The 119,180-nt window shown below is 38.5% G+C and overlaps 3 protein-coding genes across 3 annotated transcripts; all 3 read left to right on the forward strand.

The window, feature by feature from the left end:
* The first annotated feature begins 4,564 nt into the window (after positions 1 to 4,564).
* On the forward strand, positions 4,565 to 26,992 carry wnt2bb (wingless-type MMTV integration site family, member 2Bb). The gene is made up of 5 exons (XM_036579145.1): positions 4,565 to 5,253; positions 15,022 to 15,242; positions 18,120 to 18,397; positions 19,841 to 20,105; positions 25,062 to 26,992. The coding sequence occupies exons 1-5, from the start codon at positions 5,069 to 5,071 to the stop codon at positions 25,289 to 25,291; spliced, it is 1,179 nt and encodes a 392-aa protein (XP_036435038.1). The 5' UTR covers positions 4,565 to 5,068; the 3' UTR covers positions 25,292 to 26,992.
* A 27,213-nt stretch (positions 26,993 to 54,205) lies between these two features.
* mov10b.1 (Moloney leukemia virus 10b, tandem duplicate 1) lies at positions 54,206 to 84,534 on the forward strand. Its single transcript, XM_036579147.1, is given in 25 exon segments — positions 54,206 to 54,484; positions 55,429 to 55,534; positions 59,522 to 59,721; positions 63,149 to 63,387; positions 63,482 to 63,677; positions 63,679 to 63,732; positions 65,866 to 65,997; positions 66,157 to 66,184; positions 66,186 to 66,320; positions 66,477 to 66,631; positions 66,928 to 67,054; positions 67,056 to 67,102; positions 67,259 to 67,406; positions 68,727 to 68,888; positions 69,000 to 69,097; positions 69,442 to 69,539; positions 73,485 to 73,583; positions 73,733 to 73,835; positions 74,522 to 74,639; positions 76,447 to 76,638; positions 78,318 to 78,392; positions 78,509 to 78,634; positions 82,201 to 82,289; positions 82,412 to 82,530; positions 83,723 to 84,534. Coding segments are annotated over 25 exon segments (3,060 nt in total). The 5' UTR covers positions 54,206 to 54,332; the 3' UTR covers positions 83,785 to 84,534.
* A 500-nt stretch (positions 84,535 to 85,034) lies between these two features.
* Positions 85,035 to 115,782, forward strand: mov10b.2 (Moloney leukemia virus 10b, tandem duplicate 2). Its single transcript, XM_036579148.1, has 22 exons — positions 85,035 to 85,554; positions 85,696 to 85,798; positions 90,599 to 90,792; positions 92,379 to 92,617; positions 95,382 to 95,631; positions 96,976 to 97,104; positions 99,532 to 99,694; positions 99,803 to 99,957; positions 100,904 to 101,077; positions 101,188 to 101,335; positions 101,707 to 101,868; positions 102,916 to 103,013; positions 103,142 to 103,239; positions 103,375 to 103,473; positions 105,988 to 106,090; positions 106,198 to 106,315; positions 107,905 to 108,096; positions 110,458 to 110,532; positions 110,646 to 110,771; positions 111,008 to 111,096; positions 112,188 to 112,306; positions 112,654 to 115,782. The coding sequence occupies exons 1-22, from the start codon at positions 85,400 to 85,402 to the stop codon at positions 112,722 to 112,724; spliced, it is 3,060 nt and encodes a 1,019-aa protein (XP_036435041.1). The 5' UTR covers positions 85,035 to 85,399; the 3' UTR covers positions 112,725 to 115,782.
* The last annotated feature ends 3,398 nt before the right edge of the window (positions 115,783 to 119,180 follow it).

The raw sequence follows: 119,180 nt of genomic DNA on the forward strand, positions 1-119,180 counted from the left end.
AAAAAAAACTGCTGACAGTGCATAGGACATGACAGTGATGTCATACAGCAAGTTAAGCAGTAGAACAGATTCTTTCTTTTTAAGGTCAGATTGTGTTTCTGGTTTTGTAATAAATTTCTTCATTTTTGGGATCAGAACCCCTTTATACCTCAGCTGGACACCTAGGCAAATTCTTGAAGCTGCAGTGTTTTTAGGAATGGAACACTTGGGCAGAAGGCCTTCATTAATGGTTAAATAACTGAGTCTCAGCAAGTTTCTCTAGATATGAAATGCATTATTCTAACCACTCTGAATGACTTTATTTACATCATAAAGATTTAATCATGCAAACTGTAATCACATTTTGAAAACAAATGCTTAAATACACCTTTAAATGTTCGATCAACGGAAGAATTGGTTAGATTCATGTTTTATTGCTTTGACAAAATAAAGGCTGCATTCTCCTGGTTTCATTGATATTCATTGATAATAAACTTTTTAAGAAACATCTTACCTTGTAAGTCTACCATGCTAACCCTTCATCAATGGTTGGTTTCTGCTGACCACTGAGATCCACCTCCCCTGATACCCTCTGACTGACCCTTATACCAGAGCCACACATTCTAACATGCCACTGCCATGTCAGTATCAATGCTGTTCTGAGAATGGTCCAAAACTCAAATAATATGGCCCTGTGGTCAGAAACTGACCAATGATGAATGGGGTACAAGGGGGCTGACAAATGTACATTGTAAAAGGCCAGTGAATACAAGAACAAAGAATCTATTAAAGTGGATGATGAGTGTACTTTTGTAAATCACAGGATACTTTACTGTCACATAGACACTCTGACTGCCATACCAGCGCAATTAACCCATATAACCCATAACCCATTCTAAAGCATCCAGCTATGATGTTCCTGATCAAATGTCTATGGTACAAAGGGCTTTGTCGGTTCATTCTAATTCGGGGGGGCAGCTCACCGGTCACATGCATTGTGTTCTAATTGGCCGTTATGAGTGGGAGGTGTTTTTAGAGGCATGCTAAATGTAGTTTAGCAGCATGATTCACGCTCATTACACAATGACCTTCTGATTTTCATAGATACAGGTCAGAGCAGTTTAATCTGACTGACCATGGCGTGGACGACCATCCAGAGAACAACTTCCAAAGGCTTTTTTTTTGCTGTTGAGGTTTTCCTGCTTAAAGTTTGAACCTCGTGTCAGTGATCTGAGCTCAGTTTATCAGAGAACTGGCTCCAAATCAACACTTCCTCATCATTTCCTTTGTTTAGTATGCAGCTTTGCTTTAGCATGTCAGTGTGAAAGTCTGTCACATTCTCTCCGAGATGTTGCTGACTCATCAAAAGTTCAGAATGCGTCTTCTCACAAATCAGTCTAACAAAGTACTGCAACAAAACCAACTTTCCAGGCCTTCAGGAATCAGAATAAGATCTACAAAATGACACAAACTGAATGATTGTGCAGCAATTACAAAGGATTCTTTCAGTGACACCATAGAAGAACCACTTTCGATTCCTCACATCATGTTTGACAGATTTGTGGGTCCAAAGAAGCCTTAAAAGGTTTGAAGAACCTTCACGTAATTGAGATGTTCTGTTCTAATTTAAGTGTTTGTCCTAGAACCTTCATATTATATGGAGGTTCTTTAAACTTTAAAAAAGGTTCTTCACATTTTCATTTACAAAAATGGTTTTCTAATGAACAGTCCAGTGAAAGGTTCTTTAGGGAGCCAACAGTGGTTCTTCTATGGCAGGCTGCCCAAAGAGTGGCCCGTGAGGGCATTTAAAGGGCCCACCAGACAGTTTAACTCCACCAACCTCACCCAATGAGAGAACAAACATCTTTATATTCTATATATCACTGTTGTCGGAACAAAACCTTGTATCTCCAAAATGGTAACTTTACAGGAGATGGAAAAAACGTACTTTACTTTTAATCTAAGTCAATGGAACCAGATTTTTTTCTTTTGATCAATTCATCATGAAATTGATACAAAAGGTAGTGAGTAATGCTATAAAATACATTTTTAAAAACTTGATTGGAATGCCTACTGTTTTTATTAGTATATTATTATGTCTTCCTGGCCATCGGCCCACCACAAACATTGTACTTTGGCCCCCCAAGACATAAAGTTTGGGCACCCCTGTTCTATGGCATCAGTCCAACCCCCTTCTGGCACCCTTATTTTTAAAAGTATAATCTAGGGATTATAGAGGACATTACACTTTTAAAAATATGCCTCCCCTCCTTCTCTCTCTCTCTCTCTCTCTCTCTCTCTCTCTCTCTCTCGCACACACACAAACACAAACACACACACACACACACACAAAACACCACTTCTTGGCCTTGTTAGCTTTAAGGGAACAAAAGCCTATGCTCCGAGGGGCTAAAGTTTAAGAAGAAATAAAAATGTCAGAGAAAGGAGATTAGCCTAATTTAGGATTTAAGCATAAACATCATAATTGTTCCCTCCGTTCCCGGTGAAAACAACAGTTTGGGTTAGCTAATTCTAATAGTTTCAATTCCAGGAGGGATTTGGGTCTATTCTGCCACCAGCTTGCATTACTGTAAAGGTCTCTTAGGAATGTAACAACACTGGAGGCTTTGGTGCGATATATCCCCACAGCCAGCGCTAAAGGTGCTGTTTGCTTAAGGGATTGGCTTTTGATCATTTGATCTAAGTCGTCTGTTTCATGCCAGAGACATCCCAGCACTACGCTTTTACTTCCTGGATCCCAAGGGCTTGACCTAGGTAAGACAATCAGTGAGCAGCAGCCAGACTCCAAAATCTGCTCCTGCTCAACCACATCTGATTCAGCTCATCAGTTAATGATGATCCTATTTATATGGAACAAGTGTTGCTGCAAAGCAACTTTGCAGACGTGCTTGTAGGTTTAGTAGGTGCGTTTGAGCAGGGAAATCACCAAACTGTGCTGGACACTGGCCCTCAGACTGGGCCTACTTAATGTAGGCCATTATGCTGGAGTTGAGATAATATAGCAAAAGCCTGCCCACATGCAATGGATTCTTCTGCCCATCGTGAAGCGGTCAGGTAGTGAGTGAAAGTAGATACTGAGCAGTGTTTAGACTTGCACTAAGGTTCAGTTCCTCATCTGTAAACACAAACTTGCACATTCAAAACATTGACAGCTCCAGCACAGGCCTAGAGCAAAGAGAGGTTCTGTAAGAGTGAGGGTAAAAGTGCTTGTAGGGAATATATGTAAGCCTTATTGTGATGATACAGTGATGATATTGTAATGATGATGATGATGGTGTTGCTGTTGTATCGATAGTCATAGTCATTGATAGTGGTGGCAGTGATTGTGATGATGGTGATTACAACATTGATGGCTGATAATGGTGTTGACTATGATATTGAAGATGATGATGATGATGATGATGATGATGATGATGATGATTATTGAGATGCTGCTGCAGCTGATGATGATGATGGTGACGTGATGGTAATGATTGTATCGTTACTGACAACACAATGATGATAATTCTGTTGTTACTGATGATGATTATTATGGCGATGATGCAGTGACAATACTGTGATGATGATGATGATGATGATGGTGATGCTATTGTATTAATAATCATAATAAAGTGGTGTCAGTGATTGTGTTGATGATGCTGATGGTAATGATGATGTGGTGATGGCAGTGATGATTGTGGTGATTATGATATTGATAGTGGTCATGGCAATGCTAATAATGATGTTAAATATGATACTGAAGATGATGGTGATAATTAAGATGCTGCTGCTGCAGCTGATGATGATGATGATGATGATGATGGTGATAGCAATGAGTTTGTCATTACTGGCAACACAATGATGATGATGATGATGATGACTGTGTTGTTACTGACCATGATGATTATGTTGATGATACAGTGATGACAGTGTAATGATGATGATGTTGTATTGATGATCACGATACAGTGATGGCAGTGATTGTGATGATGGTGAAGGTAGTGATGATGGCAGTGATTATGATGTTGATGATGATGGTGGTGATAAAGATGAAGATGATGACAATGATGATGGCAATGATGTTATGTAATGATGATAATGATGCAGTATTAGCAGTGATTGTGATGATGGGGGTGATATTAGTAATGACAGCAGTGATGACTGTGGTGATGGTGGTAGTGATTATGATGATGATGATGATGATGATGTGGTGGTGATAGTAATGATTGTGGTGTTGGTGATGATGGCAGTGATGACTGTGGTTAGGATAGCAATAATTGTACTGCTGATGATGATGATGATCATGGCAATGACGGTGACAATGATAAAGGCCGTGATGAAGATGGTGGTGATTATGATGGTGATGATGGTAATGACTGTGTACACATCATTCATCACTTCTTAAACTGACTTAAAATGCTGCACTTTTAGCCACAGCTGGGACTCTGTCTGCTTTACAGGTGAACCCCGAGGGGCCCGCTAGCCCTGCTCTCTCTCTTTCGCGCGCTCTCTCTCTCTCTTCTTTTCGCTCCCACCCTCAACACAGCTCGCGCTCTTCAACCCTGCTCTGTTTGGTCTCGCGCACACCGGTGGCTGCTCTAGTGGCAGAGCGCAGGGGGCTTCACTCTTCTCCTCCTTCACCAGCCACGGCCAAGCGTGCGCACTCAGACAACGACCAGGGTCAGGCGCGTGCTCTCCGCGAAGCATCCTGAGGAGGTGGGAGAACACAGAAAGACAGCGAGAAACAGAGAGAGAGAGAGAGAGAGAGAGAGAGAGAGATACTCACGCACACACACGCGCACACACACACGCGCACACACACACACACAGAGAAGGAAGAGCAGGGAGAGCTCTCCAGCGTCTGGCTCGGATTATTTCTGCTGCCTCTGCCAGCTCGCGGGGAATACTTTTTAAATGGCACGCGCTAGCACTCGGCCAGATCGGAGCTACTGCTCGGTGGAGCGCGCATCGCCCGCGCGCAGCGCCGCGTCTGGCCGGCCGTGATGCCCGCGCGCTGCTGAGAGCGCTGGACACATGTGTCTCCGTTTCTCTTCTTGTCCGCCGTAACCGAGGATAATAATCTCCTGCCATGCCCGCCACAACCGCCATGCACGCGGGCTCCAAGCCTAACGCCACTCTCCGGAGTCCCGCCGGATCCGCCGCCGGCACGGGCAGCGCGAGCTCGGCGGACGGCGCTCGCACTTCCTCGCGGCTCTACTGCGCCTTCATCATCCTGCTCCTCATCCTCACGCCGCGCGTGGACTCGTCCTGGTGGTGAGTCTGTCTCTCTCTCTCTCTCTCTCTCTCTCTCTCTCTCTGTTTCTCTCTCTCTCAGTTGAAACTGTACTGAGTTTATTCTTTGGTACTTTTACTCATCTCTTATTGGACGATGCATGTTTGAATAAAACTCTCTCTCTCTCTCTCTCTCTCTCTCTCTCTCTCTCTAACAGTTGAAACCGTACTGAGTTTAATCTTTGGTACTTTTACTCATCTCGCTCGCCTTACTGGATAATACATCCATGCTCTCTCTCTCTCTCTCTCTCTCTCTCTCTCTCTCTCTCTCTCTCTCTCTCTCTCTCCTTTTAAATGTCACTAAAGCAGAGTAAAGAAGTCTCCTTTTTGAGCTGTAACATGGCAACGTGCATCATTTCATTTTTTCCTGATATATTCACTCTTACCGATACAAACAACATTTGTTTTCATTGCATTAAATTAGCATTAAAATACCTTATTAAAGATCGTTCAGCAAACAAACTCCTACTCGTGTTTGCCAGCGCGCGCTGTCAGGAAACAAGCTTACACAGAATGGAAAAATTGCATGCATTCATATTCAAAGAGTACATTTTCCACCATCATGCATTAAAATGTGAAACATGCACCGTTTGCGGTGAGCAGGCAGGCACGCGCACGGTCCTGCCGGGCGCGAGGTATTCAGCTTTGACTTTGATGAAAGCGCGCGACCACAGTTAACTCTTCATTTGAACGCTGAAGTGACTGAGCAGATTGGTGTTGTAGATAGTAAAGACGAACAGCGGGCTGTTTGTGCTCTCTCTGCTCTCTCTGCTGAAGGTGCTGCAGTTCTCTATCAGAGTTATAGGCTCTAGTTTTTTCTGACGGCTCTGTGTTTCACTGCCAGCCAACTCAGCAACGGTCTAATAGAGAAATAAAGGAAGCCTAATAAGTGTAATCTGTGTCAGACCTGCTGGCTTCATACACACATTCAGTCAGCTCAGCTGGAGTCCTCAACAGTGAGAGGCACCACCATCATTAGTACAACTCTCTTTCTCTCTCTCTCTCTCTCTCTCTCTCTGTATTTCTCGTCTCTCTCTCTCTCTCTCTCTCTCTCTCTCTCTCTCTCTCTCTCTCTCTGTACTTCTCGTCTCTCTCTCTCTCTCTCTCTCTTTTTCTCTGTCTCTCTCTCTCTGTCTGTCTGTCTGTCTCGCTGTCTCTCACTCTCTCTCTCTCCATCCATTTCCTTCTTTCTCTCTGTTCATATCTGTCTCCTTTCTCTCTGTCTATATCTGCCTCTTTCTCTTCTGTTTTTCTCTTCCTCTCTCTCACACTCTCTTTGTCTCTGTCTCTATCCCTCTCCCTCTCTCTGTCGTTCTTTTTCCTCTCTCTCCTTCTCCTTCTTTCTCTTTCTGTCTTTCTCCTTTTTCTCCCTCTCCTCCTTCATTCTGCCTCTTTTTCTCACCCCCTTTCTGTCTCTTCTCTTCTCTTCTCTTCTCTTCTCTTCTCTTCTATTTTTCTCACTCTCCCCTCTCTCACCCCTTTTCCTCTTTTTCTCTTATCATCTTCTCCCTCTCCCTCTCTGTCTCTCTCCCCTTCTTCTCTTTTTGTCTTCTCTTCTCTTCTTTTCTCTTCTCTTTTCTTTTTCTCACTCTCCCCTCTCTCTCCCCTTTTCCTCTTTTTCTCATATCTTCTTCTCACTTTCCCTCTCTGTCTCTCTCCCCTTCCCCTCTTTTTCTCTTCTCTTCTCTTCTCTTCTCTCTGCTTTTTCTCACTCCCCCTCTCTCTTTCCTCCTCTCCCTTTTTGTCATCTGTCTCCTTTCTCTATCTCTGTCTTACTCTCCCTTTCTCCCTCTTTAACTTCCTCTCTATGTCCCTCGCTCTTTCTCTCTTTTTGTCTCTCTCTATCCTCTTTTTCTCTTCTCTTTTCTCTCATGCTCTGAATTTCTCCTCTTCTTCTATTTTCTTCCCTCTCTTCTCACTTTCTTTCACTCTCTTTCTCTCTGGCTCACTCATACAGATGTGTCTTTTCATACTGTGAATTAAAATGCATGTGTGTCTTAGAAGGAATTAAGAAGTATATCACACATAGATCTATATCAGTGAGCATCTATGCATTTCTGTAAAGCTCATTTCCACAGAGCTGAAGTTTGCACAGCAGCGAGAGAGAAAGAGGTTCAGATAGAGTGGAGGATCAGAAAGCCAAGTCCTTTGTCACTATTAAGTTGTAATAAGTCAGCTGACATCGCCAATAAGAGACACTGACCAAAGATAGAGAGGAGAGGTCAAAGGATGTCTCTCTCTCTCTCTTTCTCTCTCTCTCGCTGTCTGTCTTCCCCCTCTGACTAATCCCCTCATCCATCACCCTAAGCAGACAGAGGGCTCCTCTTAAGCTACTGAGCCGCCTGTTAGTGTCTCATATAAGTGAACTTACTCGCTCACTCTCTCGCGCTCTCTCTCTCTCTCTCTCTCTCTCTCTCTCTCCCCCCCTCCCTTTCTCTGTCCCTCTCCCTGACTTTTTAAACTTTTTTAGCTGTGAGAAGATCATGCAGATAATACAGATAATAGAGTTACAGGAGATCCACCTATAAGATCGAGGGGCTTTGAGATCAGACCACCAATTTAAGACTTTATCTTGAATACTAGAAGTCAATATTAGTAGCCAACAACTGGCATGACACAAATAACATCATAAATTATGACACAGTGATCTCATGTAATTGAAGTGTTTGCAGCTAGTAGTAGTAGATCTAACTGAAATACAATAGGCTGAGAACTTCAGTTAACCATATACATCTAGGCCAGGGGTCGGCAACATGCAGCTCTTTTGCTGCCTTGTTGCAGGTCCACAGCAGAATCAGATTTTTAGGTAAAATAAAATAATACTCCTTTGCAGTAAAATAAAGCTCTGCTGATCGTTCAAACATTGGAGTTAATATATAAATGATAATTCGCCAACCTTTAACCCTGAAGGTCAGTGTGCAGACTGATGGTCACCATAGCAACGACAACAATCTCGCCTAGCTAGTAGCTAACGAAAAGGCAAAGAGAAAGAATTAAGACGAACATCGATAATTTGGAGACAAATCGACTTATTTGCCTTTATAAGCTCTCCAGCTGGTTTCCTGATACGTTTAATCTGCAACGAGAAACTGACAAAAAAAATAAAGCTGAAGTCAGCTTCTTGTTTGAACTGTCCCATTCCACCTTAAATGGTGCAGCAATTACATTCTGGAACTTCAGGGACCATTTAAGGTGGAATGGGTTTGAGTTGCTGACCCCTGGCCTAGCCTAACATACACAATATTATTTCTGCATTAGAAGGAATTAAAAAATACAAAAGGCATAATGAATTAGCTAGAATGTCTGTGCATCACCTTGCAGAGCTCCAAAGCAAATCTGTATGTTCAAGTACAGTACTGTGTAAAAGTCAAAGGCTGCCCTTCATTTTTTTGAATCCCAGTCAAAAGAACAAATCAATCATTTTCCAAGAGATATTTGTGAAGAGATAAGATATTAGATAATCCATTAGGGGAAAAGAAGGGGAAAGTCAAAGAAAACAAAAAATAGTAGTGTTCTTTGAAAAATGGACTGGCCACCCCAGAGTCCAGACCTCAACATCACTGAATGTGTACAATCAACTTCTAAGACTGAACTTTGGAGGTGTGTAAAAATATTCCTGCTGATTTTCTTTGATTAACTGAAAACAAGTTTTTCTCGAAAAGAAGAGCCTTTTCTTATCTCATTTGTCAAAGAGGTAACTCATACTGATGTTTTGAATGAATCAGGTCAGGGGCAGAGTGAGTTTAGCTTTTCTCTTCTTCTCTCTCCTTATTTATATGCAATCCTATGAAATTGCTCCCAGTCTTGACGATACCTCAAAAGGCTTTGTGAGATGGGGTTGAGCAAGTATGCATATAAAAGAACTTTAGCTAGTGTCAGCTAACTTTCTAAGTATTGCTTACATGTTGGACAACATTTTTCTTAGAAACTCACTGTTGTGCAAGAAGTACCAAGAATGTTTTTTTTTGACTAACATATTTGGAGAACCTTAATAAATGCTTCCATAAGTTCTTACAGTGCAACCACTGTGTTAGATTTACATAAAGCACAATATCAGCAGAAATTACAGTCTTAGGCAAAAGTCTCCAGTTGGTGATTAAGAGGGTCTGACTCTACCTGAGGGCAAGTTCATGGATGCTGAGCCAGAGACACAGGAGGACAAAAGGTTAGACCATAATTTTGGTCACAGCAAGCATATTATTCATGTGAACATTTTTACAGTAGACAAATGAGTACATGGTCTACATATTATGGGTTTTCTGGCCAGCATTAACTCTAATTACATTTTTGTTGCAAACTATTGCTGTTTTAAGTGGCCAGTTTAACTTTTCTTGTTGTCCTCCTGTTAGTGTGTTTGTGTGAGTGTGTGTGTTTTTGGCTGTCCACCCATCCCTACGAGGGGCAAATCACCACAGTCATGCATTCTTCACCCAGTCAAGCATAACCATATCCGATCCCTCACACTCTCTCACACACACATACACACACCCAGTGTAAATGACAGAATGTGTTTTTTACGGTGTGTTGTTATAGTCCTGTGGATAATGATTTACTGCAGCAGTAAAATCCCCTCTCCATCCCACCATCATCTGTGAAACCTTAGTGGGTTGTGTGAGAGATGTGTATGTGTGTGTGTGTGTGGGCTTTATACGAGGTACCACCCTCTCGGTACTACCCACCCTCAAGATATAACCATTGTAGGATTAGACTATGTGTAACAGCAACACAGATAACAGAACAGGTTCCATTTGGAATCTGCTTTAGTGGAATGATGCAGAACAGAATGCAAACACTGATCAACCTCAACTCAGTATAAAGAGAATGATTTAACTGAACTGGTCTGGTCAGAGGCACAGTTTGGGTTTCAGAGGTAAGGAGGCACTATGAGGTTGGAAATTCATTGGGATGGGGTCTACAGTGGCCCCCTAAAAAGTATTTGGGACATTTGTGCTAGGGTCAGCATTGGCTATTGCCCGGCTACAATATTTGTCCACTAAATATGCAGAGCCTGTGGTCCCAGTGGCCACTTGCCTTGGAGATTTTTCACATTTTTAATTTTCTACTATTATTGTCTTTTTGATACATTTTTTCACTATTAATAACAAAAAGGCCTAAGCGTTGTCTAAAAATAATTAGCACCATATGTTCTCATTAAACACACACAGTCCGCTGCAGCCTAGACCTAATTTCTGTGGTCTCTATATGGTCAAAAACTTGCATTTCCGAGCTCCTGCTAGTGTGGATTTCAAGGCTATTTCTTCTTTTTAAATTATGCACACAAATGCAATTTGTATACGAAAAGCACCCCCTAGTGGAAAACAGACTGCTAAACGTGTAATTGAGTGCATGTGTTGCTTTTAATACAAAGTAACAAACATTTATTTTTAAAAGAAACACTTGTATTTTTAATTAACTGAAAACCAGGCACTGAGCATGCTTGTTAATTGTAAATAAAATGCATAAACAATAAACATGTTTTTTTTTACTTTTGGCCAGGATTTATTGACTTGGTGGCAAGAGTAGCCAGTGACAATTGTTATATCTATCTATACCTGCATTTGTACCATTCTTAATATTGTATTAAGCGTTAACTGTATTATGTTAAGAAACAAAATGACAAACCAAGTGGCATTTATTTCATACTGACTGTTTCAAGACTACTTCTTTTTGGCAAAGTATTCTTTCAAAAAGTTCTGGTGTGTTTCAGATCATCATTGTCTGAGCAGTTTCCTCACAGACTTTTTAATCCAAAATGCCTTTTTATACTTCTGAGTTCATGATCCAATCAATGACTACGAGCATACCAACACCATTGCAAGACAAAGAGCCACAGACTCTCGCATTTCCACCTCTGTGCTTACAGTTCTCTTAGTGCAGTCTGGTTAGAATTCTTCTCCAGGATTTTTCCACACAAACAGTCTGCCATAAGTTTGATGTTGTCTAATTTTATTAAACATTTTTGAAGCAACCCAAAGAACTTGTTTTAATCTTATCAATGGTTAAATGGTTAAAGTGTCTGAATACTTTTTGCGGCCAAGTCACTGGTGTACTCTATTTAAAGTAGTCTTGCACTGATGCGCTGATGTCTTTGCACTGCCTACATATACAGCACATGTAATTTGTGTATTTATCATATACATGTTCTTTTGCTTCTACACAAATATTTCCTTTAGGATCCATCCATTCATTTGTCTATCTATCCTTCCATATCAGATTCATTTTTATCAATTAACCCATGTTACAATTCTGCATCTTATGAAAGTTGGGCAGCAGAAGTTGACCTGCCCTATTTGGCGACTTCCCCAGCATCCTCTAGCTAATTTTGAAAAGTGGAGGTGAGAAACCTGGATTCTTAAAAAAAAAAAGTGTAAATACTTCCCTGGTTGAAATGACACCATTGCCATAGTCTCAATCCCATTAATTCAGCAATGACATCCTATACCTAAACTTGAAAAGAAGGTAGAATTGGACTGCTCTCACTTGAGTCTCAGCCTCAGACACTCCCCGCTCACACACTCACGTGTGTCTGATATCCTTTGGCTAAGCAGGCCACAATTGTTGGGTTATTGTCAGTTCCATTCAGACTGGCTATCAGCACGTCCATGTGTACATGCTTCTGTGTAGCAGGTTTTATCAGTCTGATGGGAAACTCACTTGTGTAGTGTGCAAGTAGCTGCCTGCGGTCACTGGACTGAAAAAGGTTTGTGACGTTCACAGCACCGCATCTTTAAAAGTTATTCAAGAGTGTCCTTTGAATCAGTCAGTATCTTTTAAGTGAGGTAGAATTTTGTGTTGGGTCACATATTTTGCATGTCAGTTAAACAGCCCTTTCCTGTTAACGTGGGTGGGTTCTTGCTACCTTATGCTGTTTTTCGTGGCCAATAGGAGAGCAGTCGGCGTGTCTGGTAGTTCCCGTCACTACTGGAAAGGTTTTAGCAGAGAGCACCGCCCACTTTCGCACCCAACCAGTGAGCACCGCAAAAGGTGTGAAAGCAGCTTGCCGCACGAAAGCAGCTTTAAGGGACAAAATGCACCAGGTTCTCTGATGATAGGCAGAGTCAGGCTTGAGAGACTCTCATTCTTCTCAACTCTTTTCTTGAAAATATTCAAGTGACAGATGTACCAATTTAATCTATGCAATCTGAGTGTGAATGTGTGTGTGTGTGTGTGTGTGTGTGTGCGTGTGTGTGTGTGTGTGTGAGGGTTTTGCTGTGTTGTACAGGGACATACGTTGTGCTGTTGTATCTCAAGCTTGGTCGGAGACACAGGAGTTGTTAACAGGAATGTTCAAGATAAAGCTCATAGAGGGAAAGAGAGAGAGTCAGACAGAGACAGACAGAGTGTGTGTGTATCATGTGTATAGTTTGTGCCAGTCTCTGTTAACGGGGGCGTTAGGGGAACGGTAAACAAACGGTGGGCAGTGATGGAACGGGACATCCATAACAGGAGTGGAAACTGGAGAGCGAGAGAGAGAAAGAAAGAGAGAGAGAGACTGACTGAGGGAGCGAGAGAGGGAGGAAGCAATAGGCCCTGCTATCTCTCAGGCTTGAGTTAGATTAGTGAAGATAGCAGACACACAGCGGGTTTCTGTACGCATAAAAGCAAAAGAACTACTGCGTTTAAACACCAGTTAGAATTTCTCTATGATCTAGAATCTATGATTTCCTTTTCAACATCAGTCCTGGACTTACAGCAAAGAGGAAATTAAACACCAGCATGCTGCCATACATGCTTCTAAGGTGCATTGTTTCAAACAAAGTAAGGATCTTAAATCTTGATTATAAGACCATGTTTGTAGATATTTAATGAAAATACTTGATAAATGCTGTCCTGTGACCACCTCACATCAATTTAATTCTGTACTAATGTGCCAAGTCAATAAAAAACATTTTGCTGTTGTGCTCCCTACATGGACCACCAAAAGTATTGATAGTTATAAGAACCTGGTTTTGTTTAAATTAAGGTGGAGACTTATTTTCCTAACACCTAGGCTAGATTAAAAAGGCTAAAAAGACAGTTAACAGGCTGACCTGCTTCTCCATTAATATCTTGTGTTAGGCTTTAAATTGTAATAAGTGTTTATTTTACTGCAAAACTGCAATAAAAAATTGAAGAATGTTTTTTCTTGAATGTCTTACATGCTTCAAATGTCCTTAAGTCTTTAAGTAGCATTAAGCCTGGTGTGTGAAAACAAATATGTGGCACCATTAGCTCGATGCTAACACAATACAAGAAATTGCATTGAGACGCTAGCAGAAGTTAGCATTACTGTTGCGGTGGTGATCTGGTGAGCATTAAATACTTTTATTTTATGATACTTTTATTATTATATGACAGAAAATGTAAAAGTCAGTGAAGTGGCTGCAATAAACAATGGTTCGCGACTGAAACTCTAAATTATTTGTTGGAAGAATTGTTTATTGCTGTGATTATCACACATTTTATTGTGTACTTCAACATATTTTATGCTGTTGCTGTTTTATAAAAGCAGTAAGCCACTTGAAACTGTACAATTTAGTGATTTAACCATGGATATGAGGGTTTCATCCCTTGGTTGTGATAAAATGACAGTAATGCCTGGTCCCTCATAGCTAATTGCTTTAATAATTGATTACAACATTCCAAAATCAATGCAGTTAAATAGTCCCCTTCAGATTAATATATCAGTGCATTTTTACATCTGAGACGAGACCATTTTGGTCCAACATTTCAGTAGTGCAGTAACAACAGTATGCAGGTATTCAGGCTTTTCATTGCCAGGTTTTTTTTCACCCTGAACCTGATGTGCATGTCCAAATAAATCTTACAGTAACACTGTTGCCAAAACTTGAAAAGCACAGTCAGGATCTGGATTCTCAACCACACCTAACCTTAGCCAACCATCCACTTCAGAGTATAAGTGGAATGTTTAGTCTTTAAACTTTTAAATGCTCGTTTTAAGCCTTAAAATTGTTCGGAACATTTATGAAACATTTTCATTTTGAAATATGTTACAGTACTGTGCAGAAGTCAGAGACCACTCTTCATTTATTTAATTTCCAGTCAAAATGGCTATTAAATACAAAGTCTCCGAATAAGAGGAAAAGGGGGCTCCTAACAACCTTGCAAGACCTAGTAGACCACCAAAATTGTCTCTGTCAGATAAACAGTACTTAAAGCTTGCATCTTTGGGAGAGAGAGGAGAAAATCAAGCTCCACATTTGCTTCAGATCTGAAAACATCCACAGGTTTCTGTCCATCCTTCCACTGTGAGAAGACAAGTTAACCGAAAAAGTCAACCAAACAAAGAAGCTGCTGGTGTTCTCAGAACAATGGACTGTCCACACACACACACCACACACACACACACACACACACACATATATATATATATAAAATAATATATATATATATATATATATATATATATATATATATATATATATAATAAAACATCTTTACATTAACTTTAGAAAAGTGCTATTTAAATAAATGTTTAAACGTTTAAACGCACATTAAACATTAAGAATGCTTTTGCCTTCTCTTGTGAAGTCACTACTTTGGAATATACATGTTTTTCTTTGGTCAATGATGCTATGTTTCCTGCTTTGTCCTGCACTGGAAAATTAGTAACCTGTTCTAAATAGCTGTTTTGGCTATAAATAAAGGATGGTCTCTGACTTTTGTACATTTGTGGGTTACTGACTTAAAATTTAGTACCATTTAACCAATGCATATACAAATGTTTGAACATGTTTATGTTTTTGGCAGGTACATCGGCGCTTTGGGAGCACGAGTGATATGTGATAACGTCCCTGGCCTGGTGAATAAGCAGAGACAGCTGTGTCAGAAGTATCCAGATGTGATGCAGTCCATCAGTGAGGGGGGTAAGGAATGGATCCGCGAGTGCCAGCACCAGTTCAGACACCACCGATGGAACTGCAGCACGCTCGACCGCGACCACACCGTCTTCGGAAGAGTCATGCAGCGCAGTGAGTGTTTCTCTGTATGTGTGAGAGGGACAGATGCACAAAGAGATGAGAGAGAGAGAGAGAGAGAGAGAGAGAGAGAGATATGCAGAGGCAATGAGAGATAGCAAGTGATGGATAATGTTGGTGCTGATAGCTGGGTGAATATGACTTTCCTGACGGCAGTATCTTAGAGATTAGAGATTTGCATCCCAGAAGCTTGATTAAGCCCTACCATTTCACATAAGGTGGGCTAAGTTACCTACTTAGTAAAATCTAAAGTCATGCCTCTTTTTGCTGTTCATTCACACTCATCCAACATTGCAAAACAAGGGTATTAATATGAAATTTGTTCTTCTTTGCTGTACTTGCAGCTTCTACTCTTCTGGGAAGGTTTTACACTAGATGTTTGGAACATTGCTGTGAGGATTTGATTGCATTCAGCCACAAGCGCATTAGTTATGTCAGGTACTGATGTTGGATGATTAGTTCTGGATCAGGAACGCCGCGCCAACTCATCCCAAAGTATTCAGAGGAGCTCCATCACAACAGAGAATGTGGTTTCACGTCTCCACAGCACAGTTCTGGAGGGCTTTAAACCCATCTAGCCGACACTTGGCATTGTTCACTTTAGGCTCCAGAGTGACCCATTCTACTGAAAATGTGTACACCTGTGTCAGCAATGGGTGCATCTTATTTAGGAATCAAGTCAAGTCAAGGTTTATACATATAGTGCTTTTTACAGGCGTGGTCGCAAAGCATCTTTACAGAAAAATCCAGGTCCAAGCCCCCATGAGCAAGCCAATGGCAACAGTGGCAAGGAAAAACTCACTAAAAGTAAGAGAAAGAAACCTTGAGAGGAACCAAGACTCAAAAGGGGAACCCATCCTCCTCTGGTCAACAGTGGATAGCAAACTATAACAAAGGAGCAGTATAAACAGAGAATAAAGTCTTAACATAAGTATAAAATATTAAAATACAGAAAAGGGGAAAATTGGGTTAAGGAATGGCTTTGATTAATTAGTTCAAATCTGTGCAGCACTAGCATCAACACGAGGGTCAGGGGCATGCAGGTGAGGTTTGCCCAGTGTTGTACAGCAGGAATCACCTTAAACCAGTGTCACCAACAGTGTTTCGCAACACAGTAAACTACAACCTAGATGGTCCAAAGTTTTGCTTCATCCCAGCTCCCAGTACACCTCAACATTGTATTCAAGAATTGACTACCTGGTACAGTTGCATTGAAAGCTGTACTACACCAAAAGAGTTACGCTGTGGCAGATCAGATATTCCAATCTCTGTTGCCCTGTCTTTATATCTGTTTATCAGTGTAGACCACGCCTTTCATTTCTGCTTAAAGGTGGGACTAGAAGACAGAAACTATGAGAATCTGAGGTGGAGTTCTGGCACTACAAGGCCAAGCTCCCTGTTGAAGGACTAAAATAATAGACATATAAGTCAGGAGGAATAGAGTGGAGACAAAGTGGTAGTGGGGTGCAAAAGTGAGTGATGGACATGTATAAGAATGTAGGGTAACACTTTATTTGAAGCCTACTTGTGTATAACAATAACATAAATATGGCATAAACATGTCATGGCAGATGTCCTAATGCTGTCATAAGTTGTCATGACAGATTATATCCATTAATATAATGTTACCCTTAACTGTCATGTCAAATACCATAATGTTTGATGTCATAACAGCTAACTAGAACAGACTACAAACATTAGCGTGTGACGTATGACATCTTCAGTGACATGTTTTTGGTTATGGATCAAGTAAAGTGTTACTGAAGATTAATAAGAGGTGTTTCATGCATGGTCTTTCTTCCAAGCTATAAGTCTTTCATAACCTCACTGAAAAAGTAGAACTAGAATCCAATTCCTCCCTTTCATAACTACATAATGTGCATATTACTTTCATAGTTGTAGGTCTTAATGACTGTAATCAGCCTTGAGTTCCACAGTGTAATAGACTCATTCATCTCATTTAGAGAACCACAAAATGGCAGTTTATTTGAGCTAGATTTTGGTTCCAGTCTGAGTATTGAAATGGTTAAAACCAGTGCTTAGTTATTTTCCTGTGACCGGGTCAGGTCTGTGTTCTGTAGTATTTTGTAGTTTGTTATTTTGCTTTCCTGTTTGACCTATGTACACTCTCACACACAGCCCCAAAGAGGAACAGCACAGGACAACACTTTTAACACCTTATTTCAACCCTTACAACCCTAACAAATACTTTTTCGAGAGTTAAACTTAATAAGTGTATAATAATCTCTCACTAATGTGGCAGTAATGAGTAACTTTTACAGTACTTCACTGTAATTCCATCAGTTTAACGAAGGCCATGCTGTCTCACATTTGCCGTCTTCCCAGCGCTGTGGGGAAATGAATGGTTTATATTTTCTCATTTTCAGTTTAGCCAGATTAATCAGTGTGAGTGACTGGAAAGCAAACACAGAGGCTGCTCTCGGTGGGGACGCTGGTGTTGGGGAAAGCAGTCTACCTCAGCTGACTTCCACAGAGCAGCAGTGAGGGGGTATCAAACTGCCCGGCTTTAAACAGTTTATCTGAGTGGAGAGGAGCCCATCCCAGACAGATTACTCCTGTACTAATATTTAAAAGTAACACTTACGCTCTGTGCTGACGCGTGCTTTCAGCGCTGTCAGTGGCAGACGAACGAGCTACGCGGGTGTGTGTGATATTGTTTGGGATTGGGAGCCTCTCTCTTAAACAACATGGAGTGTGTGATTACACGTTTGAGTGAGACTGAGTGAATGAGTCGGTGTGTGCATGCATGTTTGTCATCATTTCCTTTGAAGCCCTTTGTTTGTAGGGGCCCAAGCACTGGAACACTATTGCTATTGTTTTCTTATTATTCTGTCTTTCTTTTTTTTACAGGCAGTCGGGAGGCAGCTTTTGTGTATGCAATCTCCTCTGCAGGCGTGGTGTACGCCATCACCCGTGCCTGCAGCCAAGGTGAGCTGAAGACGTGCAACTGTGACCCCCACAAGCGTGGTAAAGCGCGGGACGAGCGAGGCGAGTTCGACTGGGGTGGCTGCAGTGACAACATCAACTATGGGATAAAGTTCGCCAAAGCCTTTATAGACGCGAAAGAGCGGACGGTAAAGGATGCACGAGCGTTAGTGAACCTTCATAACAATCGCTGTGGAAGAATGGTGAGCAATCAGTTGCAACTTTCTGATGGTTTAAGCATGTTCAAAACACTTCTTACTGGAAAAAGAAATTATCTGTTCATGTCAATGCCAAACTTCACACATCAACCAGCCAGATGTGATCTTGTAACAAGAACGTCTGGAGACAGCCATGAGAAATTTCGGGCTAGAAAAGTGGGTAGGAATGTAGACAAATTATTTTCTTCTTAGAAATTTCTGATTTCTAAGTGTGTAATTTCTAAAGGTGGAGCTCAAAGTAACAATAAGACTGTAGTGACATAAGTTAGCATTGCTGTAAAGACTCTCCAAAAACTTAAGTTAAGCATATGGATATATGTCCCATGAGCATATACGTTACATGTGGTACAAATAAACTTCTTGAAAAGGCTAACTGTTCGATTAGCTAGCTTGCTTTGCTAATTTGGGGATAGATGCTGATCTTGTTTGTGGTGGATTTCGCCACAATCCAGCACCAAAAGTTTAATAAGTTGTCCCCAGACTTGTATTCTCATAACAAGCTTATATACTCTCTGCAAGAGCTGCAGTAGGGTATGTCCAAGGAGTATTTGTAGTTATTGGGCCATTACAATTATTGCTCATTACCACTTTATTTTCAGAATGACCAATACACTATGACTGATTTTGATTGGTTTTAAAGCTGCACTATGTAATACTTTGGGGATTTGGAGACCTCTCTGGTGGAAATGTGTAATTGCATGCAACATACAGAAGAACATTCTGTAATGTCAGTTATGCTTTGAACACCCACCTCCCAAGTGCATGAATCTGATGATTCAAGTGTTTAAAGAGTATTCAAAGAGAAACTTTGTAAAGCACTTGTTTTCCGAGAATGTGAGTGAATTTAAATAATAAAGGTATCAGAAGTATTGGAAAATGGGTGAGTATAGCAAGTTTTTTGAAACTTTAACCCCTTGAAATCCCAGGATAATTACATACTAAGACTTATTGTTCAGTGACTGCAGGGACTTTAAAGCAAACTGGCCAAGTTCTTCTTAGGTTATAGAAGTGTATAATAAAATGGGCCCATGGCCATTTAAGGAGTTAAACACCATAGTTCTCACATGTCCTCCCCTCATTTCAAAATCCAGGGTTTGGCAGGAAGCTTGAGGTTGCAAATTGCTAAATATCTTGCTGCCCAACTGTCCTATTCTGGGTGATAGAAACACAACTGAGGTGATTGCTTTATAAAGTGTTCCCCAGCTTCTGAAACCAAAACTAGGCCCGTGTTCAAATGGACCAGTTAAATGCCAGATTTGCAGAAAACTGTTTATTTTGACATAAAAACACTGTTACAGTATGTTTAAAGTAGCACTTTGACTCAGTGAGGCTGACTGTAACATCAATGACTTCATCAGCATAGGCTATGAATAATAGTAGCAGTTAGTAAACATCTAATACCTGTTTTCTCCTGTCTGTTTGCACCAGTCAGTGAAGCGCTTCATGAAGCTGGAGTGTAAGTGTCATGGCGTCAGTGGCTCCTGCACGTTGAGGACTTGCTGGTTGGCGATGTCTGACTTCCGGAAGACTGGCGATTACCTCCGCAAAAAATACAACGGTGCCATCGAAGTCACTGTCAACCAGGATGGAACAGGATTCACTGTGGCTAACAAGGACTTCAGGAACGCCACCAAAAATGACCTGGTGTACTTTGAGAACTCGCCTGACTATTGTTTAATGGACAAAGCTGCAGGTAGGAGATGATAACTGATGATGCATGTTTGTATTAAGTCTTAGCGTTGGAAATTTTATTTGCATCAGTGCTGGTTTTCTCAGGTTACATGCAAATACAAGGAATTCTTTTCCAGAATTTCTTTATATGACACTGGGTTCCAACGAAATTTAGTTCTAAGTAGTTTTGTATTTGAAAGGAACTAAATGGACAAACCGGGTCCAGTTTTTATAATACACAAGTGAGGGTATGAAACTGGTGGGAGAGGATAGTGCTAAGTACTTTCACAGACATTAACTGGGTAACTTGCTTTTGAATGCAGTGTTGAACATATAATTTCATATTTGATTGATTGCAGATTTACTTGCGTGCAATACTGACACAGTTGGAAGAAGCAGATACCGTTAGACGTAGCTTAGCTGCTTTCCCAGTGCATCTCGAACCACCTCCTGAAGTGGTTTAATCCTTCTGCAACACTGGGCTTTTTTTACAAATAGATATTAGATAGACATCTGATCAATCCAAGACATATGACTAAGTGACAAGACAGTGACTAAGTGTTAAACGGCTCATAGTGAGAGCCCATGGCTGCTGTATACCACCACGTCAGTGGACTGTAGACAGCAATAGGCTTGCCATCTCATGTGCCTAAAGCCAGTCTGATTAATCTAAAGTAAGTAAAGTATGCATGAGAAAGCTGCTGAGTGTGAGACAGGTGGGATTTGCTGGCGGCAGTAAGCCGATTCTCACACCTGCCCCTGCTCAGGCCCCTGCCATGCGGACCCTGGGGCAACAGGGGCAGTAAGTGCTTTGAAAGGGTCAGAAGAGGTGGAGCATGATGTTTCTGCCTGGTTAATCCCTGACAGTCTCACACCGTGACCCCGCTGTCCGCAGGCACTGCACTGAGACACACATCTACAGCCGACACTCATCTATCTGCCTACGCTACTTCACACACACCACTGCCTGACACACACACACACGCTACCACATGAACATCTCTCTGACCCCCTTGGTGGTAAGAACAATGTGACCATCTCTAAAGACAGAAGGGGGTTGTCTATCTAATCAAACCACCACAATTTGGTGTAGGACCCAGCCATGTGATCAAAAAATATGCCTGATGCCTGATTATGTTGCCTAATAGCCTGATGCAAGAAACGAAATATTCACCTTATAATAACTGAGACTACAAAAGCAGTAATCAGATCTGTCAATGTGGGAAAATGGGCCAATACAATGTGTAATATTGATCTCCAGTGATACAAATATTGTTGTTACCTGGTAGCTATGTAACCAAGTCGTTGACCCAAATTGTTAAACACCATCTTACTCTACCTCCTAAAGTTACACATTGATTTTCAGACTTTGGGACACATATAGTTCAAAACAATGAGATCTAGCTGCTCACCACGTGGCTATGAGGGACAGAGGTGTAGTCTCACTTCCTGTTCTAAAGGGGTGTGGCTAAATTAAGGTTTCACCCATGGACTAAAACTGATGATGATTTTATTTATATTCAGCTTATTACAATCTCAATTAATGCCTCAGGTTTGAATCTTGGGAGATCATATACAGTCACTAAATATATATGGTCTACATATGTATACATGTTCTTTTTTTTACTGTGGGACTGCAGTTTGAACTAATTTGGTCCATATATACTGCATTATGTCTAATATAGCTAGTACAAATATTGCATTGCGTCTAATAAAGCTAATAAGTAATGGGATCACAGATATTTGGATTTGAAAGAGTTATTTATTCTTTCTGCATGTCTGCATTGCAAGTTTGTGACTCAAATGTTTTGGTGATTTCCACTGAAATTAATGTAATTTTACTCACAAATTTTCACTGTCAAAGCATCAATGTAACTTGGCCTTAAGGCTAACATGGGTAACCCTCTGTAACTAAACTTAAAGATCTATCAGCAATTGCTCCAGCCAGTTTATCATTAGTCCAGTTTATTGTTACTGAGGCTTTTAAACAGAGAATTTTCACACAAGAACTCCATAGGACCACAGAAACTAATATCATGTTGCTTTTGCAGTCCCGTTAGTTATCTCAGAGCTGGTCGTGGGGTGATTGTGTCACTGTTTTTCAGCAAACTGCCGAAACATATTAGCCTAGCACCTGAGCTGGGGACGCAGGTGTGAGAGACGCTGCATGTGTGGCGGGGTTGCGCTGAGCTGGGGTTGTGTTACTGTTGTGGATAATGGCCACTGGAGCAGTGGAGCATGACTCATGTCAGAGTGTGTGTTTCGTCTGGGTTGTGTTTGGTTTGGGTTTGTATCTGACTCAGACAGACAGCTTACAGCTCAGTGATTTCAGTGGGTCAGCGCGCCCTCACTCTCCCCCCCTCCACCACTCCTGGTGGTATTTGCACCCCAAGGATACAACAGGCTCATTTTTCAAAAGCCATTCTCTCTTCCTGCCAACATGGCTCTCCAACTGATGTGAGCACGGCCGCAGGGCAGGGGTTGAGACGCCAGTGTCACCGATTCTTTCAGAGCAGGAGCCTCGCTGCCCTGAGCCTGTTTAACCCTGGAACACAACAACATGCACCAAGCATAACCCTCCATTCCAGTGTTAGTCTAAGGGATTAAGTTATTAACAACAGACAAGTACTGTACTAAATTTTAATCTTTTGAGATATTTACAGTGCAGTGCAAAAGTCAGACACCATGCTTCATTTATTTAAATTCTAATCAAAACAGCATTCATTTTTCCAGAGATATTTCTGAGGAAGTTAGATATAAGATAATTCACTTGCATAAGGAGGGGAAAGTCAAAGAAAAATAAGTGGAACAAAAAGTTTCCAAGAAAAAAGAGTTTCCAAAACTGGAGTTAAAAAAAATGATTTAATAACACAGAGAAAATGGGACTCTTATAACCATGCAAGATCTGGTAGACCACCAAAACTGTCACCATCAGATAAACAGGGCTTAAAGCTTTCATCTTTGAGAGAGAGGAGAAAATCAAGCTCTACTCTTTCTTCAGATCTGAAAGAATCCACAGGTGTTTCTGTCTATTCTTCTACTGTGAGAAGACAGCTCAACATTGTGGGTCTGAAAGGATGTGTAGCTGTCAAGAAGCTGTTACTGAGAAGAGAAATAGCTGAAAAAGAAGAAAATTTGCAAACCAAATGACCAAAACCAGAACACTGGACTGACCATCCCAGAGTCCAGACCTCAACATCATTTAATGTGTTTGGGATTACTTGGATTGTGAGAAGAAGAAAATGTAACCAAGTTCTAAGACTGAACTTTGGAGATGCTCGAAAAATCCTTGCAGATTTTTTTTGAAACCCTAAGGCAAGTCTCCCAAAAAGAATGGAAGCAAGTGGAAGCTAAAGGCTTTTGTGTAATTTTCTGTTAAATATGTTTTCTTCTTTTTTTCTTTATTCTGAAAAATGAACAATGAATGCACTTAAAGGCTGCTTTGACTGCAAATGAAATACTTTTACTTGTTGCTTTTACTAATGTTACTCTTACTTGTAATACACACACACTGCAAATTTATGTGCAGCTAGTGTAATCATGTGTTGAGGAAAGGCCTTATTGCTGTAAGTTATGGATGATGTCCATTTATATCACCTCTAAAGAGAGTCCATTGAGGTAAAAATACCTTCAAAGGGCCCAATTCCTTCATTTGTCCTGTTTTTTGTTTTCCTGTGAGGTCCATATATGATGTTTTGTGTGATTTTATGTGCCAAAAACAGTCATAATTCATTTTACGTGACCATTTTCCAACCTCTGTTGATAGTATGAAATGAATCAGGCTGTTTCAGTATGCCTTTAAGACTGATATATGTAAATGGGCTCTGTTTCGATTGGCTGCCCTGTGTGGAGTCTCATTCTAAAAATGGTTAGAGCTGAAACACTCCATATAACTTCAGTGTACACGTCAGTGGGTGGGGCTAAACTGCAGTAGGCTGAATGGGTGAATATGTAAATGCGTTGATTTTCATGACATAACAAAAACTGTGAATTCAAATTGTGCTGTTTTTGCAGTTTAAATTCCATATGGACTGTACAGACTGAGGAGTGAATGATATGTTTTGAAAGAGAGTTCATGTACTACATTTAAATTAAGTCAAGATAATTTGGTTTTCCATTATAAAGACCCTTTAGCAAATAATCTGGCTTAATATGGCTGGCTAGAATATGCCATTAATAGCCTGCTTAATGCTTTCTTAAGAAAAAACTTGCAAAGGTTCTTAAGACTAACACTAAGAAGTTCATAAGAATGTTCTTAAATGCAATTCTTGAAAAAAACTTACGTTCTCAAATATTATCTTAAGATGATCTTAACTATTTTCTTAAGATTGTGTTCCTATGTATGCTACATTGCATTTAACAATGTGCCATAAACAACGAGAGATACAATTTGAATTTGTATTAACTGTTACTTCCGTTATTTATTTTAAGGAGGACAGCAAAATGGAGGAAAAACATCAAACCAAGTGTTTAAAACAGCAACTAGATGTAATGGTGGAAGAAATAGCCAGCAGGAAAAAAAATCTATTTGGAAAATATGATAATTAGGGGGTGTTGGACGAGGATGAACAGGAGGAGCAGCAGAGGCAGTTTCCATGATAAATTTAGAGGCCTTCCTTGTCAACTCTTACAGTATGAGGCTATCGTAAGGTTAAGAACATGATGTTTTCAAGAATACCACTTGTTCTTAGAATTATCTGAAGAAAATGGTTAAGAAAGAAAATAAGATCATTCTTGAGAGGTTATTTAAAGAATAAAAATTTCTCGTAACTTTCTTAAGAATGAAGTTAAAAAAAAACACACAATCAAGAAGATTTTCTTTCTTAAGACACTTTCGTAAATCCAGCCCCCGATTATTGGAAAATCCTTCGAACATGTGCTTTGAATGAGTTTAAGGTCTTACACTGTTCTAAAAAACAGATTTTGTCTGTTGCTCATGTATGTTGAGTACTAAGCGACTTCTCCATTTCTCTTTAAGGTTCGTTGGGCACGGCTGGTCGCGTCTGTAACAAATCATCTCGAGGGACAGATGGATGTGAGGTGATGTGCTGTGGGCGAGGCTACGATACGACGCGCGTGAAACGCATCACAAAGTGCGAGTGTAAGTTTAAGTGGTGCTGTGCGGTCGAATGTAAGGATTGCGAAGAGGCGGTCGACATACACACCTGCAAAGCCCCGAAACGAGCTGAATGGCTGGACCAGACCTGAGGCCTGACCACCAGGTGCCTCGTCAAATCCTCTTCCTGAAGATCTCCTGTGAACAATGGCATTCTGGGATATGAAGTCCATCCCTTGTGACTCCTCTCCCTGATCCCTATTCCTTGTTGCATGGCTTTATTGTAACTGTCTCTGTGAAAGCACTACAACTAAAAAAAAAGAAAAAAAACTGCATTTCCCATGAGCGCCTTGCACACTATGCCCAAGCCGGCACGTTCCTCTGCCTTCCTATTGCTCTTCATTTTTGGCAAAGAACTGACAAGAGGACACTAAAGTGTAAAGAATGAACTGTGTTGCAACTGTGAACTTTTTGTAGGTGGTTTATGTTGGTTTTTTTGTGAATTTACAAGAGATATTTTGTTCTATGAGTGATGTTTTTGTGCTGCTTTTAAAGTGCTTTAAAGACTTTAAAACAACTCTCAGCCTTTCTACAATATCATGGCTAGAAGCAGAATATTCACACTTGTTATTGTAAACTGTGTACACCTAGGAGGTTGTCTTGCTTCGACTGGTGATAAAGTGAACCCCTGAGAATGGAACCAGCAGCATAAAGACACAAATGGCTGACAGCTTTGCACACTTTCCACCCCATGGTCAGTTTGGACGGAAAACCTCGAAGGATTCTGCGGACAGAGAACAAGAGAAACAATGAGGTCTATATGTGATGATGAGCCTGCACTAAGAACATTAGCTAACCTCTGAGCAAAAACCTTAATATCACTGCATAACTAACAATAACAGGAAATGCATTCTTTGTATGAGCATAAACACAACATACCTGCTAAAATACAGCGATACAAAATGAAAGTACTCACTTAATGACTGATGGTGTTGCTGTCATCTGGGATTGTGGTATCAGATAGATGCTGATGCTCTTTGGCTCTTCTGTATAACTTGTGTATACTGCCTTGGTATTTTTAAACTGAAATTCACATAAAAATATTGAATATTCCATTTAATTTCATTCATTTGAACTCATCTATTACGCTGTGTGCTTCCGACGGAATGTATTGTTGCTGTCATATCAAAACCTGGTATTTTCATTTCATCATTTAAAAAAGCTGCTTTATTTTGTATGAAAGGAATGATAAAAATGGTCTAAAATCATTTGGAATAAAATCATGTTACATTAATGTACATTAAAGTTAAGAATTCTTTTTCCTTCTCTTATAAAATTTTCATTTCAGATATACAAGATTTGGGTATGACAGTGACGATGGTAACACTTTATTTAAACTATGCGGCATAGTCATTCCGTAAACGTGTCATTTAAGATTTTATATGCTGTCATGACAGATTATGTTCAGTAATATAGCAGTGCCAGTATTTGTCATGTCAGATGTCATATGTTATGATGGCTACTTAGCAAAAATTACTTACAAAATCTGTCATGACACCATATGACATCAGCCATTACATGTTTATGGTGTATTTATGTCATACGTTATGTAGCAGAACTGAAGTAAAATATTACCATGACTAAGCAAAACAAGCTCAGGTTTGATTTACCATAATGTAAGGATGTAACAATTTCAATATGAATCAAAAACTTAATTTGAAACAGTGTATCAAAAGTTAAAACTGTATTTCCCATACATTTCTTTTGAGGGTCTCTACCTGTATGACGATCACTCAATCAGCAATCAAAATATACATCTAGGCACATTTTGTCAGATTAAAGTGGATGAATAGGGGGCGGAGCTTATGCACACATCAATTCTCAAATGACTGGGCTTTTAATATACGTCAGTTCTAAACCCTAAAGGTTGTGATTTTTTGGTTTATTTTGTTAGAGGCCAGCAGGAATTGAAAAAGTTCTGAGAACTTTATTTATTAATCGATCTGTGTAGTGAAGAATCAGAGCTCTGTAGAGTCATTTTTAATGAATTTAATTTTAACATACAAATTTAATCTTGACCTCAAAACTGAAAATTGTGCTGAATCTGAAAATACGAGCATCATTACACATTTGGGGGGTTCACACTGGTTACGTTTTTTGCAGACAGAGGTGCCATTTTTCAGTCATTGATCACCCTGAACTGTATGATTTCATGCATCACATTTAGCACTATATGAATAAAAATAAAAAATCATTAGCAAAATAATTGTGCAGAGCCCCTAAAGGGGGCATGGTTAAATTTTGTATCATTTTGTGTTCCCTTACAATAATTGTGCGTTTCCTAGCAAATATTTTGCATTCCCTTGCAATAATTGCAAAAGTTTTGTGTTCCCTCACAATGTTTTGCATTCCATCTTGATAATTGCAAAAGTTTTCTGTTCTCTTGCAATAATTGTGTGCCCTCGCAATAATTGCAAAAGTTTTGCATTCACTCACAATAATTGTGCATTCCTTTGCAAATGTTTTGCATTCCCTTGCAAATGCTGTGGATTTTGTGTGGGAAATTAAAAATTTGGCAAGGGAATGCAAACGTTTTGCAAGAAAACACAATGACTTTGCAAATATATATAGATAGATATATATACATTTTTTGCAAAGGCAATTTAGGGGCTCCGTACACTTTACAGTTAATATATTACTTTCTAGAAAAACAAGTGACAGAACTCTCTGCCTCTACATACCTAAAGGACAACTAGCTAGCTAACACAGCTGATAATTATGAGCACTACTGTCGCTTAGCAATAGGAAGATGTGCAGCCAGAAGCTACCTTCAAAAAAAGCACTGTGAACCTCACTGTGAATCTTAAGGTGCATGCACACATAACATATGAACACCCTTATCATAATGAAAGGTGATTTAGAGCAGAAAGTTCAGCTGAACTATTACCAAGGGTCCATATGAAGAAAGCTTAATAGGAATGAGTTATTGCAGGGCTTGTAAGGAAGTAGCTTGGTATCTGGTGGAATGGCCTTGCGCTCATTGTTTCTGGACTGAAGTAATGACGGAGATCACAGGCTTTCACCCTAGGCTGAGGACACTCCTGATTGGCCAATATCCAGCTGATTATCTTAATGACAGGGCCGTAGTGACAGTCAGGAATGCTCGTATGACAGTAGAACTTGTGTCTGCTCGTGTTTTCTCAGGTTTTTCAAAGCCAAGCTTATCAAAGCGCATAGTTTCCAGCAATCCTCCCTATCTTTCCCCTTATTAGCCATAATGCCCTGTTCTTGGAAGAAGTGCCCTTAATGAAAAAAGCTTACTAAACAACCTAGGCCTACATGGATCGCATGCCTTGGAGGAAAGCAGTCTTGCAGTCTTTATGTATCTGTATATTAAATATAATTTGTTATATTACAACACACACACACAGTTCCAACGTGGCAAAACACACTGGAGTGTGTGCCTGTGTCCGTAACAGTACTTTAACAAATTTGTCAATATAATCCTCAATAAGTGAAGACCACAGTTTGGTTGACTTAATGGTCGACTTAAAGGCCCATTTTCTCGCTTTCTTGAAATACAACAGTTCAATGTAATATACAAATGTTAAAGTTTAAAGTGTACCATTTGTACCAGTCCCCAGTCCATACATGGATATGGAGCTGCAAAAATGGTCCATTTTAAATTGATTGTTTTTTATGATGTCATAAAAAAGAATCCTTATACGTTTACATATAAAACATAGCTTATTTACATGTATCAGTCTTAAAGGCACAGTAAAAAAAAATTATATTCTTAATTCTGAGAATAAAGAGAAAAGGTCAACGAAAAATGAAGAATACTATAAAACTACACAAATTTATAATTGGATACAGGCCATTTAAAAGAATCTGCTACATCTGAAGCAGGTATCTGATTACCAGGAACAATATGTTTCACTACAGTTCACTTCGAATAGAACAGATACAAACCATTTTTAATAGAAGCGAATGGGTACCTACTGAAGCACTTGCCCATTGGCTTCTATTATATGCGTGCTTTGAGAGAACCGCTTGTAGGAAAGTGCATCAAAAATGATTGTCTATGCTACTACCAGATGCTATAGATACAGCAGATAGACACTGGGTTGAAAAAAGCTGGAGTACTCCTTTAACATGATCATCTGTGTTCAGATCTGAACAAGTGAACTTTGGCTTGCTTTAGCCAAATAATGCTATGCTGGGAGTCAGTACTGTCAAAGTGGTGTTGGGCAGTATGGGAAATGTAGTCTCCAGCAGCTGCTGATGTCCCAGGTGTGTATTGCTTAAGTGAGAGAGTAGTTGCTTTCCGTCAGCACGCCCTCTCTGCCCTGTAATGCGCTACAATGCTCCATGTAATGTGAAGTGATGGTGTACGTCTCCCGCAGCAATGAGGTCACTGTTCCTCTGCCTGGAAGCGTTCATACACTGCAGCCCTGCGCGAAATGTGGCCTACATTATCCAAGAATGTGTTTCTCTAAGGTGCAGCTTCAGGGAGTTTTTGCACAGGAGAGTTTGTTCAGAACTGTGTGAGACGTCAAGCATACGGGCTTCTAGAGTAATATGCGTTTTAGTTTATTATTTTATTTCTCTTTCACATTGACGTCAATGCCTGTAGACATGACACATAACACATAAAGTGCAACCATTAGCGTCAGTGAAATTCAGTCACTGTGAGTCAAACCTCAAACCCAGCAGCTTTCTGCACACTCACTGCTTTCACTGTGTTCACCATGGCCTGTTTTTCATCTTGCCATTACTGCCTGTCCTAGCAGGGTGGTGCAGTTTTGGTCTCAGATGGGAGCAGATGGCAGCAGTATGTTAGCAGAGCCTGCAGGGGGCACCTGTGGTGACCAGTTTAATTTCTGTGGGAGCCAGTCTGACATATTTCTTAATGTTTGTAGCCTCACTCTGTGAAACACATGAGCAGGGAAATGTGTCTTTAACGTTATTTTCTTGCTATTACCTTCAGAATTCTGTACTTACTTACAATCCAATGAACAAAGCATCATGTTGATATGTAAATATTAACAAATACTTAGCTTGAACCCACAAAAAAGAGTGGAGGAGGAAATGATTTCCTGTGATCTCAATTCTGTTATTAACATTAGAGCAGTACAGTCCTGTTTTGGGAATTTGAAGATTGAAAAGGAGACAATGCTCATAGTATGCCACTTCAGCCAAGACTGATCCAATTTTAAAGCTCTTCCAAGCCATGGATTTCCGTGGATTTCTCTTCTGAACTTTATGCGAAGTTCATTCTCATCATCACTCAGGCAACGTAACTCTATCCTTTTGTCATCTGACTATTAGATTTTCTTTGTTTTTTGCAGAAAGGAAACTATTTATGACACTGGCTATTTATGAAACCCATAGAATCAACAGTGCTCAGAGAAGTTAATTTACAGTTTGCTAGCATTACCAAGGATTGTCATGATTTCACTTGCTAGTGATGAAGTAGGCTGTTTATTTCAGTATTTAGATTGTGGTTGCTTTAAACCTAGCTACAAAATATAAGCATCAAGAGAGGGCTACAATATCTGATGACATACCATTACATTCACTTATTCAAAGAGACACTTCAGCTATCCAAGTACTCTTCAAATATTTCTTTGTATGGCACTGGTGTTTTGCCAGGGCTGGTATCAAGCTCCTGTGTCTCTTTTGTCCAGGGGAATAGTGAAATTACAAGCCTGTAAACACTTGCCATTGATTTCATACAGATTTGCGCCTGAAAGAGTAGTCGAGTGGCGTTGTCGAGTGGCGTTGGGAAGGGCCTTATAAAATGACACAGACTTTGGGGAGGGTATCATGATAATAACACTGACAAGCCCTCCGCTCCGTCCTGCAGTTTTCAGCTAAAGTGTAATAAAATAAATTATTAAAAAATCTAAACAATATATACATTAAGGAGGTAGATAGGTTTCAATTCATGTTTTTTTAAAATGTATTTTAAAATAAAAATGTATAAAAGAAAATAGAATTTGATAAATTAAGCACAGAAATATATTTGCTATCTCTTTGGGTGAGGGGGTGGGTTTAAGGAAACTTTCTGGCAGGCCTAATCAAATGTTCTCATGGGCCAACTTTAGCCTTCAGTTCACACTTTGAGCTCCTGTTAAAGAATCAATTTAGAATCAGCCATAGCTCTGTTTATCATGCTGGACACATACACAGCTTTCTATAAACTAATCTATGAGTTTGTAGACTACTTGAATCCTTTTTGAATTATTTTATACATTTGGTTTTAGAATACTGAGAACAATGATTTCAGTTTTTCGAATGGTAATTCCAAACTTTAGAACAGTAATGTTTTGTTACACGACTGGACCAGTGCAGAGAGAATTGTGTCTGCAGGGCAAGAAACTTCCAGCATGACTGACTGTGTCGTAACGATCTGGAGTGCAGTGTGAGGTGGAACCCAGGATCAGGGCTGAGGGCTGGGCGACCTGTCTCAGGACAGGGCAGGTGTGCTGTGGGTCATGTCAGGACACAGTCCAGAAGCCTTGAGGCCAGGATTGAGTGGTGCAGTGAATGAAGATGTCTTCTGCTGTTCCACTATATAAAAAAGTAGAAGACACTCATGTATAATGAAAATATCGCACTCCTGAGGTCTACGGCTGGATGTCAAAGGAGAAGAGAAGAGAAGAGAAGAGAAGAGAAGAGTGGATGGGATGGAGAGACTGAATGCAGGAGAGGAATTGAGAGAAGATGAAATAAGAAAATAATAGGAGGGAAGGAAAACGGCTTGTCTGGGTGGAGAGAGAAAGACAGAGAGAGAGAGAGAGAGAGAGAGAGAGAGAGAGAGAGAGAGAGAGAGAGAGAGAGAGAGAGAAAGAGGAGAAAATTAGTGTAAAGTTACTGAGCAGCCTAGCAGGCACATTTATCAGCAGGCCTGATCTTAATCTGGGCGGGAAAGACAACCCCCCACAACACACACACACACACACACACACACACATTCATCTTCATTACTCACCCTGTCGGCTTTAGCTTCTCTACACATGAAACCAAAACAGTCAAGGCAGCATTACATTAGATATCAGTGTGAAACACTCAGGGCTTTCTTGGCCTTCAGCAAGAGCCTAATGATATCTAAAAAAAATTCAAAACATGTCCGTAATCATTAGTTCATTTATTTAGTAAACGTAAATGTCTTGTTCTCCAAGGTATTTCGACAGATATAGTTAATCCAGCGATCCCATTATTTAGGACTTCGGTAGCTGAACTGAAAACTGAAGGCCTAATGTGTCAGATTAACCACTAAAATAAGTAGGAAGCGACAGTGGAATCAACCAGTCACATTTTGATTTGCAATGGAGACCAATTTTGCGGGAAAATAATGACAATCTAGGTTTTCTGGAAGTCTAGATATGCCACTGACTGTGAGCACAAGTGGTAGCCTGATCAGTGCATTTCAGTCAGTTGTTAGAAGTGGAAACTAACAGCAGCTCTATCCAGGGTTCTTCATAATCTCTCTATGAAACTGCTAGAAGGTAAAAAAAATAAAATAATACGCGCTTTAAATTAAACATGCAAGCTTCATATGTCCGTGTTTGATCTAGAATGGCCAAAAAATGGTCATGTGAATCACCACTAGCTTAGCACGAACGTACTACTACAATCTCAAAGGGCTGTTAGCAGAAATTAGCTTTATCGTAGAGGTGTTTTTTCTCGGTTTTGAGCATGTTTTGACATTTATGGCCCAAACTAAAGGCCACTGGCAGCATAAGTGTAACCCTAACCTCATTAACAAAAAAAGAAACTCAAGACTTCACATTTCTGTCCTGAAAATGTATGAAAACAAACACACACAAAGACACACACTGACATTTACACACAGGCCCTGAGGCAGGAGATATCAGTATCAAGGACCCCCCCAGTGTCAGACACCAGCCAATCATTCGTCTTCCTCTAACAGCCTGCATGTCAGCACACTTTTCCAGCATGTCTCTCACTCCTGTCTCTTCTTTTATTCCCTCTTTTTCTTCCTTTCATTCACTTTACCCTTCACATTCTCTTCCTCTATCTTCTCACTTCATCGATCTCTCCTTTGACCTCTCTCTCAATCTCTCTCTCTTCTCTCTCTCCTGTTTAACTCTGTCCATTCCTCTGCCTCCTCTATCCTCTGTGTCTTACTGTGGGCTGTGAGGGGAAGTTAGCAGCATCTCTGTTTTAACTTGTGTTAGTTTGTGTTTGGTTTGGAGTGTCAGTGACAGTATTTATGCTGCCCTGGAGGACAGCTGTGCTCTTCCTTGGGATTTCTACATGACTCAGAGGTTGAAGAGGTCAGATGGATTCACTATATCACTAGAACTCAGCATTTCATCCCCCTCCCCCTCCTTAAGAAGAAACACTGTGCTTTTACAGGGAACGTATAAAGAGACGTAGTGCACGCAGCACATCAGAAGATATTCTGTTCTTTTGCCTGCCCACCTGTTTACTTACCAGATATTAACTGCAACTATAATCCATCCATCCATACATTCATCAATCTGTCAATATGTTCCTTTATCCATCTACCGTTTTCTGTCTGAGCCACTATAAGCCTTTTCCCCATGTTTCTTTGCCAGGTAGTAACAATACACATCTCTTCCTTCTATCTACCCATCCATATGCCTATCCATCCTTCCATTCATCCATACTTCCATCTGTCCATCCATCCGTCCACACATCCCATCTTCCTGTGTTCTGTCTGAGCCACTAAATGTCTGTCCATCTATTTCCTTGCCAGACGTTATCTATCTATACATACATCAATCCGTCCATTCATCTAGGCATCCATCCGTCCATGCATCCATCCATGTGTTCCTTCATCCATAATCTTCTGTTTTCTGTCTGACCGACTACATGTCTGTCCACCTTTTTCCTTACCAGATATTAACCATAACCATCATCTATCCACCCATGCTTTAATCTCTCCCTTCAATACATCCATCCACGTCTATCCATCCTTCCATACAACCCATCTACCTGTCTTCTGTCTGACACACTAGATGTCTGTTCACCTATGTCCATGCCAGATATTAACTATAACCATGACCAAGCCATCTCTCCCTCCCATCTATCCATAAATACATACATCTGTCCATGCATCCATCCAGCCATTCATATGTCCACCCATTTACCTGTCTTCTGTCTGACCCACTATATGTCTGCCCACCTGTTTTTGCCAGATATTAACCATGACTATCATCTATCAGTCCATCCATCCATCAATTTTCCACTTAATCAGCTAAACCAAAAGCACAATTTGTACTGAAGTTCAATCACCTGACAGTAAACAAACAAACAAACAAATAAACTGAATAAATAAAGTTCCATCCAGTCTATTTCTTTACAGAATATCTCTGAAGATCACAGTTTGTGGCTGGAGTTAGTGATGTCCCTTTCAGTTAGAGTGAATGGAATGTAACAGTGTGCTGTACTGTTGATGAGTTGATCTTCTCTACGGCTGCGTGTCTATGGAGATATAATGTTTAACGTAAGCAAAGCGCATGTGTGTTTATGTATAGGGTATGATGTACAGTTCATTTGTGTGACTCTGTACAGTGACGTATGGTGTACGTGTACGCGTGTTCATAGTTACATGTTATTTGCATAAGTCTGCTGTTTATATAAAGGTAGGAGAGTGACCACTCAACAGTCCATTACTGAATCTCCACATAACGCATGCACACACTACAGTATACATCTTTCAGTTACAGGTCTACAGGAGGTGTTACTGGGGTTTGAAATGTTTACTAGTGAAAAAGAATGACAAAAACAAGACGTGATAAAGCAGGTAATAGTATCAGGCCTAATACAATACAGTAAGCATATTACAGCATTATATATGAGAGGAATGTTATCACTATTTTAAATTAACTAAAATTTACAGTGAGTTTTCTTCCTGCTTTTGATTATGTTCCATTAAAAAGATTTTTTTTTTTTTATCTATCATTTTCGTTCGGTCTAGTCTGGACACAGAATTACAATCTAAAACACAGCTGCTGTAATTCTAGCATGGGCACAGCCCATAACCAATACATTAGGTATCTCTTTTTAGGTGTAGTCTGTGTGAGTGTGTGTTTTAAACAAGGGATTTGAGTAAATAATGCTCTGATATGAGTGAGTGTGAAAATCCATCCTAATGATAATGTATTGATAAGTTTATGTTTCTTTCTGTGTTGCTTATGTAGGTGCTGCCTCCGGCCTTCAGGGTCAAATATGCAGCATTCCAGCCTTCTGACAGGTGTGAACATGAGAAAGATAGAGATAAAGAGACAGAAGAACAGAAAGAGAGAGAGAGAGAGAGAGAGAGAGAGAGAGAGGAAGATGGATGTGTAAATGTCAAGAAACCATCATCGTTTATTTTTAAAAAAAAATATTTATTTTTGCTGAATTTTACGTTTCTACACCATTTAATCATGACAGCTGTCTGTTACATTTTGTAAAAAAAATCAGGACGCATGGACCAATGCTGCAAAATCACTTTCAATAAAACTTTAGATTGACTTACATAAAAACATTAAAAGATAAGACCCTTTTTGTCTTCTCTTGGAAAGTTACTAGCTTGGATATACTTCATATATATTCATAAATGTATTTAGCCCTGCGATGGACTGTCGAAACTGTCCACGGTGCATGCTGCCTTCCGCCTGGTGACTGCTGGGATGGGCTCTGGCACCCCCGCGACCCAGATGGGATAAGCGGTTTAGAAAATGTGTGTGTATTTATGCATTCAAACGATGTAGAAAAATCAAAATTGACAAAAATGGAGACACAAGTATTTCTTTGGACAGCGACAATATACTACACACTTTACCATACAGTTACCTGCCTCAAGATTTGATCACCACTTTTCGTATACAAGGCATTCTGGATGTTAAATTTATTATAAAATTATTTTTGATGCTTTCTCAGTCACCCCTGTGGGATCATCTACAAGCTTGTCCATGATTCTAGCTGTGTATGACAATTTTTCATTTTCAGCTTTCTACAAATTCATTAAAACACAGAGTAGTAGCATCAGAAATTAATTATTTAAGCATGTGTCTGTGCCAAAAATTGGTTTTATATTACTGAAAAAAAGTTTTCCAAACTATTGAATGGTAGTGTATGTGTACATATCATTATAGATATATAAATGTTCCATTTCTCATATCTTCTTATTGTTTATTAAGGTTGTAGCCTAGCTTTAAGAATAAAAATGTATGATTATTTGTCATACCAATACAACATCCTAAATTGATCTTTATTGAAACTGAGAGATAGATAGAGAGACAGAGAGAAAGAGAGAGAGAGAGAGAGAGATAGAGAGAGAGAGATAGGGGGGTCACGATGCTATGGCACAGACAGTATAGAGGGAGGATCTATCAGGTGCTTTGAAGTTCTCTAGCAAATCTGAGCTGAAATTCATGGAGACACAAACAACCCTGACCTGGGAACACTGGGTAAATTCCAGCTGGATTCCAGGACTGGATGGATCAGGATGGAGTCAGCAGGGAGAGAGAGATGGAGGAGGAGGCACTCAGGGTCATCACACTCACACAAACACAAAGACATGCACATGCATGGTTAGTCCAAAGATGAGTAAAGGTAAACCGTCTCCCTCAATATCTCCCCAACAATGGACTACTTCAACTACTGCATTATATTACACTAATGTAGCCTTACACTGATGTGAACACTCTGTGCTGGCTGGGTTAGTTCACATTGAGCTGGACATGTGGACACTTTTTAATAAGAGATTTACAGATTTACTAAGAGAGGCTCTAATTAATGACAGTCTACTGACACTATGGGCCGGTGGGGGTGGCCAATTCAGCAGGTCATCCATGCAAATGAACACAGCTACAGCTTCATAATTAACATATGACCAGCACAGTATAACCATGTGTTTGGCTCCCATTTCTGATTTTATTCTTATGCGTCAGGTTCCAGTTGTGCCTCTTATTTCCTCAAGATTTTGTCCTAGTAAGTCAGAATAATGACTAGGCCAAAAAATGTGTTGTTACATGTTGAGAAAGTATATAATCATTTCAACCTAAGTAATTATTTTGAGAAAATTTCAACATATGTCAGAAATTAATAAAAAATACAATAAATAAATAAAATTAGTACCAGTACTTTCACTTAAGTACGGTTTTAATGTACGTTTTCTACCCTGGTATGTCATGTTATGTAGTATGTTAAGGTCTGTGAATGATTTCGCACCACTCACACACACTTTCCAACATGGCAGAGGTACAGAATCTGTACATGCACACAAAGTTCCTACCTGCTTATGCAGCTGGATGAGTGCTGATACAATGGTTTGGGCAAAAATCAAATGTAGTGATGGTCACTCAAAATCGTTTGAATTGTTTGAGCAAAATTAATCCATTGCTCTGATCTGATTTGAAATTTCCAACCCCAGGTTTCAGACATGACCTGACGTCACAAAGGCTAATGATATTAGGATTGTTTGCATATTTGGTGCGAACTGGCAGATCAGTTGAAAGCAAACAATGTTCAATTTCACTCCTTGACGTTACATACTTTCTCTGTGCATAGAATACTTTATAAGTTTGTTGGGAATTTATAGAGAACAGTTTCAAAACCTCTGCTTTGAACACGAGTTTCAAGAGAGCCGAAATGTTTGTCATTGTCTTGCCATCACTACTCAAATGTATCCTAATAATATAAATTAATTTCTTCTCAGCTTCTGGAGCTACGAGGCTAACGTAGCTACCAAGTATTGCAATTAGCAGTGAGCTAACTGAATGCTTACCGCTGCCTTAAAACATGTTAAGTTGTTCAGTAACCTCAGTTAGCCTTACTTATGTGTTCTCTAACACTGAAAGACATTACTGTTATCTATAAAAGGTATTAGACAAAAGTACAGACAACATTCAGGCTGCAATGGCTACTGTTTTTAGCTATGTAGCATACCTTTGTCACTTTCCAGAAGTTTGTTGTGCGGATTTATAGAGAATGTTTTGGAATCTTAATTTTGAAAACGAGTTTTAAAAGAATCTTAATGTTTGAGACTGTTTTGCTAATTTGTACCATCACTACCAAAATGTATCCCAAGTGTGACTGATAATAACACTGATGTCTTGCTCCTTTAACACTGGAGCTACGAAGCTAATGTAGCTTACATGTATTGCAATTAGAAGGGTGCTAACCACATGCCTATCACCTGCCTTAACCCCTGATGAGCTGTTAAGTAACCTCAAACAGACTTATGTAGTCTGTAACAATATTTGACCCACTCTTATCTATAAAAATGGACAAAATTCAGCACAGACAAACTTCAGGCTTCAAGATGACCACTGTTTTTAGCAGTGCAGCATAGCTTTGTCCATTTTTAGAGATAACAGTGTCATACAGTTTCAGACATCACATAACCACATAGTCTACTTTAGATTACTTAACAACTTGACACGGTTTGGGACAAGTACGCAGTTTGCACGATGCTAAGCTTCCATTATTTGTTAGCTACATTAGCCTCACAGTTTCTGTGCAAAACTAAAGAAGTAAAGTTCAGACAGCAAACATGTCGTGTCTGATTGACTACATCTGGGATAAGGGGACAGTTGTGTAAATTGGATTTTTGACTGAATCATCCGCAAGAGAGTTAACAGACATTCAAGGCCAGATATTTGTCCCGATTGCATTATTCTGCTTACAAGTTCACAGTATTTGTGAATGAGCTCGGTGACTACTTGGTGAAAGAATTTGTTTCTTCATGTCTGTTATTTAAATAAAGCGTCCTAATGAAAAGTTGCCACATCCTGCTGCTGATCTCTGTCTCAACACTGACCAATCAAGCGCTGAGTCATTTTTATGATTCCCATCACTAATAAATTCTGACTCACGCCTCAACCGCCCGTAGACACGTGGACACTCGCTCACACGCACAGACACGAAGCAACAGCTGAGTAGTCGTCTCTGACTGCTGCCTTTGTTTGACATTTCCTTCATCATCGGAAAGCTGAATTCACTCCCTCCCCGTGGCCTGTCCCAGGGGTCCGATGCTGAGGACTCCCAAAGCAAAATAAACAGGCACGCCAGGGACCCCTAAACGGGCTTCCTCAGGGTCCCGCTCACAACACCGCATCTCCAGCCACATTTCTCGAAAGTGTTTAAACTGCCGCAGTTATTCAGCCGTAAACAAACCTCTAATGTGTTTACAGAGTCATACATTCTACCTATCAACAGCTGCTAGAGAGAGAGAGAGAGAGAGAGAGAGAGAGAGAGAGAGAGTATTAGAGGAAAAGATAGGAATAAAGAGAGAATGAGAGCAAGAGAGACAGAATGAAACAGAATGAGAGCAAAAGAGAGAGAGAATGAAACAGAATGAGAGGAAGAGAGAGAGAGAAAAACAGAATGAGAGGAAGAGAGAAGGGGCTTCATGTGCTAAGCTTTTCGAGCCAGTTTAAGGAGGAAATCTGACGCATTCTGTTATAGACCTCTGGAGTTATGTTGTGATTCTGTAGTCGGCATTATACCCATATTAGGAACTCTGTGCCTATGCTGGTTTACTCTATGACAAAAATGAATAGTGTTGTACACAAAAAAGTTCCAAAGCTGAAACATTTTGCTGTACAGACATTCTTCCTCTGAACGAGGCCAGACCTTCTGAATTATGAGGTCAATAAGCAGTCGAAATACAACTCTTGCTATATGCAAGCTAAAACTTTTGGGCACTGAATTGACATTATTATTATTGGGGACTCACCAAAATACTCCAGACAAACCAATAAGCCTTGTCAAATATGGTAGATAAGAGGCTTTGGCAGTTTTTGGCTGCAAGTGTTTTTGGCTGCAAGGGTTCGAGTCTTTTTAGATATCACTCACTTCTATGAGTGTGCAGGAGTGTTAGCTTGCTTGTAGCATGTATGTATCATTATTTATATTTTGACCACTGAACTTCGTACCTTAGAGGATCCATTGACACCCAATGGCCGATTTTGCGTCAATTTTCTGATACCTTTTAAAACCAGGTGTAAGTTTGCGTTAGGCTCACAAAAACATGTTGTTAAGAGACTTCCTTTAATAATACAGCAGGGGTTTCTTAACCCAGGGGGACGAGACCCCTCGGGGGTAGTGACATGGTCCCAGTGGGGTCACGAGAGTGGTGCTACAGAACATAAACCTTAAACACAGAGAAAATATTTTCATGAGTGCATGAGAGCCCTGCTGAATGGCTCCACCTACAGGCCATGTCTATTGGGTGAGCTTGATTGATGACTGAACTTGAAGCATTTTTTCTGCACCAGGCTAAAGATTTGTGGTTTGTGGCAAAGTGCCGGCTAACAAATGCAGGTCCAGTAAGTAAGCAGACTCACTATATGATTATACTTGAATCTTTTTAACTCCAAAAAAGAGTAGCATTGTGAAAAATGGTAAGAAGTCCTGGTTTACAGAATAACACTGTTTAAAGTCTTCGGACAAAATGTAAGTCTGTGAGAAGACGCAGTGCAAACTATGCTGCGATCCAGCCACAATGTACATGCACAGTCAGTGCTATTGTTTCACCGGAAATAAGCAAGCAGCGTTGCTGTTAGATGGCATCGAAATACTTTTGGAGCGGCGCTGAAACAAAATACATGCTCAATGAACTGAAGAATTTAAATATTCTTCTTCTAGATGATGTATTTTAAGTTTGAGGTTTACATTAAGTTTACATCACGTCTTCTTCTGCGAGTTTATTGGCTGGTTGCAAAGCTGAAATCCGATTACCGCCTGACTCATGTAGATCCAGAGTTTCCCCATTATCTGACTATCTAAGCACAGGGAAACACATTGATTGGATGACTGACAAAATCTGATTTTCTGCAGCTATTGGATTATTAAGTGCATATAAACACACTCATCTTCAACAATTAGAATTAGAAAGAATATGCAAACTTCTCCATCAACTATGGTTTTGTGCAAATTTGCGACTCACGTGATGTACAGTGTATACAATAGAGTGATTTGAACCTTGATTATTTGGACATGGCTTTAGCTTTAACAGTTCAGAGATGCCGGGTGGCCATTTAATGAGGGCTGAAGTAGCTGTCACACACTTATCTCCATTCTCTGGCTTTTCCATCCAGGATGGCTTTTCCATCCAGGTATTTTATACATTTTTTTTTTTTAAGTGTGCGAGAAGTGGATGGAAAACCCAAAATGGAAAGAATGATAGACAGAGAGAACGAGAGAAAGACAGTGATAATATGAGGGGGAGGGGAGAAAGAGAGAGAGAGAGAGATGGGATCCGTTTGTCTTAAGCTGGCTTCTTGTACTGTATGTTGAATTCTAGAGATCAGAGATTCTAGGGATCAGCCTGTTCGATGGTGTGAGGGCAGCCAGTGAAAGGGGGAGTGAGTGGGAGAGTGGGAGAGTGAGAGAGGGATTCGGAGAAACGAGTGTGTTTGAAAAGCTCAGTAAACATTTCAATAAACACCCGTCCACTCGGCCGAGACAAACAACACAGCTCGACAGCATGGAAGAGCCATGTAGAACATAGCAGCACAACACTAACACTGCACCTCTAACACTCTCTCCCTCTCTCTCTCTCTCTCTCTCTCTCTCTCTCCGTCTCTCGCGCTTTCTATTTCTGTCTATTTGTCTATCTCTCTCTCACTGACTTTCTCACTCTCTCTTGATTTCCTTTTCTACTTCTCTCTCTCTTTTTCTATCTCTCTCTCTAAGTGCCTACTCTTCCCTTCCGTCTTCATCTTTCATTTACACATCAGTTCAGTTCAACTGTACTCATGAATATTACTGAAAAAGCAACATTACTGCCAAAGCAATTAACAATAAAAATGAATATAAAAAAGAAAGAAAAAAAAATAGATACAGATTTTGAAATCTGTTTTGGTGTCCTGGGTGGTATTTCACAAAGCAAGACTTTTTAGCCTAATAACTTTCCAATAGGACTTGATGGACATGTATATTGGACAATAGTAATTTTGGGTTATCCAGCTTTACAGATGAATATTGCTTTTGGATACACCCCCCAACCCACCCAACCAATGACATAATGAATGGAGGAAGAAACAGAGAGGCTATTGATGCTGCCCTTCGTTCGACAGCTACGCCACATTCATCTTTCAGCATCCTTGTTTTGGTTATCTAACAGTCCTTCGACTGTTATTGCATTGCATAAGACAGACAGACTGAGAGAGAGAAGAGAAAAAGAGGAGAGTCAGGAGGGGGGGTCACTGTCATTAGGAAACACTTCAGCACTATTTTGCTCTTCTGTCAGACCACCAAGTCAAGTGAGGCGCAGCATTCCAGTTTGAACTGAATTATATTACGGTTGCCAAGTATAAATCACACATGAGGGTGTAGCATACATCGCACACTCTTCTGTGGAATAGCATGTTGAACATCAGCTCTCTGATGATCTCATTGCTGGGTACTCATAAAAAAGTAGAGCTGCTTGCTGACGAAAGGCTGAATGTGAATACAAGCAAGTACATAACATCACTGTCGGAACAAAACCTAGTATCTCCAAGACAGTAAGTCTGTGAGAGAAGCAAAACGTTGTTAGCTTGTAATAAAAATGAACGTAACATTAATACAAAGGGCAAACTGAGTTTTCAAATTATGCAAAAAAATAAAAAAACAACAAAAATGGATATACAAGGTTTTGGCGTGACAGCTACAGTGAGTAGTTGGAGTTTTAACTCATTGTTTTGGGTCTGAAACTAACCCAAGTACAATAAAATTCTCTCCGAAACTGAGCCAAACTGACCCATTATCACTCAAAGTGCAGAGTAAAACCTGGCAGGATAGTACCTGTCACAGTGTAGTGGTAATGCAGCACAGATAAAGAAATAAATGTATTAGTGTATTCATCAAATAATGCTTTTAAACAATATCATAAGTATCGTTTATAGTCTAGATGAACTTTCTATACTACACTGTTCTCATGCTGTGCAGTGCTGATATGGTGAGAATTTTCACTCTATTTCTGCACATAGAACATGTTACGTAGAACATACTGAACATATAAAAACTTTTTTTGGTCAAACAAATTAAATGTCCTTTTGGCTGCACTAAAAAGTACTTACTAATTGATTCGCTGTTTATGTCCCTCACAGAGAGGTAACATATATTTATGAAGTGTGTAATAAAAAACAATGTTTACAAGTAATCATGTTTTTTTCATATGATCACATATTTTCACATGTGATAACACATTTATATGTAAAATTCATTTAAAATTCTTTAAGGGGAAACAGGGGGAAATACAGGGTAAAATCTGTTAAAAGTGGGAGGTGGGCTGTGAGAACCCGATGAAGTTTGAACCTGACTTAAGGGTCATTTGAGAAATGACCATGTAATTTGCATGCACATGTGCTACCTGTGACAGCTGACTGAACAACTTTGTAAATGTGAGCAGCGTAGCATGAGCGCAGGAACACCTTAAACTTGGCAAGCAATCAGTTGAAGAATCAAGCTAACATGAAACTGATGAATAAAGATGTGCTGAAGAAGAGAGAACCTCAAACTCAAACAGGCCAGACTCAAATTTTTATTTAGGAACTTCTCTTTTCTTTCTCATATTTTTAATATTTTATAAAAAGCAGCTGTTTTTCAATGGTATAGTTAGTATATTTTGTTAGGCATTTGCTAGTTTCTGGGGTTTTGAATAGCATTAGTCATTCATAATGCCTTTACATGTCTTTTAAATGATGTTTACCATGATTGGCTGTTTTCTTCTAAATACAGTATTGAAATTACTATTGAAATTTCTTTTGTACTTTACAATTGTTTATGGGTTTCAGAGAATAATGTAGTAATAAGTAACGAGTAGTGACATTACATTTTGAATTTTTTTGTTGTGTGCCATGAAAAAGTATTTGCCCCTGCCTGATTTTCTTGATTATTGCATATTTGTCACAGTGAATGTTTTTGTTAATCTTTAAACAAAACCGAACATTATACAGAGAGAAATTACTATTTCATTTATTCAACAAGCAAAAATATCCAACATGCGCATCACATGTGAGGAAAATGTAACCACTCCCTTAGTTTCTCAAGCAACAAATTTACTAAATATAATTGATTTCATTTAATTTGACAAGATTCAGGTGATTGAACACAATCAGGCTTGAACACATACAGCCCTGTTTAATGTACACCTTACTCATTTTTTGAAGTTTACTATCAGAGCGATTAAATTTTTTAAGAGCACAGGCTGAGATTTATAAGCTGAGATCATAAGAAAATCCAAAAGAGGAGGTTAAAAAGCTGTTGAAAATACATAACTCTGAAAAAGGTGAAAAAGGACATCACCAAACCACAGTGAGAGGCAAATCATCTCAGGATGTCATCAAAGGTTCTAGGAGTACATCCAAGGCATTGCAGGAATCTAGTCTCAACAGCAAGACAGAAAACACTGTTCACCAAAATAACAGTGAGGTTACTGCCTCAGACTAGGCAACTTACCATTGCTGAAGGAACCATAATTTCTGTTTTGTTTCAAAGAATTCTTAGATAATTCTTAGGTACTCTTTAACATCATTGGTGCATGAACAGATACATAACTGGGTTATGCAGCAGGGTAATGCAAAACAGAAAGACAAACACACAAATCTAAATGTCTGTTAAGAAACAAAAGTCAAAGTGCTGACTTCAAGCCAGTGGAGAAGTTGTGGCAGGGCCTCAAATGAGCAGTCCATGCTCAAAAACATACCAGTATGTATGAGTTACAACATTTCTTCAAAGAGTGAGCTCAGCTTCCTCCACAAACATGTGAAAGGCTGTTCTCAAATTACAGGAAATGTTGGTTGCATTTATTGCTGCTAAAGATTATAAAAGTTATCAAAGTTATTGATTTGAAGTGGCCAGTTAGTTTTTGACACAGGTGATTCACATGTTGGAAATCTTTGCTTTATTTTGTAATGTTATGTTACGTTATGTTGTGTTATGTGACCCTGGATGATCCAGCATTAAGCAACAAGTGAAACTCAGAAAAAGAGATCACTATCGGACACTTTAAGCTGCTTCCTCACTTATAGCTGGGTGGCCTGTTCATCACAGTGTTGTACATTTGACTCTGTGTGTTTGCTGGATTTGGCACAGTCAAAGCCAGGAGACCCTATAGCCCACACAGGCAACTTTACTAACAGACTCTGTCCCTTAGCAACACCACTGTACATGCCAGTGTGTATACTTCTGGTACTAACATACATTATGTTGGGAGATAGATAGAGAGAGGGCGAGAGAGAGAGAGAGAGAGAGAGAGAGAGAGAGAGAGAGAGAGAGAGAGAGAGAGAGAGAGAGAGAGAGAGAGATTTGTTGTCAAGCTGCTAAAGCATCCCACATTTAAGAATTTATTAGGTTGAAATCCATGTCTTCAAATCAAGCACACACAAAGACATGGCTGAGCCTCCTCATTCAAGACATGAGGTCAAAAGACCTACAAAAGGTTGGGACATTTTGTAAAATGCAATAGAAACAAGAACTTTGATTTTTTTTTAATTATCTTGAACCTTTATTTAACTGATAAAAGTATAAAGAAAAGATCTCCAATGTTTTCACTGACCAGCTACTATTTTGTAGATATAAACTAATTTAGAATTTGATGCTTGCAACACATTCAGTTGGAACAGAGGCATGTTTACCACTTTGCTACATCTCCTTCCCTTTCAATTACACTTTTTAACTGAGGATACTACTTGTTGCTTCAGCTGCTCAACAGTCCGTGATCGTCGTTGTCTGATTCTCCTCTTCATAATGTGCCATACATTTTCAATAGGAAACAGGCCAGCCAAGCACACACACACACACTGTGTTTAGCCATGCTGCTGCAGCACATGCGAAATGAGGCCTGGCACTGTCTAACTTCCTAGGAAAAGACATGGTCTTGATGGCAGCATATGTCTCTCTAAAGTTCCAATATGTGTCTCTGTGTCAATGGGACCTTCACACATATGCAAGTCACCCATGCTGTGGGCACTGATGGACCCCTATACCATGACAGACATTGGCTTTTTGTTTCGCTAATAAAGTCTGGATGGTCCCTTTTGGTTTTGGCATGGAGAACTTGATATCTGCTTTTCCCAAAAACAAGCTGAAATGTGGACTCATCTGACCACAGCACACATTTCCACTGTCCTTTGGACCATCTGAGATGAGCTCAGGTCCAGAGAACTTGGTGGTGTTTGGCACAAAATTGATGTATGGCTTTCACCTTGTGTAATAGAGTTTCAAGTTGTATTTCTAAATGCAGCGGCAGATGTTATAAAATTCCTCACCTTTCCCAGGAAATGGGATTTTCCGGAAAGCCACACAACATACTTCAAGTACATTACAATAAGCACCATGTAAAATATTCATACTAAAGCCTTCAAACTAGCCAAATAAATTGTTCCAAACAATGATGACCCATTAGACTTTTAATTTCCTGGGTGCAAATGGTTCATTGCTGTGCAGCACTTCACTGCCAAGTGTTCAGTGCCACATTTGAAAACCTGCTTTTCAACAACAGCCTTCCTACTTAACATCCCTATGCAATTTTATTTAAATCCGCTAAACTAAATTATCTGATTTATGATAATAATAAGACACTATTAGCTAGCTGGCTCAAATGTGTGCCTCTTGGTACATTTAGCAACAGTGAGCATCATGGTTATGCCAGGCTGTTAAATTTAGTAAAAACCATCTACATGGAATAGGCTTACTGTATAAACTGTATGATTTTGTGTCATTAGTCATGAGTTGTACCTAACTATGCACACTGACTGACCACTATAAATAAAAGCCACTATTCTACCCCACTTAAATGCTGAGGCATAATGAGTAATGGACTTAATATGTACTTGATTGTACGTGATTGTGAGTGTCGGCAGAAGGAGAAGAGAAGGACGTAATGTTTAAACTACTGAAAACTGAAAAAATGAACAAACCATGCGGGGTCAGCCTCTTGGGCCTCCCTAGTGGCAGGGCCCCTGAAAGCCACCTACCTCCCACGGTCAGCCCTGCTTATAATGAATAAAATTAAAAATCAATTGAACATCATCATTACAGAGTACATCCACCACACCCCACAGACCAGCAAAAACCTTTACATCGTGCATCAGCTTGTCATATGCATGTGCAACCATCCTGTGAGCAGCACTCTCAGCATACCTGTTGTCCCATTTAAAAGACAAGACTATTTCCTTAGCGCAGCTCTATATTTCACTTCTACGACAAAGATCATTTCAAAAAGCTGCTCATTGAACCCAGTAAAACATTTATTTTCTATGACATCTAGGGATAGAACCATTTCTGAGAGACAAAAGAAGAAAGAGAGGACAGAATTAGAGAGAGAGAGAGTGTGAGACAAGCAGGTAGACAGATAGAGAGAGAGATAGAGAGAGGAAGGGAAAGACAGAGAGTATAACTCATCCTTTACAGGGAAAATTTTCTGAACTTCTTTCAGCACAGGCCAGTTAATGAGGGTTCTACACTGTGCCTCATAAAACTGAGGAAGCCTGGCACTGATGGTTATCTCTACTGCATTAGGGACAGGAAACTGTAAAAAAAACATACCTGCTTAAGCCTGACTGACCAACAGCCTTTACAGCTGACCATCTGCACAGTGTCACACACTAAATCCTTACTCAAGGCCATTGAGATCCTCCATCCCTTTTTACTATGACCACCTGAAAGTGTAGTGCTCAACCAGGATCAAATTCAAATTGGCTTCTGATCTGCAGTACTGACTGCTAAGCCACCTGCCCATCCACTGCATGTACTGTACCTTTGAAAAGATTGAATTAACTACATTGAATAATACAAAACAGGTTACTAACGCAATGTCATTAGACAGCTCAACACCCGCGTTGGCTACTATTGCACCACCTGATGAGGGGGAGAGGAAGAGCCGCCCTACCCACCCAAAAAGAGCAAGGCCAATTATTCACCCTCGGACTTGTGGCCACGGATGGCTGTGGCATCGCCAGGGATCAAACTCACAATCTCACTAATGTCACTATGTCACTATGGATACTTTGTGGTGGAGAAATGTATGAAATTATTCTGATATGACGCCAGTACTTTACAACTTCATAGCTTTCAAATAATTTGTGGGGCAAAGACACTGGAAATTTTACATTTCCAGGATAATGAACAGAGCTGTAGTTGATTGCATAATGACAGAGAAAGCTGTATACATTCTAAAGGTGCTAAAAAAGGTTCTGTGGATCAGAGCTACAGCAGAACCACTTTTAAACTCTTTCTGCAGAATATATATAATGAATATAATGAAAGATCGTATGTTCTCCCTGCGACTCAGGGAGATGAACTAGGACGCTGTTGGCATTCTGTTTGTAATGTTGTGTGTTGAGCTGCTAGTGAGCAATGATAGTTAAAGGAGAGAGGTGTGAAAACAATTTGCATTTCCCCTCAAAGACGGCCATGCTTCGGTTAAACAGACAGCAGCTTTCTTCATATCAAAATTGTGTGTACGCAAAAAAATTGTCTTTATACAGTTTTAATAAATTTAATAAATATTGACTTGCACACCTACAAAGATCAAGTCTGCTTCGTTTGTTTGAAAATCATACACATTGTCATCAAAATATATTCCATAAATGTTATTAAAGGGAAGAAAAAATGTGTAGTTCAACTGAAACACAGGTGGAAATTGTCTTTTATGATTATTGTGAAAAAGGGTTAATTCCCTAAAGAAAATAGAAAATGGAAAATGCCATTTTTTGTAAATGTAAGGTATGAGGGTCGAGAACCTTTTTAAAGTTTAAAGATCTTACATTTTTTTTCACTGAAAATCATTTAGAAACCTTAATTTTAAAGGTTATCAACAAGAATTACGCTATAATAAACTTAACTACACATTAATTAGGCATTTTTGGTAACACTTTATCGAAGTTGAGTGTGAATGATTCTATTAAATCTAACCCTAAACTTAACCTTAACCCTAACTTAACTTCAATACAAACCTACACTTACTCCTGAACTTAACCTTTACAATAATGCTGTTGATAATCAACTATCACTAGGTATCTGTAGATCATCTATATTGATTTTACTAAAATTATATTGCTTTAGCCAAAAAACATTTGGAAACATTTAATTTTAAGACTGTATCATCAGGAACTATGTAATAATAAACATAATATCCGGAAAGGCTCATTTGAAAATTGGTGATCAAATCTTAAGGTAGATTATGAGCGGAAAATACTGTAAATTACATTATTTTAATGTAATGACCTATGTTCCAAAAAAACTTCAATGCTGAATAAAACATTTAAAAATAGATTCTGGTGCCTAATCTACACTGTATGAATAATCATGGAACAAAATAATTATTATTACCATGACAAAGGATTCCAAACCTTTGAACAGTATATGTTCAATCTAACATGACCTGCACCTACACTGCAATTCATCTTCTCTTCTCCTCCTCCCCTCGTCTTCTTGGAGTGCTGTTTCCCAGTCCGGCTCGTAAACAGCGCTGTAAACAAGAGGAGAGCTCATAAACACGGCAGAGTGCAGATTATCAGCCCAAACACAGAGGAAAAGTAGGAGGCCATCAAGCGCAGGAGAGAGGGGCACTTCAGAGCGGCCTGTCATCTTTTTAAAGAGGCGGAATAAATACACACATACACTCAGACGGAACAGCATGGCTCGTATGTCTGGAGCATTCCTGCGGAGAGCAGAGAGATAAGGCTGTAATGAGCGAGCGGTGGCCCAGCAGGGTGCTCTTCTCGTGGGGCAGCTGAAGGAGGGCCACTCCAGCCTGTCTGGATCCAGAGAGCCGCGGTCAGGAGGAGATAAGAGACCCACAGCTGAGTGGACAGGCCTCTTCACCACAGACAGACCACCACACTCCAACACCCCCACCAACCAAGCACCTTTATCACAGAGACAAGAGAGAGAGACACACACACAGACAGACAGAAAGATAGACAAAAATTGGCAGAAATAAATTGATGTTCAAGTCAAGAGAAGAAAAAAGCATACTAGACCTGTACAGGTTGTTGTAAACAATGTAAACATTGTTAAAATTTCCATTCACTCCCCAGTCTATATATGGAAACTAAGTTGCAAAAACAGACAAATTAAGAAAACTAACATATTTACAAGAGGGGAAACTTCAGGGCCTTCTAGGACGTTAGAGATGGCCTAATGAAAACATATGTCATAATTTTTAGTTCGTAGATTCATTACGCTTTTTGTATCTAAACTCTACAAGTATTATAGTAATACTCTTATTTTATTGTAAAGTTTTGGTTGGAAGCAAAAGGGTTAAATTCTTGAAAGGCCCAATGGAAAAATGTCCAATCAGAATTTTTTCCTTTGGTATCTAGGTAGATACAGCCAAGCTAGCTCTCCAGTTGACTAGGCCTTTGGGAGCTGAACTACTGTTAGCTTAGCTCTAACATACTACTAGAATCCCACAGACAGACATTTGACATCCATGGCCCGAACTGAAGACCTAGCTCTAACAGTCATGGTTTGCCACTGACCTTTACACGTATATCCACTTATTCTTTCCTACAGCAGTTTAGCTCCACTCATTCATGTTGAAGTTATAAAGAGTGTTTCAGCCTGGACTGCTTTTTGAATGAGGCACAGTATAAGGAAGTCATTTACATATACCTGTCTTAAAGGCACAGTGACAAAAGCAACCTGTTTAATTTAAAGAGAGGTTGGAAGTGGTCATGTAAAAATCAGTTATGACAGTTTGTGGTACATAAATCCTAAACAAACATCATAAGTGAGTCTCAGGGGTTAAAAATTAAAACACAAGAAAAATACTGGATATGGGCCCTTTAATAATAATTCTTTTTCCCCTTCAACAAAACTTTTGAACACTTTTCAAATATACTAGATTTGATACATTTTCCATCACAGGCTTAAAAGCCGTTTATTATAACTATATTATTCTAAGATCCAAAATCCGAGTCTGATCCATCTTCTTTGCCAGTGTGATGTACTCAATAAAGCAGACGTTTTCCAGTAAATATGTTCGCCTGAAATAGCCTAACTGATGTAACTGATGTAACTAGCTGTAACAGATTTCTTTTTGTAGTTGCTTTTTGAATCTTTTACTACACAGATAAGAATGAGTGGACAGTGACATCTAAAGGCTGAGTTCGGGTACTGCTATGTTACCTACAATAAAAACGACATTCTATAAATAATAACACAAATGTTCCGCCCAGAATATAGATATGTTACAACATATTTCTTTTCCAGCTCCATAGGCATAATAACTTATTACAGTGTGTTTCTGTAGTTCAGTTGGTAAAAGTAAATAAATAGATAAACAATAGAAAGGTGATGAAACACACCAGCAAAATTACATCTGACCACTCTCATTCTGGACATTACCTCTTCCAGGCACTCCTCTCTGGTAGAAGATTTAGGGATATCAAAACCAGTACAGCCTGACATGCTAACAGCTTTTTCCCCAGAGCTGTAGTGTTCATTAATGACAGTGGACACCTCGCACTTTAAATTTAAATTTAAACTGAACCCAACATACTCCCTACTGTATTACAGTATAACTTCTTCTGTAGCATAATGCTTATTTGCACAACTGCACAAATGCTACTCTTACAAATGTTCATATGATTTTGTAAAATTCTGTATACAGGGTGTCCCAAAAAAATGGACACAATTTCGTAGTCTAATAACATAGCCAATTTTCCCTCAAATGATCTCAAATTTTAATAAAATGTGTAAAAACTAACCAAGTTTAATTTTTAATGGTTTTTTTTTCAGATTGAAAAATGGTGTTTACTAGAAATGAAAAGGCATTTTGTGTGTTAGAATATGCTCGAACACAGCCAAACAAGAGTGTGCAGCGTGCATTTTCGAGAAAATTCAATAAAAATGCACCAACTGGAAAGCAGATTTGGACATGGGACATGGCACAAAAAATTCAAAGAGGAAGGCTGTCTGTGCAGGGCAAAGGGATCTGGAAGACCACCAGTATAGGAAGATATTACATTTGTGAAGCTTTGTGAAATTGGTTATAAAATCTACATCCCTCTGAATTTCTTGTTCAAATTTTGATAAATAAATCTTGTATTGTTCAACATGAAGCCTTTTAATTTCGTTTGCCTAGGACATGTATTCACTCAGATATTCACATCTCAAATGATGTCAGTTTTTTTGGGACATCCTGTATAATAGTTACCCTACATATGCATAGATATTCACACATCTCTTAGCCCCCTTCACATTGGCCCTACTTTTTGTATTTTTATTTAGAGAAATATTTGTTACTAGTCTGTGAGCTTGTCTGGTTTGTTCAGTATGTTACATTTCATACACGTGTGCACTTACCAAGAAAAAGTCTCGTGCAACATACTTGGCGAAATAAAGTGATGCGGAATCTGATTGTCCGGGTCTGGAGGTCTGGTGTCCAGCACAGTTTGGTGATTTTCCTGCTTAACACATTACTAAGCGGCAATTCTCCTTACTACAAATTCTCTGCTGAACACCGGCCCTCCACTATGATGGACCACATGTGCCAAAATGGAAAATAAATAAAATTTAAAATAAATGACTCTGTCTAAATTAATATATGAATTAGAATCGTGAAGAATAATGATGACAAATCTAAAAATAACTACATATTCATAGAAATTAGTATATTAATAAATAAAACCTTACATAAAGTCTGCATTTACTTATATGTCTATTTAGTACTTTTCCCTCCTCATTGATTTTTGTATTTATTTATTTTGTTATTTAAATGTTTCTTTATTGACATGTTTTTTCTTTTTTTATTCATTTATTTCCATAATTATTCATCTCTATATTTATTTCCCTATTTATTTATTTCTGTGTTTCTTTGGCCTTATGATAATAAATTTACTCTTTCGTGTGGAGGCTGTGGCGGACAGTTCGTTCCATTTTGCTGCATCTGCTGATACAGAAGCTGACCCCGTAGTGTTAGAACTTTGGAGGAGGTGGTTCATCGTCTTTTTCTGCAAAATTCAGATCACACAGACATTTGGACGCCCTTCTCACATACTGCCTGTGGAAACCATCGAAAGTTATTTACCAGCAGGTTTGTCTGTCTGTGACATAGCAGTTCTATTTGGAGTTGGTGAAAGAACAGTTTAATCAGCTCTTCTCCTCCTGGTCTTGATTGCTAAGCCTGAACATGAAAAACACGCCCCTTCATTATCATATGAACGAAGAAATACAAAAATAAATAAATGAATTAATGAAAAAATAATTAATTAATTAATTAATCAATAAATAAAGCGGACAATTGGTGAAAATACAGATACAGAAAAAATATAAAAACGAACATAGGCATTAATAAAAAAAATTAATACAGAAATAAATTGAAAAATATATAACTGCAGAAAGCGGAAATATGTGTGTAATTACAATCAAAATAAGCGATATATACTTTATTTAGTTATTTTTATTTGTTGTTTAATTTACTGAGTCATTTAATTTTGAATTTTATTTATTTTTCATTTTGGCAGATCTGGGCCGTCATACTCCGTGAATACCGTTTCTAACTAATGAGCGGTCCTACCGCGCATGCGCACACATTAGCTTACCGTAGTGACTTCTTTTCAAACGTTAATTGTACTTTTAATGTTAATTTAGCCTTACCTAACCACTACATATGTGATTTAGGCTTAAAATATCCCACTGTAGTTTTAATTCTGGCAGTATTTTCTGATAAGTTGACTATCAAAATATCCTACGTACAGTTTTATATAGGGAGCTAGCTAGTTTAGCTACCTTTAAATATACGCTACATACGGTCAAACAAGGACAAGCTAGCGGCGAGCTAACTCGTCATCGGAGTTTGAACACATTTATTTTTTAATTTATTTTAACAAAGTGAATCACCTGCGGGCAACAGGTGGCGCTTTATTTTAATTCGATTTAATCCTCACCTGCTCTGCTCAGGCTGAAAGTTCTCATTTTGGGTAAAAATCGTGAAACCAGGGAGGACTGGTCAAATTGTTTTGACTCAGATTGTGTTGTAAGGGGCACAAGGCTGCGTGTTATATCGTGGTGTTTTCAGTTTCTCCTGGGTATTCGGCCTGCCTTCGTGGCTGTGCCTTCAGTTTCGTTTCACCATCAGAGTCAGGTCTTCTTCAGAAGAGGCGTTAGGATGCCAAGCCCAGTCATCAGTGTTCCCCAGCCGATTACAGGCGGCAGCACATCCGCATTAGCTGTCAGTCCAACGGTTGCATATCAGAACTTCAGACGATGGGTCGGAGAAACAGAAATGCTCGACTTCCTAATGCTGATATCCGCTCGGCTGGCTTTGACTTCATAGAGTTTCTACATGAGACGAACAGAATCAGTATTATTAACAGAGATGAGCTTCAGGAAATCTACAACATCGAGTTCAGAAACAGGTGAGAGCCACCAGCGGTCATTCGTTCTTTTGGTTATCTTTTTCCCCAGTATACGTTCAGGGCCAGAGTGCAGCTAAGTTTGCATTAATAAAAGTAATGGATTCCTGAGTAGTGATGTTCTAAAATATTACAGCAGTATTGTAAACGCCAATGAAAGCACATTTCCAGGAAGAAAACATACCATTAGTTAACGTCAGTTCACTTTTATGTTCTGGGTCAAACGGACTCGTTTCAAAGTTTAAAAATACAGGAAACATGCTTTTTAATATTTTTTTGGAGCATGAAACATTTTTGCTGGACTATGGCTGTTTTAAATTGAAACAGATGTTTTAATCAACATGCCCCTGTGACAATATGTCAAAATGTGGAAGTTTAAATAAGAATAAAAAAAAATGTTAAATGTAGAGTTTTTGCCAATGTAAAGAAAAAAGTTTGACTTTTTTAATGAAAAAACGAATTAATTGTTATAAGTAAACCATGAATTATAATGGGTGAAAAACTTGATTACACTAAGTATTGATTCAATTGACATTAATTTAGCTAAAGATAGTGTTTATGGAGAAAAACATGCATTGGGTCAGTTTGACCTGGGAACATTATTGCTGTTCCTTACAGTTGAACATAACAGAAAAGTTTAAAAAAATACTGTTAAAGCTAAAATGTACATCCATCAGCCATAATATTAAATCCACCACCTTGTTTCTACACTCAGTGTCCATTATATCAGCTCCACTTACCACATAGTTGCACTTTGTAGTTGTACAATTATGGACTGTAGTCTGTCGTTTCTCTGCATACTTTGTTAGCCCCTTTCATCCTGTTTTTTAATGGTCAGGACCGCACAGAGCCACCATAGAGCAGGTATTATTTGGGAGGAGGATCATTAAACTGGCCTAATTAGAGCATAGCTACATACTTCATCTTATTCTACTTACTTCTCACAGGGATGGTGTGAAGAAAGATCCCAACTTCTCCTCAGTCCTATATGTGCTCAAACAAAGCTACAAAGTTAAGGTCACCAGGGATCGGCGGGTTTACTTTAACAGGAATGTAAGTATCTTGTGCTAATGTTAAATTTATTTGTTACAGAAGCCAATTTGGCGTTGTGACTGACTTTATTTACACATGGTACAATTTCTGTTTCACAGTGTCATAGATATAATATGTGGGATAAGCTCTGTGAGTTTAAAGGGTAATTCAATCAATTTTTCAAAATTTCTGTATAATTAAGTGTTTGAGATGTAAACAAAGTTCAGTGTGATTTGATGTTAAATGCTCTGTTCTAGAGAAATGTACCGAGTCAGAATTGTTCACAGTGGTGGTGTTAGGAACCAGACGCCCAAAAAATGTAATGCTTCCAAAAGCTTCTTCATAGAAAGCTGTTACATGAAGTGGTTAAAAACATGCTTGATGTCTGAGACATTGCTTTACGGTGGTTGTGAGATAAAGTTTTGGCCTAAAACACATTTTTTTATTCCCCATTCAAAGCAAGGAGGTCCCTGCAGGGTGTTGTGAGGTAAAATACTCCCCAAAGATGTATATATATTTTTAGATTTATTACTATTTTACCACCACTAATATTACTCAGAATAACTCATACCACCGCTGTGAAGAAATGCAAGTCAGTAAGTTTCTCTACAGTGCAGCAAGTCGCAAGAAACCACTCTGTATGTATTTTGTTTACATTAATTAATAATTGAATTATGCAGACTTTGTGAAAAATCTGTAGAATTTCCCTTTAAGTGGACAGCACTATTGAAAGTTGTTGGTTGGGGTTATACAGTGTATGCACATCGGCACTTTTGCAATGGAGAAACGTAGCTTACAAAAAAAAAAAATCTTCCTCAAGTATAGAACTGTAGTGGCACTTGTTAATGCTGCCAGCATTTATCAGCACATAAAAAAGCACAGCTTTCCAGGTGCTGAACCAACACAACAGTATGTATCATAAAAAATAAAAATTGATCTACTTAAGTGCATGTAAAAATATATTTTTTAACATCAGGTGCAAAGAGCAGTATCACCTCCAATGGGTTGCAGCTTTAGAACATTATGTTTTAATACACAGCATGCATTATGAGCCTCTTGAATCATTTGAAACAAATGCTTTCTTTGTACGTGAAACGAAACTCAGCTGACAAGGTTTTTTCCACTACAGATTCTTGTCACTGCTCGTGTTTATCTGCAGCCTTATAGCCCAGATAACCCAGTGTTTAGGGTCAGCACTGTGCTTGTATTTAGTATTTGTTTTATGGATTGTATACAAAGAACTTCAAAAGGATCTCAAGGAAAGAGGGTGTGGCAGGATAGTGACATAAGTTATCAGTTCTTCTCAAGATCATGTTCTCAATTATTATTGTATTTGTATGGTTGTATTAACAAGTTTCTATTGAATGTTTATAGTCCTTTCAGTCCTTTCTGAGAGCAAATCTGGTTTTATCAATGCAGACCCTGATAAAATTCACCTCCAGTGGCTTGGTGTTTGTGTTTTAGAGATTTGTCAGCCACAGTCTTGTGGTTTAAACATATGGCTGTAGTGTTCTTTGACATGTTGCTAGGTACTTTAATTTCCCGTTCCTATTGACCAGAAGTATTGATATCTGTCAACCATTAATCTGTCACATCTGGCCTCAAATGTCTAGGAACATGTTGTTCTTCACAACATGGTGACCCGTCACACGTCAAGTATCCTGGGGTGCCAATATTAGCATTGCATATTACATAAGGAAAGCACATACTGTCTTAACATAAAGTGGTTATATATCTGTAAGAAATTTGGGATTCATACCCACTGCCCAGAGTAGAGTCATGCTATAAAAGACAAACTCTTTTTGGGTGTGGTGGGACAGGTCAGGCAGGAGGTCAAGATCAGACTTGCTGCTAAGAGAGCAGGTGAAACTAAGGTCGTGCATTGAAATGTTGATGCATTGCTCTTATTATATGTATCATTTCACTGCCGTGTGTAAATAATTCAGTGACACTATCCACATTAGAGGTGGGTAATATGGCAATATTTTAGCGTTGTTGTGATAAAGTTTGTGATAAACAATATGCTTTTCTGAGCGTATAGTTTTTATCGTTTATACTTGAACACAGACCAACTGCATGTTTCTAAAAAAAAGAGAGCATAGAGTGCTGTTAAATTGGATTTAGTGCATGGTTGTTTTTAATTGTGGTACTACTAGTGCATTGTGTCTGTGTGTAAAAATCTTGTGATCTGTATTTTGTTTTTATTCCTCTGGACAGATAGACAGGAGAAAAATGAATGCTCCCATAACAAAGATGAATCAGCTCTAACCAGTGTTAGTCCTTACCATATATTTTTGAGTTATTTTTCATCTTTTGTTCTTTTTTCTTCTGCTGTAATCTAAGATTATTGAGTCATCAGTGATTTTGAACATCACAAAATTGTAACTGCTCCTGTTCTGTTCTAGGTTCTTTAAATAAATCAGTTTTGTTTTGTGGATAGTATACAATTGTGTTGACCTGTGCCTCACTCACAAATGGGTTTCTTTGTAGTGACTGTTGCTACAAGCTTTTCAGAATGTTGCCAAAAATCTCACTAAAACGGATAGGAAGTTGTAGCACACAGCTTTTTGCAAAATACTTAAATTAAAACTATTAATTATCTATTAAACTAATTTCTTGTTTCATGATATTTTTCTTGTAAATAAAATATGCATCTTTCCTATAGATGAGACCTTTCACATGCATGCAAAACAAATAACTCACTTTAAATTGTATTTTTACATTATTAATTTGTAAACTGAGTTGGGCATTTTAGTTTTTTATTAGGTTGAATGGGATTTTTGCCAATGTTCAGTCAATGTTGTCCGACTTGGCAGCATGAAAGAATGCGTGGATAGGTCAGTTCTTGCACAGTAAATCTTGCAAATTAATTGCACTTTATATTTAACAGAGAATACTTAAGCCAAAAATATGAATGTGGCAAGCAAAGAATAAAATACCATGCTAGCATCATGTGCTCTCTGAATTGGTAATCCTGGACAGCCTGTATTATTTACTGTCATTTAAATTCCTTTTTTCCTAACTTTTCCACAAAGATGCTGTTGAATGTCTTTACTGAATTACTGAATTTCTTAAAGTCTAAGAGTGAATTGTAACTTAGTGGTTGGCCTAAGTAGAGAGATTAGCCAGGACAAACCTTGCAGAGAGTCATTTTGGAATTTATGGTGCTATAGAGCGGTCAGTTCCCTGCATGTGTTGCACTGTAGCTAGATAACTGAGTAATTATCAGGATTATTTGGGTGTGTGCTGACTGCATAACTCTATTACACAATATGCAGGCATGACATATTTAGTGGTAGATGATTTTTTTGCACTATGAACTGATCTGGGATTAGCAAACGAGGACCTATGCCTAAATGTAGTTTCAGTGGAAAAGAAGAAGGTGCAGTACATTTTCTTCCTTTTTTCAGAGAATATTTGGGCTGATCTTTATCTGTAGACCGGGTGATCAGTGTCTGATTGTTTAGCCTTATTTCTTTGCAGGAATTTTAGAGAACAGTGGGCTTCATTCACCTAAGTGTCCTATAAAGAAATTTCTTCTTAAACCCCTTAAGCAGTTTTCACCAAGATTCTGACATTCACCGGTGTTTTCTAATTTCAGATTTGTTCTTAGGTAAGAACAGAATCTACATACGCAACAGCACAAAGGTTTAAGCGGTTTAAGAACACGTCATGAATCTGACGTAGACTTTTGCGTAGGATCTTTCTTGAAAACAAATTTAAGAAAAACCTCTGAGATTGGTGAATGAGGCCTAATATGTTCATCAGTGGGATATTTTAAAGTACATAAAATAGAGCTGAATATTTTGTTGAAAATATGTAATTGCAATTTCAGTTTTTTCCCCAAGGAGATCAGCAGGCTTTTAATGCTGAATGTAGTTTGTGAGACAGCCTGTTCACAACTTTCATTCTCCATAGCCAAAAAAGCAATATCAGCAATGTACTCTGATGCAGTAAGTAAAACCCTGATGTTGAAAAGCATGGTAATTTGTATCATTGTGCCTTCAGGTGCGAGTGGTGTTACGGGACCAATGGTGGAGACCTCAAAACACAGAGCAGAGTTCCAACAGTAGCTCTCCACTGCCCCCTAATGGGCCAGAGGCTTCTTCCTCTCCCTCTCCCTCTCCCTTACCCCCTGGACCTGAGGGTGGTGTTAGAGCTAGAAGGAAACTAGCTCGAGAGCTCATCAACAAAATCAAGAATGGGAGGTCAGCATGCCGACGCACATACATACAAACACACACACACACAGTCTTTAACTATGTCACATCAAGGGTTCACCAATATGGTTCCATATATTCACTTTATGTAGTTATATATCAGTATTTCGTCAAAACTCTGCAGCCCCTACCATACGACACTAGCACCTGTCTTAAAACCAAGCCATGCTTTATGAGCCTCCTCATTGTTTTTTTAGGGGTCCAAGCATGAGTGGTGGAGCCTTATTGTAATTATTAGAATGTTTCTTCTACTTCGTTCTATTCCTCTTATTATTTTTTTCTCTAAGCTAAAACAAATCATGCAGACCAAACCGACATAATATAACCATGAAACTTCAATAATAGTCAGTAGTCCCTCCCATTACTCAGCTTAGCAAGCTGAAGCCGATAGTGAAGCAGTAATTGTTTTGGTCTGTATGCCATAAAGACAAAATTCTCTTTTCCGCTGACTACAAATCCAGTGCTGTACAAAAAAGCCTCACAAACCATGCAGCTCTTCCCTCCTAATTCAAAGGTATTCGCATATTTTGCAAAATCATGCACATTTTTGAGCACAAACTAGTTGTGTGTTGTGAGTTGCCTGCAACATAATTTTTGTGCAACTTGACAGTTACACAAAGCAGTTTAAATTACCCACAACAACTTCAGTTACTCCACTAGTTAACTCAGAGCAGCTGGTATTTTTTAATATACTGTATCATTCTTGCTATAAAGACATCACCAGATGCTATTTACATATTTGCATTTTTATTATTGTCTCCTTTTCAACTGTCCAATAAACCATCATCTGTTTTTTCTTCTTGTTCATTGCTCCAGTAAAATTGTTCCAGTAGTTGTTCAAAAGTATGCCGTTCAAGGTGATCATGTGTTGTATTATTGGTATTTTAAATTCCACAAAGTTGAGACGGTTGCAAGTGTTGTGGCTAAGTTGCATGAAATTTCCGCTGTGTAAAGCCAACCTATAAGATTGAACTTTACAGATTTACCAGGCATTTGACAGCCTTAAAATTAGCCAATTACCATGAACTTTAATACAGATCTCTATGTACTCTCTAGTTTCCTTTGAAGTTTGACAGCTGTTGGCCACAGGGAAGATGCTACTCATATTTTAAAACACTACAACAAGTAAATGTTTTATACTGTTTAGCTTATATAAATGTAGTTGAGCTCAAATAATGCACCTCTGTGAGCCTGACAACTTTGCCACATCATTTAGTAATTTTTACAGTTTTTAAAAAACACATTTTCAGTTAGTCCTACGATTAACATCTGATCTTAACGCTGGTCTTGAAACGAGTCAGTAAGTGAATGATTATGAAACCAAAATTTGAGTTTATAACTCTGTTGCTATAAAATGTCAATCAGTCCATGTGGGCAGAGTTTTTATGGCTTTGTTGCCTGCACCTCAAAAATACTTTGCCTGATTGAGATCAAATTTATTATGTAAATAATAATACTCCAAGTAATACTCTGAAGAAGTGTGCCCAATATGGTTTAAATCCACCACCAGGGGGGCATTACAATATAGAAATGTATATAAATTAAGTATTATTAACATATCTATCTCTCTGTTTAAATTAATGTACATGTGTCACAATACGCAAGTCTTTAGTCTGAAGAACTTTGCCAATAGATGCGTTTATTATATTTTCAACATAGTTGTGCACGACCAGAATACATTGTTTGATTGACCAAACTTGGTGCACTTGCCCATAGCCTGATGCTAAAACAGGTTGCAAGGTTGGTGGACTAAAACAGTGTTTCTACATGTCCATGTTTTACTGCAGCATTTTAAAGTAATTGGCTAAACTGAATTGATCAAATCAGTTTAGGTTGTACCCAATCTAATTGACTCATGAATCAAATAAAAAAACATTATAAAATGACCATTATTAATAAATAGTCCAAACAAACAATACGGTTCACATTCTGTCATACTGTGCACAAACCAAAGATGAAGTTATTTCACTGGAGCATTTTAAAATAACTGGCAGCCAAATTGACCAAATTAATTCATTAAGTCAGTAATTTGCATCCAATACCTGAACTTCACAAAACATTACTGGAACTACAGATGGAATCATGTTGTGTGGGCCAGGTAAAACAAAAATAGAACATTTTTGGTCATGCACACTATTGCCTTGTTTTTCCAAAAAAGAGACGGTATACAGTGAAAAGCACTTGATAGCCACTGTCAAATATGGTATTGTATCTCTGATGCTTTGGGGCTGTCAGTTGAAGAGGGTAGTCCACCATGTTGAACGGTACAGAAATTGGCTCAGCACTGTTGTTCTCACCAGAAAAAAAAATCCAGCTTACTCATTTACAAATATTTATATATAAATGACAACTGAATAGTAGGTAAATTAGTAGGTAAAATAATTAAAACATAAAATAATCAAACAAAAATAATATAATAAATAAAAAGCATACATGCAATAACAATATAAATGTACCCAAACCAATTACTAATATTAAATAGCAGATGCAAGCAGAGTGGAAAGGGTTAAATATTAAAAGTTTAAAATCTTTGAGTGACAAAAATCTCACTGGTGCACTGCAGCTAAAAGCAGATTTTTTCCAGGTCAGTAAAAGGCAGGAGTTTGACCATTTACCTTGTTTATAGTCAGATTTAATGTGATTTATAATATAAAGCCAGTGTGTTTTCTAACATATACCTAGAGAGGACCAACCTACTTTTACATAAAGCATGCAGTGATGAGGGTTGTTAGAGTCGCTAGTGATGATTCCAAAAGCTGAGTGGTAGTCTGAACCTAAAGGTTTAAGGGTATTAGCAGAAGCATCTGTATATAACATCAGCATATTCAAGAATAACTAATAATGTTGTTTCATAAATTCTTTTCTTTGTGTGCATTGGGAAACACATTTTGTTTCAATACAGAAACCCAAGTTTAACATGTAGATGTTAATGTAAGAAGAGTAAGATGTAAGAAGAGTTTCCCACAGATCTGAATCAAACCTGGAGTGGAGCACTTAACTAGGTATTCAAATGAGGCATGTATGGTTTGAAATTTAAAACACAAGCAAGTACCCTTGTATCTAAATAACAATATAAAACATTTTGGAATAGGACAAAATGGCAATTGGAAATTGTGAAAATAGGAAAAAATATACTTGGATGGCGGTCAATATGCTTTTGGGGTTATAGCCTATGTGTTGAAAACACTGGAAGCCCATATTCAGATTTGTTTTCAGATTACAATTCCTTTGCCTTGAAAACCTGAGTTTTGTGTGAACAATATTGTGTCCTAAAATCCCCTTTTAAACGTAAGGCTGAAGTATGTCATATATTACCTCTTAGATGATGCTAAAGATATTTTCCAGCTTCTTCTTGCTGTACAATAATATGTTTTGTGTTGTCACGTCTATAATAGCACAACATGTTTTTCCTCAGGTCAGAGTTTGTGGCTGATAAAAATGGAATTCACATCAGCTCTGAGACAGAGATGGTAGATGGCAAAATCCACTTCTGTGTGGAGCGTGAAGAGGTTTATGAGCAGAAGCTTTTTGTGGAGAACAGGGGAACGGGCAGTGTTTACTTCACCTACTATTCACCACTTCACTGGATACACTGCTTCGCGTTTGAGGACCCTGAGAAAGTCACACGCAGCGATCCTCTGCACCTCAGCCCTGGTGAGAAAAAACAGTATAGCGTCAGCATGTTCCAACAAAACCCCTCTCTTTCTATATTAACCTAACTCTACATTGTACCCATTTATTCCAACAGGTGAGACATATGAGATCAAAATGAAGTTCTTTTCAGAGGACGTGGGTGTTTATGGGGCTACAGTGGCCTTTGAGTTTAAGCCAAGCATACAGTCGTTTTCCAGACCATTCTACGTTGTCCGCTTCATTGAAGCAGAGTTCAGGACACAGCTGGCAGCGGAGCTGGCGCCTGTTGAGCCCTACAGACCCTTTAAACTCAGCAGCATCCAGAATGTGTCCCTTCACTGTGGATGAGGGAGTGCCACCAGAAACGTATGTCTTTAGAACACATATAACTGTTTCTAAGGGCAGGCCTTCACGCATAGTTCAGCCAAGTCTTTGACTACATGTTGCTGCACAGTAAAGATCTCAGCCACCGTTTCTACATAGTCCTGGACCAGACTGCAAATGGCTTGAAGTGTTCATTTAACCCTCTGGTGTCTAAGGGCATTTTCTCGATTTTTGCATATCTTAAATACCTCTTTAAAGGCACTTGTATATAACACAACCCATATGTTTCATATCAAAATGCTCCACTATCTTCGTCACTACTTTCCAAAACCACTGTAGCAATTTCAGTGGCTGTAAACTCCTTGCACGTTATTTTACGTGTGTCTCTGATGTTGACTGAATGAAGAATGAAGCGTTTCTGATGTGATGGGTAAGTCCGTAGTGATTTTGGGCAGCTTCACACAAAATGTAGACAGACACAAGAATCCACCACTTACATACGGTGAGAGGCAGATGACGTGTATCTCAACCCCTCTTCACAGCCTCCATCTCCATTTGTGAGTCACACATGATCTCGATATAAGATAGAATCGAGAGAGCAGACTCTACGCATTGAAGGAATGTTTTAACCATATTTCTGTGCTGTATTATCAAAAAGACAGAAAAAGATGTATAGAAATATCGAATTTGATGCACGGTTGTATTTGTGGACTCCAGAGGGCTAAATATGCAAAAAAGAAGTGCCTTTTGTCACTGTCAGAACAAAACCTTCCATTTTTGTTCTTTTTTTTCCATAACTTAAAAACGTCATCAGCCGTTGTCTGATAAATGGACCAAAATGATATTATAAAGTTATTTATTTGGATAATAGAAGGTTTTATACCAACAGCAACATTTTGTTGTACTGTTGAGAGACAAAGAACATTCAGACTAGGGATGCACAAAGATGTCGGATTCATATCAGTATTGGCAGATAATTGCTTAAAAAATGATCAGCATTGGACAGATTTGACTGATATTTCAAACAGATGTTTGATGATGGAGTTATGGTACTCTGGGGAAGAGCAGAACGTTTAGGCGATGCTGGGTTACTGCATTTTAATATCTGTGTTTTATTAATTTTATTACAAAACCTGTTAGGGGCCCTGGTAAAAACATTGCGTTCATTTGCATAACTACCATTTGTTTGCGAAGGTGGCTTATGGATGCTTGATGTTATACCTGAGGTTTCTTGATTGATATGATAAGGATTAATGTAATTTCAGAAAAGAGGCATTTCCAGCAGTATTGTAATATGCCGCTATCTTACAGCAGTGGACACCACCTTTTGTCCTGGAGATCTACCTTCCTGCAGAGTCTAGTTTCAGCCACAGTCTGCTCCAGCTAAGTAAAATCTTCAGAAGTTCTTGATAGGCTGAATCAGGTGTGTTAGTGTTAAGTAAGGAGGGAGCAGTATGTTAGATGCAGATTGGAACCAAACCCTACTGGAAAGTGGATCTTCAGAAAAAGATTTGGTAACCATAGGTTGGTGTCTACACCTTCCCTTTATAGATAACATTGGACAACTCTGACTTAGGCTGCATTATCAAACTGTAGTGCAGTATTAGTTGTGAGTTTGAAACAATTGCTGTATTCTACCTAAAACAGGCTGAATGGCTTTGAGTATTATAAGCTAGAAAGTTCACAGAACTATGCTTCACAAACAAATGGTAGATTTGTGAGTTAATGTAAAACTATTGCAATGGAAATGCAAATGAACATAAAACTATTGTGAGGAAGTGCAGACCTTTGCAAAGGTATGCAAATTTATTGTGAGTAAATCCTGTAGAGCTGGAATGAGAGAAACAGAGAGAGAGAGCTACAATCAGAGATGATCTAGGTGCCAAAGACTTTTTATGCTCTTCTCCTCTGTAACTTCTGACCAAACTCAGACTTTCTTTAATCTTTTATCTTGACCGAACTACTGTTTAAACCCAAGAACTTGCCTGTTCTGACTGATCATAAGCGACCACATGTTAAAATTCCCCAAATCCCAGTTTCTACATAAATGTTTATGTATCAACATCGGCCCACAGGTCCTATATCAATGCATCCCTAGTTCAGAAAGTTTTAAAAAACACTTGTTTTCTGGACAGACAATTTTTTAGTGCTTGTTTCTTTTTGTAATGTCTCCAGTAGCCTCACCTTAAATCGACTTGGATATAAGGTGCCGCTGCAAGACTATAATTGTCCATCTTACATCAATGAGCTGGCCAAGTTCCTAAAAGATCCTTCAAGTGCTCCCAAGGCTCATCTCCAGGAAAAGAAGTAAGTAACTAACAGGACTCATCATACAATTTCATTACCTTTTTAAGGTTTTGTCCTGTGGTTTACTGCTCAGGACAACCTGCTCCTTGGTCAGTGTTAACTGTTACTATGGAGTGCTGTCAGAGTTTATAGACTGTATCTGTGTGTGATCGTGATTAGGTCCCTGCTGGAGTCTGTGCTGAGTTTCCCATAACTATGCAGAACGCTTCCACTTGTTACTTTACCTGGAGGAGTCTCAAATGTGGGTGGACATCAAGAGATACAACAAGGATGACGTCACCATGGAGAGGGACCAGCGAAACAAGAAGCTGCTGGTGCTTGAGGTAAGTGCAGGAGCAGTGTCAGTACTCAGTGCAGCGTTACTATCCAAAGGACAGTATGCAATTCTCTGTTTATTGTTCTTATTGATATGTAGCTAGCAGTGTGAGTAAGCACATGTCTGAGATCTCTCCAGATCTATATTAGCTTTTCCTTTGCAGGTTCCGGGTGTTTCTGAGAATCGGCCATCAGTGCTGAGAGGAGATCACTTGCTGCTCACTAAAAGTGAAGACCTACATCTGCGGTCTGTTACTAAATACAAAGGCTATGTGCATCGTGTGGAGCTCGACCAGCTCAAACTGAGCTTCTCCTCAAAGTAAGCCAGGCTTCAGACATTCAATATGATGTTGGCAGGTTTATGTTATTTCCACCAGAGAGGTCTCCAAATCCTTGCAACTTACATAGTGTAGCTTAAATTATGAAATGTAAATATATTGTTTTTAGAGAATGATTTTGAGAATTAATTTTTGAGTATTTGTTCAGACACACAAATGAACATCGGAAGCCTGTGAAATGCTGTTTGGGCCACCCTAACCTTTATACCTTCATGATTTTGTCTTTAGTTTAAGACTAAACATAACTCTCTACACTGCTTTTTGTATTGCTCTGCAGGTTCTTGGATAGTTTCATAGACAACATGAAGTTTCGGGTGGAGTTCACCTTCAATAGGCTCCTGATGAAACTCCAGCATCGAGCTGTGCAGCTGGCTGTCCAGCACAGGCTCGATGAAGTCTTGTTCCCCTACAGGGTCAAACTCTGAGAACTCAAATGCACAACTTTCATTAAGGTCAGTGAGCCATCGATCAGCTAATGGTGCTAAACCATGACGCCATATTTCTGGTTGAATATGTTGAAAGTGCTTTTCACTCTGACTGTATATGATTGAATGAATCTGTGTGTAAGCACCTATAAAATGGATGTTTTGTTTTATGTGTGTAAATAGTCTCTTTGATAGAAATTTGGAGCAGAATCATGAACAGTACACTGCAGTTTGCAACATTGTGGCCGGTGTCTCCAAGCCGGCCCCCTATTTGGTGTTTGGGCCTCCGGGTACCGGCAAAACAGTCACCATGGTGGAGGCAATCAAACAGGTGGGGCAGCTTTCACCGACTGCCACATTCACTACACCTGTAAGACAAGTATGACACAGGTATCACATGCTTGTCCAAAACTGACAACATGGTAGATGTAGTGGAAAATTCATGCAAAACTTCATTTGTGATATGGCAACCATGCAAAATGTTAAAGCTGTGCTTTGAATAGTTATGATTTAGTTATGACTTCTGCTCTAATAGGTTCTAATTTTCATCTTAAGCATTGAGTTTAACTGCTTACAGAATGACTTAACTGAGCTGAAATATTAACTGGATTACAACAATAACAATAATAATTTACTTTATCTTAATGAAATCTTCAAATGTAATCTTTTGAGTTTTCATTTTTGTCCAAATATTAAGGCTTTGTGTAGTATTCCTACATTTTTATCTTTTTTAACTTTTTTTATTAATAAAATTACAAAAATCTCTGAAAGCAATATTTGAAGCTACACCATGGGTTCAGAGTGGCTTCATAACTAAAAATCCCTTTTGTAGACCATTTTGGCCCCAATATTTCATCAAAAGTGACTACATTATTTAGAGAATTGACTGAAAGAATATTTTGTAATGATAAAAAATTGCACATATCCCCCATAAATGAACATAAAACTAGTTAATGTAAAATATTATTCTAAACGTTGCATTTATAGTTAATATTTGAGCATAATTCAGTCTTTCCACAAGTAATTAAATTAATTATTTAAGATACAGTTTAGAACTTAATTAGGTAAACTTAATTTCATTAAAAATATCACAAAAAATGTTTGAATGGATGCTTGAAATAAATTGAAGTTGTTGAAGTTCTTGAATATTTTCATGGAAATCTTGGATGTGACCTGCAGACCGTTGCTCAGTAGTCTCAGCCTCAGGTGCTTCATCCCTGGACCATCTGTATGTATTTGTACATTAAACTTTCCACACATCTGTGTCTATGCATTTTCATGCAGTTTTTAACAGCTTGACAGGAAATGCTAGATAGTGGCCTGGTCTGCACAACATGAAAACAGTGAGCTTTTATGAACAAGATAAACCGGCTGGATTGAAAAAATATCCAAAAATATTTTTGCTGTTATCAACACTCCATTTCCTGCTGGCTTCTAAGCTGTTGTAAACAATTTATTTCACACAAGTGTGATTTTGTTGTAGCACCATGTTGACAATCATGTGCTCTAGACGTCAGATAAAAACAACAGTCTTTAACTGAATTCATTAAGACAGAGGTTTTTACATACATTGACCTATGAAACATACTCTTTAGCAAGGTTGACTTGCAGGGCAAGTGGCACTGCACTCACAATATCTCTCTTTTTTTAGGTGGAGAAATGTGTATTGGGTGCACATATTCTGGCGTGTGCTCCCTCTAACAGTGCCGCAGATCAGCTGTGTGAGAAACTGCTGCAGCACGTCGCCCCTCGCAAAGTCTACCGAATGTATGCCCTCAGCCGCAGTCCTGACCAAGTGCCCCTCAGCCTGCGGGTTAGTAGGTGTTTGTTGTCTCTTCTGAAATGAACAGGCTTCATTGTGAAATCAATTCTTCAGTGCTTCCACTCAACGCAATTTACTTGTGTACGTTTGCTGTCTCTTTAGGCCTGTTGCAATCTTAAAGGTGAGGTGTATGAGTTCCCGAGTAAGGAGGAGTTGACGCAGTACAAGATCCTGGTCACAACTGCGTTTACAGCCGGCAGGTAAAAATCCTTCATAATCATTTTCATAGACAAGCTAAGCCGCGGACAGACTACTACAAACGTCTGCTGAGATCTCTAATAAGAATTCTGACTAGTCTGGGGCTAGAGGTTGAAAACCCCTTTAGAAATTCCCCAGCTAGAATTCTTATTCTCAAAATGAAACTCTTAAGCAAATTAAGCTTTTACATGGTGCATACTGTGTGTATATATATATATATATATATATATATATATATATACACACACATTTTATATATATATATATAAATATATATATATATATATATATATATATATATATATATATATATATATAAAATGTGTGTGTGTGTGTGTGTATGTAGGCTGGTCACTGGGGGGTTGCCTGTTGGTCATTTCACTCATATCTTTGTGGATGAAGCTGGTCATGCGGTGGAATCTGAGGCTATTGTGGGCATAGCTGGTAAGAAATATTCTAACAAAGATACTTGGTACTATGTTTGTGCATGTGCAATGTGCTAATGCTGTCCCCAACTAGAATTGTTAGTCTCTGTTGAGGCAAAGGGAGTCAGGATGTTGGTACAGAGAGAAAAAATCTTTATTCACAACCATGCCCCAAGTGTCTCAAAAGAACTCTACTGTGCGTCTTTCGTCTTTTCTATATAGGCCTATTTTGCTTACAAGAATGAAAAAGCAGAATGATCTCATCAGTAATTAATATAATATTGTTTGATTGCACCCCCATCGCAGATTGACGATACTATCAAGGGGTGCAGGGGGCAGACAGGGAGGATGGGGGGGGTGTGGCAGTGAGGTTTTAAAAAATTCACCAGGACACTGTCTCAACGTATTTTCAGTGCACACAGTAAAAGGAGCTGTTAATACAGGCTTAAGGCTGCTTCTTAAATGGCAAACTGGCAAAAAAGGATCCTCTTAATGGTTATCTGCAGCACCTTTGTCCAATAACACATTTCACCACAGCAGGTTATGTGGTAACACCTCATTTGCATGAAAGTGCTGCTGTGAGCACACTAGGGGTGAAACGATTATTCGACTTAGTTGACTAAAATCGACGACCAAATTAGTTGGCAATGAATTTAGTAGTCGATTAGTTGATGACGCGTCTTTCTCGCGCTCTCTAGGAACGTTTTGACATTACCGCTTACTGGAGAATTAACAGCGCGATGGCTGCCTCAAGAACAAAATCCTTCAAAATGTGGGAGCTAAAAAAAGGTTGTCAGTTGTGTTATTTGTAAAGCCGACCTTAGCTGGCATGGGAGCACATCCTCCATGTCGGAGCATCTGAAGAGGAAACTTGACGGAGTTCGGTGAAGAAGATTCATCTCGGTAAGATACGCCGCGTCCCAAACCGCATATTAGCTCACTAAATAGTGTGTAAAAATAGCGCATATACAATTATAAGTGCACTCATTAGTGTAGTATGTGAAGTACAGAAGTGTGTGGTTTGGGACGCGGCGATAGTTGTGCTAGCGAGCTAGTTAACCTAGCTAATGCTAATGTTAAAAGCCGTCCTACTTCATGTTCTGAGCTGAGCTGTAACATTTTCTATTTCAAAATGCTTTTCTCTATTATCGTGAATGGAGCTGAAACAGAGAAGCAAGTAACTATTATTCACAGCGACCCTGTTCATTTTCCTGATAACGTTCACACTTTTAAACACTGCATCGTCTTCACGTCGAGTCCGCCGGTGCGGTCAAGTTCGGTGAACACAGGAAAGCGATCCAAACAGGTTTCTGTTCTCCGCGAACGTTTAGCTCCACTCGCTAACAGTTTAAAGAGGTAGTTCAACGTGAACATACATGCAGCTGGACAAAGGGTTACCGCTGAAATGAAGTGTTTGCAGAAAATCGTTCAAATTTAACTGTTCATAGAGAAGTTTGCCACAAACATTCGCCACGTTATCATCCGCTCTGTCAAAGCACATCATCTCCGCTGAGGGGAGTATCTAAGAGCGAGACTTACAGGAGCACAGAGAGATACTGACTTTCCTCCGTTTCAGTAAAGACCTATGATTGTAAATTTTAGTTGCATTTAGTTTAGACAGACAGCAGAATGCACAGAGCACAGACTGCACTGTTTAAATTTAACATTAAAATTTAGATTTTTTTAATTTGCTTGATTAAAGAAAAAATGATTGTTTTATTTTATTGCTGCTACTTTGCACATCCTTGGTTATAAATTTTGACAGGAAAAATACATTGGAGTTTTATTTTTTTTATCTTTTGTATTAGCAGGAAAGTTCATTAAAACAGTGAATTATTGAATGGTATTCATCTTTATTGTCTTCACTGTTAGTTAGCAAATGCATTAAACGACCTCAAGCTAAATTTAAAAGCCAATAGCTACATAAAATTTATTTGGTAATGTAGTTATTCATAATAATAATCCGAATAACCGATTATTTGTTTCAGTAATTGATAGATTATTCGACTATCAAATTAGTCGTTTGTTGCAGCCCTAGAGCACACCTATACTGACCTTTCCGAGCAGAGCCATGAGGAGACATTGCATAAAGGGAGAAAAATAAGCAGACAAACAAGGGAGAAACAGAAGGGCAGATGTCCAAGGCTTTCACAATTCCCTTACATAACCAAAAGGCCTGATTTTCAACTAGAAGTCAAACAGTCCCCAGTTGGCAAAAAAAAGGGCCAATAAATAAGTCGTAGTGGTGGAAAATACTGGACTGTAGAACCTAAAATTAGTTGTACCTTAAATGGAAGTTTTCATTTTACTGTATATTATAAAGAATGTCTTAATACATTCCTTGATTAACAAATTAATAAAGTGTACATGTTACCTTAGCGTGATACGACCATAGCTTTTAGTTAATTGAGAGGGAAACTAAGCTTAACTAACAACAGTATACAATGGTAATGGCTCACATGCTTGTTTAGGCATGGCGACCTTAGGCACATGTGCAGCAGTTGAACATCAGTGGGTGCAACCAAAGTCCATCCATCCATCCATCATCTAAACCGCTTATCCTTCTGGGTCGCGGTGGGGTGCTGGAGCCTATCCCAGCTGTCATTGGGCGGAAGGCAACCAAAGTCAACAAAACAAAAACAAACATTTGGTTGATCTGCCATACCTGTGTTTGATTGCCTGGAGAACCTAATATGTTCTCTCTGCGTTCACTGTTGTCACTTTGTTTTTTGACCTAAGTAGGGCTGCTATCTTTATGGATATCATGACACAAGTTTCCACAATAAACACAATGTTAACGCCTGCAATGACTGAACAGTTCAAATTACCTCATACATGTAGTGCCTGAGGCAACTAAAATTCACTGTATATTCAACTATAATTCACTTAGAATTCACCAAATTCTCAAATACAAGCAAATAAGAAAAAAATCATAAAGAAATAAATGGTTGCAGTTAACTGACAGACTATACCTTAGTTGACTAAGAATGTTATAACTGATTGTTGTCTTAGAGCTTACAGCCAGAGTATGTAACGTAGCTACCCCTAACATTGGCCGTCCCCCAACATCGGCCACTTGCGCGTATTGCGCAATTCCTCTCTCTCTCTCTGCCAATTGCTAAGGCGAAATTCAAAACACATAAGCTTGCACCTTACAAGGGCATCTAAACTTTATTCTAGCAAAAATCATATCTGAAAACAATATTTAAGTATCACTAATGACGTTGTAATTCTGCATGTACAAAACCGCATGGAACACACAACCCGTTTTCATTCCGCGATGGACATTGGTCTGTGTAGAAAGTTAGCTTATCGGTTAGCTTTCTCTTCTCTGAGGTAAAAAAAAAGTTTGCCGCCATCGTGGTGTTACATATAGGGCGTAAGGGTGCCCACAGAGGACAAACTTAACCTCATTGTGAAGCATTGTAAGGCATTGAGTCTGGTAGGAATAATGCATAAACGCGATTTCTCATTTGACTGGCACAATCAGGCACGCAGCAAAGAGCTGTGCTCTATACTTAGTTAAACAAGCAAATCAAGTTGAATAATGAAACAATACAATAACATCACATTTTAATAACGAATATATACATATATTTTATGTTTTTTACAATTTTATACGCTGAATTTTAGGCTGAAAGATGAGTTACGGAAAACAGCAAGTGAGGTGGCCGATATTGGGGGACCCCCATCATTCTAGCGATACTAGTGTCAAAGTAAACAAAAACATTATTATTGAAAAAACTGTTTTCTCATCATGTCATATGACTCTTGGACATTAATCTACACACGTATCTCTCCCGAAAAACATTGATTTGGGTGAGTAAAGTGCTTCCATTTATTTACAGTTAGCTTAGATTCCTGATGTTTTGTTTTGAGGTGGCCGATTACAGGGGTACCTACACTATGTTAATCTTTTGAATTTATTTCATGGTAACAGAGTTTGACTTGTGTGTTTATGTAGGCCTGCTGCATGCAGAGACAGGGCAGCTGGTTCTGGCTGGAGATCCAAAGCAGCTGGGACCCATTCTAAGGTCTCCAAATGCTATTCAGTATGGACTGGGTGAGTTACAGAACTCCACTCTCTGTCAAACACAATGCCAGGCTGTGCCTCAAGCTCCCATAGCTCTCATAAACTGAGAGATGGAGTGCATGTCGTATAGTGATAATGTTGTCACTGTACGACAACTTGTTGTGATCGCTGTGTTTTAGGTCTGTCATTTCTGGAGCGATTGATGACCAAAAATCCTCTCTATCAGAAAGGAGACGCCGGATTCAACACTCACTATGTCACCAAGCTGCTGCGCAACTACAGGTGCAGCATGCACATCCAACTTTCTTATAAAAATATATATTCGCTTGAAATTCAGTATTTCATTTCAAAGCGGTTTTGACAGTGCATTTTATTTGTTTACTATTTGTTTTCTCCATTGAACATATATAAGTTCAATGGGCACCCCTAGCCGAATTGCACCTTTAGTTTGAAGTGGAAAAAAGTAAAGACAATCTTTGCAGCAAACTATTAAAAACAAATAAATAAAAAGATTCTGCAAATGTTAATGCACAGTTGCTTTATATTTGATTAAATGAAAATGAAACATTTTATTTTATATAAAAATAAAAAAGTAATTGTGACATGGGAAAGTTTGGACATTCTTCCAATTGTAATGTCTTTGAGTCTTTAACTTGTAAAGCCTTTATTGACTTGTTAAGACTGCTTAAGCAAGGCAAGAGTGTAATAAATTCTCTGACTCATCAAACCTTGTGCTAACAAACATAAAGTAACTGTACAATAACATTTGCAGAATACTGTTTTTAAAGGTTTGCTGGTTTACTTCTTTTTACTTCCAAAATCAACAAAAAAGTCATTTGTCCATACAACTATAAGCACTACCATCACCAGTTCTGGTATATTACTGTGTACTTGGCCAGTAAAATGTTCTTGATTCTGATCCTGCTTGTTCTGTTTTAAACCTTTACCTCTTTGTCTCTCTTGTGCAGATCTCACAGGGCCATCCTGAAGATTCCTAATGAGATGTTCTATGATGGAGAGCTGCAGCCATATGCAGATGAATACAGTGCCAACTTCTTCTGCAACTGGGAACACCTTCCCAAAACTGTGAGTTACAGTATACATTCACTATACTGTATAAACCTGTCTTTTCATACACATGAATAGTAAAAATAATACATTGCCATGTAGATTCTCCTTAGACTGAATCATAGAAGTGATACTAGGGCTCTGGTTTCCTTTTAATGCAGTTATTTGTATAATTTGTAGTGGCATAAATGCAGGTTCTACTGGTTTGGAATGAGTTGTCTAGATTTTTGCAGTTTTTATTGACATATCAGTACATATTACTCACACCCCTCTATGCAAAAACTGTTAGCATTGATTATTTTCACATCCTCAAAGGGAAGGTTTTATTGCTTTGACACTCCTAAAGTGCTTATTTTATTGAATTAAAAAGGAATTCCACAAGTTTTTTAAACATTCTGTGTAATTCACATGTACACTCATGGGGGCAGACGTGGGCTGGAGATTAGGGAACCAGCCTTGCAACCGTAAGGTTGCCGGCTCGATCCTCTGAGCCGACAGGACATGACTGAGGAGCCCTTGAGCAAGGCACCTAACCCCCAACTGCTCCCTGGGTGCTGCGGATAGGGCTGCCCCGCTCCGGGCAAGTGTGCTGACTGCCCCCTAGTGTGTGTCTTCACTAGTGTGCATGTGGTGTTTCACTGCACGGATGGGTTAAATTCTGGAGGTTAAAACTTCCCCACTGTGGGACCCTAATAAGGATCACTTAATCTTAATGTTAATAAAATGGGCCAAGCCCAAAATAGCAACATAATAAGCTTCTAATGGTCTTAACAACAAATCATTAAACAGATAGATAAAGTAACTTAGTATGAGATCGCTTTTCCCTTTGATTCCTTTAAATGTTGATGTTTTGTGTGTAAATTTGCAGACAACCTTTTACAGAATGAAAAGTCAGTATTTTTCCACTCAGCTGCAAACAGTTGAAAAACATTGCCAAGCTAGTATGTCTTTAATCTGAGACCAAATATTTTCTATAGACTCTGACTAGCCAAAAAGCATGAGTGAAAACCATTATATTTTGGGCTTCGCCCATTTTTTTGCACAGGAGTTTAAATGGAGTCATTCAGAATACTTTGATGTCAAATGGTTCAGTGCAGAGAAACTTATTGACTTGAATTTCTTTACAGTAGTTGTATTAGGAAACTAGGGGCCACAATGTTTACATTGCAAATGTAGTCATTTTATTTACTACCTAAAACAACAAGTGAAGCTAAACATGTGTTCTAATTTTTTTTTTTAGTAATATTAATAATGCTAACATAGTGGTAGTTTGAAAATGAGTTTTCTTAGAATGTCCTGCACATACCTCTCTGTCATGAATTGATTTAAAAATAGATGTTTTAGGTCAAAACCTTATCTCTGTGTTATTATAAAGCAGTCTCTCAGTCATCAGACTACATATTTATCATTTCTTTGATGTAGCTTTTAGAGGCATTAAATGCTACCATCATCTGGTTACTATGTCTGGTTTCACCACCACTGTAATCAGTGATTACACTGATTACACAGTAATTTCACTGGAATGGTGCACTTCACATCAAACCCCCAGTTTCACATGCACGTACATAAATATACATAAAACAAAGTCTGAACTGTAATGGACTTCAGGTTTTCTCAAAAATATTTTAAGCCTCATTGTTGTAAATCCGAAGTTTATCTGTATACATTTTGGACAGTTCATGTTCTGCTTAACATGCATTGTAATGTCCAATTAGCAAAGTTTATCATGGCTCAGAATTAACCAAAAATTATTTATAGCATTCACTCCTGTAGAATAGTGGGAATATCAGTCCTAATGTGTGCTTTCTGCTTATTGATTTGTCAGGGTTTTCCTCTGATATTCCATGGTGTGCATGGGAAGGATGAGCGGGAGTCGAACAGTCCGTCCTTCTTCAACACCACAGAGATCACTAAAGTCATTGACTACCTGAAGAAACTGCTGCTGTCGCAGGGCAAGAAGGGCATAGGCAAGATCTCACCCAAAGACATCGGCATCATCACCCCCTACAGGAAACAGGTGGGAATGAGCAATATCACCAGTCAGGAGCAGTTTACCCTGGTTGCCAATGCAATAAACAGAACATTAGAACTGTATACATGATTGTCTCACTATATCAAACTTCAGTATAATCCAGTATCTTCACTGTCTTTGCGTATGTACTGTATTCTTTAAGGCCCATGTAAAAGCGTGTCTATTTCTGCTGTTAAATCTGCCCTTCACTGTTAATAAGATGATTCATCAGTGTGGTTGTTTCCTTTATTTGACAAATCTGATCTAACACAGCCAACAATTCATACATTTTTACTTAGTTTGTAACACAGACTGCCATTTTGAACAAGAAAACACATGAACAGAATACAAGTCACACATCAGTCACATTTTAATGCTGTACTCAACGCTGACTACTGCATAAAGTACACCTCCTTCTATCTACACTCATTGTCCCTTTAATCAGCTCACCGCTTTAGTTTTACGATTACAGACTAGCGTAACATACCCTAACATGCCAGCGCAACATCAGTGTCACTGCAGTGCTGAGAATGATCCACCACCCAAATAATCCCTGCTCCATGGTGGTCCTGTGGGGGTCTTGACTTTTGAAGAACAGGCTAAAAGGAGGCTAACAAAGTATGCAGAGAAACAGATAGACTACAGTCTGTAATCGTAGAACTACAAAGTGCCCCTATATGGTAAGCGGAGCTGATAAAATGAACAAAGATTGTAGAAACAAGAAGGTGCACTTAATGAAATGGCTGGCCAGTGTATAAACCAACAATAAGCACATACCGATGAGAATCATGCTCTAATTGTGCTTGTGCATTCAATCAGAAATAATCACAGTATGTCCAACAATAAAGGAGCATGGCTTGTATAGTGATAGAAACATGGCAACACAGTGAACACAGATTCTAAATATGTAAACGCTTCACTGTGCCCAAATAGGATGTACACATGCCATGGCTCCTCTGGTATCAGATTTATACCAGTTAAAGGGGCTGTTTCCAAATTCTCAGAATTGACCTGTGAAGTGACCCATATTGTAAAAAACCTTGCTTTTGAGAAACAAAACAGCTTGATGTAAATGTATCATTCACTCCCCAGTCAGTACAGAGTATGGAAATTAAGCTTCAAAAATACCCCATTTAAGATTTATTGCGCTTATTTTCATATATACACTTATTCTCAAAAGTGGCAGAAGTACAAGTTCTCTAGTAAAATAAAAATGCTTTGGTAAAAGTATGAGTTGCATTTTTTCCTCACGTAGAAGTACGTAAAGTTTAAAAAAAGTGAATTGAAGTTGCCTGATTTGAAAATAATAGATAAATAAACAGGTAAAAAATGTTAAGTGACAGAAATACTTAAAGTAAGTACAGATTGACAATTTACAGAGATTTACATGTATTAGTTTATCATTCTTAAAGACAAAGTAACAAAGGCAGCCTGTTAAATTCTAAGATTTGTAAAAATGAATAATGACTGTTTTTCATACATAAACCTACACAAACGTCGTAAGCAAGCCAAAGAAAAGAAAATGTAGGATATGAACTCTGGGAACTATGTACCCACTGGCACAAACCTTAAATTAGGTACTGAGTAAATGATGCTGGTTGCTGGATAATAAAACTTACAATTGGTTACTGAACAATAAGTCTGGTGTTTAAGCCTCTGCATGTGTGTGTGGGTGTGTTTCACAGGTGGAGAAACTGAGGAAGGCTATCAGAACATGTGATAGGGAGCTGAGAGTCTACAAGGACATTGAAGAGTTGAAGGTAACACTAAGGGAATTCTGTATCTGCATGACGAGGCCTTGGTAAATCCTTCTGTACCCCCTCATATCACTTCCTCCCTACAGCCCTGTTAAACTGTGAATGTCTGTGTGCTGAAGGTCGGCTCAGTGGAGGAGTTTCAGGGTCAGGAGCGGAGGGTCATCATTGTGTCTACTGTCCGCAGCTGCAGTGAATACATCAGAATAGACACAGATTTCAACATTGGCTTCCTTAACAATGAGAAGGTACTACACACACACATCTGACCCATTAGAAAACACACACAGAAATGCAAATTTTCCCTGTTTCCTGCATGTTCTGTGTTGCCAAACGAAAGTGTAAAATGCAAATCTATCATAAGCAGAAGCACTTTTACTTCTACTTAAGTAAAAGTGAAAGCATATATCCAAAAAAACAGCTTGAGTAGAAGTTTAAAGTAGCAGGGCTAATAACTTCTTTAGTACCAAGTGACTTATAAAACTGCAGTGAAACCTCTTAGTATATCCACATAGTATGAATCCATATGATTTACCTGTATAAAATATGGTTTTGGTGCAAATTTGGAGGTGTAATTATTTCATGCTCCAATTAATTTTTCACTTTCTGATTTTCTAGTCTACAAAGTAATTTGGTGCTGGCGAATGAGCATAGGCATACTCATTTATGTGAAATTCTTTAGCACACAGTACATAAATGAAGCATGGGACGGAAGGCTTGTGCGTCTTTATACAGTGAAATAATCACATTAGGACACAGGAAGCGCCAGTTCTACAAGCTGATACATTTTGCTTGGATGTACATGTGGTGTAACTCCTCTGAGGGAAGATTTGGGCCATTGCCCAATTCTTAGAAAGGATTGCTGGCGGGAACATTGGTTCAATAGGGTCCATATCATGGAAAACTGAAGTTTCCTCATTTTTGTGAAAAAAAAGTTTTTGAAGTAAGCAGTGCTGAAGTTTCAAAACATATCCTTCACTCCCAAATCCATACAGTCCAAGTATGGAAATTAGGCTGCAAAAACAGCCTTTTGAATTTTTTTTGTCACAAAAAACAGTGCCTTTACATATATCTACATCCCACACAGACAAACTAGATAGCACCTCAGTTCACGTTAGAAACCAGCTGAGATATCAGAGCATTGTTCACCATGGAAAAAAAGAGTTTTGCTGTAATAATCAGATTGTTATTCGATCTGATCACAGAAAAAAAAACCAAAAAAACTTGGTGACACTTTATTTTGAGAGGTCCTTTTTAAATCAAACAAACACTCAGTGGACTCTCAGTAACATGTCAGAAACATATGAGGGTTAGGATTAGGTTTTGGGTTAAGGTTAAGATTAGGTTTAGGATTAGGGCCAGGGTTAGGTTTTGGGTAAGGTAGGGTAAGGTTAGGTTTTGCGTAATGGAAGTAACATATTAACAATACATCTACTTAATGTACGTAATGTATCAACAGAACATCTACAAGATATTTAATGTATTCAGATGCTTCACTACTGCTACTTCACTGATGTGTTGTTGATGTGTTACTGATAATCTGTTAAGAGTTTATTAATCATCTACAAAGGACCACTCCAAATAAAGTGTTACCAAAAAATTAATTGCTGCATTTGGAGTGCAGCAGTGCTTCAGTAAGCATACATTTGCTCCTCAGTCTCACTATGCAGATGATGTTATAGTGTCTATAGTGTTTATTCTGTCAGCTGATTTTTGTAAGAAGTAATTAGTGTGATTACCTGAGGAATATATTGCAGTAAAAAAAATAAAAACTGGATACATTGCTGTTGTTGCTAATGATTGTAGTAGTACAAACAGACCTATAGGAGTATCAGTGAAATTTATATAATTTGTAAGCAGTGACTATAAGGTTTACTGCCTCTAGAGTTTGACACCTCTAGACCATCTTTCAGCACTGGAACTGAAGTCTGCTTTCTGCCTCTCCTTTTTTCTTTCGGTCCAAAATAAAATGATGAACATCAAAGGTCATTTTAGTGTCGTTTTAGTTTATTTGTCGTAATACAGATGCTGTCACCAATGTAACAAAAACGATACATAATGAAATTAAATACAAGAAGGTATTCGCAACTAAATGTTGTTGCCTTGAAAAACCAATGCTGACGGGCATCTGGCCAGTTTCTTGCATTCTTCATGTCCAAGGAGGAAGGTCACCTTTTTCTTCGTCTGGAGAAGTGTGCTTGCTCAAGAACGCACACTCACTTCCCCAGTCACTGAAGTTACACAATACAAATTGAGTCATGATGTTAAAAAGAAAGACTTCAAATGTTTCTTATTATACACTTTTGGGCAAAAAAATTGGCCAAGCCCAAAATATGTTTTTTACTGATTGTTTTGACCTGGTCATAGTCCAGATTTAAACCCTGTAGAGAATATCTGGTCTCACATTGAACACAAATTAGCTTGGCAGTGTTTTTCAACTGTTTGAAGCCATCAATGCTGATGATGGAAAAATATTGATTCTTCTTTCTGTAAACACAAACATTCAACATTTAAAGAAATCAAAGGGAAAAGTTATCATATATTAAGTTACTTTATCTACTTGTTTAATAATCTGTTGTTAAGACAAAAGCTAAATGTTTTGCTAATTTTCTTTTGACCAGGAGTGTATATTCTGTGATCACCACTAAAAGAATAAGATAAGTTAGTTGGTTTTATAAAAGTAAAACTTGCATATCATCACTGTCAGAACAAAACTTATTCATTTTTAAATAGTTTAAAACGCCAACTGTCTTAACATTGTGGAAAAACTTCAACATGAATGGATCAAGAAAAATGCTCAAAAATGCCTTGCAAAAATGTCTTTACATTAAATATTAAGAATGATTTTTTTTCTTTTCCTGTAAAGTTAGCCAGAACTAACACTACATTATACTATATTTTCCCTATTAATAACTGATTAAAATAGATTGATTTGTTGACAGATTTTGATTTCAGCAGGCACGTTGAGAAAAAAAAACTAAAACAATTAATTTGAGTGCATATAACCAAATAAATGTAACTAGTTATTGCCTACCTCTGGTTTCACACAGCAGATAAACTCTATAAAGCTAGAAACATTTGAGCAATTTAGAAACATTAGTGTTGTTAAAAAAAGAGGTTATTAATTGAAAACAAAATGACAAAGAATTCTGGACCCCCATTACTACAATAGTTGTGTTCCAACAGCTAGGCTGCAGCTGAAATAGGAGGGTCCTCAATAGCATTGTCTATGAAGTTTCCTTCTTTGTATAACACAATGCAAAATTGTAACAGTCTACCAAGGCTGCTTTATCACATTAATGTGAATGACGTAACTTGGCAGATAAAACATTAATTCATAATTAAATGCTGTTCTGCAAACTAAAAACTATTTTTCACACCCTGCATTCAATTCACACCTGCTTAAATAGATACACAGCTAAAGAAATGTATTGGATTGCATTTGAAGGATTCTTCTGATTGGAACAGCCATCGGTGATGTAGTGGTCAAGAAATCCAGCCCACCTGGACCGCAGCCTAGCCTTTGTAATGCAGCTAATAATACTAATAATATATTATTTAGGACTGCAAGTGTCTGTTGCTTATTTGAGTTTAAGAAGTCTGACAATTGAGAACTACCAATCATATTTGTCAGTAAAGTACTGTTTAACTAAAACTACTGCAGTAAAGTAAAATATAAATACAAAAAATTATAGTAGCTGATATTATGGGTTATCAGAATTTTAGCACTGTATCTGTATTGACCTCAAACTTTCCATATCGGTCAGGCCGTATTTAACATGCATGCTATTATCCTCTCTTTTTGTCTCTGCAGAGATTCAATGTTGCTATGACCCGAGCCAAGTCCTTGCTCATCGTGGTGGGAAACCCCATCATTCTCAGCAGTGATCCCACCTGGTCCAGGTACACACAATGATCTGCCACCATTGATTTGCGAAATCTCCAAACCACGAGGTCACTCATGTTTGCAATTGTATTTCGGTGTTAGCATGTGTACGTGTTTATATGTGTCTATATGTATTTAGGTTTATTCAGTACTGTACTGATGAGGGAGGCTACATTGGTTTGGATCGTGGCATTGTAGAAGGCACAGAGGCGGTAATAGAACGGCTAGCAGCCCTTAGGATCCAAATGGAGGCTGAAGGTGAGTACTGTGCTGGTAAGAGAAAACTCTTACAGCCTTCCTTTCACTCTAAACAGCTCCTTTATGATTCTCCATTTCGATGCTGGCTTTAACATTCACTCACCAGCTTCATCTCACAACTCGGAAATGCGTGGCATATGTAACACAAATGCTGAGCTTAGTGGTGTAAATCTGCTGAATCTCAGAAGATACAATACGCATCTCAGTAGTTTCCTATTCGATTCAAGAACAGGAGACTTAAACAAGTACCGACTTAATTTGTTTTGATTCAGTGGTGTTAGTCATAGCAAATAAAGAACAAAGTAAAAAGGACGTGAGGAAAAAATAAGTAAATTCGGCAAATGTTTCCCGAAGGGTTTTGTAATTTGAAACTAATAAATCTGAAGAACGTCCCGCTTAAAACAGTGTTCATTTACTGCAAGGTTAAACCACATCAAGTTTTATAGCACAACAGAGAAAAACAGAAGGGAGAGGGGCATACTTTAAAATTATGTATGCATTTTCTAGCTGTTGTTATTAATACATTCTTTAATATTATTAACATCAATGATTGTATTATTATTATTATTATTATTATTATTATTGTTATTATTAATCTCATCATTGCATGAACTATAGGTTACAAAACAATATATAATTTTACTGTCATATACATATAGTTTTTGCACATAGAACACACATAAATAAGCACTTAGCAATTACAAATAGGTAATGTTAGTTGTTAGTTTACATAGTTCTTCAGTTAAGAAGTGTTTTGGGAAACACTTGCTAATTAGTGAACATCTGGGCTGCAGCATAGCCATAGTGGGGTTACATCAATTGTCAAGTGACTTGATTTGCAACTCCAGTATCATTTTCTTACCGGTTTTCTTTCAGCTTCAAATCACATCTGGGCTTGTAGACTGTTGGGCTGGTTTTCAAATACAAACTGTTTTTTTTACACACTTAGTTGAGCTAATGCAGTAATGGAGCGGCACTTAAAATGGAGACAAGAATGTGTTACCAAGAGAGAAAAACATGTCATTTTGGATCTCTATGCATTTGTAAGGAGCTGTGAGAGAGGTAGCAGTCCAGTTAGTGTCTGGTGGAGCATCAGTTTGCCACATCACAGCTTTTTTTTCTTTTAAAATTTGAAAGATCCTATTCTTAAAAGTGTATCATGTCATTTCTCTGTCTCTCTCACAACCTCTAGCAGACACCGAGGAGAGTGCTGTCCAGCAATACATCAACCCTGAGTGGAGGAACGAACAGTGATGTTCTTCTTCTCTCGTGTCTACTTCACCTCACCCCTTATGTTTTGTGGAGTTCTGGTGGACCTACCTCTGCCCTGTAACTGCAATTCTCTGACCCTAGGTCCTGGGGACACAAGAGTATTATATGAATTGTTTTATCTCAGGGCATCTACCTAAATTAACAGTCTTTGAATGACTGAATTCCTTGTTAGATTTTATACCATTCGGCCTCATTCACCAATATAAAAACGTTTACGTCAGATTCATGACGTGCTCTTAATCTGTTAAATTGTTCGTACCTTTGTGATGGTGAGTGTGTGTAGATTCTGTTCTTACTGTAGAACAAATCCCAAATAAGAAAATACTGGTGAATGTCAGAATCTTAAAAACTGCATAAGTGGGTTTTAAGAAGAAATTTCTTCTTAAGAACATTTGGTGAATGAGGCCCATAGTTGCCAACTGATATGTTGTGTTTTTACGTTTTTTACATCAGGCAAGATGTAATGTTTTTGAGCAATTCCCCTTGAACAATGCAACAGAGAGAGCCATCATTGGATGTACAGCTTCTCTCAGAGGAACACACTGTCATAGACATGGCCATATGTATTTTTTTTTGTTTTGTTTTGTCTTCTGCTACCGTTTTAGAGGAACATACAGCTATATGGAAATATGTAATAATTTTGACTGTTGTAAAAGTATTAACTATTATATATTGCATAATTAAATAATGAATAATAAAAAGAATATTTTTCTTACAATAAAGACACAAATTTGTTTGGCAAAATGAAATCAGCCTGCCCTGATTGCTGAGTTGTTTTGAGAGCAATGACACTATAGCGACTGAGAATAACTAAAATAGATGGACTGGACTGGACACCGATAAGTCATAACATGAAAACCACCTCCTTGTTTGTACACTTCTTGTCCATTTTATCAGCTTCACTTACCATATAGTTGCACTTTGTAGTTCTATTATTTTCATCCACTCTTACCAGCACAACACACACGACTCCACCACGTCAGAGACCCTGCAGTGCAGAGAACGTCACTCAAATAATACCTGCTCTGTGGGGGTCCCGACCATTGAAGAACATGGTGAAAGGGGGCTAACAAAGTATGTAGAGAAACAGATGGACTACAGTCTGTAATTGTAGAACTACAAACTGCATCTATATTTTAAGGAGCTGATAAAATGGACAATGATTGTAGAAACAAGGAGGTGCACTTAATGAAGCGGCCGGTCAGTGTATACAGTGAGTGCGTGTATTAATTCATTCGCCATCTTTGTTTTTTGCTCTAACGGACTACCGCCTGTGGGCACCAGGTGGCGCTTTTTCCACCTTTCGCTTTATTCCGCACCTGTACTATCACCCTGAAACTTCTCAGGTTGGATAAAACCATCAAAACTCAACATTTATGGCTCAGTATGTTTTCTTACTGCATTAAACTTGTGTGAATTCCTGTTTTGTTTCAGTTTCTCCTGAGAATTTGTCTCATCTTCAGAGCTGAGCCTTAGGTTTCGTTTCACCGTTAGAGTCTGGTCTTCTGAGGAATAGACGTTTGCATGCCAAGTCTGTTAACCAGATCACATCCGCGTTAGCAGTCCGTCCAGCAGTAGTAGTCCATAACTTCACAAAATGAGTAGGAAAAACAGAAATACGCGACTTCCAGCTCACATCCACTCAGTTGGCCTTGACTTTATAGAATTTCTGCATGAGACGAAGAGGATTGGCATCACCGACAGGGCTCAAATTCAGGAAATCTACAACAGCGAGTTCAAACTCAGAGAGAGGTGAGAGCCGCCATGGCTGGCTGTTGTTTTGATGGATCGTCTAATTAGCCCGAACAGGCCGTATAGGTTGTCTGTAAGTGCCGCTTTAGCTGAACAGGACTAGCCTACTGAGAGCTATAACATTTCAATTCGTCCTCACAGGGATGGTATCAAAGATCCCAGATTCTCCTCAGTCCTCTATGCGCTCAGACAGGACAGCAAAGCTCGGGTCAGCAGGAATGGACGGGTTTACCTCAGCAGGAATGTGAGAAATCTTCCCTCTGTTATTTCTGTCTGATTAGTTGTTCGAAGAGATGGGAAATAAGTACAACTTCAGTTTCTTTCTTCCTTTACCTCAGACCTTTTGACTCCTACTCACTATGGTTAAAAGAAAAGGCTCTATATCTTCTACTCACTGTATTTATTAATTTAATTTATAATTTTTAAATTTCAGAATTTCAATATTCATTACTCTTATCTGCATAATTTTGGAAATTATAAGGTGATCCATACAGAAATCTGAAGCATAGCAATATGTAGATTTCATTATTGCATTTTTTCAGCTCGTTTTTCAGCTCATCGTTTTTCAGTTTTTGACATAGTTTGAAAATGCCTGTTGTCCTTTACATTGTGTCAAAATTTCATGATGAATGGACCAAAAGAAATGGCCCAAAATGACTCTGAAAAAAGTCTGGTTCCATTGACTTACATTAAAAGTGCAGTAGGTTTTTTCCTTCTCCTGTAAAGTTACCATTTTGGAGATAAAAGGTTTTGTTCCGACACCAGCGAAATATGGATTTCCCTTAAATCCAGCTTATATTAGTCACATATGGATACTTTAGTGACAAATATGCCAACTTATTTGGGACAAACATGGGACATATATTTCAGCCATATATCAACATATATAAACATATTTGTGTAGTGCATACATGCAACAATATATGATAGAAAACATTATTCCTGTATGGATGGCTTGCTAGCTGCATGATATATAATATTTTTTATTGCATATTTGTTGCTGGTGTATTTAATTTTGATTTTTTGTTTTGAAAAATCTTTTACTGTTTGTATTGGATATATGTATCAGACACAGAGACAGTATATATATATATATATATATATATATATATATATATATATATATATATATATATATATATATGATCCATACATCGTGCATATGTGTTTACCAACATATTAGACATAAATAAGTACAATCCATATGTCTGCTGTTGTCAGAACAAAACCTTGTCTCCAAAATGGTAACTTTACAGGAGAAGGAAAGAACCTTCTTTACGGTTAATGTAAGTCAGTGAACCCAGATGAACTGAAAAAACTGAAAAATGTCAAAATTGGAGGGACAAATACAAAGTTTTGTCCCGACAACAGTGATATGCATATATGTTCAATATTTGATACTATATATATATATATATATATATATATATATATATATATATATATGTGTGTGTGTGGTGTGTGTGTGTGTGTGTGTGTTTGTGTGTGTGTGTGTGTGTACACAAGTCTGATGCTTCATGATATGTGTGCATATGGCCAAATGTCAGATTTCCATATGGGGATTGCCATCAGTCATCTTCCAGCACCTAATTCTAGGATGATTTATATTTGCTGGTGTTAGAGGTCAGATCCTCGCACATGCTGCTGTGTAAGTGGATAACAGAGCAATTATCAGGATTCATGATTATTAGGGTGCACTAAGCTTATAAACAGATTATGTAATATGCAAGCATGACAGATATTTAGTGATATGTGATACACTGCACTACAGCCTGATTTGAAATTAAAGGGGACATATTACATTCATTTTCATGTTCATAATTTTATTTTTGGGGTCTGCTAGAATTGATTTACAGGCTTCATTGTTCCAAAAACACATTATTTTTCTCATACTGTCCATTCCTATTCACCCTCTGTCTGAACCGCTCTGTTAGATCTCCTGCGTCTTTAAGCCCTTCTTCCCGATGAGCCCAGTGTGCTCTGATTGGTCAGTTCACCCACTCTGTTCTGATTGGTCAGCCACCAGAGCGGTTCCGCCCCTGCCTTGCAGTCTGCAGACAGTCCTGCTACATTTAAAATACTACCAAAAACTATTAATACAATACTTTGTATTCACTGTTTTACTTACTGCAGTAAATAAAATGAAACAGGTCTAATTCTGCTCCGTATGTAGTTTGTCAGTGTTCTTTCAGAACTGACTATATTCATGATATGTTCAGAAAAGCACATTGTGGCATAATGCGGAATAAATTATGGCCCTCCACATGAAAAACACGACCACTTTGTGTGGCATATGGGTTTGTGTTTGTGTGTGTTCCGAGCAAAACACAACAGAATCTAATACTTTAATTAAAAACAGCACAGCAATCATTAGAAATGGTAATGGGAAACTGAATGCATGTTTTGTGGTTTGTAAATGGAGCTTCTTCTCAGAGACTTTAGTCTCAGTGGGACTTCCATATTGAAATGAGGGTTAAATAAAATATAAATAATCATTCTAGACCATTGCTCATTAACAGGTGCAACCAGCCAGAAGCAAAACACAAAATAAATAAACAGCAACATCATCACCCGCTGATATGCAGGGAAGATACAGTGCATGACTGAATATGAAATTACAGAACAGAGCTTTATTTCTCTCCAGAGGAAATTGACTTCCACATACAAAAAAACACACCAAGAGACAGGAGCAGATCAAAACTCTGATACATTGATAAGAACAAATGAACATACATTACACATTACACGCCTTAGATGATTTTACACTGTACAGTAACAACCAGCTTTCTGAATCTGCTCTGAGTGAGCCATTCTCTGTGTAATAAATAATGACTTTTATACAGCTCAGATGAAAGAGTTCACGACTCTTTATTATTTTTAAATGAGACAGCTGATAGTGGCTCAAGGACAGATATTGTGCATAAGATTCAGTTGATGGGATGAGATCATGCTACACTGCCAGAGATCAAGTGAAAGTGTCTGTATAGGGTTGGCAGTGAATGGCCAGCATAAATAAATGGAAATACGGCTGCAGTTTAAAGGTCAGTTTAACCCATGTGTGGTGTTGATGTTTTTGTTACTCAGTGTTCTGGTGGACTCACCACATTATTGTTTTTTTAAATCAATACAGCCATAACAATTTATGTAAAAATACCAGATGTTTAAAATATCACAAGTGTCCAGCGTAGGGTTCTCCTTTACCAGCTGTAGCCAGTCAGCAGCCTGTCCATGTTGTCCACCCCTACACATACTCACACATATACAAACATATACACACACACACACACACACACTAACAGCAGGCCATGTAGGAGGAGAACACAGTGAAGGGACACAGCACCTCCACACTTTTATTCCCTGTGGGTTCACCCAAACACCACATGTGTAAAATGAGCAAAGGCCAAGGAATCTGAGGTTGACATAATAATAAATCACATAATTTTTTTCTTTTTGTAAACATTGAAGACCCACAGACCTTAACACCACACAAGGATTGGTCTGAGGCCAAAATCATCTATTTCTGCCTTCTGCTTTAATGTCGCAATTTCTTAATGCTGTTGTCACGTTTGCTCTGATATGTAAAGAGTATGATTTAACAATTACAAAACTTCATAGATTTTTATTTTGTGTCACAAACTAGGCATAAGAATGTGCTTCACACTTCAGCTGGCTTTTATTACTCTGATGAAACAAATCAATAATAAGAAGTATTCAGTTCAGACAAGCACACTGAGGCTTCCATATGTTGATAGAGGTGAGGCGCTGAAATAGAAACTGAAATGGAAAAAGCTGGCAACAAATGAAAACATTTTACATTAAATAAGTTTACTAAATTTTTTACAGTGTACAGGCTACGGTATGTGCCATGAAATCCAACATCCTCAACAACAGAACAGTTAGTCATCCAAGGCAGTGAATTCCTTTCATTTTTAGCCATATTTTGCACAATGTCAGTATCACTTGTGATGTTTTTGTAATTGTATACACATACTGAGACATATTTGCAGCCAAGTTGTTGAAACGTTACTTCAATAAAATGGACATGAAATGTTGTGGCTCCCAAGACAAAATTTCTGTTCTTAACATTTGGGTTTCTGACTCCTGCGCTAAAGGAAAGGGAAAAACCAGAAAAGCATAATAGATCCCCTTTAACAAACCCTGACTTGTTCTTAGGTACTCCAGGTAAAACACCCAGACCATTAAGCATGGATGGCAAATATACTAGTGTTTCCTCTACGGTGGCTATCTGAAAGGGCACTTCATGTCCCCATCAACTTCCTGTTAGCACACAGTCAGTGTTCTGTAATAGTAGTTGTTTCTGTGCTGTTATTGTTACTGGTACTATGCTTATGATGCTGTTATTGCTATTATTTTTACAAAAGCAATAGAAAGAACTATTAATTAGCATATCAAAACTAAAATAATTTGTTTAACAGGGCTGTATGTAGTAATGTTTTTTTATGGACTGTGCCTTTGTTGATCCAGTACAACTCCAAACAGAAAATAAAACATGACAAAATAGTGACTCAAACAAGAAATAACACTCTTCCTGAAATCCTGGTATTGAAAGGACAGCTTTGGTACCCAGTTGAATAAGGTCCATAAATGTTTTAGGGCAAATTCTAATATTAATGATATTGAAATAATGCAGCGTCTGTGAGGTTCCTGGCAGTTCCTACCCCTTGATCGTCACTTGTATCATTAACTGTGCAGTAGGACTAAACAATTTGGGGAAAATATCTAATTGTGATTTTTCTGACCAATATTGCGATGGCAATTTGAATGTGATTACTTTCTATAAATGAAGCTCCTGGCCCATTTTTCTCAGCAAGAAGACCAGAACAAGTATTTTTCAAACTTCAGTGATGTATATAATGTGCACAAGCTCTGCATTATTAAGTTTTCCCCACTTAAAACTTCCTCAAACAATGTTTAATGCTTTAATAATCAGAATTCTATTAAGATATAATTAAAATTACAGCTCTTCCAATTTGAAAACTGCAGTCTGAAACTTGAAGATGAATCATTCAACCCTACCATGCAGGTGCGAGTGGTGTTACGGGACCAGTGGTGGAGACCTCGTAACAGGCAGCAGAGTTCCAACAGAAGCTCTCCTCTGCCACCTAATGGCCCAGACGCTTCTTCTTCTTCCACTCCCTCAACCCCTGGACCTGAGGGTGGTGTTAGAGCCAGAAGGAAACTAGCTAGGGAAATCCTCAACAAGCTGAAAAATGACAGGTGAGCACACACCTAGTCATTAACACTGCAGTATATTGCAACCAGTATATACGCAGTTGCTATATGTCGTGATTGACGTTTTTTGTTGTGCAGTCTGAATACAAACATTACCATGCTTTAAGAATCCAAATGGGCCTTGAGGCAGAACACATGCACTGAGTAGCTTTAATGGCGGTCACAGCTTGCAGAAATGGTGGTAGAAATGAATGTGACAAATTTAAAAGTTTTGGTTCTTTGGAATCACTTGAGTTCAAAGCAGGTGTTTAGGAACAGTTCAAACACCCATTCTCTGCATCATAATTACACCTACTCAAAATGACTGTCAGCTGTCAGTTCACACCAAATAAAGAAACATTTCCTGATACCATTAGCCCAGATGACATGAGGTCATCAGATAATCTGGGTTTCCAAACTTTTAATCAGATCAGAGCAACTGATTAATTCTGCTGGAATGTTTTGTATGACTGAGGATGAGCATCACTAAGGCTGGAATGGCAAGTATGTCAGGCAAGAATGAACTAAACAAACTCACCATCAAAAACTAGAAACAGAGCAGGGGTCCAAACCATGAAGAAAATACGCAGCAGGACTATGTCTCAGACATTCACAGAAAACTGCAGAACCTGTTGCAGCTGCTGGTAAGTGGGATAATGAGAGGGGGGCAGAGACAGGATGGAGCTGAACCTGCAGCTAAAGTAAGCCAAACTCAAACCAAAGGGGAGAAATAGTGACCCATCCTAGGGTCTAAGCCATGTGTCATGCTTGTGTCACGCCTAAATTAGGAACTGTTTTTTTCTATAAGGGAAATGAATGCTGTTTTCGAAAATTTGCTGCTGTCACGTCCTGAGATAAAGATGTCACTATACTAAAAATGATACTACTACTACATACATGCTGCAGGCAAGCTAACATCCTGCACACTGAAATGATATCACATGAAAATAAGTCTGCTGTTATACTTCAGCAGTTGTATGCCAACACTAACTACTCAAACTGCAGCCTAAAACTGATACAGCAACTTAACTACCAGATTTGAAAAAGCTTGATGGTTTGTGTGGGGCATTTTGGGGAGGTTGACAGAGCTTGCAAGCTTAGCTTGCATTTAGCAGTAGTCTGTTTCACCTAAGGACTTCATAATTGTTGCAGTTCATAACTAATAGCGATGTTGAGAGGAAAAATGTTGGTATGGCAAAACATATAAGCATTGGAGCAGTTTAGTTTACAGAAGGGTGTGACAGTGGTGCTAAAAAAGGCATTATTTTCCTTTATATACATACATACATACATCATCTAAACCGCTTATGCTTCTGGGTCGCGGTGGGGTGCTGGAGCCTATCCCAGCTGTCATTGGGCGGAAGGCAGGATACACCCTGGACAGGTCGCCAGTCCATCGCAGGGCATATTTTCCTTTACAGTGATGTTTAATGTAAATGTGATGTTTAAAATTAAGTAGACTTTTGTCTTTTTTACCTGTTTCGGTGCCATTAGTATGTAAGTTTTTCCATTGACATGCCGTTGACAGATTCAGCAGGTCTGCTGCTGTAGTCCCCTTACTAGTCTAACGTCATTTTATCTTATTTTCTCAGGTCAGAGTTTGTGGCTGATAAAAATGGAATTCACATCAGCTCTGAAACAGAGATGGTAGATGGCAAAATCTGCTTCTGTGTGGAGCGTGAAGAGGTTTATGAGCAGAGGCTTTTTGTGGAGAACAGGGGAACGGGTAGTGTTTACTTCACCTACTATTCGCCACTTCACTGGATACACTGCTTCACGTTTGAGGACCCTGGGAGAGTGACGCGCAGCAATCCTGTGCACCTCAGCCCTGGTGAGAAAAAACACTATAGCCTCAACATGTTCCAACAAAACCCCTACAGTTTCTCTCTCTTCATATTTCACTATGGTACTAAACCTAACCTCAGATTAAAGAAATTGTTCTGCAAAAAAAAACAAAAACGAACAAATCAAAAAAATGTACCAAATTTTCCACTTAGCTTAGATGTAGTTGATCAGCCAAGAATGTCTAGTGTTCAAATTATACTTCTTTAGTTTTGCACTGGAACTAAGAGGCTGATGTAGTTCTAATAAACTAGAGATGAAACGATGTTAAAATTTCATATCACGATTATCATGACCAAAATTATCACGATTATCGATATTATCGCGATATTGTTCAAAAGCGTTGAAAAGTAAAATAAATAAATAAATAAATACTGATACACAAACTGAAACTCGTTTCACCAACTTTTTTATTAACACAGATAGAACTGGCAGCAATATGCACTTTTTGTTTGCATAAACATAAAAAAAATATAGTCAATACATTTGTAGTATTACTTTTGTATTACTTACAATACTCTGTAAACAAAAGAATAGCAAATTATTATTATTACTGTTATAACTATTATTATTATTACTGTTGTAAATAATAATAATTATTATTATTACCGTTGTAATTATTATTATTATTATGAATTACAATAATTAGGGATTTACCTGCATAGATAATTAAATCTGGACCAACTCTGAGGTGGGTCTTAATGGAAAATTACTACTTCTAAGAAGTGCTGCACTCGGGGGGGGATTTCTGTCCGAACTGCAGCTGCAGCATTATTGTGCCGTTGTGGCGCTGTACCCCTAATCAATACAGTGCACCAGGAAAAACAGCCAAAATCACAGAGGAACTGCGTGACCGTGCAGACAGTGTAGAACTCACAGTGTGTCTTCACCTGTGGAGCTGCTTCTCTAAAAGCATTTTAAAACTAAAACATAACTTAAAATTAACGTGCATCTGAGCTGCGGCAGAAACACTCCTACAGTTTAATCTCTGAAACTCTGCTTTTCCTAAAAGCAGCACACAGCGTTTACTCGCGCAAGGTCCCGTCTCAAAGCACACTATCTTCCCTACGTAGTGCACTTCGTGGATCATGAAATAGCAAATCCTTCACCCAAAGAGTGCAGGAAACGTTCACAGTAACAATATATTAACGATAGGTTACAAATTCCCTATTTAAAACTCAATTGCTTGTTAATGATGATCGTGTTTGTTTGAACAGTAGCGCCCTATGTAGGGGACACAGTGATTTGAGACGGTGTTATTCTCTTCTCAGACAGTAAACACTGCAAGCGAAACGAGAAAGGCGAGCTGTGCAGATTGAACCTCTGCAGCGTCTCGTTCCAGAGCTTGTGTGACTGTTAACTCAGAGCTCATTTTGGAGACTCTGCTCCACAGAAATATGTGTTAAAGGCTTAAGTTTCGATTCACAGTTGATTCACCGATTGTTTTTCTTTTTTTTGATGCTTAAAGCTTCATTTTATATTATTAACGAACCATAAGCATAAGTTAAACCACACAGACCATGACATTTCTTCTATTTCGAAGTCCCCACGGACTTCTCTGTTAATGTTAACCTTGCATTCTCTAAAAAGTAGCGGGTGGTGGTCGCGAAGATGACTCGTAAGGTTGGATGTGTTGCCCCCTTTCGCCACTATTTTCTTTCGGCCTGTTCTGCAGACAGGGTGGTCATCTTCAATTAACTTTCCTTCTGCATCCTTATAAAACCCAAAACATGACCAAACGTCAGACTTGGTCTTCTTAGAAGGCTGAAATATCTCCGAATCTCTGTCACTACATTCCCCCATGTTCTCCCTTCTCTACCCCTCTCCCTCCCCCTTCCCCTCTACATACACACAGAGCTGCGTCTGAGAGATGATTCTGCCTTTGTTTGATTCTGTGCAGCGAGTTTTTCACACCACGGTAATCGGCCGCGGTTTTAACGATACTTTAAAGTTCAAACGGTACTACTAACCGTCGTTAATTTTACCGCGGTTTACCGTGAAACCGGTAACCGTTTCATCTCTATAATAAACACCAGAATACATAATTTCTCTCAGCCCACTCAAACCACATCCAGGTGTTCCTTTAGGTTGCATGGACTTAATGTGGTTTAGAGCACATTATGATCTGCTGTGGCCTCTAAAAATGAATAAAACTTGATAATGGAACTTCAGGGGGGCGGCCACTTTAGATGAGTTGTTTGCCAAATCTCAACAACCGATTTCTGTTATTTCTATTTATAAATACCTGTTAATCTTGAATTTTTTTAACTGAAGATATGTGTTTATAAGAGAAAGAACAGAAATTCCTTATATTTTACCATCCATATGAAGAGTCTAATTCTGTGTGGGGAGTCAGAATTTAGCACTACTCCTGTTATTTAAAGTGGCTGTCTACTGTGTTCAGCAACACGGGGATGTTTTGTTCGTATTCAAAGTTCATATTAAGCCATACTGCCCTCTTAACCACATTAAGAAGTCTTTGCGACCTTAATGAAGCCCTGCATGAGGTTTGAGCAAGTTGAGAAATGTTTTGAGGAAAAGATTTGTGTGACTACTGACTTCTGTTTGCTAGCAATGTAAGCCTCAAAGCTCTAATGCTAAACTAAAGAGGCAAAATTTGGACACCAAACATGTCTTGGCTGATTAACTGTGTCTAGGGTAAGCAGAAAATTATGTAAATTCAATTTCTCACTTAATCATTCCTTTAAGATTCTTCCTGAAGTTGATACACAGTTATGTATTCTGTCCACCAGGTAACACGTATGAGATCAAAGTGAAGTTCCGTGCAGAGCATGTGGGTTTTTACAGGGTTACGGTGGCCTTTGAGTTCAAACCGAGCATGCAGCCGTCCTCCAGACCATTCCACATCGTGCGCTTTATTGAGGCAGAGTTCAGGACACAGTTGGCTGCAGAGCTGGCACCCGTCGAGCGCTACAGACATCCCAAAGTGAGCAGTGTCCAAGCTGTGAACTTTAGTGTGGACGAAGGAATGCAACCAGAGGGGTACGGCTTAAGAGCACACGTTATTAATACATAAAGCTTTTATATTACATCACATATAATTATTACTCAGAGCGTTTAGGAAGTATTCAGTAGTATTTTCTATCTGTGTTGTCCTGGAGTAGACTTTATATTTGTATAAGTTCCATAAAAGTTACATAAAATAGAAAATATAAGTTATATATTTATGTAGACAAAAGAAAGTGCTGTACTTCTATCATTTGGATGCAAAAACATGTAGGTCACTTTCATACCCTTCTTGTTTGGTGTGGACCAGTCAAGATTTTTCTATAGTTTGGTTAGTTTTCACAGGTATTTTTGAACACTCTACCCGCCCCAAACCACTAAACTGTGATCTGCCAAAAAGATCTCGGTCTGCTTCTAGCGAACCTTGTATTCATTCATGAAATAAAATACTCACTCTTAACAAATTAGCTTGATTATAGAGTAAATATAGGTGGAAAGGCAGGTCGAAACATATGCAGAAAGCTGCTAATCAGCCCAAATCATTTGATTTAGTCCTATAGTATGAATGAAGTTATGACAATTATTTTGAGATATGTAGTTGCCATACATTTGCCACACACAGGTTCACTTTGAGGTTCTCCCCCAGTTCCTAATCACCAAACCGTCAGCATGTTTTGAAACCATGTTATGGCACAACAAAGATTCATTTGAAAGCACACGACTTGGCCACTTTGATAAGTTCCTCAAAGCACTGGTTCACAGCAGTGTTGCAGATGTTTTAAAGCATTTCAAATTGCTGTTCTGATTATGCCAGTCACTTGCTGTTGCTAATGAGAGAGAAGCAATAACAAAATAAGAGAATATGTTTCGGCACGTGGACCATAAATAGGTGGCATTATTACCAGCCTTAAAGCCTAAACCAAGAACTATTGTAATAAGTCCAGTCAGCAGCCTTTTTGCTTTAATCCTGCATTATTTAGAATTTAAACAACCTAATGAAAGACTCAGAGATCAGGATGCGTTTATTTTAATTGCTTTAATTGTGATAAAGGTAGACACGAAGGGCCAAAATTGTGTTAAGCTCCTGCATAATCATGCAGGAAAATGTGAGGGTTAATAAATTTATACCAAGAGTATATGTAAGAGATTCAACTGATTTTATATAGCGATGGGCAATGGAGGCAAACTTGAAGGTGTCCGAGTGCTTGTATTCCCACCAAATTATTGACCAGTCAACACACAAACGCATGTGTAAATCTTTAGCAAACAATCTAGGTATGAAAGCAGCTTTAGACAGTGGGCTGGTTTTTCTGGATGCTTTCCCTAGAAGAAATTATCCTTAGGTTTCAGTGTCGCTGTCTGTTGTGCTGTCTCCTGTAGCCTGGCCATAAATCATCTTAAAAATGAGGTCCTGTTGCTGCAGTACAAATGTCCATCTTACATCAATGATCTGACGGCATTCCTGAAAAACTGTTCAAGGGCTTCCAGCTCCCATCTCCAGGATATAAAGTAAGTGACCCACAGCACTCATCATGCCCTCACTACCGAGTTGAAAGTAATCATACCGCTTTTACTTAGAGCTTATAAGTTCACTCTTCCATACACATGACCAATTTTCTGGTCAGCGCTGATCAGAGAGTCTGCTGGAAAAATTTCAGTGCCCATCAAGGTGATTGAATATGACGGTTTGACTCAGTTTGACTTAGATTCAGTTTGACGTACGTAAGGGTCCAATTATGCGAAACACCTGTGTTGTTATTAAATGATGTGATTTGTTACTCCACACATAACCGATCACATATTCAAACAGGTGGCATTATTATCAGCCTAAAAGCCTAAATTAATACCTGTTTGCTAACGAAAACATAATGTTGATTCATGACATGGCTAATAATGATCTTTCATTTTCTCTGTTTCTTTGTGGCTCTTGCCAGCATCAAATGTATCTGAAGTTTTTCTGCAGCTTGAGATGCACACAAGCTTGTACCTTCCCTTCCAGCACTGCTGAAGCCACACTAAACACTAAAAGGCCAGCTGCAGAGGTGCCAGACAAAACTTGTTAATTAATAGCTAAAATATGAGTAAAAATCTATAAAATAAGTAATTATTTACCTAGATATATTGTCTTTTATCGCAATTAATTATTTTGAATATTCATGCAATATTTTACCAAAATAACAGTAAAACCTGGTAAAATAATGCAAATGTCTTTGAAATTAAGATCATTTGTTTTTGTGAATTTACATTCTATTTGTAAATTAACTGCAGTGTTAAAATACATAATACAACAGTTAGTTCCAGCCATGCAAGCTGATTGGTTGAAAAGTATTCTATCCATGCTGTTATTTCGCCATATCATCACGGGTTTTTCACACACACTGTATCACTCCGCTGAGACACCGTTGCTAAGCAACGACTTTGACAGCTGTAGGAGACGCTTAAGCCATTCGAATGTTTTTACTTGCACAAACAGAAAATGGACACTTTTAAGATCACATTTGACCGACAGCCTGACTCTGAAGACTCTGAAGATGAGACTGCGCTAAATTCCCAAACTGTCAGTTGGTCTGTGTGGAGCTGGAGGATGAACTGCCGGCTGTGCAGCGAGTAAGCGGAGTTCGTTACTCTGACGTAGCAACAAGCTGCTTGCTAAGGAACTATAATTTGGCGGAAGGAACTGCTGACATTAAAACATATTAAATGACACGTTCACAGCCCAATTTATTTATTTATTACTTTATTTATTTAACTGTTTTATACAAGCAATAGAACACTGGAGATTGTGTGTTATCGCGAATAACATCACGGCTGTGATGACCTACGGTGATCTGCGACCAAATCACAGTCATCATGTTATTTCGCGATAACACACTCCCTCTCATGTTCTATTGCCTAAGTATATCACTGCTGTCAGAACAAAACCTTGTATTATTTTGGGCCGTTTCTTTTGATTTATTCATCATGAAATTTACACACAATTTAAAGCACATCAGGCATTTTCAATTCATGTAAAACACTGAATAGCAACAAAAATGGAGATACAAGGTTTTTTTTTTTGACAGCAGCAACATGCAGGTTTATTTACATGCATTTTCAAAGAAAATTAATATTGCCCATCAAATTTGACGGCAGTTTGTCTGTGAAAAAAAACATTTTTGAGTTCAGTTGTTGGGTGTTGATACTGTTGATGTTAAAATGTCCAGTTAAAGCAGCACTACATAAGATTTTTTTGTCAAAACTTAAAGGAGTAGCAGTCAGGAGAAAATAAAAAGGTTGGATTTTGCAGGAGTTTTTAGGCCACTTACATCTTTACATGTTAATGTCATGCACAAAAGCAAGGTCGGGCTCGATGTTTAGGTCGCATAGGCGAACATTATACTGATGAGAACAGTAGATATTTCACTTGCATCCTCTGAAGACACATTCTTAGCCAAATTCTGACTGAATTTTATTTTGATACTCTTTCAGCTCTTGCAATTATCTGATTTATCCACTCAGGGAAGGGATCCGAAGCACAACCGATGTTACAAAATTTTCTTTTGCACATGGTGTGCAATTAGGCATTTCCACCAGAAAGTTGTCCTAAATCCCCAAAATGTACATGTTGCAGCTTAAAAAGTTTAATTTATATTGTTAATTTTAGAAAATATGATGAAAAAGATAAAAGACAATTAAACACAAAAACATGTCAGAAAAAAACAGAATAGAACTGCATATTGACCTGCAGAAAAGACAGTGGATGCTGGCTGAACAGCCCCTGGCCAGCTTTTTCATGAAATCTGGCAACCCTAGCATCAAATCAGTGTACATGTGGTAATTGCAAACCATCAAATAAAGTTTAAGTAAAAACATTTGAGCACTGATACCCTGGAATTAACTTTCAAGGTGGAGTGCTGTCAGACTTTATAGGTTATTTCTCTGTGTGATGGTGATTAGGTCTCTGCTGGAGTCTCCTCTGAGTTTTCATAACTATGCAGAGCGCTTCCAAATGCTACTTTACCTAGAGGAGTCTCAGATGCATGTAGATATCAAGAGCTACGATAAGGAAGATGTCACCATGAAAAGGGACAAGTCCAATAAGAATCTGCTGGTGCTCAAAGTGAGTATGAAGCAGTGTTAATGTTCTTTGGCAATTGAATCCTTATTGATATTGTGGTAGTACTGTGTGCTTTTCAGATCAAACTGGCTCATCTTTCCATGTCTCCAGGTTCCAGGTGTTACTGAGAACCGGCCATCAGTGCTGAGAGGAGACCACTTGCTGCTCACCAAGAGCAAAGACCTACATCTGCAGTGTGTTACCAAATACAAGGGCTATGTGCACCGTGTAGAACTTGACCAGCTCAAACTGGGCTTCTCTTCAAGGTAAGACAGGCTTCAGTTGCTGTCCTTCAACTAATACACGCCCAAAACTTCTCTCAACCTGCTCAAAGTGCCTCCAGGTCTTTGTCAAGGTCACACAGACTTGTTGATGTGGTTTAAGATACAGTATGACTTAACTATAAATATAAACAAAACTTTAGACACCGCCTGTTGTGATGAAATTCCACTGCCCGTTCCGTGCACGCACATCACGCAGGCACAAGAACGCTACAATTTATGTTCACGATTTCTGTTGTTTCTTTTTATGAATAACAGTTAATCTTGAATTTTATAACTGAAGATATATCTTTACAGAATCTAATCTAGCAAAGGGGAGCTAGATTTTGGAGGGGAAGCAGAATTTGATGCAACACTGTTGTCTTGAATGGCTGACTGCAGTGTTCAGCTACACATTCAAATATTGTTTGTTTTTAAAGCTCATAGTAGGTCATACTGTGTCTTAAATACATCAACAGGTCTGCATGACCTTAGTGATGAGGTGAATGTTGTTTGAGCAGGTTAAGCAAAGTTTTGGGAAAGTATTTACAGGAAAGATTTGGGTGATTATGGACCCCAAATATGCCTTGGCTGCTTGATTACATTTGGGTAAATGGAAATAATGGTAAATGGAAAATTGTGTACATTTTTTTTGCCAATAAATTTCTTTAATCTAGAATTAGGTTTAGTACCTCAGTGTAAAATTAAGAAAGAGAACAGAAGCTAGATGGAAAAAAAACAACTGCTTTCAGCCTAGTCATAATCCACAAACCAAAACTAGTTTGGCTTATGTAACAAGACACAACCAGATCACTGTTGGTTTTCTAGTGCTGCAGTCTGCTGTAGTGTTTGTCGACTGGGATTTACAGAGATTTTATGATTTTTTTTAGTTTCAAAATAAAATAAATCTAAAGATTTAGACTGCATGTGTTATCTTTGTATGGTTCCACAGGTTCTTGGCCAGCTTCATAGATGATATGAAGTTTCGGGTGGAGTTCACTGTTAATAGGCTCCTGATGAGACTCCAACATCGTGCTGTGCAGCTAGCTGTCCAGCACAAACTTGAGGAGGTCCTGTTTCCTACAGGGTCAAAGTCCATGACCACAAGGGCAGAGCTTTCATTGAGGTCAGTGAGGCAAAAGATGCTGTTTTGGAAATGGTTGCATGAACATGTGTGTAGGCTGTTGTAAAATTAAGATGTTGTGTGTGTACGTGTCTGTATGTTTGTGTACTTAGACTCTTTGATAGAAGCCTGGAGCAGAATTATGAACAGTACACTGCCGTGTGCAACATTGTGGCGGGTGTGTCCAAGCCTGCCCCCTACCTGGTGTTTGGGCCTCCAGGCACTGGCAAAACAGTCACCATGGTGGAGGCCATCAAACAGGTGGGGCAGCTTTGAAATATGACATTATTTTTACCTGGTCTTGTCTCGGTCTCAGAGTAAGGGGGACTTGTATACTAATCTTGAGACCAGCTGTGTGCAAGGCCTCCTTTTCTTGCTTGGTAACTGATACATTTTTTAACTGTCATTGCTAAATATCAACTGGGCTGCAACAAACACCACAACACTGTAATGGTAGCATGCCGAAATTGCTGAGAGGCCAAATGGCTGGCTGCAGCACTGAATGCCAATCCATGTTCCTTGCATACATTCCTTAGTACATTGTGGCAGTTTACTGCAGTGAACTACATCTCTCTCTTTATCTCTCTCTCTCTCTCTCTCTCTGTCTTTTTCTCTTTTTCTCTCTCTCTCAGGTGGAGAAGAGTGGTGCAGATGTGCGTATCCTGGCGTGTGCCCCCTCTAACAGTGCTGCGGATCAGCTGTGTGAGAAGTTGCTACAACACGTAGACTCTTACAAAGTCTACCGGATGTATGCCTGCAGCCGTGACCCCGAACTTGTGCCCCTTGGTCTGCTGGTTAGTAGTTGTATTTAAGGGTGGGCAGTATAATGTTTCTAGGTCTGCCAAGATTACTCAAATAAACTCAGTAAACTGATTAAATAAAACACACATTAATATTTTCCTTCTCGATGAATCTCCAATGATAAGTCGGTAATGATAATCAAGGTATCTGATTAGGCTGTCATTCTAATCGCAGGCTCAAGATGCTCCACAAGGGGGAATCATTAGGGTCTAAGCATGCATATGTTGTTTTTGCCAAGATTTTTCTTCTTATTATTGTTCTTATTTTTTTTCTCCCCATTGCATACATGCGCCTCACGCAGACATATGGATGCTACCAATTACACTTGCGATTTCAGTTGTTTACGCATAGAAACAACCGAAATCACAAGTGTAATCTGTAGCATCCGTATTTAGGATATTTTGTCTAGTGAGGGTGCTTCTGTAATACTCTGTTCTAATCTGGAGTTAGACTAATTTAGGATCTTCAGTTATGTTATAATAGCTACTGTCCTAAACTCAATCCTAACTGAAGTTGTAATATGACTAAACAGATATGGCTCCAGGCCGAATGCAGATTTGTTTAACTCCTAGCTAGCTAATTGGGGTCTTGCTAACAGGCTCCTCCAATAATATTATGAATTAAGCTTTAAGTTGAAATATTTACAGAGGACTCTACTGTAAAACTGCCTCAAGCAAAGTAAACTAATTTTTACTAGAATGTCTGTTCATAAGAAGCATGAGAAGTGAATGTACACTACCGCTAGCTTGTTGCTAACATAACATTGCAAATCCCAAAAAAACTACCATTATAAACCGTTTTCAAGGTAAAAATTCAGAATTCAAGTATTCAGTGAATTCAGTGAAAAAATACATATTCATGTAGAGAACACACATAAGAACATGTCAACACCAACAGTATATTTTGGTTTGAGTTTGTTTTTAAGCAACTTGCAGATATGGAACAAAGTAATTTGTCTACTTTATGAGCTAAAAAACAGTGACAGGCAAAAGTATGTTCCTTTATGAGGTAACTGAATGGTCTGCTTGTTGTCTCTTTAGAGTAGCTGTAACCTTAAGGGTGAAATGTATGAGTTTCTCAATAAGGAGGAGCTGATGGAGTATACCATTGTAGTCACTACTGTGTGCACAGCTGGCAGGTAAAAATCTTTATAATCTATAAACCTTTATAATCGTTTTTGGACACACTAATCCTGAGCCAGTTTGAAAATTCTCCCTAAATCTTATCTGGTGTGTGCTTTGAGTGCATATGTGTGTGTGTGTGTAGACTGGTCACTGGTGGGTTACCTGTTGGTCATTTCACTCATATCTTCGTGGATGAAGCTGGTCATGCTGTGGAGTCTGAGGCCATTATTGGCATAGCTGGTAAAAAAAAAATTCTAAAAAGGATATTTTGTAATGTGTTGGGTGTATGTGTGTATATGTTTACCTTAACCTTCTTTTGTTCCAGCTTTTAGTCATAGTTGCACCTATAAAAAGTATGTGTGTGTGTTTGTATAGGTCTGCTGCATGCAGAGACAGGGCAGCTGGTTCTGGCTGGAGATCCAAAGCAGCTGGGACCCATTCTGCGGTCTCCAATCGCTATTAAGTATGGACTAGGTGAGCTACAGAACTCCACTTTCTCTCCACAGGATGGCCCACTGTAGGGGCAGGTAGTATGAAAATATGTTATTGTTATCACAATGAATGATGTCACAGCATGCGTTCCTGAACATATCACAGGTATTATCAGTACTTCTAGAACTGTGGCCAGTTGCATGCTTTATAAAAGACAGAGACGCTGCTGAATTAAATCTACATAGTAACAAGGAGCTGACTGGATGTTAGCCCATTATTATTTATTATTTTTTAATCAGTTGTTAGACTTTTCCTCTTCCTGTTGGATTTAATGATCCGTGTTACCTTGAATAAAACCAAACGTCAGTGTGTAACACTAGATTTCACTTAGTAAGGTTAGCAAACCAAAAAGAAAGGAGGACATTTGTGGCCATTGCCTAGGTTTATTTACAAAGTTACTAATAACACAGCTCGACTGAGTTGCTTTAACTCTGTTGTTCAGGTCTTTTTTTATTATTTTCAGTTCTTTTCAGCCTCTTCACACTCAGCAGGAACAACTATGTACATGAATAGAGCTCACCAGATAGCACAGATAGAATTCCTTAGAGTAGGTGATCCATTTTGCCGTAGTTAAGTGAAAGGTTTCCCAAACTCTGTGCAAACCTCTCATCTTTGTCCAAGTGCATACTGTTCTGGTAAAACGTCCAGTGGGAGTATGGCCCAGGACACGAAGCAGAGATATCAAAGCAGAACAAAAATCTGTGTGTTTATAACGCAATACAAACATCAGTAAAGTTTCTAGCATTTCTATTCAAGTGCCTACTAAACTATAACCACCACATAAAGCACATAAAACTGCAGTAACTTATGTTCACTCCTCAACAAGGTAAAAAAAAGGCACAACAGATTCATGGTTTGCGGTTGTGGATTGTTACGGTCTATTTTGCTAGCTCTAACTCTCTTCTTCTCCCATTTTTCTTTGACTCATTACAAAGTAGCCTCTACTAAACTCTAGCATTGGCAAAAGTATAGCACCATGACAGTATATTACATCTGTCACAAGTGTATTTAAAGTATTCAGGTTATTTCTTGTTTGTGTTTTCACTACTCTGGTTGCTACATTGTGCCTGCTCCAACATGTTAGCAAACTACCAAAGAAAAGAAGGACACAGTGTCATTGATGCAAAGCATCAAAAGGTACTTTAGTGCTAATAGCGGCCCCTTGTGGAGAATCTTCAGCCTGCTAAACGTGAGAGTGAGTGAGTTATAAGCCAGGTCACGAGGTGCTTCACATCTAAAAATGTTGCGTAGATGTCTATAAGTATTGCAGCTTTACTTTTTTGCCATGTGTCCCATGTCTTGCTCTACTAGGTTTATAGCCCTCTTACCCTTTTTAACCCTTTAGACTTTAGAATTGTAGAACACTTCTAAACTGATGTTTGAACTGAATTGAAATAACAGACTATGTAGCAGGTTCAGATGAATCATGTAGTGGAAGGTTGTGAAATGTCCATAGAAATACAAATTGGTATCAAATGGCAAAATTATGTGCCGAAACATCAATACTGAATGAGATTTATGTTCGCGTACTGGTAATTTATCCCATGTTGTAACATAAAGTGGGCTACATATTCAATAAACTAGCTATAAAACTATGAAAACACATTGCTAAACAAAGATTTCAAAAGATTTGAATCTTGAACAAGCTTCCGTTTCCTTGCTGTCCAGGTGAGCTGAAATCTTGCCAGATATCTAATAAACAGAATACTTTTGAATGCCATATGTCTCATCCTTATTCATCGTAAAAAGGGATCTAAAGTGTGATTTGTGTCGATGATTGTTGTAATCGTCATGTTTTCTGTCAGAATTAGTTTAATCCACATCCAATGCAGTGAAATGCAGAGCAGCTAGTCGAGGCTGCTGTGGAGTCTAGAGGGTTAAAGCTGAGAGATGGATTATATTCTAACAGGAGAAAAGTGATTGTATTCGCTGATCAGAAGCAAGCAGGCTGTTCTCATGTTGTGTAGTCCAGACAGTAGTGGGTCATTGAAAGCTCCAGTGAATTCAGTAGACTAGTTTAGGTTCTGGGGCTAGATGGAGTAAATGTAGACAGTGAAACTGGAGCTGGAATTTGGACATTGTTTTTACCAAAGAGCATAAATGAAGGCTACTTTGCTGCATGTCCACAGCATCCCCAACACCCATCTCCCTATATTAAGACAGCTTACATTGTGATAGACAGTGAAAGTGGAATTGGTAGTTCTGTGACCAAAGCTTAATTAAAGCTGCTTTGTTGTGTGCCAACAGCATACCCAGACCCCCCCCACCCCCATATGAAGGCAGCTTACAAGTGTCGGTGCAGAAAGCAACTTGGGCAAGCTACTAGCCTGTTGGCTAACAGGAAAAGAAAGCATTGTGAAGGAAACAAGCAGAACAAATGCAGCACGACAATATTTCATTGCTTTTGGAAGATTTAGTGACAATGAGCTTGTTGCGGTCACTATGGCGTTTGACACTGTATTCCTTTGTGTTTGTCTTGTTCTCCCTCTTCTGTAGGTCTGTCCCTTCTAGCGAGATTGATGACCAAAAATCCTCTCTATCAGAAAGAAGAGACCGGATTCAACCCTCGCTATGTCACCAAGCTGCTGCGCAACTATAGGTGCAGCAAGCACATCCAGCTTCTTTATAAATCCACTTGAAACTCAGCTCATTTATCAGAGGTTTTGTTCTGCTTTAACCCATTATTGCTTCCTGTCTCTTGTGCAGGTCTCACAAGTCCATCCTTAAGATTCCTAATGAGATGTTCTATGATGGAGAGCTGCAGCCATTTGCAGACGAGTTCAGCACCAGCTTGTACTGCAACTGGGAACACCTTCCTAAGAGAGTGAGATACAGTATACATGTACCTTATAGGGTTGCATGACTATAAATTTTGGCTGGGCTGGTTTAATGTTGTGGTTTAAGGTGTGAGATGTACAGCACAGGAAAGCTTGTTGTTGTATTTCAATGAGTTTCAGCTTCTCTGCCCACAGAAGTACACAGACTGTCTGATGTAAACTGCGCGCCAAAATCAACAAAGGTCTCAGAAGCTCACCACTCACAGAGAATTTGGCCCTGCCTCTCCACGCTTCCATGAACTGGCTTTGTCAGTCCGAAGCAAGCTAAATGCTAGTAGCAAGCAGTTGTATCTTCAAGCCTTTTAGAGTGAGATATAAGCCTGGTGGCTGAACCAGAAAACATTCATGAAATCCGTTTTTTAGTTCTTGATTCCTTTTGTTTAAAACCGTAGGTAGTAATTGCCATTAATTTTTTGCACTGAATGTTTGATTGATCGATTTGCATGTCAGTGAATGGCCCTATCAGAGATGTGGATCTCAAAACCTACTCGGTCGGGTTAGGAGTCTGTATTTCAGCACAGTTTTAAACAGCGTGCAGTAGAATTGTTTAATCTCATGATTTTCACGCTAATAAAGTAGTTTGGGCTCTGTGTTTAGCAGAAAAACAGTTTTCAACTAGTGGATTTATAAGTCGAGTAGTGGAGTAGTCTTGTACACTACATGCCTAAAATGTGAAAGCAGTGAATGAAAACCTGCAGCCACACTGGCCATTTGTGGATAATACTGGACACCTCTGCTCAAGCGTATTTTATAGGAAAAGCCTACACAGTCCGTTATTAACCGTGTCTTGTGTTAACCATTTTGTCATACAAAATTATTAATTTAACACACCTGATTTCGTTCAAGACTTAAGGAGCATCTAAGTGTGAGAATATGGATCTGATTAAAGCTGCAATAAAATTCTGCAGGAGAATCACTAAGACAAAATTAATAAAGTATCTGTTAGTTATCCTCTACTGCAACAGACATTTAGTCCAACTCTTTTTGTAATAAACATTTGTGTTTTAAAAAAACATACCAATATGTGTACAAAGTTAGTGTTGTTTCCAGACTTTTGGCCTGTAGTGTACCTGCCATATATAGATACAGTATTAAGAAATATTATACTATTTTCATCTACTTTAATATCTGTTGGGGCTGCATTAGGGAAGTAAAACCATGGCACTGGATATCTTTGCTGTCTATCTGTTTATTCCTACTATTTTTAGCAGCACAAATTCAGGTTGTGCTGGTTTGGTGGGTAGCTTGAATGTTTGGTTTGATTCCCCTTACCACATCAGAACCTGCCCGCCTCCGCCACTCCAACTGAAACCATTGGCATTCATTCTTTTCAAACCCTCCGAGTAAAGGCTTGGTAGAAGCAAGTCACTAATGAATGTGCACACTCAAAACCATGTACTACACAATATTACAGACTGAGCTGAGAGTCAGGAGCTTCTCACAAAATATTTATACCCCCTTTTTTTATAAATGAATCATAATTCTTTGCTAAACCCTTATGATGGCTTAGAATCATCAGTGATGACTAAAGTATCAGTCTTGAGTTGTGCTCTCTTCTTACTCTTTCGTTTGTCAGGGTTTTCCTGTGATTTTCCATGGCGTGCCTGGGAAAGATGAGAGGGAGTCAAACAGTCCGTCATTCTTCAACACCAGCGAGATCGTTGTCGTCGTCAACTACCTGAAGAAACTGTTGCTGTCACAGGCCAAGAAGGGCATCGCCAAGATCTCACCCAGAGACATCGGTGTCATCACCCCTTACAGGAAACAGGTGGGAATGAGCAGGGGAGTCAGGAGCAGTTTACCTGTTTGAATTGGTGCAGTAACTGGGGATTTATAAACTACATTGTGCAAAACCTTTATGTTGATATGTGTTTTCTGTAAGCCTGCTTGTATATTTTTCTGTGTAGGATATGTAGGATGTTGAGCGATCAGAGTGAGGGTGGAACTATTTAGACATAAATACGTTGTTTCTGTTGTTGTTTTTCTGCTGTAATGTTGCATCCAAAGTAGAACACTGTACAGCTGGTTTCCATAGTCATATATAATTGCCACCATTGATTTAGCTAAATCAAACATGCCTCCACGTAGCAGGCCTTTTACATATGAATGGTTTTTTGTCAAATTTGAATCTAACTTTTTAAATTATGATCAGTTTGGGAATTCAACAGTTTTTTTAATTATGCATAATTCAGTTGTTGAGATGTAAAGTCATTCAGATTGATTTGATGTCATATGCTCCATTCTAGAGAAACTGGTGATAGGAACAAGAAGTTGTGAAGTCTACAACACCAATATAGGCATTTTATTTACTATCCAAAACAACCAATGAACCTACATGCGTCTTCTGAGTTTTCATATGTAACGTTGAAGATGGTAAAATAGTGGAAAATCAGAAAAAGCTCATTTTATTTGGGTGCTTTGGGTACAGTGCCCTGCGCCATATATAAATAAAAAAAGTTTTAGGACAAAACCTTATCTCAAAATCGTAAAACAATCTCAGACACTTCATGTAAGAATTTTCTGTGATGTAGCTTTTAGAGACAGTAAACTCCTGGGACGCCTGGTTCCTATCACCACCACTGTGAACAATTCTGACTCTTCACGTTTCTCTAAAACGGACTGTATCACATCAGACCTCTCTGATTGACTTTGCTTATATCTTAATCACTTAATTTTATGGTAAGTAATAGTGTGGCTTTTTATGTAGATATTTAAAAAAATCCATGGAATTCCCCTTTAAAATGCACACATGCACGCAGAAACAGATATACTTAAAAGCTTTTAGCTTTTAACCACATTTCCACAATATAAGTTTTAGGAAACTTTATACAGGGAGATTCACTCGAAAGAGGCCCCGAATATTCTGTAATAACTCTCGCTAGTATGAAGCAATCTGAATGAAACAAGATGCAATGTGATCCTCAGTATATGGAGCTTTGAACAAGTCGGGATGCCCCTGCGTAGAAGCGATGAGGTAGGCGCCGGACAGCCTTGCAACTTCTGGGTGCATACCCCCGTACCTCTTCATGAGTCTGGCAGAAAACAGAGATCACTTCCAGCATCACATGTAATGCAGTCTATTACACATACGTCAAGGTATGTAGCGCATTTTTTTTGTTTCCGGTTGCTTCATCCTAACGGGAGTTACAACAGAATATTCAGGGCCTCTTTTGAATGAATCTCTCTGTATAACACATAAATTGAGTGATGTTGTTTCCACAGTGATGGCACACTTCAACTCTTCAAGAGCTCCCTCACCTCTGAAATGCCAATTTAATCCCTGTTCAAAGGAATAGTTATCAATTTTCCTCCTACCCCAGAAGAACATGATTAGTGACTAAAGTTTGCATCTTTAGTTTAGCAGCAGAGCTAGAATTTAGGTGACTTTCATTACTCCAGTACAAAGCTAAAGAAGCAAACTTCACACATCAAACGTGTCTCAGCTTATAAACAACACTTGGGGAAGGGAAAATTGTGTACATTTTATTTTTTGGTGAATCATTACTACTAGCACTAGTGCATAAGAGAGAGGCTGCTGATCTTCCAACTGCCAGTGAGTGGCCAGTGAGTGTCTTTGAAGAACTACTACTAGACAGTGTCTCTAATGTTTATGATTGATTTACACATAAATGTTTCATTGTACAAAACACTTTATGCATTAAATATTTCTCTAACCCCCTAGCTGTCCATCCTTTTACAGGCCACCATCAAAACTGCCACATGAAATATATTCTGTATTACAGGCTTTAATGTTACTTTAGGCTGATATGTATTGGGTTGATTTGAGCCACAGAGAATACAGTAAGTCAGAGATTCCTCGAGTGCCTCCATACTTGAGAAAAAAAGTGAAAACTCACAGAATAATTCAGAATATTCACCAACATGTCAGTTTGTACTGCATTTATATAAGTTAGAGATATTCCTGAAGTTTGTTTTATAGTAGGTAAAAGAAGCAGTAATCTTTACAGACAAGGGAACACAAAGTGCATGAAGAAGTTACTGATGTAACCAGTTCGAACACAAACTCTAGTTTTCCAGACCTTTCCATTACATACCACTAATCCCATCTAAATTGTTATCATTGTTGATCTGTGTGTGTGTGTGTGTGTGTGTGGGGTGGGTCTCACAGGTGGAGAAACTGAGGAAGGCCATCAGAACATGTGATAAGGAGCTGAAAGCCTACAGGAACATTGAAGAGCTGAAGGTAACACTGAGGGAATCCAGTATCTGCAGAATGTGGCCTTTGTAAAACTTTGTATGCTTTTTCTTATGGCTTCCTCCCTACAGCCCTGCTAAACTGTGCATGTCTATGTGAAGGTCGGCTCAGTGGAGGAGTTTCAGGGTCAGGAGCGGAGGGTCATCATTGTGTCTACTGTCCGCAGCACTAATGAATACATCAAAATTGACAAAGATTTCAACATTGGCTTCCTTAACAATGAGAAGGTACTACACACACACACACACACACACACACACACACACATACACACACACACTTGACCCGTTACAGAAACACACAGAGAAATGCAAACTCTTCTACTTTCTCTGCTAAATTTTGGTAAGAATGTAAATGATGCCATTAAAGATTCTGTCATGGTAAATATATTTTATAAAGTTAAAAACATATAAAGTCCAAATTGTACATTAATAAACAACGTATTCTCTTTCTGTCCCCGCAGAGATTCAATGTTGCTATGACAAGAGCGAGGTCCCTGCTCATCGTGGTGGGAAACCCCATCATTCTCAGCAGTGATTCCACCTGGTCCAGGTACACCCAGTGATCTGTCACTGACATTTATTGCTGTACTATTAACAGTATCTCTAAACCATGATGTGGAGAGCTGTGCATGAATGGGGATAGAAGTAACACAGTGGAGGTCTACAGTAATTTGTGGGCAAGGGAACAGATTGAAAAATATTCCTGTGGGGACAGCAGGAATGGGGAAAAGCTTTACTGCATGGTAGTATGGGAATGGTAATAAAATGTCTGTTAACACAGAGGTAATGTTAATGAAACGGGCTACTGAAAAGAACACTCCCAACACCACCTGGTTGCAGCTGAAGTCGCAGCCATGGATGATCCCATCTGTGATTTTCTTTGCGATAACACACCACACTGAGTACTCTTTTGTTATCAGCCAATGATTTTGCCAACTAAAGAGTAAAAAACAAACGTTGTTTCAGATAGAACTGTATGCAAAAGTTTGGTTGCCCCTCGTGAGAATAAATGTTTTGTTGATTTTCTTAGTGAAAATAAGTGCAGAGAACACACTTCTGCAACATTTATTGTATTACAGATACAGTGTATTTACTGAATTTAACATAATGGAAAAAATAAAACATGGCCTGTGTAATAGAGAAGTGTAACTTTCCAGTAATTTGCATGTGTGTATGTGCATAAATCTGAGACTGCTGTGCATGGGGTTTCACATCCTCTTTCAATTGATAATACAATTTTGCAAAGAATCAATGATGGAAAGGCTGCATTAAAGTGTATTCATACGTGTACAGTACAGCTTTGAACTAATGTTATTTACTTGGGTTGCTAAGACCCATGTGGCTTCTTTTGACAAAACTGTTGAATAATGAGAAAAATAACCTTAAGAAAAGTTCAAACGTGTGTCCCACTCTGAACAATAAAGGCTGGAAAATGAAAAAAAAAACAAAAACATGTAAATAGCAATATAAACATTTTTGCAGCACTGTGAGTTATGTGTGTATCATACTATAACATTTAAGTGAACCTGTTGTAGGAAGTAGGTATTATCAGTGATTCCTGTTACGTTATGTATTTCCATGTTGCTGTTTAAAATGTGTATGTGTGTGTGTGTGTGTGTGTGTGTGTGTGTGTGTGCGTAGGTTTATTGAGTACTGTACTGTTGAGGGAGGCTACACTGGTTTGAACCGTGCCATTGTAGAAGGCACAGAGGAGGTGGTGGCACGATTGACAGCTCTCAGCATTCAAAAGGAGGATGAAGGTGAGTACTGCACTGGTGAGAGAAAACGGCCTCGGGACTCGCTCATTGCCCTTTATCCCCTGTATATGATTGCCCACAGTTTACTCAGTCTGAGTAAATCTGATGTTTCATCTATGCAAAATAAGCAGTTGTCTTGGTTCTTACTTGTAACAAAAAAGAATATCAAAAATAAATTCTGTTCTTTGTATACTTGAAAAGAGCTGTGAGAGCTGTTAGCTGTAGGTTCTTGATTTCTTAATTTGATGGTTTTTGAATCTAAATGTAATATTTAATCTTTAAATATTTAAAAGAAACTTCTGATAAAAGTATATCATGTTGATTATATCTATCTCTCTCGCCCCATCTAGTGGATACTGTGAATACTGAGGAGAGTGTTGTCCAGCAGTACGTAAACCCAGAGTGGAGGAATGATGAGTGACATACACCCACCCTCTCTCTCTCTCTCTCTCTCTCTCTCTCACACACATTCTTATTTAAGCTTACATTCAATACAAGTGTATACACATAAAAATATAGTAAAGTGTTATACACCTATTAAAAGATTCACATATGAAAGACTACAATTGTATAAGGAAGGTTTATAGATTAATAGAAAATCAGTATTGACCATGTTTAAATGAGTCACTGGTGTAATATCAGTGTAAAATCGCAGGGGAAATGTTGGGCACTGAATTAAAAGTTTGTTAAATTTACAAGTTATAATAATTTAATGATGTTCTGTGTTAACATGATTCATATTTTTTATGTTGGTCATCATGAAATTTTCTTTTGAAATTACTTTCACAATGAATGTCTTAATGAATTACCTTAGTGAACTACCTAGTGTGCTATATATCTCAGGATTTTAGTTCAGATTGGTTGCTATAAAAGACTGATAGGAATATCATTTCTCAAAAGCACCTAAAAGAAGCAGTGTGGATCGAAGTATTTTAGGAGGCGCCAAATTAGAATTAAGAAGACAAGAAAATTGTTGCATTATAACTGTATTTATCGAGCATATTTGTAACTGTAGTACACAAGTGGAAAGTTGTAGGTGATTTCTTCTGTTTTTGCTAATTTGTCATGTTTAAATGTTTCAGATCATCCAACAGATTTTAATATAAGATAAAGATGACACGAGTAAACACAAAATGCAGCTTTTAAATGATCATTCCATTTACTGAAGATAAAGATTTACTTGTGTCACCCATCTGATTTACTTACCTGTGTCACCCATCTGAGTAATTGCTCCCCTAAATCTAATAACTGGTTGTGCCGCCCTTGGCAGTAACAGCTCCAATCAAACATTTAAGATAACTTGCAAGGTGTGTTTTACATTGCTGTGAAGGAATTTTGGCCCAGTCTTCTTTGCGTATTGTTTTAATTTGGCTGCATTGAAGGGTTTTCAAGCTTGAACTACACATTTAAGGTCTTGCCACAGCATCTTAATGGGATTCAAGTTAGGACTTTGACTGGGCCACACCTAAACCTGAATTTTGTTTCTTTTGAGCCATTCAGAGGTGGACCTGCCTGTGTGCTTTCAATCATTGTCCTTCTGCATAACCCAACTGCACTTGAGCTTTAGGACACGAAATGACAGGCAGACATTCTTCTTCAGGATTTTCTGATAGCAGAATTCATGGCTCCATCAGTAATGACAAGTTATTCAGGTCCTTCAGTAGCAAAGCAGCCCCAGACCATCACACTGCCACCACCACGTTTGACTGTTGGTATGAGGTTCTTATGGTGGACTGTGGTGTTAGTTTTACGCCAGATGTAACGGAACCCTTGTCTTCCAACCCTTGAGTTCCACATTTGACTCGGTCCACAGAATACAGACCCGAACTATCCCAAAAGTCTAGGGGGTCTTCTAGATGATTTTTGGCAAATGTGAGATGGGCTTTTGTGTTCCTTTTGGTCACCAGTATCTTCCTTATTGCGGAATCTGACTGACCCGAACTGAGGCAAGTGAGGCATGCAGTTCTTTAGATGTTAACCTGGGTTCTTTTGTGACTTCCTGGATGTGTTGTCGTTGAGCTCTTGGTAAAGTTTTGGTAGGCCAGCTACTCCTGTCCACTCACTGTTCCAGGTTTTCTCCATATGTATATAATGGCTCTCACTGTGGTTTGCTGAAGTCTCTGAACCTTAACAATGGCTTTGTAACTGTGTCCAACTGTAACTGATAGATTTCAATGACTTTGTTTCGTATCTGTATTTGAACCTCTTTAGAATGTGGCATCATGTGCTGCTTTTTGAGACCTTGTAGCCTGCTTCACACTGCCAGACAGGCTGTATTTAAGTGATGTTTAGATTCAGCAGGACTGGCAGTAATCATGTCTGGGTGTGGCTAGTGACACTGAACACAAAAATCAGCTGAATTTAGTTAACTGGTTGATTTAGTAGCTAAGGGGGTGATTACTTTTTCACATTGGGCCAGGTAGGGTTAAACAGCATTTTTTCTTCAACAAATGAAACCATCATTTGAAAACAGCATTTTGTGTTTACTTGGGTTATCTTCGTCTAATATTAAAAGTCGTTTGATGATCTGAAACATTCAAGTGTGCCAAATATGCAAAAACAGAAGAAATTGGGAAGGGGCAAATACTTTTTCACAGCACCGTAGCCCATAGCACTTGTAAAATAATGTATATAGATTATGGAAAAACAGTACCAATTACATGTTATGTCATTTTCATACTTAATTCACATATTTGGGTTTTCTACTATTTAGTTAAACTCAGCAATGCTGTATGACCAAAGGATTAGATTTAACATGAAAAATTAAGCAATAACACCCCATTTTTATCCATATCGTTTTTGCAAATTTGAAATATTTGTTCAGGCAAGCCAAAAGAACATTAGGACCAAAGGAACCTGAACATTTCAGATATGGACATTGCATGTGAGTTGCTGTAATATTGGCAATAGGGGACTGAGAAAAAGCTTATGGTAGTTTTATGCTGGAGAAACACTGGAAGCCTTTTCTACTAGGGTTAGAATCACACTGACTAAATGATATTTCTAAATGTGCCTCACTTTGCAAGAATAATATTTAATTGCAGGCAGATAATGGAGTGACTCAGTTTATCAGAAATCCTCTCATCTGCTGTTCTGTGTGCTTTTGTCTTGCTGCTCTGTACCTCCTGTGCCTTAATTAAAAGTAAGATGGAAAAGCTGACAGAAGATAACCGCTTTTTCATTCAGGAAGGACTGATTTTACAGACAAAGAATAAGCCTTAACCTAGACTGAAGAAGATTTCAATGTGGATTTCGTTTTGCTGAATTAATGTCTAGAAAACCTGCTTCATTAGGAATAAACTAGACTGCCAACTGTCCACATTCAAGATTTCTACACATGGATATTATTTTCCATATGAACATGTAGTATTTTTATGCATGCAGGTGTTTGCTTTATAGATCTTTTGTATATAACTGTACACATTGTAATATGTAAATGGTTACCAAAGCAACATTGTTAATATATATTACTAATAATACTAATATAACCTAAAATAAAGCACTTTTTAAAATCAGTTTTGGCTGGATGACTGTAAGATTTGCTTATTGTTTATTTCAGATATCATCATGCTGACAATAACTGAAACCATTCTGGTCACAGCTATGACTATAAGTGACTTAAGATTATGATTTAAATGCATTAGCTTAGTCTATTTTTTCATATTTCAAGACTAGAAATTCCTACGTTCCACTTTTCATCAGCAGTAATCAGATTTAGCACTAGCTAAATCTAGCATCTTTCCTGCAGACATGTGCTTTCTTGTCATATAAGTTTTTAAATGCCCAAATTGATGTATCAAACACTGAGCTATGTTCAATTCCATAATTCATGCATCTGACATCATGCATATTGATATCTTCATATCCCTGCACAAGGACCTTTACACTGTAGCCAAACAGGATGCAGGATTCAACTAACCAGTCAGATTGCAGGACCGAAGTAGCTAATCAGAGCACAATTCATTTATTCAGTAAGATTGGAAGATCCAAGAATCCAATCAGGATGCAGGATCTTGCCAGTCAGATCGAAGGCCACATAGCCAATCAGAACACATGATCTAAGTAGTCAAAGAAAAGATCTGTGTAGCAGTGAACGAAGTGAGGTATGCAGGAAAAATAATATTCCCATTTAATAAAATATACAGTTGTGTCTGGGAGGTGTTGCTCCTGTGTTGGCGAGTGGATAGTAGCCCAAGGTGGAAGGTCAGATTGTGTCAAATATCTAACTATAACTTTGAAATCACATGTGTGTGAGTGAATTCTGTGTCTTTATTTTAGCCTAGTTACTTTCCATGGTCAGCCAGGTCTGGTTATAATAGTATACAAATATAAATACACCTAAAACTCAGTGAAGATGATTATCATGTGTTCTTAAGCCTAGTCTGGGGTTTACCAGTAAGCCTTAGATAAAAGAAACTATATTTATTCTAGAAAAATACCAAAATGACCAGAACTGGGGGATTAAACACGGATAAAACATACTTTGACATTTTGGAGGGAATATAAGAAAAGTTCTACAAACGCTGTAATAGAAGTCTCAGTATTGCACATGGGTCAAAGTATTTTCCTTGCACTTTATAGAGGAGCTCTGTTGCCCTCTAGCGGTGAAAATGCTGTACGTCTTTGTCAAAGAAAATGTACCACATCATGTAAGGGGACAGCTCAGCTGAGTTGACCACAACAATGCAGATGTGAACATGAGGGGCAGTACAGGGCATCATCTGTCTCTGGTCTCACGGGTCGTCTGATGGGGTTTTATACCTCCTCTTATTTCAGTTTCATTATGTGCTCCAGGGATGACCTCATGTCTGCTAACAATGAACAGAGGAACCGGAGGAGCTTTGCATCCTGTGAACATCCCCTCATCTGCCACTGGTTAGTGACATCTGTCTGTATACACACAAGCAGATGTATGTAGTGTGTTTATGTATCGCTCACCTTCCATGGTTCTGTTTGCTTGGGAATTAGTCATGACTACACTGTTGTCCACACACAGAAGAAAACTTTTGATAGGCTAGACAGCGTTCAGGTGTTTGTGTGCAAACATTTTGGTCAGTTTACCGTATGCGTCTCTTGGATTTTTTATTTTTTACCCTGTGGACAACAACTTAGTAGGTACTATTTATTCAGAAAAAATGGGGGCCTGAAATTCGTCTTCTAATTTAAGACATTCATTATCCTACCAAGTCATTCACAGATGTATTAGACCCCTTCCCCGCATCAGGATAAGCTGAAATCAGCCATATTTATGTGCAGTAAACATTACTTGTTTAAAAGTAAACATATTTTTAAAAGTAATATATGTATCAAGTTGTTGTACTTTCATAGTAGTAAATATAGTGTTCAGAATTTATATAGGGTTGTTTCTATTTTCAGATTTACCATTATTTTTCCCTCATCAACATTATATATTAAACTTGGAAGACGTGTAGGTATATTTTGGAAAGTAAATAAAATGGCTATATTTGTCTTGTAGACGTTGTGACCTCTTCCTATCACCACCACTGTAAAGAAATCTCAAGTCAGTAAGTTTCGCTACAATGAACCACTTTACATCAAAACACTCTGAATGACATAGTTTACAATCTCAACAACTGAATTATGCAGAACTTTAAAAAAAATGATGGAATTCCCCTTTAAATTGACAGCCAAGGGTGGAGTATTACTGAAAATGAATAACTACTTTCACTCAATTACATTTCCATTTATACCTTCAGAATTGAGTTGCCACACATTTTAATGTATTTATGTTTTATTAAACTATAAATATTACTTATAAATGTATAATTTTTTTTGCATTTAATTACAAGGAAGACTTGCTAGTTCGGGGTATGCAGAGTATTAAAAACTCATTAAAACTATACAACTTTTTACTATGCCTTGATGGTATATTTTTGACTACGTACTCCCACTTTAAATTAAGATTTCAACAAGTGACCCTTACTTTCATTAAAGTACCTTTTCTACCCCTGTACTTTGCCTCTGTGCATTTTATCAGATACATATTGCATGACTGTCATCATTGCTGTCTACCACTCATGACTGGATTCACAACTCTGGCTCTTGCTTATTCTAGTTAGCATTATGGTTGGTTTTGTTTTCCCATTGTGGTGGCTGAGAGCACTACAAGTGAGTGCAGGACTGAGCTGAGCATATGCACTGCAGTTGCTAATGTTAAAGGGGAATCCCACCAGTGTTTAAATTTTCTGCAGAATTAAATCATTCAGATGTAAATAAAATCATTCAGAGTGGTTTGATGTGAAATGGTTAATGAAATGGTTGCAGTGATGGTGATAGGAACCAGGAATCGTGATGTTTACTATGTAAATCTAGCCATTTTATTTACTATCCAAAACCACCAGTGAATTTAAACATGTCTTGAGTTTTAATATGTAATGATAAAATAGTGGTAAATCTGAAAAAATACATTTTCTTCGGGGACTGTTTGCCCTCGCAACACAAACTCTGTAGACGTCTGGTTCTTATCACCACTGTGAACAATCCTGACTTGACAAGTTTCCCTAGAATGGAGCATTTCACATCCAACCACTCTGAATTACTCTGTTTACATGTTAATCATCAGTTATGCAAAGATTTTCAAAAATTAGAGGAATTCTTTTTTAAGACTTAGAATTCATTATTCATTATTGCTATTATGAAGCTAATAGTTAGCAAGTAGCAGAGGCTGCTACATGGGCCACTGGGGTTTAAGGGGTTAAACAGAATCAAAAGGTAAGTTTGAAGGAGGATTTCACTGATTTTTCCAAGTTTAATTCAACTGTTAAGATGTAAACTTACTAGTTCAGATTGGTTTGATGTGAAATGTGACATTCTAGAGAAAATTGTTCAGAATTGTTCATAGTGGTGCTGATAGGAA

Source organism: Colossoma macropomum, unplaced genomic scaffold (assembly GCF_904425465.1).
Source record: "Colossoma macropomum unplaced genomic scaffold, Colossoma_macropomum, whole genome shotgun sequence".
Lineage (NCBI taxonomy): Eukaryota > Metazoa > Chordata > Actinopteri > Characiformes > Serrasalmidae > Colossoma > Colossoma macropomum.

What these genes read in the sequence shown, in the direction of transcription:
- mov10b.2 (XM_036579148.1), top strand. Translation starts at nt 85,400, where the DNA reads ATGAGTAGGAAAAACAGAAATACGCGACTTCCAGCTCACATCCACTCA. An exon ending in GGGTTTACCTCAGCAGGAAT is followed by an intron (nt 85,799 to 90,598) that starts GTGAGAAATCTT and finishes CCTACCATGCAG; the next exon opens with GTGCGAGTGGTGTTACGGGA. An exon ending in AAACTGGGCTTCTCTTCAAG is followed by an intron (nt 99,958 to 100,903) that starts GTAAGACAGGCT and finishes ATGGTTCCACAG; the next exon opens with GTTCTTGGCCAGCTTCATAG.
- wnt2bb (XM_036579145.1), top strand. Translation starts at nt 5,069, where the DNA reads ATGCCCGCCACAACCGCCATGCACGCGGGCTCCAAGCCTAACGCCACT. An exon ending in CGCGTGGACTCGTCCTGGTG is followed by an intron (nt 5,254 to 15,021) that starts GTGAGTCTGTCT and finishes TGTTTTTGGCAG; the next exon opens with GTACATCGGCGCTTTGGGAG. An exon ending in CGGAAGAGTCATGCAGCGCA is followed by an intron (nt 15,243 to 18,119) that starts GTGAGTGTTTCT and finishes TTTTTTTTACAG; the next exon opens with GCAGTCGGGAGGCAGCTTTT.